The sequence below is a fragment of the Onychomys torridus genome, chromosome 7, assembly GCF_903995425.1.
Source record: "Onychomys torridus chromosome 7, mOncTor1.1, whole genome shotgun sequence".
In the NCBI taxonomy this organism is placed as follows: Eukaryota; Metazoa; Chordata; class Mammalia; order Rodentia; family Cricetidae; genus Onychomys; species Onychomys torridus.
Window position 1 is genome coordinate 8,738,988 of NC_050449.1, and position 144,179 is coordinate 8,883,166.

A 144,179-nucleotide genomic window follows, 5' to 3' on the forward strand; every position below is an offset into this window, starting at 1 on the left:
AATGAAAATTAGGTGACATATTAGCACAACCTAATCAGTCCACGATGCATATATTCTTCAAAACATTATATTGAACATAATGATACACAATTTTAACTATCAACTTAAAAATAAATTAGATAAAAATAAAATTGCACTATTCATTTAATCAAGAGAGACATCAATTAAAATAAACATTTTCCTACCAGTTCTGCTCATACAGAATTCTATTAGGGAAGATTGATAGTTGATAAATAGACAGTTGATAGAAAGATGATAGATGGTAAATTTATAGATGATAGAATTGGTAGATAAATAGACAGATTAATAATAGATAGATAGGTGATAGATGATAGACACATAAATAGCTGATAGATGATAGACAGATAGATAGATAGATAGATAGATAGATAGATAGATAGATAGACAGAGTGCATTAATATACATACAGAGTTTATAGATGTACATAACAAACCCAAAGAATCATCTTTGTTTGGCTATTGCTGGAATTGGTTTTCAAGATACCACAGAATGCTGAGCCTAGCCAAGGTACAGTGCCGAAAGGCCACAAGAGTAAGGTTTCTTGTTGGAGTCTGTTCAATCTAATCACCTTGGAGTTAGTTGGACATCTATACTGCTTTCTAGATGATAGTGCACGAATCATAGCAATTTGCTGTTTTTTGCCTGTCTGTCTGCAGATGACTTAGGCTTCAGGATATGACAATCTTAACAATGCCTAAGCCAGACATACTAAAGTCAGAGTTCCAAAGCAAAAATCAAGTCATTGTGAGCCTCCCCTCTCCTATGGGCAGAGAAAGCTACAAGGACATGTTTAAATCAGGAACCCTCTAGCGTTACAATCCCCAGAATTTAGCAAGACTTGAAATAATAGAATGACCAGTAGTTCAAAACTCAACCAGCAATAATAATAATAATAATAATAATTATTATTATTATTATTATTTTGAAACAGGGTTTCTCTGGTGCCTGTTCTGGATCTCACTCTGTCGACCAGGCTGGCCTCAAACACACAGAGATCCTCCTGGCTCTGCCACCCGGAGTGCTGGGATTACAGGCGTGCACCACCACTGCCCGGCTTAACCAGCAGTTCTTAATAGTAAACACACAAGTTAAAGGGGGATGGGCCCTTAGAATTGGCTCCTTAAATTGAGATTTGCTGTAAACACAAAAGACACACTTGAAATTGAATGGTTAATAAGAAAAAAATAAGAGAAGTATCCAGTTAATAGTTTGGTTTTTTTTTATTGATTTGGGATTGAAATAATATTTTTAAAATACTGGGTTAAGTAAAAGATCAAACTGAATTTAAAAGAAACTAAATTCTTTGCTTTAGCCCTTGAGAATACAAACCTGAACTTCTTTGTTTCTCATTCATCTGGCTTCTCCCATTCCTCAAGGCTGTGCATCGTCTCCATCTGCTACAGACAGGGTGTATTTTGATGCAGTGTGAAGAAAAACTCACTTACAAAAATACAGCTGCTCTCTCACTATGAGAGCAAAGACCTGCCTCCAAAGAGAACAAATTCTGCACTCATACTCAAAAACCTAACAAACACCTCAAAGAAAGTCTTCAAAAAAGACAGAAAACTCATTAAGATGTGCACAGACATCATAGTGTCCTTGGAAATAAAACTGCCTCGTTAACAGGTGATTAGATGCCTGTATGAGCAATCACTTGAAACTGCAGCAATGTGTCATACATATGAGGCTATCACCATAAGTAGCAGTCTTTAAGAAACTCGGGTTTCTATCAAAAAAATCATTCTGAAAAATAAGCTACAAAAATTAATTACATAGAAAAGTCTTGAGTAATGTAAAGACTCAAATACTAATTTTTAAATATGGCCTTTCTTTGGAGATTATTATGAAGTATAGTGCTTTGGCCAAAATAAATTTTTTGAATTATTTATTTTGAAATAAATGTGTCTTCACCCACTCTTACGTCTCATTGTCTTTCATATGCTGTTAAGTATTAGTCTTAAATGCATGAGTAACAATGAACCATGAAGTCAAAGAGGTCTGCTGTGTGAAAAACCCTTTCATCTTTAGACAAGATAAGTCAAGAGAGAAGTGTGAGAGAGAAAAGAGGAGAGGAGAGAAAGAGCAAAAGAAAGAAAAGGTTAATGAAACATATTGGTAAGGGATCTTTCTGGAAACAAGAAGAGAAAATGGAACAGAACAGCTCAGAGTTGAACAGAAACAGTTGTGGCAAGAGAAAACAAGAAGCCACAGAGTATTCATTGACAGCACTATAATAAGGACACAGAAGTCAGAAGCAGTGACCATAGGAGGAGGTACCCTGGAGTCAGGCTTGAGGCAACATGTCTAAATATTATCAGACTTTAGAGCATCTTGTAGCCTGTGTCAAACTCATGACAAGTCAGCCAAGGGATGAAGAAACCTTGATGCACATAGTCAATGGAGAGTGACATCAATAATTCTGAAATAAAATCGATAAATTATCAGGCTAGTTAATATTGTCCTGCAGGATGGTGAAAAGCCTTTAAGGAACAGAAATGATTAGTGTTTCTTCACAATAAAATTACTTCATTACAATGCTCTACTCACACAGCATTTATAAAACTTCTAGAAAGGCTTGGGTGTTGCTCCCTGTACTTGAGCAGGTGGAAGTGTTTGGGTCTAAGATCTAAGTGGGCATGGGGACACTTCTCCCACTTGGTTCATGATTGATCCATACTGTTTCAATATACCACTTAACTCCAAGGCCATATCTATCAGCTCAACTCTCCATGCCTTATACATTGCCAAGGGGTTTTCTTTTCCAGGAAGGTGGATGCTTATCTATTTCTACTCGAGAACATGAGTTATGATGATTTATTTATTTGTGTGTGTATTCATGCATGAATGTAGATCAGAAGACATTTTTTCCACTGAAGATAATTTAAATTTGTATAAAGTTTATTTTTATTTTTGAGAATATAGTGTAATTATAACATTTGTCCCTTTCCATTCCTTTATCCAAACTCTCCTGTATATTTCTTTATGTTCTTCTTCACTTCTTTAAACTCATGGCTTCTTTTTTAAACTGTTGTTGCATGCATACATGTGTATGCATTCATATTACTAAATATAATCTGCTCAGACTATACAATGCCACCTGTGTGTATGTTTTCAGGGCAGACTGGCACTGGACAAGCAGTTGGTGCTCTACCCTGGGAAAGGCTGCCTCTCCTTCCCCAGGCTCCTTGGTTGACTTTGTGCAGGTTTGGGGGTTTGTAGGGTTTCCCTCATCCGGTTTGACATGTCCATTCATATCATTCTTGTTCAGCTCAGGTATTGGGGGTCATAGCAGTGAAACTTTATCGGTGTAGCTTCTGATACTGCAGGAGACATAATCTCACAACCAATTCCCTGATCCTTTGACTGTTAAAATCTTTCCATCCCCTCTTTTGCAATGTTCCCAGGTGAGGGAGCCTTTTGTAGATGGTATCTATTGTGAATGTGCTCCACAATTCTGTATTTTGATTGGTTGTGGTTTTCGGTGGTGCTCTCCATATGTTGCAAAGAAAAGTTTCCTTGATGAGGGGTGCCGACGATACCTCCTTGTGGGTACAAGGACAGATGTTTATAGATTGTTGCTATGGACTATGCTAGTTTAGTAATTAGTAGTTATAGATGTGCCTCCAGTAACCATAGTTACCTTAGCACTCTCTAGTTAGCTAGGGAACTAGAGTACAAATCTTAGTTTCTGTCTTGCATGGGAGTCAACTTTTGAGAGTCCTTTCTCTCCTTCCCTATGCGATCTCAGGGACTGATCTCAGCTCCTCTGGCTTATTAGAAATCACCTGTACCCACCAAGCCATTTGCTTGTCCCAAATCTGCTTTAAGGTATTGGAACTGATTTTACTTTGTACAATTTAACTTCTTGTACAATTAAACTTTCATCCTGGGATCTACGTGATTCTTTTATGAAAAGTGGACAATTTTCAGTATCATTCTGGGTCATGGCTGTTCTGCAATAGGGTGGGGTTCAGATGCTTGCTAGTCCTGCTTATGTAAAGAACATGTTTAGGTACATTGAGGCATAGGCTATAAGAGCCAGAAGAATGCTCAAGGTTTACCCTTAGCTTTTACAGAATGAAAATCTCTGATCTTGTGAAGTGAGCAATTTTCAGAGCTGTATGGGAGGTTTGGTTTTCCTTGGGGCAGTGATTTAATATGATGTTTTAGCCCTCCAGTGCAGTGCAATCACTGCAGCCAGCCTCTTTTTTTAATTTTTTCCTCCTTTTTTATTTATTATATTAGTGTTTTAATTTTACACATCAGCCATGGGTTCCCCTGTCCTCCCCACTCCTGCCCCTGCTCCCACCTTCCCCCCAGCCTCTCCCCTCCATTCCCATCTCCTCCAGGGACAAGACTCCCCTGGGTATTCAATTCAACCTGGTGGATTCAGTACAGGCAGGTCCAGTCCCCTCCTTCCAGGCTGAGCAAAATGTAAGCCCAAGGTTCCAAACAGCCAGCTCATGCACTAAGGACAGTTCCTGGTCCCACAGCCTGGATGCCTCCCAAACAGTTCAAGCTATTCAATTGTCTCACTTATCCAGAGGGCCTGATCCAGCTGGGGGCTCCACAGCCTTTGGTTCATAATTCATGTGCTTCCATTCATTTGGCTATTTGTCCCTGTGATTTTTCCAATCTTGGTCTAAACAATTCACACGCTTACAGTCCCTCCTCTTTCTCGACAATTTGATACCTGGAGCTCCACCTGGGGCCTGGCTGAGGATCTCTGCATCCACTTCCATCAGTTATTGGAGTTCCAGCACGACTGTTAGGGTGTTTAGTCATCTGATCACCAGACTAGGTCAGATCAGGCTTTCTCCCGACCATTACCAGCAGTCTATAGAGGATGTATCATTGTGGATTTCTGGGGACCTCTCTGGCACTGCCTATTCCTGTTCTCATGTGGTCTTCATTTATCATGGTCTGTTAGTCCTTGTTCTCCCTTTCTGTTCTTGATCCAGCTGGGATCTCCTGCTCCCCTAAGCTTTCTTTCCCTCAAGTCTTGCCTTCATTACTACCACTGTCATCCAGGTTGTTCATGTAGATCTCATCCATTTCTCTGTCATTGGGTGATCCCTGTGTCTTTCCTAGGGTCCCGTTTTCTAGGTAGCCTCCCTGGAGTTGTGTAGCAGTCTAGTCATCTTTGTTTTACATCTAGTATCCTACTATGAGTGAGTACATACCATGTTTGTCCTTCTGAGTCTGCATTACCTCATTCAGGATGATTTTTTCTAGATCCATCCATTTGCCTGCAAACCTCATGATGTCATTGTTTTTCTCTGCTGAGTAGTACTCCATTGTGTATATGTACCACATTTTCTTTATCCATTCTTCAGTTGAAGGGCATCTAGGTTGTTTCCAGGTTCTGGCTATTACAAACAATGCTGATATGAACATAGCTGAGCAAATGCCCTTGTGGTATGATTGAGCATCCCTTGGGTATATGCCCAAGAGTGCTACAGCTGGGTCTTGGGGGAGATGGATTCCCAATTTTCTAAGGAAGAGCCATATTGACTTCCAAAGTGGCTGTACAAGCTTGCATTCCCACCAGCAGTACAGGAGTGTTCCCCTTGCTCCACATCCTCTCCAGCATAAGCTGTCTTCTGTGTTTTTGATCTTAGCCATTCTGACAGGTGTCTTTAACAAATGGTGCTAGAATAACTGGATGTCAAAATGCAGAAGGCTGCAAATAGATTCATATCTGTCACCATGAACAAAACTTAAGTCCAAGTGGATCAAAGACCTCAATATAAATCCAGTTACTGTGAACCTGATAGAAGAGAAGGTAGGAAGTAGTCTTGAATGTATTGGCATCAGAGATCACTTTCTAAATATAACACCAGTAGCACAGACACTGAGAGAAACAATCAATGGGACCTGTTGAAACTGAGAAGCTTTTGTAGAGCAAAGGAGACAGTCAACAAGACAAAGCGACAGCCTACAGAATGGGAAAAGGTCTTCACCAACCCCACATCTGACAGAGGGCTGATATCCAGAATATATAAAGAACTCAAGAAATTAGACATCAAAATGCCCAATGGTCCAATTAAGAAATGGGCTATATGAAACCTTGGGCTTACACAGGGACACTTTGCTCAATCTGGAAGGAGGTGGCAGGACCTGCCTGTACTGAATCCACCAGGTTTAAATGAATCCCCAGGGGTGCCTTCATCCTGGAGGACATGGGAATGGAGGGGAGGGCCTGGGGGGAAGGTGGGGGTCGGGGTGGGAGGGGGAGGACAGGGGAACCCATGGCTGATGTGTAAAATTTAAAACACATAATAATAAAGAAAAAATAACAACAACAACAAAAGAAATGGGCTATAGAACTAAACAGAGAATTCTCAACAGAGGAAGCTCAAATGGCTGGAAGACATTTAAGGAATTGTTCAACATCCCTAATTATCTGGGAAATGCAAATCAAAATGCATCCAGCCTCTTACCAACACTCACCATAACTAGTCTTTTCCTGAGTTAACCCTGAGTCTGACACTTTGCACTATAACTCTACAAATTTCTGTTGAATCACATAGGCATCAATTTTATTATTCTGGGGGGTGGCATGTGTGTAAAAAGAGTCATTTATCCTGTTGTGTCAGAATCAGTGTCCATTTATTTATTTAGATTATTTATTTAGAATAATTAGTAACCTAGTTTCTTATGAATTTTTGTTACAGTTAAACTATGTAAAAGAGAAAGATGTAGATGATTTGGTTAAAACAATGAACAGAATGCTTATTTATTATCTTAGAATCTTAGAGAGCTTTTTTTTTTTATTCTGATGAGTTTGTTAGAATGAGAAGATCCCCACAGGCTTATGGATTTGAACAGTTGGCCTTCAGTTGGTGGCACTGTTTTGGGAGGTTATGGGAAGGTATAGCCTTGCTGGAGAAAGTTTGTCACCCAAAGTGGACTTTGAAAGTTCATATCTTAGCCACACTTCCAGATAACTCTCTCTGATTCATTTTGGATGAAGAAGTGATCTCTCAGCATCCTCCCCCATCTGCTGGCTGCCAGAAGCCCAGATAAAGTCATCTTTCTGGGGATATCTTGGGGTTAGTGGTTATGGGGTTAGGGAGAAAACTGGTGCTAGGGAAATTCCCAGGAATCCACAAGGATGACCCCAGATTACACTACCATAAATAGTGGAGAAGGTGCCTGAACTGGCCTTCTCTAGTAATCAGATTAGTAAATACCTTAACTGTCATCATAGAGCCTTCATCCAGTAACTGATGGAAGCAGATGCAGAGATTGACAGCCAAGCACCAGGCTGAGGTCTAGAAGTCCAGCCAAAAAGAGGGAAGAGGGATTATATGAGCAAGGAGGGGTTAAGATCATGAAGGGGCCATCATCAGAGACAAAGGAACCAAGCTCATGGGAACTAACAAACTTTAGACCAACAGCTATGGAGCCTGAATGGGACTGGACTAGGCTCTCTGCATATGGAAGAAAGTTGTGTAGTTTGATCTGTTTCAGGGCCCATGGCAGTGGGATCAGGATCTATTTCTGTATATGAGCTGGCTTTCTGGAGCCCGTTACCTATGGTGGGACACCTTGCACAGTCTTGATGTAGGGGGAGGGCCTTGGACATGACTCAACTGAATGTACTAGGCTGTGCTGACTTCCCATGGGAGGACTTACATTTTCAGAGGAGGGTATTGGGGGGGAGGGGTAGGAGGAAGGCTGAGAGGGACCAGGAGGAGGGATGAGGGGGGATCTGTGGTTGGTATGTAAAATGCAAAAAAAAAAATATTCTTAAATAAAAACGTCATATTTCTGTAAGTTGTCTTTGTGGTGATATTGTGTTCCCTAAAATATTGTACATCCTAATAAACTTATCTGGGGTCAGAGAAGAGAACAGCCACTAGATATAGAGGCCATAAAATGGCAGCACACACGCCTTTAATCTTAGCATTCCAGAGGCAGATATCCAACTGGATCTCTGTGAGTTCAAGACCACACTGGAAAGAGCCAGGCATGGTAACAAGAGCCTTTAATTCCAGGAAGTGATGGTGGAAAGCAGAAAGGTATATAAGGCATGAGGACCAGGAACTAGAGCCTGGTTAAGCTTTTAGGCTTTTAGCAACAGTTCAGCTAAGATTAATGCTGGATGAGGACTCAGAGGCTTCCAGTCTGAGGACATAGGATCAGCTGAGGAATTGGCAAGGTGAGGTGGCTGTGGCTTGTTCTGCTTCTCTGATCTTCCAGCATTCACCTCAATACCTGGCTTCAGGTTTGATTTTATTAATAAGACCTTTTTAAGATTACTGCTACATGTCTTGCTTGTGGTGTTTTATCCCAGCAACCAAAAGTAAGTAACATATCTGGTAATTGTTCTAGAAGCATCTATCTATTTTAATATTTATTTCAATGCATTTTCTATTGATATCTTTAGAGTCTTTTGTTCTTTGTATATCTAAGAGCAGTAAACTGGTTCAGAAGCAAGTATATCCAAGTTTGCTATCATCATTGCACAGGTTAATGTCTGCTATGGCACACTCACAGATAGAATTCCTAATATAAGAAGTTCTATCTGTTAGAAATATCTAAGTACCTGAAGCCACTCTAAAAGAAATAAATATAAATTCAGGTCTTTGGAGATATGATGCTATTAAAACCACAGTATCTTCCTTTGCTACAACTTACCCATGTAATGAAGAGGAATCCAGGCTGTTAATGCCTTGCTTATAATATATGATGATGTATTCAGCTATGAGAAATGTAGCTACTTCAGTAAAACTGATTAGTCTAACAACAGCTTTGGTTAAACAATCAGTAACAAGAAACTTAGCAACTAATCATTTTATTCAACTAACTTACCAAGATATCTGTTCCACTTACCCTTTACCTAAGGAAGCTCACTGTGCCAAAATTATCCTCAAGATTATAGTCTCATATGAGAAAACAGACATGTTTTGTTTCCTGTCAGTATCATCAATCACAAACAATTTACTGTGTGTAGTAGCTTGAGTGAAAAGTAGTCCTGATAGGCCTATATAGAGTGGCATTATTAGGAGGTGTGGCCTTGTTGAAGTAGGTGTGGCTTTGTTGGAAGAAGTGTATCACTAGCGGTAGGCTTTGAGGCTTTAGAAGCTCAGGCCAGGTCCAGTGTTATCATCTCTTCCTGTGGCCTGGGGATCTGGATGTAGAACTCTCAGCTCCTTCTCCAGCACCATGTCTGCATGCACGCTGTCATGCTTCTCACCATGATGATAATGGACTAAACTTCTAAACTGTAAGCCAGCCTCAATTACATGTTTCCCTTTATCAGAGTTTCTGTTGTCATGGTATCTCACAGCAATGAAAATCCTAAGACACTAGGATGACAGAAACAATAAATTACACAATTCCAAGACTAGATATTATGTTACCACCAAAGACAAGGCATTGATAGCTGCTTTACATTAGCCTTTGATTCAATTCCTATCATGTACAAGGCACATGGGGTGAAAAAATGAAAGTATAAAACTTGGTTTCTGTCCCCAAGTGCTTTCCCAAGCATGTTAGTGGGTTGGAGAGGACTGGACAGAGCCAGGGGCAGTATAAAGATACACTGCTGTCTGTGGAAATTGTCACATCACCATCTACCACCACTGTAGAGTATTTCAAGCAGGTTAAGGAAGAGGGCATCTGAGAATCACTGACAACATACCCCATACTGAGTAAGAGTCAAGAGTTTAGAAGGGAAGGGAAAAGAGATATGCTTTGGAGAGTAGCAAATTTGAAATCATCTCATTTAAAAATTTATCTAAAGATAAACGCTTAGGCAATGGATTAAAATGAAACTTAAAACAGAATTAAGCATGCCACTATAAATTAGAACCTTTAGAATGTACCCATGAAAATGTTCATATTTGAATAGAAATATCCCTGCCCATATAACATTTCCAAGTGAAATTACTTCTGTCCACGATGAACAGTAAGAGATGTGGAGTACAAATTAATGGGTTTTCTTACATCAAAACCCCTACTGAAATTAAAAGAGGCATTTACCTGTGAGACGTATAATCAGTCAAATGATTACATAATCAGAACAAAGTCCATAGTATCAATTATGTGCCTACATTCATTTAAATACGTGCAAACAGTAACCATAGAAAGGAATACAACTACAGATATAGATATATCTTTCATCATAGCTGTCAACTTACCTTCATTACTCTGTAGCAACTCAGTTAATGTCATGTAGCTGGGGAGCACTTTGATTTAATTCCTTAAGATACAAATCCCTAACTAATGTCAGGCTCTCAGGTTGACAATATTTTAATGAAAGGACTCTAGCTCTCTTCCTTTCTTCCTTATCTAAATTTCCAAAATTTTTCTACAAGTTTACTTCCCTGGTGAGACTTATCCAGTGATGTTTCGTTCTTGTTGCCATCACCAAATACTTGATGAAAGCAAATGAAGGGAAGGTTTAGGGTACAGTCCATCCCTATCAGGCAGTCATGGTGGCAGGAGCTTCGGGCAGCTGGTGACATTGTGTCCTCAGTCAGGAAGCAAAGAGAGATAAATGCTGAGGCTCACCTCTCTCCTTTTTATTCAGTCCCAAATTTCAACATTTGGAATAGTGCTGCGCACATTTGGTCTTCCCACCTCAATTAATTTAATCTAGAATCTCTCTTATAGACATGCCCAGGGATGTCTCTTAGGTGACTCTAGATCTTCTCAAGTTGGCAGTCACTATGAATCATCACAATCATTTTCTCCAGGCAGTCCACCATAAGACAAAGGGAAGTCTATCAAGATGTAAAAGATGGGTTACAACAAAAAGTCAAATGGTAGTGTGTTTGCCACATAAGCGAAATGACCTGAAGACACAAATCAGAGCATACACAATAACACAAAACTTGGTGTGGTAAAGACTCTAGTAATCTCAGTGCTGGGGAGGCAGAGATAGTAGGACCCCTGGCCACCAGGCCTAGCCTAGTTGGTGTAGTCTAGGCCAATGAGAAAGCATGTCTCAAAAACATAAGGTGATGGCTTCCAAGAAGTGACACAGATCACTCACTGCACTCTAGTCTTGACAGGCACACAGAAAGACATGCACTTTCAGTCAAAAAAAACAAGTTAGGATCTAGGGATTCCATGTGATCACAATAAGCTCTCCATCAGGTGACCAGATGCACCATTATACCTCAGGAGAGTCAGTGTGCTTCCATGGAGCATTATCTTCTCAGCATAAGTCAAATGACTTCTAATAAGGTTTGAAAACCAAGCAACTAGATTTTCTCAGGAGACATGGTTAAAGTGAGGAAATAACTCACCATTACAAAATATGGAATTGTTTCATGTCTCACCAGAAATATTTCTTCTTAGCTGAGTTCAAATGAAGCCAACATTAAAGGTGTATACAGATAATGTCCTAACATTAATAAGATGATCACCAGAAAAATCATACTTAGGCTACACTCCAAGTACTGGGGAACACCCACAAGATTGCCCACAGAGAACTCATCATTGCATAATTCTTTTTCTGATAGTCCTAAATTATGTCTGAGTAGTTAAGATTTACATTATAAAGGACACAGCAGTATCTTTGTTACTAACTAGGAAGCAGGATGCAGTTCATTCTCTCTTTAGGAATCTGTCCTCTAGCCATCATTCAAGAAAAGTAACATGTGCTGAATCTTGACATATCCAATTCATTCAGCAGAATATAAATTGCTTCATAAAGGCTCTCACTGATCTTTTGATTGGCAGATAGTATCATGCAAGGAAGGAAGGGTTGGTGATTACCAAATGTCAGGAAACTGAATGATATTTGATGAATTTTAGATTCTTTTAATTTTAATAAATTCCCACATGGTGCAGACCATCTAACTCATTCCCTAAGAAAATTGTCTCTTATGTTCTGTCTCTTAAATATGTTTGTTTTTCTTCTTGGAGAAGATTAATTATTAGTTATTTTAACATTCATAGTCATATTAGCATTGCTTTATCAAGGAGAGAAGACACATTGAAAAATAAATGTGTACAGAGTATTATTAAAGTTATCATGCACAGCAATAATACTGATAAAATATCCATCATGAAAACCAAGATGCATTTGGTAGCAGGCAAGAGTAGTAGAACCACTTGAAATGAGAAAGGAAGCAGTCAATGATCCACTTACAATAGCAAATTGTAAAACTTCAACTTTAACCCAATTTAGTACTTATCATTTCTCTCACTAGAATTAGTGGATTAGACATTTACCAAGACATGATTAGATTTTTTAAATTCTTTCTTTGTCCTGTGTTTCATATTGGTGTCCCAATAGACAAACTGAAGCTAATTAGCAAGCAATCTGAATGAGGGGCAAATATTTTGCAAACCCTAATGTCTAAAAGGTTCCACAGGTGCCTTTGAGAACATGGTATGTAGGATTCCACTTTCTGAGATCATAATTTAGGCATCTGTGTATGGTCAGGAACATGTAAAGAAACCTCCTTGAATGGTAGTCCATGCTGAGAACATTAAAATTCCATACAAAGAATAGCTTTTAAGCATTAGGTATGTATAAACATCAAATTAGGACAAAAAATAAAAAAGCAATGGTCACATCATCCCTGAACTGACCTACTCTGGTGATCAGAGGGCCAAACACCCTAACTGTTATGGTAGAGCTCTCATCCAATGACTGATGGAAGCAGATGCAGAGATCCATGGCCAGGTCCCAGGCAGAGCTCTGGGAGTCCAATCGGTGAGAAAGAGGAGGGATTGTATGAGTTAGAATTGTTGAGACCAGGATTGGAAAAGGCACAGGAACAAATAGCCAAACTAGTGGAAACACATGAACTATGAACCAATAGCTGAGGAGACCCCAACTGGATCAGGCCCTCTGGATAGATGAGACAGTGTATTAGCTTGAACTGTTTGGGAGGGCCCCAGTCAGTGGGACCCGGTGGCTGTCCAAGCTGGCTGTTTGGAGCCTGGGACACTTTGCTCAACCTGGGTGTAGGGAGGAGGGGACTGAACCTGCCTCTTCGGAATCTACCAGGCTGGGCTGAATCCCCAGGGGAGTCTTTGCCCTGGAGGAGATGGGAATATGGGGTGGGTTGAGGGGAGGCGGGGGGGGGGGGGGGGGGAGGAGGGAGGATGATATGTAAAATTAGATTACATTACAAGCCCTTATCCAAACTAACCAAAAGATAGAGAGAGAGCATCCAAATTAACAAAATCAGAAATGAAAAGGGGGACATAACAACAAACAATGAGGAAATCCAGAGAATCATCAGGTCATACTTCAAAAACCTCTACTCCACAAAACTGGAAAATCTAAAAGAAATGGATAATTTTCTGAATAGGTACCACATACCTAAGTTAAATCAAGACCAGATAAACTATTTAAATAGTCCAATAACCCCTAAGGAAATAGAATCAGTCATTAAAAACCTCCCAACCAAAAAAAGCCCAGGACCAGATGGTTTCACTGCAGAATTCTACCAGATCTTCAAAGAAGACTTAATGCCAATACTCTTTAAATGGTTCCACACAATAGAAGCAGAAGGAATATTACCAAACTCCTTCTATGATGCTACAATTACCCTGATTCCTAAACCAAACAAAGATGCAACAGAGAAAGAGAACTACAGACCGATCTCCCTCATGAACATTGATGCAAAAATACTCAATAAAATACTGGCAAACAGACCCCAAGAACACATCAAAATAATTATCCACCATGATCAAGTAGGTTTCATCCCAGGGATGCAAGGGTGGTTCAACATGTGAAAGTCCGTCAATGTAATACACCATATAAACAGACTCAAAGAAAAAAAAAACACACGATCATCTCACTAGATGCAGAAAAGTATTTGATAAATTATAAATTTTTTTTAAAAAAGTGTCCTAGACTAAAGTTCCACAAATTCCTCCATCATCAGAAAAATATTAATAAATCCTCCTCTGTAGAAGAATACAAATATATTTTATTTGTCTCTGTGAAAAAAAATTTGTCTTGAATTTGCCTTTTTAAATTACAAAAACTTGGAAATTGATTTCACATCATGATGAAAATATCCTCAAAATAAACATACACAGCAATATCATCTATCTGTCTGTCTGTCTATCTATCTATCTATCATCTACCTACCTATTTACAGAACATCCCACCATTCTGTACCTTTCCCAATAGATAGTTTGATGCAATTTGAGAGGATGAGTAGAGGCACAGAGGAGAGGAAACCTGAGACTGGAGGTCTCCTCATTGTACCACTATGCACATTCTAATGGCACTAAAGAAAAATAAGAACATTCTATTTAAATAACTAGAAATCAGCAAACACTAATAGCCTTAAAATACATAACTAAAAGAATTCCATTTTCTTGGCAAAATGAGTAATATTGGTTCTGAATTTCAGCACATTTTCTAAATGCTTTTAGGGTTACCGCTCTCAAGGAGGAATGCTACAGCAGAGTAGAATCTCTCTCCAGCTGGAGATGTGCCATAGTCTTCTTCAGGAGTTAATCTGTGGGCCAGGTCCTGACCTGCCTAAGGAACAACCCTCTGAAAAGCAAGGTACTCCTAGGATGGCAGGCTCATCCTAAGAAGCCAAGCTAGGTGTAGGATAGGTGGAATAATTACTTTTTAATGAGAAGATGTACTTTCCTTCCCAAGACAAGAGGCTTCATGAATCTGTCCACTTGTCTGAACCAAACAGAAAAGCATGACTTTTCCATTTCTTTTGTCTAGCATGACTTTTCCATTTCTTTTGTCTATCTCTTTTCTGGGGATGTTGCATACTTTCCCTAACACTTGGACTTCCTTATTCCTTCTCTAAGCCTCCCTCCCCACCATGTGACTGACTGCCACCAAGTGCCTAACCTCCATTCTAGCTTAACTCAAGGAGTTAAACTTTGCTGTTGTTTTGTCTTTTTATTTATTTATTTTTCTTCTTTGTTTCTCACTTTTTGTCTTTTCTTCTTTACTCTCCTCAGAGCAGCTGCAGAGATTCACAGGTTTTTTTGCTCTGGGACATTTTTGTATTAAATTCTAATAAAACAGTGTTTGAGCTTTTTTTTTTTTTTTTTTTTTTTTTAAAGGCTTTCAAAGAACAAGAGCAATAAATAACTTCCATATATGAAACCATAATTTGCTTATCCTAATTTCAGTCTCACAAAAATTATATGAGGTCAAACTCACTGTATACTTTGAGTAGACAAAAGCCTACAAACACCTATACATTAACAGGACATTAGTACAACCAGCACATGGCTCATTTGACTTACCGGAAAGGTTTTAGTGGGCTGTCTCCAGCATCAGTAATATTGTAGTGGAAATGGAGTACTCAGTATATTTGGTTATATTCCCAACAGAAATGCCACAGTATCACGAGGTAATTTCAGTTTTACTTGGTCTATGGGTCCTCAACATCATTTTCCAAGATGGCTGTAACAAGTTGCAATGTGCTCACATTCTTGACAACACTTGATTTCTAGAATCTTTGTGGCAATAAATCTAATAGAAATGATTTGAATCTCACCTTATTTATAATTCTTATTTCCCTGGTCATTAGAAATGCTGATCATATATGTAAATATCTGCCTATCATTTTTGCATATCAGGAGATGTTTCATCATGTCTTTTGGCCATTTTCAAATAGGTTTTTATATTTTCTTATTATTGAATAGTTTTTCCAGAAGGCAAAAATCACTGAGATATATTTTCTGTTTTCATAGTTTATTTTAGAATCTTATAGTGTTGTGCCTCAGGGTACAATTTATTGGCCAAAGCTAATATACATACTTAGTCTCACGGCTCCTGAGAACGAATCAGAAATGACAGGATTATTTGCCTTTTGACTCTAGCACTGATTGTCTTAAGCTCTACTCATAACAAAAGGGTCGATAGATATTTGTAAATTCCTTTGTTTGATAATGACATAAGACATAATTTTATTGACCAAGAAATAAAGGATAAGAGGCTGCTTCGAAGAGACCATTCTCACTGCATCTAAGAACGTAACTATTATTTGTTTAAGTTATTTAAATGAGAACATGATTAAAAAGCACATAAGAATGCACTGCAAAGCATGATAAAATCTAACAGAACACCAACGTTTCCTAATGAATGATTCTACTAAACTACTTGTGTTCTTACACATTAAATCAACTTTACCAGAATAATAAAAACCCTCTAAATGAATGTCTATAAAATAAATAGTATAGCAATCAGAATCAAAGTAGAATACTTTGACGGTCAGATAACTACATTTTTAAAAGAAACTACATTTTCTTATGGTCACAAATAAATGCTTTCAACGTTTCCTTTTAGGAAATAGCTCTATTTTCTAGTTTTTGCTTAAGACAACTATCTTTTGTTAAACATAACCATTACATAAAGGTAAATACTTAGTTCCTATGAAACAATTACTGTAATGTTCTCTTTTCTAGAAGTTTTACCTTTCACCTAGGTTGGAGATGTCACATTTTTAAAATACTGCCTGCATATAGTGCCAGACAAAATTGATAGAAAATATTTTTTCTGTTTCTCCAAAGCTTTACTATTTGTTTTGTTTCCAGAAGAAATAATAGTCACATCAACATCTAGGAATTAGGTAACACATGATCCTTGGTCTCCTGTAAGAGCTCAAGTTCCCTAGGGCTTTCTTGTTGACCTTATGTTGCTGCCACTCTGCAGTGACCTTATTTAAATTCCATCCAGCACAGAGTCAGTGTGTCCAAAATTAACTCACAATCCCTTCATCACCCCATGTACACACATGCACACGATCCTACTCCCTCACAATATTGTTTTCTCCAGCTGTTTGTCTGTTACAAACAATAAAGTCACCCCAGACTTTTTAACTCCCATCATTGAATTACTCACTGAGTCCTATTGATTCTACTCCCTAAATATCCCCTTAACCTACTTTCCAATCATTCCCTTTGAAACACCCTTAACTCAGATCTTTATTACTAAAATAGCTAATATTCTCCTCTTCTTCAAATCTTCTGATCTATACTCCAACCCTCCTCTAATCAATTCTCAAGACTGTTAAAGAATAATTCCAAAATCAGATATAGTTATATTACTAGCCTTCCCCAAAATCTAACCATATGTGTATTATCAAAACATCTTAGCTTCACACATGAGTTTCCATATCTTTTGATGTCAGCTACTTGACATTTTAACAACCTTCCTATCACCCACAGAGATCCTACCTGTCAACATTTCAAAATGACTTGATGGGCCTGAATTTACCTGTGTTATCTTCTCTCAATTTTTCCCACATAGCATTGAACTCTTTCTACCATGAATATAGAATAGAGTAGAGTAGAGTTGAGTAGAGTAGAGTAGAATGAGTAGAATAGAATAGAATAGAATAGAATAGAATAGAATAGAATAGAAGATAGACGGTGATGACAATGATAGGTGATAGATAGATAGATAGATAGATAGATAGATAGATAAATGATAGATATTATTCAAGACAGACTTTCCAGTGAATCTTAAGTAAATGTATAGATTAAAATAGACTTATCCCAAGGATATTAAGCAGACTCTGGCTTTATACCTATCAAGTACATCTTAGAAAAAGACTTCATGTGATCAACTGTGTAAAACCTTTCTATTTTATGTAATTTTTTTTAAAATTATGAAAACAATGAGATACATTTAACCATTTTTCTGAGGCAACAAGTTGTTTAGAGTCAATGCCACACTGATGCCTTATATATGACCTCCTTTATCCCCCTCAAGATCATCTTTAAGCACAGAAAATCTAATAAAAATCTGTTCCATAGAAAACATGGCTATTGAAATTATCCATTTGTCTTTCACATTTCTATCTTCCTGTGAGCAAAATGTGGACAATTTATTCTCCAAAGATGGGTGTGAAATAAACAGCCTTGGAAGATAGACATAGTGTTTCTTTATAGATGCAACAGAAAGTTTCTTTACTGCCTAGAATAATAAAGCTAATTTTTTCTTTGAGACAAAGGGTAGGTTTACTTGTGGTCTATTATAAAATATTGAAGGCTGAGGAGATGGCTTAATCAGTAAACTGTTTGCTGTGCAAGAATGAAGACCTGAGCTTTCATCCTCAGCATAAAACAAACATCACATGTCATGCATCAACAATCATATTGTGGGGAGACAGACATAGAGGGATCCCTAAAGCTCAGTAGCCAGCCCACCTTGAACAACTATGTGAGCTCCACCTTCAGTGAGAGATTCTGTCTCAAAAATTAAGCTAAGGAGGATAAGAAATGTTGACTTCAGGCTTGTGTTCTCACAAATGCACAAGTGTTTCTAGCATCCTAAGCACCCATACAAACAAACATGTATATAACAACCACACACACACACACACACACACACACACACACACACACACACAATTTGACAATTTGAATTTTTTCAATGTGAATGTATACAGGTGTGATAAACCTGTAAGTGATCTTATTCCATCCCTCTATGAAGACTGGAGGCCAGTAACAAATGATGAATGTGTCTTGTGTTGCTGCCATACAATGGATAATAAAGCTTTTTCTCTTGCAATAGGCATTCTGTTGTCCCTTCCAGTGACCAACAAGCAGGTCTACTCATTTGATTCCAGGTAGGATATAGTCTTAGGCCTAATACAGCTCTTCAGAGTGGCTTAAAGATAAACACTGTCTTTAAGCTAGATTGCCACTCTCAAGCACAACCTGAGAAAGAATTCTTCAAGTCTCTACGCACAGATTGTCATGAGGAATATTTAGTTGCCTATTAATATTTTGGGCCCTAGCAGTTCATAGATCCAAAATTATCATGATCAATTGTCTTTAGTACTAGAAATGAACCCATGGCTTTGCTCATACTGAGACAGGTATTCTGCTAATGAGTTGATTCTCAAGCTCCTCTTTCACTTTCATTTTTAGACAAAATCTCAATACATTTCCAGAGCTCTGTATACCAGACTGGTTTTGAAATTGAAGTCCTTCTGCCTCAATCTCCTGAATGCTGGGATTATAGGTGTGCCCCAAGTGGGCCAGTCATCAAACCAGAAATTTTCATGTTTTTACCATTTATTTGAAAGCCAAGGCCTGTGCTTCCTCCCTTGACCAAGTCTAGGTTGTTCACATTCATTTTGTTTAACCTCCTTTCTTCTGTTTTCTTACAACTACTATGAATAATTACATCACAAAGCAACACATCAAACATTCAAACATGTTCCAGAACATTTCAAATTTCAGAAGGCCAGTGGAGAATCACCCAAGAGGCTGGTGTCTGGGAAAATGAACTCTCAAAAGGGACACATGAAAGTGAACTTTTTAAATGTTCCAAAAACTGAAAAATCACTAGGCTATGTCAACAAACATATACAAACTCTTAATGTCATCATAGCCCTAGGAATCAGCCATGCATGGATTACTGATACATGATCTAATGTTAGGACCCTTTATCTGTGCCAACCCCTCTTTTTGTTTGTGACTTCAGAAGTTAATACCAACCTAGGCTCTTATAAAAAGCCATACTTGGTTAGACATACAAATTGTCAATCATGTTTAGCACTTTTTTCTCATAACAACTCGTGATTTTTACTTCATTGATTTATCTTAGAACATGTCTGCTCCTCCTTAGTATTGCATTGGATTCAGTGATACCTATATATGCTCAAAGAAGCATTGTTTGTAGGCAGTATAAAAGAAAGCCATATCTATACAATGTGCAGACTGTGCTTAGAAAGTCTCTGCATTTGTAATATTTTGTTTTTCTCTCTCCCAGGGCTCTGGAATCCACATTTAAAATTGCTAATATGTCAGTGTACATATCTAGCTTTAATTATCTTGAAGTTTGTGTATGTTTAAATAAAAGAAGATACTTCCAATTCAAAATAGCTCAAAGGGTTATAGAGATGGTTTCAAGTTCAAAGGTATACACCATTCTTACAGAGAACCTGAGTTCAGTTTTCAGCAGCCACACTGGGAGGCATATAACATCCTTCCTATGTCTTCAGCTCCAGGCAATCTGATGAAGTCTTCTGGCCTCCATGGGCACCTGGACATACCCACACACAATAAATACAATATTTTTATATCTAATTTAAATTTAACATTTTTATTTTACCTGAGTCTTCTCTACAATTTAATCCAAGAATTTCTAAGTTTTGTGTTAGAGGACTTTGTGAATGACAGGAGTTACCTTTTTTTTTCTTTTTTTCTTTTTTTTTTTTTTTTGTATGTGGAGCTGAGGATTGAACCCAGGGCCTTGCGCTTGCTAGGCAAGCACTCTACCACTGAGCTAAATCCCCAGCCCAGGAGTTACCTTTTATGACTCTTAATATGTAATTGATTGCCACATTACATTGATATCTCAATGTATCATTCAATTAATCTTTTCAATTGCTTTTCCAACAGTTGAGTTCTTATACTCTCCCTGTTTAAGTCAGAGACATTGTAATCATTGAGCTTTGATGTGATTCCTAAGCAATTTATAAAGAACAATAGATTAACTAAACATGTATCATCCCAGAAAATATGACTGAATATATATAGGTAGAAATAATGATATACATTTATCTAAATTATGACTTTGTTATAAAACTTCAACAATGTGCATTTAACATATTATGTGTTATAGATCAATTCTAATCACACAAGAGCTGTAAACAATATCCCAAATTAGAAAAATACACACTACAAAGATTTAGAACGACTAATGAAAATCATTGCAGTTAGCTTAAAAATAAGCTTTCCTTATATTTCTCAGTTCTAATTAACAACTGATAAAAGTTCAAAATTTTATCAACTGTAGAATAGATAAATAAACCTCACTACACCTTGTATAATAAAAATGCTATGCCCAAATGAGAATGAAGTCTATGCCTAGATGGGTGCTGCCACCATAACTGAGTAAGACACAAACCTGAAAGGGAAGTTATACAAGAGTCTACCCACTCTGTACACATGTGCAGTGGTTTCCCCAGCTGAAGTAGGGAGCCTATAAAAGTGCTTGTGATGGGCCCTTGATACTCAGCTGAGTCTACTTTTATGGGATATATATCCCATAAAAATATGTTGCTTTTTTTTTTTTTTTTTGATACAGGGCTTCTCTGTGTAGTTTTGGTGTCTGTCCTAGAACTCACTCTGTAGACCAGGCTGGCCTCGAACTCACAGAGATCCGCCTGCTCTGCCTCCTGAGTGCTGAGATTAAAGGCATGTGCCACCACCACCCAGCTTATGGGTTATATTATTCAGCTCTAAGCTCACAAAAAGAAAGTGGCTGGTCTAAGTTTAAAGTGTGTTTTAATATACATTAGTTGTCTTAGATTCATTTCTGTTGCTGTGACATAGTAACCTTACAAAACTCAACTAAGGGTTAATTTTAGCTTATAATTATCTTTTAGAGTCCATTATTGTGGGGAAGTCACAAGAGCAGGACCTTACATATCTAGTCACATTACCTCTACAGTCAAGAGCAGAAAGGAATGAATTTCCAAATGCTTAGTGCGTTCTCTGCTCCTCCAAAGTCTAGGATCCCTTAACTAGTGAAGGTGCCACACACAGTAGTCTTGGATCTTCCCATATGAGAACCATCAAGAAAATCCTCCACAGGTATGCCCACAGGCCAACCTGATCTTACTAATCTCCCATTAAAATTCTCTTCTAAATTGGTTCTACACTGTATCAGGCTGACAATTAAAACCATTCATCATATCACTTTTTAGGCATAAGAAAATAAATAACCCATTCAAATTAAGATGTGTGAGAATGAATGGTGCTGCTTCTAAAAGTTGCACATGTGTGCACACGGGCACTGAGCATACATACACACTCCCACTAAGGGTCAGTTGATCTCAGAACTGGTGATGCTCTAAATCACCACACTGCTAAGCTCTTACCCTGACCTTTTACAGGCCTCACTTCACATTGATTTTTCAGCCTTTCTGATATAATTGGAAAGAGAGTAAATCCAGAAGGAACAAAATTCCATCCATACAACCATCTTTTCAAATATCTATTTACTGTTCTCTGGGAGATTTGAATCTGATTATGAAGAATCCAGAAAATCCCTTCACTTCTTTCCACTTTCCCCAAAGTAATAGAGAAAGCCCCTCAGGGGAAGCCTCCAGCAGCACTGATCTATCCTCAGAATCTTTTATCTCTGTTGATCCCAGGCTCAGTTACATCAGAATATTTCACTTTAGGAGACATTGCTTATCAATTCCTTCCAGGATGAGAAGCATGTATTAAAGTGAATACCTGGGTTATGCCCCAAGGCAATATTAAACATTCCCTTTCCTGCTAAATGATTTTCTGTCAACTGGAGTGCTGGATGCCCTTGGGAAAGGCAGGGATTCATTTATAAAGAATTGCACTACAAAGTCATAAATTAAATCCCCCCAAATCAATGGCATTTAGATTTTTAACGAAGATAACTAAGGTGTTATCAAGAATGAGCAAAAAAATCTCTATTCTTCAGTCAGATCATTTTCACCAATCTAATTACTGGAGCACTGGAAAACCACAGTACGGTGAGGCCTGTTTAGTAACTAATTCCCAACAGGAAATGTTGAGACAGGAGAATGAAAAGTCTCTGGGAATGTCAGTCAGAACGCTCCCAGCAACTCACTGGTACTTTTAGGCTATGATGTTAAAGATAGTTTATCTCTACAACCAGATGCAAAGAAAGCAGATAAGCAGCTCAAACTGGCTGTGACAATGATCAGATAATATGGTCCACTCACTGCTTTCTGTCACGAATCACAGAGATTTAGACTACTCACTTAATATCCTCCCATACTTTACAGCCTAATGTAGAAATGTCAAACACTCTAATTCACCAAAGGACAAATGAATCATAAATGTTACAACACACACACACAGGTCTCAATGTTTATAGACGAGATACCTTCATGGGAACTAGGGTTGGCTTCCCAACACTTGCAGCTGCAACAGAAAGCTCTTGCATCCAGAGCTTAAAAATAAAAAAGATTATTTCTGTTGTAGGTTGCTGGGAAGGCCCCTGGCTATGGTAGAGTATCTTTACACGCCCCTTCTTTATCCTCAGATTTCTTGGCCAGCTGATCCTCAGTCTTAGAAGCACTGTTTCAGATACTTGATGGCACATTTGTGCACACTGACAGAGAAAGGAAAACATGTTTCTCAGCTGTCAATAATAGAGTTACTTGCTCAGTATGTCTGGTCTGCAGCATCAGGCTGAGATTTGTGGTCCTATTGCAGCTTACGGGGTTTGGGATAATGGATGGTGCCATTAGCACAGCTGAGGCAGGACCATGTAAGAAATAGAGCTCAGGGGATTTCCGTGCAGCCATCTTTTGGTGAACAGTCGAGCTAGGTTCCCAATTTGTCTCCACTATTGGAAGTCTATAAAATTCCTCCTCAGCAAACTGGTCCTACTGCACATAGTTATCCCATCATGTAAGTCTGAACACTAAACAAGAGAATATTCTGGAAAGTGTTTACTTTGAAGAGGGCCTGGAAAAGTTTTTTCACATGAGAAATTGGAGTGGCAAACACCGCTATTGATAAAGGCATTAACCAGCTCAGCTCTCAAGCATCACATTTCCTACTTCTACGCCTGTTGTTTGTTTCTGGTAATGTTCTTTTCAGAGAATATGTGCCAGCAGCAAACACAGCATTGACTGTACAAGAACTATGACTTAGATAGAATTAAGAAAATTGTATTTATGTTTTAAGTCCAAAAGTCATGATGGCTCCATTTGAAGAAATTACTTAGAAAGTGAATCCAATCGAGTTGGCATAATTTGAGAAGCAGATACAAAAATGGAGCTTGCATCTAGAGATCAAACATGCATTTAACCATACTGAATACTCCTAATCTATGCGCTATGTGTAACAACAGTTTGCAAAAGTAAACAGGACTTTGCATATATTTAGTAATTCAAAATGTAAGTGTAGTTTAAAGGAGAAACAAAGGATGAAAGGAACCCTGAAAGTGGAGCTGCGCATGCATGAAGTTAGCTTTCAAGTTAAACCAGCAGTGGACTTCGCATTTCTCATCCCACATGGTGGTGTGTATGGAACAGCCACATGTAGTCAGCTCTACCAAGCTGTAGAGGAAAAAGTTATAGAGCACATGCCCATGGGACACACATTCTTTTGAGAGCAAGAAACATTTAGCAAATCATTTATAAAGAACTGAGTGATAGAGGTGTAAGCCTGGGGAAGTGCAAAATGCAAGTTCAGGATAAACCCAGAAAGACTTTCTAAAAAGAAATGAAATTTAGAAAATGAATGATGGTTTATCACTAGAAAAAAAATAAGCAAAAAGTAGTGATCAGTGGACAATTAATCTCCAGACAGTGGCAAAATAGAAGTATATTGAGAAGGAGCATTTTCAGGAACCTGCAGTACTGCAGACAAAAGTAGAGAGAGGTAACTTGTAGTTAAGAGTTTTCCTGCCTGGCCCACAGTCAGGACAAATCTCTCTTACCCGCCAGTCCCACAGTTGCTCAGACTTAACCAAGAAAGCACACAGAAACTTATATTGCTTACAAACTGTATGGCCGTGGCAGGCTGCTTGTTATCTACCTTTTCTATCTTAAATTAACCCATTTCTGTTAGTCTATCCTTTGCCACATGGCTTATGGCTTACCAGTGTCTTTACATGTTGCTTCTCACGGCAGCAGCTGGCGGTGTCTCCTCCCAGCCTTCTACTTCCCAGAATTCTCTTCTCTCTTGTCCCGCCTATATTCCTGCCTGGCCACTGGCCAATCAGAACTTTATTTACACAGAGCAATATCCACAGCACTTCTCCTTTTCTTTTTTTTTTCAAGGAAGGTTTTAACTTTTACATAGTACAATTACATATAACAAAACAATTATCAAGCAAGAATTACAGTTACAATATTAAAGAAGATATCCTATCTATCTTATATTTGTGAGTCTAAGGTTTTATATCTAACTTATCTTTTATCATAAATGAAGAAATTATAACTATCTAGTCTTCAACCACATCAAAGACCTCAGAAGGATATAGTATTACCTGAGAACCGGGAGAAGGATGCAAGCATTTTTCGGGAGTCTTGCAAGAGTAGACAGAGACAGCTGGCAGCCTGGACAGTCACCTAATGCTCCTTTGTAAAGTTGGGGCATTTGTCTTCAGCCCACAGGGCTAGAGTCTCTTGATCACTTCTCTCAGTGTCCTGTAGAATGTCTGACAGTTTCCTCTGCGAAGCAGGAACCTGAAGGACCATTTTGTCAAGCCAAGTTCAGTGGTCACCTTTCTATGGGTTCTGCATGTCCAGTTGATCAAGCAGTCCAGGCAAGAACAGTTTCTTGCCCAAATGGCTATTTTTGCAAAGGTGAAGATAAGATATGAAGTGTCTTCAATGATAGACAGGTCATCTTCAAACCCTTCAGAGATCTACAGAATATGGCATTTAAAATGTTTTAATAACTTAAGAATTTTTCTTTTTTGCTATGACTATGAGACATGACGGCTCCTGGCAGTACCAATCTACTTCAGAGAAATTATGGGCATTGAAGAAACTGCATATGGAGCTAACTTTCATTGTGGCAAAAGTTAGCCACTGGACAACAAAGTATCTTCGAATCAACTGCTAACAAACAGGACAGACAGGACATGAAACCAAGGACTACCAATTCTTGCCAAAACAAATGTGGTTGTGGCTTTAACAAAAGGCATCTTCTGAAGCCAGGACAATATGGCACCATCCCTGAAGTGAGTGACCTTTGCAATCTGTAAAAGGTACCGTGCCCTTTTCTTCGAAGGCAGCTGAACAAGGAGTGGGCCAATGGCTTCTGATATGCAATGGAACAGCAGATGAAACAGTTATTCTTGAAGAATAACTAAGCTCACTTCTCTCAATAGTAGACTGGCGTTTAATAGAGAGATGTGGAGAAGAACAGGATGCCAAGATGAAGCCACATATACACAGCCAAGAAAAATGGACAGCTGAATTGAAAAGACATCAATAATTTCCAAAATTTAAAATCCTGAATCATGACATGACACTAATGGAATTCAGGTGTTTCTGGTACATGGACTGCTCTCACCAAATGTGAGGTCAAACTGTTGACCTTGTATACATCTTAGTTCACAAAAGAGTCTGTCAGATACGCTAAGCCTGTAGGCTGAAGATGATGCCCCAACACTGCGGAGAAACCTCAGGTGACTGTCCAGGCAGCTGGCTGTTTCTGTCAACTCACATTTTTTTTATTGAAGCTGCTTGCATGCACTTCTTGTTTTTATTTTTTATTAGGTAGTATTATTTCCTTCTTGGGTCTCTGAGGGAGTTGAAGATCAGTTAGTTATATAAGATAAATGTGTAGATCACTGAATCTACTCTAAAAAGAAAAAGGAGAAGATATAAAAATGACAAAAGGTAGACTACTGAATCTATTATGAAAAGAAAAGATAGGATAAGTAATGAAAAAAATTTTGTCTGAGTTTATCAAATGTTACTGGACTGGACATTATAGATAATGGAGTTTTTCACCTGAATCTGTCAAATGTTAATGGACTAGACATCATTAATGTAATCTTGACTGTGTATATTGTATATACTTATTGGATATGATTTTTCTTGTATTAGTTATAACCTTTTTTTAATTTTAGACAAAAACAGGAGAAATGTGGTGGGTATTGTGTTCCCTGAAATATTGTGTGTTCCCCAAAATAAACATATCTGGGGTCAGAGAACAGACAGCCACTAGAACAGAGCCAGAAATGGTGGCTAGAAAATGGGAAGAGTAAACCATAACAGAAGTTGGGCGGTGGTGGTACACACCTTTAATTCCAGCACTTGGGAGGCAGAGCTAGCTGGATCTCTGAGTTCAAGGCCACTTTAGAAACAGCTAAGCATGGTGACCCAAGCCTTTAATCCCAGAAACATAACCTTTAACCCCAGGGAGTGGGGGCAGAAAGAGAAAGGTATATAAGGCATTGAGGGCCAGGAACTAAGGGAGAAAAAAAAGCATGTAGTGAGTAAAGCATTCGGCTGGTTAAGCATTCAGGCTTTCGAGCACAGTTCAGCTGAGAGCCATTGGGATGAGGATTCAGAAGCTTGCAGTCTGAGGAAACAAGACCAGCTGAGGAACTGGTGAGGTGAGAAAACTGTGGCTTGTTCTGCTTCTCTGATCTTCCAGCATTCACCCCAATAATCTGCCTCAGGTTTGATTTCATTAATAAGAACTTTTAAGATTCCTACTACAGTAACTGGTTAGTGTCAGGAAGAAGGAGGTTGAGACAAGAAGAGGGTGTCACATCCAAGTATGTTCCAGGTGAGAAAACTGACAAACATGACTAGGAAAACAAAGGTCACAGCTGAAAGAGACTAAAAATTTCCCAGCACACCACTTTGAAATACATTTGTTCAGCTTCACCAAACACCTAAAAATCTCTGTAATCAAGCAGCATGGATAAGAACACAGTTATCTGTCCTATATGTAGATAAAAGAGCGGTAAAGGAAACATCTCCAGGGAAATCCTTCTTGAGAGCTAAGATTGTGAAGTGTTATCCAGGTTTCATTGAGACTTATAGCAATGGGCACAGGTGCAGCCGCCTCTCATCTCCCCATGAGCACATCATCAGTCTCAGAGCCTGACACCAACCACACTGTGTCAGCACACTGTGAAGAGGTATGTGTGAAGGGAAAAGGAGGATGGAAGGGAAGAGATGAGAAGGGAACGATGCATGGAGAAGACAAGAAGGTAGACAAGAAGAGCAGGAAAGAAGAGTAGAGGAGAATAGAGGGAAGGGGAGGGAAGAGGAGGGAATAGAGGAGAGGAAGGAGGAATGTACAGAGAAACAGGTGAAGAAAGAAGAGAAGGGAAGAGAAGATGGAATGGAATGGAAGGGGGCTCAAACTATCAATGAAATAACTACACAAAACAAATAACCAACACAGATTGAATTTTTGTCCCAATAATACAAATGCAGGCAAAGTCGCCACCACTACAAGTCTAAATGATATCTCCAAGTTTCTCATTTCTGATCTGAATATAAGGAGTTTGGAAATTGCTATGTCCATTTGATGAATTAGTAAAGGCTGGGGTAACTGAAAAATGATATTGTGGGACTGCAGAAGGGCAGATATTGAAGTAGAAAACACTCCTCAAAATACAAGCATATATCTAGAGGGACAATTCAACAGTAGACAGTTACATGGGGGTATATCCAGACAGACAATGCAGCAGCAAGAAGCCACATGAGAATATATTCTGATGGACAACCCAGTGATGAGAAGGTATACGGAAATATATCAGACAGACAATGCAGCAATGGGGAACTACTTCTGAAGAATCAGTACAGCTAAGGGCCATGTTGATAAAAGCGCGTCTATAATAATTTTTCATGGATTCTAGAAAGTAGTGTGGACAACCAAGAGAGAGAGAGAGAGAGAGAAACACTATGGGGCTGTAGTTTCAAAGTGGCCACAATGTATTTTGTGAAGTTTATCATGAAGAAACTCCCTGGTTCTCACAAAGAAGATCAAAGAAAGAAGAGGTCCGAACCCCAGTTGTATGAGTAGCTGGCAAATATCTTTCTCCATTCTGAAATGTCTTTGCACCCTTGATAGTTTAGTTGTTGTTATTGCTTTTGGTTTTGTTTGGTTCAGTTTGCTTTGGTTTTGCTGTGCAAAAGCTTTGGGGTTCAAAGCAAATGCTATTGCCAAATTTTGTTCTAATTCTCTGAACTCTTTAGTCCTATCTATGAAGTCAGCGTCTACCTCATCAAGTGTTACCAGTTTCAAAATTACAGCTAGTGCATGAATGTCTGATGCATTTTGACTTGAATTTTGTCTAGTTGTGAGGGTAGAGACCTAATTATAGTCTTCTATAACCACCACAGTTCAAGGAGGTTTTTCTCCTAAATGGTGCCTATGGCTGTACCTGTGTGAGCTGAATACAGACCTTTTATACTATTCCACAGGTCTACATGACTGCCTTTGGGCCAGCACTGTGTTCTTTTGGTTTCATGTGCTCCGTAGTATAGTTGGAACTCAGGTAGTGTGATTCTTCTTGTGTTGTTCCTTTTTCACAGGTGATTTTGAATATTTTGTGTTTCTAAATGGGTATTAGAATTATCATTCCTATTTATGTGAATAATGCCACTGATATTCTTGTGGGGATTGCATTGAACCTGCAGCCATTATAATAATATTAATTCTTCCAATACATGAACATGGGAGGTCTTTCTTTATCTTAATGCCCTACATAATTTCTTTCTTCAGTATTTTGCAGTTTTTATTTCAGAGGTATTTAACACCTTTTCAGATTAAGAACATATAAGATTGTACTCTGTTATGAATGATGATATTTCTTGATACGATTTCAATTATTTCATTGCTAATATAGAAAAGCTACTGCTTTTGTATGCTTATGTCGGATCTTGTTGTTTTCCCTGAGAAACTATCATATCTAAGAGTACCTTGGCATTGAGTCACTTGAATATAAGATAATATAATCTATAAATGGGTATAGATTGAACTATTTAATTCTTGTTTATTTCTTTATTTTTCTCGGTTGCATTGGCTAACCACAATACTGAATAAAATTTGAAAGAGTAGACATATTGTCTTGTTCATGACCTACGTAAATCATTTCCATTTCATCCCACCTTGTAAAATCTTGGTTGTCAATTTGCAAGTTAAAGCCTTGACAATGTTAATATATCATTCTTGTGTTATTATTTTCCTGAGTTTTTGTAATAAAAGGATTTTGAATTGTGTTCAAGATTTTCTACATTTATTCAAGTGGTTGTGTGATTTTTAAGTTGTTGGTTCTATTTACATTCTGTATTAAATTTATTTAAATACATGGAAAAATATTTTCATTGGTGTGAAAACATCTTCATTATGACATGTGAACTGCTTGATGTGTTGACAAATTTGGTTTGTAAAGACTTTATTTAGAATTTTTGCATCTTTATCAATCAGCTGATACATAGATATTGTGTGTATGCATATGAATATATACATATGTACATATGTGTTGTATGTTTGCTTTCCTCAGACCTGAAAGTGACTGATGGCCAATTGAAATTCAACATCTCTGATATTTTTAATGTAAGCATTCAACTATAAATTTCCATCTTAGAATTGTCTTTGCAGTTCTAGTGAGCAGTGATTTCATTTTTATTTCACTGTAGGAAGTTGTTAACTACATCTCCAATTTCTTCAATGACCCAGCGACCATGGTTATGATCTGATAAGCCTAATGAATTCTTTCATGTTTTGTATCTTTAAGACTTCTTTTATGATAAAAATACAATTTATCTTGTAGAAAGTTCCATAGAATTTTGAGAAGCATAAAAATATTCAGAGCTTTTGGATAGATACCCTGTCTGTGTATGTTAGGTCCACTTAATATATGGTGAAATTTAACTCTGTGATGTTATTATTAATATTTTCCCCTGTATTTCCTTTGAGGAGAAAAGAGATGAATAATGAATATTTACATGACTGTGATATCTAAACCTATCTGATCTTTGTGCTCAATGATATTTATTGAACAAACTAGATATACATAGATGCACGCATGTGTGCATGCACATGAACACACACACACTCCAACTTCATGCATTGCTTCATTATTAGTACATAACAACTGTTATGATCTGAGCTTATATATGTGATTCTGCTTGTTTTGTGTTCTATTTGCATGATACATCATTGTTCTTTTTTCTTTAGATCTTTGTGTGCCTTTGTTATTGGGGCTTCTTGATGTCAACTAATAGATCTTGCAGACTTCCATTCAGCCAATCTGCATCTTTTATTTAGATAATTGCGACCATTGACACTTAGGGTTTCTAAGAGGTATATGGTAATTCTTTTAATTTCCTAGTTGTTTACTTGATTTGTTCACATACTATTTGTTCTTTTCTTTCTCGTCATCTTATATGTTTGCTAGTTTACTGAGTTGAACAGAACTGATTATTTTTAATTCTCATTTGTTCCTCTATTCCTCTCCTAAACTCATGCTTTCCAAGTTTCTTAGGATGGTGTCTACCTTCATTCCTTTTCTGGATATAAATGTCTTTACAGTATCTTCCAAAGTTCTGGGTTAGTTGTCATGAATTACTTTGATCTGTGTTTGTCTTACAAGGTCTTTAATTTCCCAAAGATTTAAGTAATAATTTGCTAATTGTAATTATGGTTGGCAGTTGTTTGGTTACAGAGTTTTAAGTGTTCCCTTTCTTGGATTTTAGGATTTCTTTTGAGAAACCTAATGTAGTTCTTAGGTTGTCTACTTAAGTTTGTGTTTGTCTCTTGTAGCATTCAGTATTCTCTTCCTGTTCTTTAAATTTAGCAGCTTAACTACAACGTGAAACTGATGGTTCTTTTATAATCACATCTATTTGGGTATCTAGATGCCTCCTATGCTTGAATATACCTGCTTTTCCCTCAGTTTGGAGGATTTTGTACTTCGAATTTAATGAAGTGGTTTTTCCTGCAGTGAGTTTGTATCTGAATGTAAATCTGCACTGAAGCGATTCTTAGGTTTGTATCTCTGAATGTAAATCTGCACTGAAGGGATTCCTGGGTTTGTATCTCTGAATGTAAATCTGCACTGAAGGGATTCCTGGGTTTGTATCTCTGAGTGTATATCTGCACTGAAGGGATTCTTGGGTTTGTATCTCTGAATGTATATCTGCACTGAAGGGATTCCTGGGTTTGTATCTTTGAGTGTATATCTGCACTGAAGGGATTCTTGGGTTTGTATCTCTGAGTGTATGTCTGCACTGAAGGGATTCTTGGGTTTATATCTCTGAATGTATATCTGCACTGAAGGGATTCCTGGGTTTGTATCTCTGAGTGTATGTCTGCACTGAAGGGATTCTTGGGTTTATATCTCTGAGTGTAAATCAGCACTGAAGGGATTCTTAGGTTTGTATCTCTGAGTGTAAATCAGCACTGAAGGGATTCTTAGGTTTGTATCTCTGAGTGTATGTACGTATTCAAGGCATTCTTAGGTTTGGTCTTCTTATCCCATTGTTCTTGAAGTTGCCGTCATGACTGCATATATTCTGATTCTAATGTGAGTCAAACAAGTCTTAGGCCTTGTTTTTGATATCTGATATTCTTCTATCTCCTGTAGCCAATTAGTGATGTTTAACATTGAGTTTCATTGATTTATTGATGTATTTTCCAAAATTTCTAAAATATTTATGCATTTTTGTAATTATTCATTCCTTACTCAATTTCTTATTCAAGCTATAGAATTTATCTTCTAAATTTTAATATCCTTACTTCACTGATCTGTTTACTTCTGGTTCCTTGTAGGTCAATGATCATTATCATAACTAGACTTTTTAATTTTCTGTCCAAAATTTCAACTCTTTCAACATTTCAGCTCCTGAGAGATTATGAAAATTTGGAGGAACCTTAGTTTTTTTACATTTCCTATGCTGCAATCTGTGCAGATTGGGACCAATACCTCTTCCTGTTTTTAATGGAGTTCTTTTAGTGGGCAACCTTTTTTTTTTTTTATTTTTGCAATCATGTTTAACACCCAAAAGAGAGAAAGCCTACAGCAGTAATAAAAACAATTCAAAATACGACTACATTTTTGTTGTTGTTGTTTTTTCAAGACAGGGTTTCTCTGTGTAGTGTTGGTGGTGCCTGTCCTGGATTTCACTCAGTAGACCAGTCTGGCCTCAAACTCACAGAGATCCTCCTGGCTCTGCCTTCCAAGTGCTGGGGTTAAAGGCATGTGCCACCATTGCCCAGGCAAGACTAGGTATTTAAACATAGTTGAAAACTATCAGCTTTATTCACAGTAAGGTTTAGTGCAAAGGAGTGAGTTTGCTTATAGAATTAGCAGAATTTTAAAAATTATCAGTTTCTGTTCTCTCATACAAAGAATTTATATTTAAAAGTAAAAAACATATACAAGAAGAGAAGAGACTATTTATGGGGAGGAGGTAGACAACTGAGATTGAGGAAGAGAGATGAGAGAAGATAACAGAAGGTGGATATGAGCAAAATTCAATGCTATTGACATGAAAATGTCATAGCAAAACCCATTATATTTTATGCTGGCTTAAAAATTAAAGTAATAGAATTAAAATTATAAATAATAAAGGTGTTAATAGTTAAGTGATAAAATGAGGTTGGAAAAGGAAAGAAAGAAGAAGCAAAACTGGAAATACATGTGAAGGTACAAAAGCAGAATGCAGGTGAAGGTTAAAAAAATCATTTTGAGCATCTGCAAAATAAAACAAGACAAAATAAGGCAAATCCGTAGGCTGGTTAGTATTCGTTCTTTTCTGAGGAGATAAAGTCAGGAATCTCCAGGTTCTTCTCATTGTATTTAGTTACTTAGAGTAGAGGCGGGGTGGGAGGACACTAAGACACTTTCTGTCTGGAAGTCTAAGTAGGTTAGGCTAGAAAAGGGCTCTTTGGAAGGTGAGCTTCACCCTGATTTTCCATGCATGCACATTACTATGAGCACACTGAGCTGAGTTTCTACCAATGCTTATGTATCCAGGTACAATAATGTAGGGGAATCAGATACCACCCTTACTCATTCTCATAAGCTGAATCTGAGGATCCCCAAACAGGATACCTGTCATAATGTAAGTATGACTGTGAGAAATATCCTCAATACCAAATGTCTTTGATGTTCTAAGAATGTAGCATTCAAATCAAACCAAGTTGCACTGGTAGGTGAGGAGATAGGCATTAACTGACTCTCCATGGCCTGGCTGTGTTCTATAATCACACATAGATGCTCTCCCCAGAGATCATGCTGAAGTTCTGCAAATACAGCATCTCTCCATTTATCCTTTGTACTGCAGTCTCCCCATACTCCACCTAAACCAACCTGTGCTGAGCATCAGTGTCTCAGTCACATCCAGGTTTCTTGGCTCTGACTGGTTTTTGTCGTGATCTCTTGCTTAGTTACTGGAGATGAGGACATCTAGAACTTGGAGAAATAAAATGTGCTAAGGGTCTTCTATTCTCACAGCTGAAAGTCTTGATTATAAAACTCTTCCAATATGATGTCCCATAGCAGTACCACTAAGTGTGTGCTTTCACAGTGCTACACTCTTGATGGAGTTCATCTAAGCAAGCGATTTCTCTTTTTGTTAATTCCTGCTATGAAGAGACCATTCTCATCTTTCCCCATTTTCTATAGTATTTTATGTTAGGGTCCACTGAGTTCTTTTGGTATTGCTTATATGAATATGAACATCCAAATATGTAACAATAATAGTTATATATGGATTTGTGGAGGGGGAAAATATGAGGGGAATTGGAAATGGGGAGGGAGGAGTGGAAATGATGTAAATGCAATACTCAGGAAATCCTCAACAATAATTTAAAGGAAAAAAAGAAAAAAAAACAAGGACTATTAATACAACTGTCGTTGATTTGGATGCTATCATTGTGCTGAATATATTATCATTGGTAGCAGAAAGTAAGTAGATCTTTATTTTTATTCTTCAAAAGATTATACTAACCATGCTTCAAACCACGAAGAATTATAGTTCATAATACCCAATTTTTAACTTGTTTTATAGTCCATCGAGATGGGAATATCACCTTAGGGTACAATTTATTTTCCTTATCATAAAATTCTGCCACCATTAGAAACTTCATATAAATAAAAAAATGAGCTCCCTGCAGAGGTAATGAGAGCAAACTTGTTCAATCTTCCTTCTGATGTGTCATTTTGGCTTTTTTGACAGTTGAAGATACTAAATTGCAATCAAATGCCTTTAGCATAGTAGTGAAAAATGCAAGCATTAAGCAAATTTCTTCACATGAAATAATTAACAGTGTGCAAAGATTCGACTCAGTGGCCTTACATTTATAAAATGTAAGAATCTGATCTAAAAAAATAGAATTACAAAGCATGAGAAGCATATGTCATTAGGCTGACTGGGGAAATGGACTCACATATTCTCTGGTTTGTTTGTCTTTTCTGAATTCATTTACTTTGAAAGAAAATAAAATTGCATCTAGAGAGATAGCTAGGTGGTTAACTGCACCTTGTGCTCTTCAAGAGGGACTGACTTCACTTCCTAGATCACAACCGCAGGTCACTCTAACTCCAGGGAATCCAACCTCCTCTTCCACTTTCAGAGAGCAACCCCACATATGCCAGACATTAATTCCTACAGATACATGCATGCCAGCAAAATAAATAAATAGATCTTGTTTATCAAGAAATCAAAACACAAAGAACATTATGGTTTATTAAAAATGATCTAAGTATTTCTTCTCTAGTGATTTGTAGAAATGACAACCTTGTTCTCTAGGCATAAATGACTTTGTCTGTAAGAAGTAGGAGGCCAAAAGGGAAAAGTATTACAAAGATATAGAATGATTAATAATTGAACCACTGAATTCAGTTCAGCCAATTCTGAAGATGTTTTAATTAAAATTCAGCACAAAGGCATTGCAACACAAATGTGTAAATTAAAAGGTGATTTGAATGTAGGTATTTTCTTAAAGTTTATTTTAATCTGACACTATTGGATTTGTTAAAAATACAATAGAGTTGAAACTGAGTATTGAAGAAGAATTATTCCCTGTTTTGTTGTTGTTACATGGCTGTGTATGTGGTAGGGAGGTACATTAAAAGGTAAAAGTCAACCTTGGGTGACACCCACCTTGTATTTCTAAAACATCAAGAACTCGCTGGTCTACAACTTATAGTAGGTTAATATGACTAGCTATGGCCAGGGGTCTGTCTATCTCTACTTAACCAGTGATGAGATTACAAGTATATGCACAATATCTGGATTTTTTGTACGATGGTTCTAGACATCAATCTCAGATCTCCATGCTTATGCATCAAGCACTTTACCAACATCCCCCAGCCACAATAGTTGTTTGCAATAAGGCACTCAACAGCAGTAATAGCCTTTAAACTGGCTCCTTTAAGCATAGTTTCTGGGAAAAAATGGTTACACTTTGGGATTTTAGAGACATGACATAAAATTTTATTATGGGCAGGATGGTCTATAATAGAGAAATGGTACTACTGCTCTCTTTCCAAAATTGCACTTACTATTAACAAGCTAAAAAAATCACCAGAACTGATAAAATGTTGTAATGCCACACATTTTACAGCAATAAAAGAAAGTATGCATACTACACAGTGTCTCTAAATGTACAAAAAAATCAAAATTATTGCTTTATTTACAACAGAAAGAAAGCATAAAACTTAAGTGTTTTTATATTTTACTGTGGAGAAAATGGCAGGTGGTCCAGCAGAAATCCCATGTGGTACTTCCCAATCATCCTCCATCTGCACCATTTTTCCTTGTTGCCATCCATGTTCATGACTCATATGTCTGGAGACTAATTTTTCATTGGAGCAAATTTCTCAAGATATCTACAACCTTAAATCTCCTGACTTATTGTCTTGTGCTCCATCAGTACATCAGAGGCTCCTGATTAATTTCATTACATGGACCAAAGGTGAAGCAGATGTTTTTGTTGGTTTTATTTATTTGCTTTTATCTTAGTGCCTTCTGTGGTGCAATTCACAACCATAGAATGTTGCAAATGCTTGCTTATCATTAGGAGCAAAGAGTACTTAAATAGGTTTTTACTTTAGTATCTTATAACTTCTGAAAATACATCTACTTAGTAACATGCTAAAGGTCTAGTAATTTTTATGAATTATGTTTCACTAAGCATAGTAATGCAGCACAGTTTTGATTTTATACTTAATCTATAGATTGTGAAATTTAATGTGCATGAGGCTAAGAACTACTTCACATTCTCCTGAAAGGGAAGAATGGAGCCAGGTCACAGCCCATATGTGCCAAGCTCTAAAGATTCCGTATCTAACCCAAGTACCATCATACCAATAAAAAAGGAAACACACTATTGCCATTTCATGGGTAGAAAAAATGTTCAGTGAACATCCTAAAGGAGCACCTTTAAAAAGTTACTAGATTTAGGAGAGGTCACAAGAATGAAATTTATATGATGTCATGAAACCCTTAAATCCCCACATTTTTGTCCTCTGTAAACACTTACCAGAGAAAAACATGTGAGGAAATAAACCAGAAGAGAATCCTCATCAAGAATATAACTATGCTGCCTACCCCATGTTGGACATCTCACCTCCTGAGCAAGTAGGGATAAACGTTGGTTGCTTAAGCCACCCAATCTATGGTAATATATTAGTGCAGCTTAAAGTAGCTAAGATGTGGGTTTTTAATTAGGTTTTATTAGGTTCGAGAATGAGATGCCAATTCGTTCACAAAGGAATGGTAAAAACTAACATCTGAGAATATCAGAAGTTTAAAATAAGTTAGTTATCAGAAATTCTCATGCATCAACAAAAGGAATATAAATTGATAAAAGGTTTCAGAAGATGAATTTCTTGATATCAACTATAATACAATGTGTACTTACCCTAAGATCCAGTTACATTATAACAGCAAGTTATATCCATTCCCATTTTACAATTTACAGTAATTTCTGGCCAGTGATAAAGATATGCAAAAGAATATTAATAACAGTGTTCTTAACAGAGAATTAGATTAAGTTGTGTGTTGCTGTTTTCCAGTGCTTGGGATCAACCCAAGATATTCTGAATGCTAGGTATTTCTACCATTAAGCTATACCCCCAGTCCTTACAATGAACATTTTTTTAGGTTGAGATACTCTATAAATAGCATGCTTTATTGATAACCTGTCAAATGTATCTATTCTCTTTCCTCATGTATCTAATAAATAAATAGCACAACATAAATGTATGAGTTACCTCAGGATCTGAGGGGTGCTTCCTCAATAACCCACACAATGAGTCAGTCAGATCACCATGTCCATGTCTGCCAACACTGTGGTCAACCTGTCCAAGACCATGTTATTAACAAGCTAATGCTATAAAGTTTGAATCAGCAAGGAAAGATATGAAGACTATGAGGCACAAATTAATAAATGAAATTATAGAAGGATTGATTGCCTTGTCCAAAGACAGCATCAATAGATGGCACAGTCAAAATTTCAATGTTTTCTCTTGCCCTAAATCTGTTCTTCTTACAAACCAGTAACAAACAAACTAAATACTTTAGCAACAGCAAAGTAAATCCTTAGAGAAATAAAACAAGACTAAAAATAACAAAATGATGAGTTTCAAACAACAGTGTTTCCATATAACAGAAGTCAAATCAAAATGAACAATCCACCAAGACAGCTTGAGATATGTCCTGGAGGTATCCACACAAAACAAGGATGGAGATGTGACTTTTCTTCACAGGAAGGTGGTAATATTTATGCAATATTAACTAATTTTTCATTATGTAATTATATTCAAATAAACAAAATTTTTAAAGGTTAAAGTTAAAAATAATTATAGTGTTAAAAATGATGTAACTTGTGCTTCTTATGTTTGTCTAATTCTAAATGTAACATAAAGTGGTGTGTTATTTGGCTATAAAGGCCATTCAAGAGTTAGAGGCTTGAGTTGAAATTCAAAGATTTCTTCAAGCACCAACTCCAAGAACTGAATTATTTCTTCCTAAAGCATTAGATTAGGACTGCGAATTTGGTCCAAAACATCACAGCTGGGGATACTGGCATTCATAGAATGACACATGATGTTGTTTTATTAAGATTCTTTGAAAAAGACCAGTTGGCATTTCTAGAAGGTTCTAAATCATATGGCCCTCAAAGATGATGAAATGTACTATGTTGAGGTGACATTACAGCAGAGAAGTGACAATAAGTGGAAAATAGAAAATTATAAAATATTCCTGGCACCTCAGAACCATAGCCTTCTCTCACCTACTTCTGTGGATTTAGACAAGTTTCCTTAAATTCATTAACTTCTCATTTCTCATGCATGAAACTGAAATGGTAAATCACTGTCTCATCTACAATAAAGCTTTGCTAGTAGGATTGAAATAGTTCCTATTTATCAGTAATTTCTGTTTCTCTTAAATCTTTTATTAGACATTGAAAATAATATGGATGGTTGCTCTTCCAGGGACAGTGCTTAGTGGCACTCAAAATGGTCCATTATTTGACATACTATCATAGGCTTTCCTACAATACAGCCTTTCACAAATCCAGGCTGTCTCTAATCCCTCACAACAGGACTGTTTACCTTTATACTAAGAAGGTTTGGAGAGCACCTAAATCTGCATGTGGTGTGTGCCTAGGCAGACTCTAGGGACCATGCTGGGAGACCTACAGTCTGAATGAGATTATCTAAGATAAAGAATCATGTCAGAAGGGCCTGTGTGGTTCCATGTGTGCCAAATGTGTCTGTGACAGAATTAAGGCATCCTTATTGAGGAGCAGAAAATTGTTGTGTACATGTTGAAGGCACAAACAGAGTCAGAAAGAGAAATAAATATAGAGCTTTAAGTAATAAAAGTAAATGCTTGGCCTATAAAAAATAAATAATATGTAAGATTTACTTCACAAGATTCCCCACATATTTTAAATAAGTTAACATATGTACAATATATTAGAAATGTGTCTAATTGACAAATATTGCTGACATACTGAACAGTATGTCAAATGTTATGTTAGATACTGGCAATACATAGGTCAGGAAAACCTGTTATTTCAAGTCTAGCATGAGTGAGAAACAGACAAGCAGATATGTGATAAGAACCATTGATTACATGGACTAATTACTACAAAAGACAGTAACAACAGAGAAACGTCACTCAAAAGGGTGATGACTGGTTTGTGTCTGTACAGAGTTTAAGCAACCAAGGAAATAGAAAAGGAAAACAGCTTGATGAAACAACATGTAACAAGTGAGATGTGGCGTCTTCTAAAGAAGCTCTGGGAAGCTGAGTGAAGGGAGGAAAATAAGCAATAAGCCTTGATGCATCATTTTGTCCCAACACTTAGCAGTGAAATGATGGCCTGATACAGAACAAATCTAAGATTTGTGCACAGGAAAGAAAGCATACACACAGTGAGAAAACCTTAGCCAGCTACATCAGACAGAACATATAGATAATTGAGAAAATGTCGAATATCAAATAATCGATACTATAAATCCATATTATAAACACACACACACACACACACACACGTATATGACATCAGCAAGGACTCTTTATAACAGGTATGTGAATATGAACAAAAACACTGTGAAATAAATGTATGAAAATGTAACGAAGCCCATTGTTTTGTACATTAATTTAAAAATAGTGTGTTTGTGTTTAGTAACGGCACTCTGCAGCCAGCTGTGTGCAGTGGAATGGTTTGGTGGCATATTGAAAAGTCAGAACTCAAAGCCCATCTGCGACAGCTTTGATAAACATAATGAGGACCAGAGGCAAAGCATTAGCACGAGAGCAAAGCAAGGGGCTGAGGTCACAGAGATGGCAAGAAAAAGAATCGATGAGAACTAAGTGGATTGAGGAAAAAGAAAATCATGGGTGACATCAACACAACAGAAAAGCCAATAGGAATGATTGGATCTATCTGATAGAATAAACTATGCTTAATGCATTATCCGTAGAAAACATCAACACAGCTATGCACATACTTATAATGACCATGTAATTCGTCATGATGGCATCTATGCCCTCCTGACTTATATTAAATTCTATTCTCCTTTATACAGTACTTCCCTATTCAACTCAGGGTAGGTGCTCCTTCCTGAAACTTTTCTTCTGGTTCATTTCGGGATTTTTTAAAAATATTACTGTGCAAATCCCATGTTGAATGGTGTCCTTGAGACAGAGGGTATGGAGGAGTGATGGGAAATGCTGTTTTCTGGATGTAAGACACTATTACACTAATGAACTATTCATATCAACTGTGGTTACCCACACAAACACAAGACCTGTACAAGATCAAGCCAGCCAAAATTCCAGCGATAGGAGAGGAGTTTGCTCCTGACCTCACTTATTAATAAGGAGGAGCTATCGGCACTGACACCTGCTAAGGATGGCTAGTCATTCTTTTGATGGTGTTCCCACTGGTAGGTTTTGAGATCATGGGTAAAAGCCTCATACCAACATACATATAGGCAACACAAAATGGACCTAGTGGGCTATTAAAAACATGGGCAAGGGAGATGAAGTTGGCAGGGACACATTGGAAGAGATATGTGGGAATTGGATGAAGGAGATGGTGGCTAGATATGATCATATTTTATTGTATGCTTGCATGAAAAAAAGAGAATTTATAATTTAAAATGTATTTTACTGTATTTTCTTTCAATTGCCAATTCACAAATCCAAATGAAGTTTGAAAATATTTTCTTTCCATGTATCAGATTTGTTCTCTTTGGCATACAATACTTCTCTCTTTGGAAGGGATTTCCTTTCTCTGTGGGTTGGCATAAGAGAATTTCTACTTGAAATTTGACCTTTCCAAATCTCTGTCACTGCACCAACACATCACATCTTAATCAAAAAAAGCTCATCCAAATTATTTTCCCAACTTTAAACCCTTATAATTTAAGGACCTCAAGTTACCGACATTAACAGTATCATTTACTGCATCTAATTTCTGGCACAGAAGCCTTAAATATATCTCATGTAGCATTTTGGTTACTGTGTCAAACTAGTGTCAAAGCTTGACAACATGACTGCCATATATCATGATAAATGCATATTGACTAATTAATTCTTTACTATTTATCAATATTGTAAAATAGCTGTTATTCAACTATTGTTCATTCAAATACATTGATGTGGCTCCAGATGGTACTGCATCAATGCAGTTTTTAAATCTATAATGTAGTTCTTGCTTACACATAATAGAAGGCAACCCTGTCTTAGGCAATATTCAAAGTCAAGGGTAGGCTTGGCAAAGAACACAAGTTCTGGGGTGAGCAGTAGGACACTAGCCTCATGCCTGTCCTCCACTCTACACTGTGCAGTAGGACACTAGCCTCATGCCTGTCCTCCACTCCACACTGTGCAGTAGGACACTAGCCTCATGCCTGTCCACTCCACACTGTGCATGCCTGCTCTTGCCACTGTGCTGTGTACAGAGCTATCTCCTGCTGCTACCCACTAACTACACCCAATTTCTCCCACTTTGTCCTCTTGGTTTTCTACACTAGAGTTCTAGTGGAAAGTCTCTGGGAAAAATTAAAAGCAGCCAAACATAGGTCCTATGCCAAACCTCAGAGAATAGGTTACTTTTCTGGTTCTTACCACAAAACACCTGACAAAAGCTATTTTAGGAAGGAAGGGCTGATTTTCACTTAGTTTCTGTGGATACGGTCAATTATGGGAGGAAGGTGGGGCATCAGGAGCAGTAGGCAGTTCATCACAGTGCCCTCAGTCAGGAAACAGAGCCAGGAAAACTTATGCACAGCTTGCCTTCTCCTTTTTATTCAGTCAGGAACCTTCCCACAGAGTAGTGCCATCCACAAAAAGGGAAGGGCTTCCCTCCTTAATGAATGTAGAGTACAAAATCCCTCACAAACATACCCAGAGATGTGTTTCAATAGTGCTCCTCAATCCTGTCATGTTGACGAGACTAACCATCACTCCAAGTTTACAGGATTTGTTCTTATGGGTACAACTGTGGAGGGTGGAGAGCTAGGGGGTGCTGGGGTAAGATGGTGTAATTCATCTGAGCCGCACAGTAGAGACACCTTCATAATTGAGGAAAAAACAGTATTTCAGGGCGCAATAGATAATTTTAGTACTGCATGGAGCCCTAGAGAAGTAAAGGTAGAATTTTAAGTTATTCACAATGTATTAACAGAGCTCTAAGTCACCACTACAGTGTGCTGCTACTACACTGACCTGAGGACCTTGTATGCCAAACAGAAGCAGCAAATGTTGCAAGAAACAAAAGAAACAGTCAAGTTTCTGGATGCCTACAACAGTTACTTTTCTATTTCTTTGATAAAAAATCATGACCCAGGCAATTTACACAAGGAAGGGTTTCTTTGCCACTAAGGATTAGAGTCCATAATGATAGGATTATCATGGCAGCAGGAGGCAGACATAGTGGCCGGGGCAGCAGTTGCGTCCTAGTTTATGCCTCAAACCACAAACATCAAGAAGGGACAGCAAACACAAAACAGCACAAACCTTTAAGCTCTCAGTGATATCTCTTCCCCCACTAGGGCCGTATCTCCTTCCACAACAGGACCACCACAACAAAAACCGCCACAGCACTCTATGACAATATTCAGGTAGCTGTACTTCTTGCAGAAAGTCAGGGATCCATGAGGAACTGGTAAGAACCAATGACCAGCAAGATGGTAATGGACTGTCCTGAAGTCCTGTTATGCCTTCAGTGTATTGTGTCAGCAAAGTAAGATCCAGAGGAAGCTGTGTTGTAAATTCAGGCAAATTTCAGCTTTGTGCAGAACAGTGCATGTGTCTCATATCTTCCTCCTTTCAGATAAAGCATAAATATTTAAATTTTGTCACCTACAATAGCATGTGACTCTTCAGTCCTAGCTACTCCGGCTGTCTATTTGGGTTGTTTGACCTCATATATCCAATATCTTTAGACTTGCTATGTGATTGAGGATGGCCTTGAACTCCTGATTGTCCTGCCATCATCTCCCTAATGCTGAGAGATAGTCATATAGCAACATGCCTGGTTTTCACTGCACATCTTTCCATTGCGGCTGTGAATCTGAGCAGTTTACATTCATGTCAGAACCAGCCTGTGCCTGCTTCCTATCCCACGTGAGCAGATAGACCCATCCAGCCAGTGACAGTGATACATGTCATCATATGTCATACTGATAAGCCTTCAATATTATGTTTGCCTCCTCAAGTGAGTTTCCAAGTTCAGGGAAGGTACATTGATACTTTAACACATAATATTAATACTAACTAATAATAATTATCAATAGAACAAGCAGGTTCTCCTAAAGATTATTATATTTATGCCATTTAAATGGAAGTTTATGTATATATGATTTAAGATGTCCTTTTGACATTTCTTTTTTAAATATTTTTTAAGATTCTATAAAATCTCCTAATCTGAAAGGGCCTAAGAATATTAAGCTATGGTTTTATTTTATTCATTTCTAATATTCTATATCCCCAAATATCTTTGGGTCATATAAAAAGCTCAGGCTGGTCTTTTCCAATTGTCTTCTTTGTTGTTGTTATTTTAATAGAACTGTCCTTACCTCTTCATAAATTGTGGTTTTTATATTTGTAGTTGTTTGAAAAGAAACCGTTGGACTCAAGTCATATATGAAAGCTGTAATTCAGGCAAAAATTCAATTATGTAAATTCAAGAACAAATGGCAAAGGAAAGAAGGCTAGCTGCTTCTGTGCTCCCTAACTTGGTGGGCAGCAAAGCAAGGGTCTAAAGCAGGGGAGAAAGTGAGTATTCTGGGGCAGTAGAGGTGTCTATGTTCAGTCTTGTTCCAGGTAAAGCTCTAGCTCTGTCACAGGGTGGAAGGACAGCTCAGCCCTAGCTCTGTCACAGGGTGGGAGGGCAGCTCTGCCCTAGCTCTGTCACAGGGTGGGAGGGCAGCTCTGCCCTAGCTCTGTCATGGGTTGAGAGGACTACTCTGTGAAAGCTCATTTTCACTTGAAAAAATTATGGAAAATTGGTTTTGGATGGAATGTAATGTAACAAATTTTTTCATTTTTTATTTTAATGCTGCTTTGGTAGATTCTATAATATTCTATAAATGTGTATCAGGAAGTATACCCAATGGAATAAACAAAGTACACTTGATTGAGAGATGCCTCTCACCTGACTTTAGGCTGCACAGCTTTTCTTAAGTCTGTTTAATGCATCATTTCTCCTTAACTGAGAAATGGTTCCTCTACACAACTACGATTTTTTTAAAATTAGTTTTAGTTAATGCAAATATTTCATTTTAGAATTGAAAGGGGCTAAGAAGTTTAAGACCAAGCTAGCACACCTGACATCAGCAGAGGGGGAACTAAGTCCAGCACTCTCCTCCCAACCCATGCTCTTGCCATGGTCTTTCGTTCAATTCACAAAAATCTAGGCTTTTTGTGTTTTATATTCAATAAAATATTCCCAGCACACATATACTAGAAAGATATTTGAGCTCAGTTATTAATGATTTACATAAGAGTGATGAGCATAATCGATAACTATTTAATTATTAGTACATTGCAAATGGCAGTGATGTGTCTGAAACCCTTCTGTTAAATAAGTGCCCATGACAGGTGATTTTTGTTAGTGACACTACAATGAGAGATGTATCAAGAATGAAATGTGTGGTGGGGAACTGCCTCAGTGGACACAGTGCTTGCTATACAGCATTGTCGAAAAATGCACACAGATCCATATCTGTCACCGTGCACCAAACTCAAGTCCAAATGGATCAAAGACCTCAACATAAATCCAGTGACACTGAACCTCATAGAAGAGAAAGTGGGAAGTAGCCTCGAACACATTGACACAGGAGATCACTTCCTAAATATAACACGAGTAGCACAGACACTGAGAGCAACAATTAATAAATGGGACCTCGTGAAACTGGGAAGCTTCTGTAAGGCAGAGGACACAGTGAATAAGACAAAACAACAGCCTACAGAATGGGAAAAGATCTTCACCAACCCCACATCTGACAGAGGGCTGATCTCTAAAATATATAAAGAACTCAAGAAACTAGACATCAAAATACCAAATAATCTAATTTTAAAATGGGCTACAGAGAATACGCAACAGAAGAATCTCAAATGGCCAAGAGGCATTTAAGGAAGTGCTCAACATCCTTAGCCATCAGGGAAATGCAAAACAAAATGATTCTGAGATACTATCTTATACCTGTCAGAATAGCTAAGATCAAAAACACTGATGACAGCTTATGTTGGACAGGATGTGAACAAAGGTGAACACTCCTACATTGTTGGTGGGAGTGCAAACTGGTACAGCCACTCTAGAAATTAGTATGATGGCTTATCAGAAAATTGGAAATCAACCTACCTGAAGACTCAGGTATACCACTCTTGGGCATATGCCCAAGGGATGCTCAATCATACCACAAGGCCACAAGTTCAACCATGTTCATAGCAGCATTATTTGTAATAGCCAGAACCTGGAAACAGCCTAGATGATTGGTAAGAAAAATGTGGTACATTTACGTAATGGTGTATTACTCAGCTGTAAAAAACAATGAAGCCAGGCGGTGGTGGCGCACGCCTTTAATCCCAGCACTCAGGAGGCAGAGCCAGGCAGATTTCTGTGAGTTCAAGGCTAGCCTGAGCTACCAAGTGAGTTCCAGGAAAGGCACAAAGCTACACAGAGAAAAGATCTCCTGTGTAAATTAGGAGGACGAAGGTAGAGGGAAGGAATGGGATATAGGAACAGGAGGGACTGAGATGGCCGAGTGGAGAGAAGTATGGAGAGGGAGAGCAATGAAAGAGATATCTTGGTAGAGGGAACAATTAGGGGGTTAGGGAGAAACCTGTTGCTAGGGAAATCCCCAGGAATCCACAAGGATGACACCAGCTAAGACTCCTAGCAATAATGGAGAGGGTGCCTTAACTTACCTTCTCCTATAATCAGATTAGTGATTACCCTAATTGTCATCATAGAACCTACATCCTGTAACTGATGGAGGCAGATGTAGTGATCTACAACCAAGCACTGGGCTGAAGTCCTAGACTTTAGTTGAAGAGAGGAAAGAGGGTTCACAGGAACAAAGGGGGTCAAGGTCATGATGGGGAAAACCAGAGAGATGGCTGACCCAATCTGGTGGGAGCTCATAGACTCTGACCTCTCAGCTGGGGAACATGCATGGGACTAAACTAGGCCCTCTGAATGTGGGTGACAATTATGTGGCTAGATATGTTTGGGGAGCCCCTGGCAGTGGGACCAGGACCTATCGCATGAGCATGAAATGGCTTTTTGGAACACATTCCCAGGTTGGGATACCTTTCTCAGCCTGACACAGAGAGGAGGGGCTTGGTCCTGTCTCAATTTAGTATGCCAGACATTGTTGACACCTCAAGGGAGGCCATACCCTCTCTGAGGAGTAGATGGGGGTTAGGATGCAGAGAGGGAGTGTTGGGAGAAAGGAAGGGATGGGGAACAGGGATTGGTATGTAAAATGATAAAAAAAAAAATACTTTTTTAAAAAATGAAAAAAGTAGAAAACAAACCTCCAGAACCCAGACAAGAGCAGAACAGGCAAGTGCAGTCACCTAGCACTCTGGAGGCAGAGATGGGAAACCCCATGCCCAGGGCAAACTGTCTAGGATTAGTGAACTGTGGATTCAGTGAGAGATCTTGCCTCAATAAGTGAAAAAATACAGAGTGATCAAGGAAGAAATCCACCATCAATTTTTGGTTTCCACAAATACCCAGACACACGCGCGCGCGCGCGCATACACACACACACACACACACACACACACACTGCATGTGAACGTGGATTATATATGTATTTGTGCACAAATGCCACACACACACAGATACATGCAAACAAAGACAATGAAATGTTTCCAAATATAACAGAGAAGCAAAGGAAGGGCATTGCAGCCCAAGTAGAAAGATGGGAGCTAAAGTTCAAAATTCTCAGTGAGATGACAGCTCATGCTATGGAGGATGTGGAGCAAGGGGAACACTCCTCCACAGCTGGTGGGACTGCAAACTTGTACAACCACTTTGGAAATCAGTATGGGGACCTCTCAGAAAAGTGGGAATCAATCTACCTCAAGACCCAAGGACACCACTCTTAGGCATATACCCAAGGGATGCTTAATTATACCATAAAAATGCTTGCTCAACTATGTTCATAGAAGCATTATTTGTAATAGCCAGAACCTGGAAACAACTTAGATGGCTCTCAAATGAAGAATGGATAAAGAAAATGTGGTGCATATGCACAATGGAGTATTACTCAGCAGTAAAAACTAATAATAATAACATCATGAAATTTGCAGGCAAATTGATGGAACTAGAAAATATCATCCTGAGTGAGGTAACCCAGACTCAGAAAGACAAACATGGTATGTACTCAGTTCTAAGTGGATACTAGATCTAAAACAAAAGGTAATCAGACTGCAAGCCACAGCACCAGGAAAGCTAGGAAATAAGGAGGACCCTAAGAGGGATGATCGGATCACCTTGGGAAGGAAAAACAGGAGATTGACATGAGTAAACGGGGGATGGGGGAGCAATAGAGGGGAGAGGATGGGAGATGGGAACATGAGAGAGTGGGATGTTTGAGCTGGGGGAGGGATCGAATGGGAGAGCAATGAAAGAGATATCTTGATAGAGGGGGCCATTGTGGGGTTATGGAGAAACCTGGTACTAGGGAAATTCCAAGCAATCCACAAGAATGGCTCCAGATTAGACTGCTAGCAATAGTGGAGAGGGTGCCTGAACTGGTCTACTCTGTTAATCAGATTTGTGAATACCCTAACTGTCATGATAGAGCCTTCATCCAGTAACTGATGAAAGCAGATGCAGAGATCCACAACCAAGCACCAGGCCAAGCCTCTGGGAGCCCAGTCAAAGAGAGGAAAGAAGAAATATATGAGCAAGGAGGGTCAAGATCATGATGGGGAAATCTACAGAGAAAACTGAACCAAGCTCGTGGGAATTTATTAACTTCAGATGGACAGCTTTAGAACCTGCATGGGACTGGACTAGACCCTCTGCATATAGAAGACAGCTGTGTAGCTGGGTCTGTTTGAAGGGCCCCTGGCAGTGTGATTAGGATCTATTCCTTGTGCATGAGCTGGCTTTCTGGAGCCTGTTACCTATGGAGGGACACTTTGCTCACCCTTGACGCAGGGAGGTGAGGTTTGGTTCTACCTTAACTGACTGAACCAGGCTTTGCTGTGCCCCCATGGGAGGACTTACCCTTTTGGAGGAGGGGATATGGTGTGGATTGGAAGGGAAGGTGAGGGGGTGGAGAGTGGGAGGAGGGATGAGAGGGGAATCTCTGGTTGGTATGTAAAATGAATTTTAAAAAATTTTAAATAAAAAAATAAGTTTTTACTTTGAAAAAATCAGTGTATTGGTATATGTAAAGGTGATAAAATAGTTGTCTTCAGTAAGTGAGAAAAGCATGGTACATATGTGGTACTAGGATGGCACCATACAAAGGCAGACAGGAAAAAATAGCAAACCCTCAGAAGGCATTTTGTCTCTCACCTAATTCCCGCAGTCTTACTTTAGAAGGAAAAAAAAATGTAAGCAAATGTTTTGAAAGAATTAATTTCTTTACTATGTTCATAATGACTCCAACCATCTTTCACCATTGAGGACTGTGGATGCCTCCAGCCTTCTTCCTTTGTGTAGTGGACATTTCACTGCAAGCTCCAGCCAGTGATTTCTCTAAAAAACTTATATGCCTCTGAGCCCACCAATTATGAAAAAAAAAAATTGTAGTCAATTGGGTTCCATTTTTTATTTGGTTTTCAGGTCACATTTGTTTTATTTAAAACAGCTGTGTTGAATCAGCTTCAATGCAAACTATTGAGTGGAAGAATCTTAAGCATATGACCAGAACCTTGAATAAATCACTCTGCCTACAAATTCTTATATAAGACACTGAACATTCACATAAATCTGGCCTACAAACAGCTCAGAAGCACCAGTCTCAGAGAGAATAGTTTTCTTAGTTCATAACTAGCTCAGCACTTACTTCTGAAAAAGTTAAAGCCTTAAAACATTCCTAATGCTTTATCACAGATCAACTATTATTTAGGTAAATAATGATTAGCTTAAAAATTAGGTCTGCCTAATTGCTGTGGGATGTTCTGTATGTCAAATGTGTTGCTCTGATTGGTTAAAATAAATAAAGTACTGATTGGCCAATAGCTAGGCAGGAAGGATAAGGTAGGCAGGACAAGGAAGAGGAGAAGGCTGGGACAGGAAGGTTGAGGGGATACACTGCCAGCCGCCACCATGAGAAGCAACATGTAAAGACAATGGTAAGCCACAAGCCATGTGGCAAAGTATAGACTAATAGAAATGAGTTAATTTAAGATAGAAGAAGTAGATAACTAGAAGCCTGCCATGGCCATACAGTTTGTAAGCAATGTAAGTTTCTGTATGTTTACTTGGTTGGGTCTGAGCGACTATGGGACTGGCAGGTAAGAGAGAGTTTTCCTGACTGGGCCAGGCAGGGAAACTCTAACTACACCTAATATCTGAAGAAAAAATGAGGGAGGTCACTTTGGGACTCCATTTTTAACCACTATAACATTATTAAGTTGAATAAAGAATAATCTAAAAATAACTGGGGTAATAAGCATAAAATCCATGGGCTATAAAAATATTCTGGCAGTTGAGTATCTAGAAATTGCTTAAATCATTCACATATGCTTGTCTGGAGACCATATATTGAAAATGCACACTATTGTCATAACTTGTATAGTTGAAAAATAACACAATTTTTAAGATCTCCATGATACTTTTTTTGATAAAACAGTTGCAATTGTTGACATTCTGATGTAATTCTAGGCTTCTGCAGCAGTACCATGGTGGTGGCACTGTCAAAATGGAAACTCTCCTGAAGTATAGGTGGACCCAAGGCAGAAGACTAACAGGAAAATAATTCAGTTGAGCCAAGAGAAAGAATGGCATCTGGGGGCAGTGGTAAATTTGATATATGTCTCAAAGACAGAGATAAGAGGGGACTATGTGGTAGCTCAGCACTGTTATTGATCTGCTTGCTGGGCTATTTAATGTGCCTGGTAATAAGAAATTATTTCCCCAGCTTCAGACTTAAAATGTGATAGTAAAAATTAATAGAGTAAAGGCTATTTTTTCTCCTTCCTTCGTGCATTTTTACGATGCTACATTTGTCATGGGAATAGTAAGAAGATACACACATTGAACAGCTCTCTTATCGGCTGTGATGATTAGCAGTTTGAACATCAGCAAAGGTATGGATAACTCTGAAGGCCACCATATCATTCTTGTGGGTTCTCAGCACCCTCAGCTCCCCAAATTTGTAGCATGAGCATGGTCTATGGAGCCAAAGGGAAGATCCTTAGGCAAATTACTCAACCTTAGTAAACTTACTGTAAAATGGGAATGATCAGGCATAACTCAGAGAGTTATGGGAGGCTTATAATAATGAATGTCACAGAGAAGGTGTGTGCCTACCATGAAATAGTAACCATCATTATTTCTCAAAGAAACAGAATGTAAAGAACACACACGTATAAACTAAAGTTCCCAATTCTGGCTGCTTCCAAATCATCAATGGAGCTACATTGCAGTAGAGATGCTAAACTCTGTCCCCCAAAAGGCATTTATTTAGTAGGCACAGAGAAGTCATGTCTATGTTGCAAAGAGTCCAGGCTTGATTCTTATATCCAGCTAGGGCTATAAAAGAATTTTTCTTCATCAAAAAACTAAAAGAATTTAAAAATGAAAAGGGTATTGAAGAGTGCCAACAAGTCTACCTTTCCATCACTGCTACCCACTGTCCTACACCATACACACACACACACACACACACACACACACACACACACACACACACACACACAGAGAGAGAGAGAGAGAGAGAGAGAGAGAGAGAAAGAGCTGTAGATGGCTTGTAAGTAGACTGGGAGCCACACAAGCTCAAGGATGTGATTTCAATTCCCAGAGTCCACATAAAAATAGGTTGGATGGTTCATTGGTTCATGCTTGCCACCCCAGCACTGAGAAGGCAGAGACAACAGAATACCTGGAGCTTGTTAGCCAGTAGCCTTTTTTTCAGTGAGTGGCAAGTCCAATTAGAGACTGTCTCAAAAAGTAATGTGGAGATAGATTAAAGAAGATTCTAAATTTTCGCACATGCTCCTGTACAGACACATGCACTAACACACACACACACACACACACACACACACACACAGTATGTATCTACAGAGAGATGCTGACTATAACTCTATAATTGATACACTGATACAGAACTACATGAAACAAAGCTGGTATCTCTACAGGGATTATTAGAATGAAGTACTAGCTAGCCAGCTTATCAGATTCATCTCTGTCACTCAGAGCTAAGCAAGCTCTATTTAGACTCTGGTCCAAAAACAGAGGCCTGAACTTAGACCATCTGGCCTATGCTTCTGCTTTGGATTCAAGAACTATAAAATCTGATGGGTGCAAAGTATCCATGCACTTTCAACATGCACTGAGTCGCTCCTCCATCTCAGCCCTCCAATTATGCTCTGGAACAGCAGCTGGAGCCTCACCAAGTTCATAGCCATCATCCCAGTAAAGAGAAGTCAAACTGAAAGCAAACCAGTGTGAATGAATATTTAGCTCAACAATGTCATGCCTCTCAGAGTACACCAGTGAAATCCCAAAATATGTAGGGTATGATGGTGAATTGTGTACGAGGCATCTCAGAGCAACTGAGATCAAGGCTATGATCAAACCTAAAAAGTGAGATACAAAGAGATCCAAGACAAAGACATGAATAAAGAAAGGTTTGAACAGATTAGAATAATATTTCTGGGTAGTGTTTGTTTATTCGTTTTGTTCTTCTGTGTATTTTTTTTCCAAATAAAATTAAGGAAACATTTCAATTCATTAAACATTATCCTCTTTGGATGCTGTTATAAGCAAGGTTTGATTAAACCACTATCATAAACATGTCAAAACAAACCTGTCAGAGCCTCATGAATGTTCTCCATCCAATCATTAATAATAAGAAAACAGCTGTCATCGATTGTACAATGCTGACTATTGCCAAATGCAGTTCTGACTGTTAACTGTGTATTAACTCCTTTAATCTTAACAATTACCATAGAAAGGAAGCAATTTTGTGCTTCTGGGTAATTTCTCACCCAGTGTCTCAAGGAGGGATGGGCTTATACAGACAACACTGAGAGTAATGCTGAAATATATGCCAGCTTCCAGAATGATGGATCGGGTAATGCTGATTCAAGAGGACTTTGTGGGTGGAGATAAATGCTGATACTCTTGTTCCCAGCTGGGAAAACTCTGCAAGCTTATTGACATAGTGATCTCTAGGTCACTCCCTAAAGTGGTTTGAGGACTTCTTCATGATTTTATGGAAGTTCAGCCTTCTCAGTGCCTACTTATTCTGTTACCTTTCTCATTCCAAGAGTACATCATACAACATAAAATAATCCTACACTCCTACCTCTTCATCTTATGTTCATGCAGTCCAGTCTTGACAGGCACTGACATGATTCTAATCATCTTGACAGCTCTCAGAATCAGGCGTTAGACACTAATACAACACTGACATACAGCAATGAGGCTAAGGCACACATTGCTCAGCAGATTTTGTCTCTCCCCATCCCCACCCCAGATGAGCAAGCTACTGTAAGCCCATCCACTCATCTCCTGCCACATCCACTTCTATTGGTCTCATTTTTAGATCTCGTAAGACTGATCTGGAACTCAGTGTAAACTTGATTGGATCTAGAGTCTTCCAATAACAAGGTGACCAAAGCAAACATCTGGGAATGTTTGTGAGGGCCTCAGAGAAGGTCACATGGAGGGGAAAGACTGACCTTGAATGTGTGTCAACACCATCACATGGGCTGTTCACTCCGACAGGAAGAGGATAAACAAAGTTGGCGGAGTGCCTGCAATCCCTATTCTCTGCTCCCTGATACACGATGACAAGAACTGTTCTACAGTGCTCGGACATACTCATCCTGATGGACTGAAACTGAAAAAACTACATAGCAAAACAAACTTTCCTCCCATAGGCTGTGACTTCCTTTGATCACACAATTGAAAAACAAGCAATCCAGAACATCAGGATCATCACTGTATTCAAACCTGACCCCACGGTTCCCAGACCATTAGAACTGTCTTGTGTGAGAAATAAGACATTGGAGATGCAGGCTATAGAAATCCAATGATGCTGTAAGCACAGTTTCATGAGTGCTGCTGTTTGCTTCTGAAAAGATGAGAATGGAGGCTGGCAAGATGGCTCCATGGGTAAAGCCAGGCCTGCCTATCTGATCTCAGTCTCCAGAAGTTCCAAACAATGGAAGGAAAGAACCCATTCCAAAAGTTGTTCTCTAACTTCTGCACATGTGTGACAGCATTCGCATGGTTACACACAGAGAGAGGTGGTGGGAAAGAGGAGCAAGATGCAATGAACTAATAGGGAAAAAAAGAGTTTCTGTTTTTAAATGTTCAATCTGGCCATATTGACTACAAGTTGCAGATATGGAGATATAACCACTGAAGACATTAGTGCCATTGAGTAGAAGTCAAGAATGTGGCACTGGGATGATAGCTGGATTCCACCCATTGCAGGTTCTAAAGCCTAAAATCATAAATGCATTTGAAAAGCTGTTTCTTGGGAAATGAGCCATGCTAAGTTGTCTTGCCTGCACAAGACCACTAAGAAAGTGCTTTCCAAGATGCAACTGCCCAGCTCACAGAGGATGCTGCAGCCATGATACATAGACACTTTGCTACTATTTCAGTTTATGATAAATCTTATTATACACCATGTCCTGCTGGTTTTGCACTCTTGCAGAACAGGACAATTGCTGGGACATGTGGGCTTCCAGACAGATTTTAAAGATGATCTGAGAGGCCAGGCAATGTGCCTCTTACCAAAGCCAGTATGATTTTTAACTTCCTTCTGATTTGTCTGATTTGTGCCCACAGGTACCTATACCTCTCACCTCTCACAAAAGAAGCTTCTTCTTGCAGATAATGGAGACCATTAAAGAAAGCCATAACTGGTCAAAATGCATGTACAACTGTGGAGTGCCTATCTCCAATACATTTATATCACAATCCCTACACCTAAGACTCAGAAAACATTGTGGAGGAGGCCCTGGAAAGATTATAAGAGCCAACGACCAGGTTTGGATGTCTGCTGAGAGATGGTGTTGTCTATGACAAGGAAACTGGACCCATGAATAGCAGGTTTTCTTGGACTGCCAGCCCCCAAATAATGACACAGAGACTTATTGTTAATTATGAATGCTCAGCCTTAGCTTAGGCTTGTTTCTAGCTCTTTTTTTTAAACTTAAATTAACCCATTTCTATTAATCTATGTGCTGCCCCAGGCTCATTTACATCATCTATGTACTGTCCATCCTGCTTTCCTGCTTCCTCCGTGTCTGGGTGGCTGGTCCCTTGCTGGCTCCCCTTTTCTCTCTGCCACCAGACCTCCTCTGTCTGGCTATTGGCTGTTCAACTTTTTATTAGAACAATCATATGCCTTAGGCAAGCAAGGTGAAATAGCAACACATCTTTATATAGTTAAATAAATGCACCACAAACAAAAGCAACACACCTTTACATAATTAAACAAATGTAGCACCAACAAATGCAACACATTTTTACATAATTATACAAATATTCTATTCCACAATACCCATGAAGTTCCAGCAATATGGTTCCTAAACAAGATTATCACAATGACAACACTAGTTGACATGCCAATATGGATAAGGAAATCTCATAAAGCCCCACCCCTACATGAGGAAATACAGGCAATTAGTGGCCACTGAGAGAGGAAAAATTGGTCTTCTCTAGGAACAAGACTCTGATAGGCTATCCAGTTCCAAAGGCCATCCTTAATCACATGCATACACAAGTAATGTTTAATCAACTCAGCATGTTGTATTTATATATGTATCTGTATGTGTGCACACAAGTATGTGCACATATGTAAAAGTGTGTATGTGAATAATGACTAAAGAAAAGGTCAAGCCAGGCTGTGGTGGCTTTAATCCCAAACCTTTAATCCCAGCCCTCAGGAGGCCAAGGCAGGCAGATCTCTGAATTTGAGGCCAGCCTGGACTACAGTGAGTTCCAGGACAGCCAAGACTGTCTCAGAGACAGAGAAACTCTGTCTCAGAAAAAAAAAAAAGAAAGAAAGAAAGAAAGAAAGAAAGAAAGAAAAGGTCATGAATTTGGGAAGCAGTGGAGGAGAGAAAAACATGGGAGTTGGAGGTGGGAGAATGAGGAGTGGAAATCTTATAAATACATACGTATACCTGAACTTCTGAAAAAGTTAATAAAGATATCAGTAACATCACCTTTACTGATCTGCTACAATGTTGAAAAGTCGAAAGTGTTTAGCAGTTTTTAAATGTTTGAAGTCTTCCTGTCGAGGCTTCCAGTTCCTCCTGGTGTCGCTTCAATTCTGCCTCCCTGCTTTGCTTGGGGATTTGCTGACTTCGTTCTGTATCTGGAGTCTCTAATTGTTAGTGACATGTTCTCCTTCCCTTAAGTGATAAAGGATGCTGGAATTTAACTGTGATAAAGTCCCTTTCCCTGAACAGTGGGCCTTTGTCAGAGAGAAGGCTCTGGGTGTATTTCATAAAGCTTATTATTTCCTTCTGAAACTTGCAAGCCTTTTCTATCACCAACCTTGAATCTGGTATGGCTCCACAGAGACACAAAGCTCTTGCCAGCAAGGTTCTATTTGTTATAAGTAAGGACAGTTAATTTAAAAATTGCTACAATAACAACAAGCATCCTATCAGAGGTTAAATTTATATTACAGACGTTTGGTAGATACTTGTCTAAAGAGAATCTTGATCTGAGGGCAACAGAATCAGAGAGAACTTTAAGAGAAATTAGGATGGAAAGGTATTCAAAAGCTTTAGTTTTTTTGTATGTCAAATTGCAACTCAAAACATTAAATAACAAGAAAATAACAGTTAAAACTGGAAGAAGGAGTTTAAGGAAGATCTCAAAAAGCACATAATTAATAAACATGCAAAAATGTTTAATGTCCTTTCTCATAAGGGAAATGCAATTAAAGCTTCTTTTAGATTCCATCTCCTCTAGTCAGACTGACCATCATCAAGAGTGCAAATAAAGGGCTGGGGAGACACTCAGACAGTCTTGCTGCTCTTCCAAAAGACCAAAGTTCCTATTCCAGCATCCATGTTGTGTGGCTCCCATCAGCCTGTAAGTCCATTTCTAGGGGATCAGACATCCTCTTTTAGTCTCCATGGGCACCTGCACTTACTTGCACATATCCTCACACAGACACAGACACATTCTGAACACACCAGGGCAGCTGCACATATGAACTCACAGTAGTTGTGACGGCGTGCACAAGATCTGTGCATGCTCAAACCAGAGAAAAATCCCAGTGTAGATAAAGGAGGCGAAAACAAAGTCTCACCCCAGCCCTGGGCAGTTGACAGCTGATGGGAAAGGGAAAGTCAGTTTTCTGTAACAGTGTATCTTCTGGTAAATCCACAGTGCTCTAGTGGAAGGTCACACATCTCAGAGTATGTGGGAAGCCCAAATTGGACTTCATGGGTGAACAAAGGGACAGGGCTGCATGGTTGGGAAAAGGGTGATAGTGCTATGAATTAGATTGGCCCTCACTTATTTGAAAGCTGGATCCACAGTTGGTGGAACTGTTTGGAAAGGATTAGGAGAGGTGGCCTTGTTGAAGGAGGTATGTCACTAGTGTTGCACAAATCCTAAAAGGTTTTATAATAAAAACTCAGAGCCAGATATCAGGGTGAAAGCTGAAAGATCAGAGAAGCAGAACAGTCACCTCTTACCTCACCAACTCCTTAGCCTAAAAGAGAGTGCGTTCCTGTCTCCTCCCACCTTATATTCCTTTCTCTGCCCAGCTATATCACTTCCTGTCTCAACCTTCCTAGTGCTGTGATTAAAGGTATGTGATCCCACGTGCTGGAGTTAAAGATGTGTGCCACCACTGCCTGGCTGTTTCTCTTTTAGACTGGATTAATCTTGTGTAGCCCAGTGTGGCCTTGAACTCACAGTGATCCAGACAGATTTCTGCCTCTGCCTCCTGGGGTGCTAGGATTAAAGGTATGTGCCACCACTGCCTGACCTCTATGGCTAACTCTGTGGCTAGCTCTGTCCTCTGATCTTCAGGCAAGCTTTTATTTCTTAGATTACAAACAATATATCACCACACACTAGGGTTAGCCTTTGAGGTCTAAAAAGTCCCAGTGCCATGCATGTGCATTCCCAGTTAGTGCTCTCTGCTTCCTGTTTGTGGACTAGTTGTAAACTCTCCAACACTGCTCCAGGACCACACCCGCCTGCCTGTTGCCATACTTCCAGTCATGATAATGATGGACTCTAACCTACTAGAACCATGAGTCCCCAAATTTAATGTTTTCTTTATAAGTTGCCTTGGTAATGTTATTCTGCCATGACAATAAGAGAATAACTAAGATAGGGGTGCAGATTTGGGGAAAGTTGGGGGAAGAAGTGAATACAATAAAAATACATGTTACAAAATTCTCAAAGAAGCAATAATTCCCTTTAATCTTATTTTAAAATAAAATTAAAGTGAACACAAATGTCAGAATGCATGTAGGAGTGTGAATCAGTGAAGCCATGGGGAAGCAGTCTGAAATTATCTCTTGATGCTAGAGGTAACTCTGCCATGTGACAGAGCGACAACTTTCCTGAGCATGCTCCCAGAGCTACAACACTCCTGAGCATGCACTCAGAGGTACAACTTTCCTGAGCATGCTCCCAGAGCTACAACACTCCTGAGCATGCACTCAGAGCTACAACATTCCTGAGCATGCTCCCAGAGCTGTAACACTCCTGAGCATGAGCCCAGAAGACTTTACTTTTTATTACAGGTACACCTGCACAGCTGTGCTCTTTGATACTTTATGTGAAATAGTTAGGGAGTAAAACCAGCCTAGATGTCTATCCACTGACAAACTGATAATTAAAAGGTGGGACACATACACAATCAAAGTTTATTTGACCATAAAGAAAAATGAGATTATGAAATGTATAGGTAAATGAAAGGAAGTGGGGGAAATTCCATTGAGGGAGGTAACTCAGGCCTCAAGAGACAAATAACTCATGCTTTCTCTCTTATATGGAGCCTATCTTGGATTTTTTAGATATGTAAGTCTAACTTAGAATATTGTGCAAGCCAGGAAACTAGATAAGAGCCATTGGGAGTGCATTGGGGGTGGGGGGTGGGGAATAGTAGAGCAGAGATAAAAATTAAAGGAGAGAAAGAGAATGTTGTGGGTGAGATTAAGTAAGGAGAAAAGTCCAGAGATGATGAATAGGGGGGTTAGAAGAAAGTTAACCTAATGAAAAGGTATGTGGATAAGCTATATGGAGACACAGTATCATGTAACCCAATTAAAACACAATTTTCTTCAAAGGGGCTAAGAGGGAAGCTGTCCTCTCTGGCTGCACCATGCTGCTCCTAAAAACAATTGGGGGGGGGCAGTGCCAGATATTAAACATCTCCACTTGAGTTGTTGGTCTTAAAGTCACAGTGGCCTCCAGAATGATGTAGGCTTTTTCCAGTAGGAGACTCCATTAATAGAGAAATCAAGCTAACTGTGCTGGAAGCCTCCTCTCTGCTTGCTTGCTTTCATGGTGCTGAAAGTGCTCTGCGTGCTCCAGGGTAGTCTTACGCAGCTGTGGACCCTATGAACTTGTACAACAGTGGCATGGTTGCTGAGAGGACAACGACTGTTCCGTGACTGGATTTGAGGTCGCCCACATAGGAGAGGAATGATGGCTGCTACTGTAAACCTGGCCAAAAACACACAGCTAGGGAATTGGTGGGCCCTAGAGAGAACACTCAGTTAAATTAGCATAGCACCCAACTGCATTCTAAATATCTGTTTGTAATCACAGATAAATGCAACCCTAAGCATTAATCAGACAAGCTTCTTTTCACAGTGAATAGCTATAATGCAGTCATGGCTGCTCAAGTGTTGACTGAGTGATGAGTGACAGTTGAATGCTCATCCCTGAACAGGATTGGTGGTTTGAATATGATGATCCCTATAGTCTCCAGCACCCAGTCGGTGGCACTATTTGGGCAGTTCAGGAGGTGTGGCTGTGCTGGAGGAAGTGTGTCACTGGAGCAGGCTTTGAAAGTTCAAAGACTCAAGCTATTTCTGGTTTCCATGGACTTCCTGATTGTGGTTTAAGATGTGAGCTCATGTCTGATTGCGCTCATGCCATGCTTCCCTGCCATGGCAATGGACTCTCATCCCTCTGGAACCATAAGCCAATTAAGTTCTTCTTTCTGTACATTGTCTTGGTCATGGTATTTTACAACTGTTAAAAAAAAAAAAAAAAAAAAAAAACAACTAACTAATACAAGGGAGCAAAATCACCATCTCTGGGTATGTCACAGCTATTGCAAACATGAATTCATAGCAGCTGTGTTATCCACACAGGGCCTGCACAAGACTGGTCTCTTCAATAAACCATCACAGGACCTCTCCCTGCTGAACCATGACTACTGGTAGATTGTTGGAAATGGGAGTCATTGTCTTTGGATGTTTACCCACTGATGAGCCTACCAAGCTGCAGAGGATAGTCCCAAAGCCATGGTCACACAGATGGCCTTGGTTAAATTCAGTGAGTCAAAAAATAATACAAAAAGGCAGGATTGTGGGAAAGGAATTTGCAAAGAAAAGTGGGATTGGCAAGGGAGGAAGGGAGACTGGAACATTTGGGAGGGAGAGTAATTATAATGTATTATATACATGAATTAATTTTTCAAAGAACAAATTTAGTTAAAGTACAATAAAATAAATGAATTAAAAATGCAGTGAAAAACAAAATGAGATAAATATCAAGCACAACCTAAGATAGACACACTTATGCATCACTGCTATGGTATCAATGTTTATACTCATCATTTAATACAAAACAGGACCAATATAATATAAAATAATTTCCAAGTTTTTTTAATCCTTAGGGAATCACAACTTATTTATAATAAAATATCACCATCTAGTGGTAGTAGTTTCAAACTGCAGGCAAAAGATCCTATAGGGTTTTATTAACAAAAGTATCACATATTCAAAATGACACCTATTCTAAAAGAAACAGACTACTTTGGTAAGAATTAACTATAATGTTGAAAGGCAAATAAAGAAATAGCTACCTCAGACAAGGATATTCAAAAGGCCTTTTCATGTTTGTAAATCCTGAGGCTAAGTCATGCATCAATAAAATTTAACAGCAGACACATGCTCTAAAGTGTATGGTCTATAATGTAATTTCTGTACAGTATGATATAAGATTCTTTTCTCTTTGTGGGCCTATAGAAGGGTTAATACATTGAGAAACACTGCTTTAGAGTGTACTTGCCAATGGACAATTAATAGTTATCTTAGACTATGTTCATTGTAGAGTGAAGGGAAATTATATATTTCTGCATAATTTCAAACAGCCCTGCAGATACAGCAGTAACTAGACATTCCCAATCACACATCCTCACATAATTCACAGACAGGTTAAGTGTGGGATGTAAAACAAATCAAAAGCAAAGAAGTCAGAGGCAGTACGGGTGTTGAGCAGAAAAATGCAGAAAATCTGGAGCATTCAAGATGTCTTAGAGAAAATAATAATTGAAGTTTGGGTCACAGTCACAGTAGACAATTAGACAGTGGTTCCAAAGTTTTGTGACAAGGTCTGAGAGGATACACCTTGTACACCAACACTAATTAACAGTATTTAAAGTTTTAACACTGAGATTACCAACTAAATAAATTTTTACACACCTGTAGTAAGAGTTTTCCAGCCTGGCCCACAGTCAGGACAAATCTCTCTCACCTGCCAGGCCCATAGACACTCAGAACCAACCAAGTAAACACACAGAACCTTACATTGTTTACAAACTGTATGGCCGTGGCAGGCTTCTTGTTATCTGTTTCTTCTATCTTAAATTAACCCATTTCTATTCATCTATAAGTTGCCATGTAGCTTGTGGCTTACCAATACCTTACATCTTCCTTGTCCTGGCTGTGGCTGGCAGCGTCAGCGTCTCCCTTCCCAGCCTTCCACTTCCCAGAATTCTCTTCTCTCTTGTCCCGCCTATACTTCCTGCCTGGCCACTGGCCAAACAGCATTTTATTTATACAGAGCGATATCCACAGCACACACCAGAGAAAGGATTTAAGAATGGGGTCCCAAGACATTCTGGCAATGCAGAAAACTAGAATTGTGACAGAAAACAGTGCTATTAGACTGAGTCTAACTTATAGTCTGCTTTTGTGTAAATACTAGCTAATGGTTCTTAAATACCTGTTTGTTTTCATTTTATGTACGTTAGTACTATGTCTGTACATGTGTATATACATACTATGTGAGCACCTGGTACCTTCAGAGACTAAAAGAAGGCATGGAATCATCTGGAACTAAAGTTACAGATTGTTGTCAGCTGTCATGTGGGTGCTGGGCACTGAACCAGGATCTTCTGCCAGATCTAGGTTCAACATTTTTTTTTAATATATCTAAGTGCTGATGACATTAGCTCAGTAGTGACCACATTTGAGCATGTTGGTCCATAAACTACTTGGTTATGTGGCCATTTTATAGAAAGCATTGTTGATAGTTTGTCTAAATGTTATAAGTGACCAGTGAACACGATATCTTGAGGTCAAGTGAAACCAGGTCTCATAGAGGTGGGAAAACTGTGTCAAATCTTGGGCATGGGGGCAGATGAATAAAGGTGAGGAACTGAAGTTGATCATAGGGTCAGCAAGACAAAGGACATTGATGACCATCACCAGAGTCATGATCAGTAAGTTATTGAATCAAAGTTATTGAAAGTTTGACTGGGATATGGAGGATTGGAAACAATAATGGGTAGGACGTTTTCAGAGTTTTTTCCACTTTGGTGATAACGAATTAGACAGGATGATGTCATGTGGCTTCATTTGGGTGGGTAAGGGATAATAGTGTCTAGTGATGAGTACGTGCCTTGACTGAGATCAGGGTGGCCCTCTACAGAAGCACAATGACAAAGGCTATGGGTAAAGATCTTGTACTTGAATGGGCCAAATGATTGTGCAGAAAAAATTATGACTATAATCTGAAAAAGAAGCAAGGACATGCCAGAATATGTAACATTTCATTAACACAAGCACAGGCTGTGCAGAGCACACAGGATTTACCTAAGTCTAAAAAAATGGAGAAGACACTAGAAGAGTTTTAAAAATGACTACAATAGAGAATACTGAATGTATGCATACTGATGGGTTAAGAACAGGCCTGGGGGCTGGGGGTCAGGGATATAGCAGCAAAGAGAACAGAAAATATGTTTTTAAGCATAAGTCTGGAAGATGCATCACAGGAAGAAATTTAATAGAGAATATCTCTGTTCTTTACAGGAATGTCTATGTGGTTTGTGCATTCATATTACAGTTCACATCAATGCCTCTGAATTAGTGGAATGGAAAGAAATGCTTTTATTCTTCTATTTTCAGAACCCAAACAATCACAGGTTTTAGGAATCAGAATTGAAAATAGTAACTGTGAAATAGGTAAGTTTCACAACCAACAAATTATTTAGGTTAAGCACCTGGTAGTAAAATTCAAATGCACAAATTCAAGAGAACAATAAATGGTCCTATGAATACAAGGAGAAAGGGTCCACAGGTACACAGTAGATGAAAATTAAGTCTTAGAATCTCATAAAAGTTGTTTTTGTACCATGCGTCAAATTATGAATTCCCACACCAAGCCCAAAGCCAATCCACTATCTTGCTGAGTGCTGTCTAGGGGTGAATTCCTGCAAGAGGAAGAGGCAGAGAGAGAGGAGTTGCATCCTCTTACACACAACAAACAGCACATAGACTGCCTTGAAGACACAGGCCTTGAACTGGTACCACACAATATGGACTTCTTTCAAGATATTAAAAACTAATCATTGAATATTGATTATTATAAGCAAGGCAGCACAGCCTGAGTATATTTGTCTGTTTGCTCTTTGTGAAGACAGGGAAAGAAATGAATTTGAACTTCAGTGGGCAGAACGCGTCAGAACAGGGAAAGAAAGCCAGAGCAGAGTCCTGTTGGAACCAGAGCTCTCTCTCTCTCTGCATCCTCTCTACTTCAGCTTGTGACAGGCTCCCGCATGATTGGAGATGGAAATTTCTGAGGGGGACTTGTGTGTCATCAGCAAGACAGAAAGCAGTTCTGGTCCTAGCCAAGTTCACAGACTGGCTCTGAAGCAGTGGCTGCCACCCATCCGGAGTTGTGTAGTGCCCAGCTGCTTCTTCCTCCCTGCCAGGCAGTGGCGAACTTCTCTCCAGCACATCTCCCCACAGTCCGTTCCCAGCTGCAGGCACCATTATATTGCTCTGCTCTCTGTTTCCACATGAATTTGGAACTTTCCGGCCTCCTGTTTCCTGTGTCCTGCTGGGTCCTCGCACATCTCCTTAGATATATATATTTAAAAAAAAAAATACTCCAGAAGAATGTGAGGAAACCAACTGTGATGGAAAGCGCTTTAGTACGGCCCTTGCTGTGTGTAAAATTCCATCCTGCCTCAGAGATGTGAGGCAAGCTATTACATTTTTAAACCTTTCCTATGTTAATGAAATCAATTTTTGAAAAAAGACTCAGAAATTCATCTTGGAATAGAGGGAAACTTCGATACAAATTTTATGAAGTCAAAGATGTTTTCTGGACTCTCATTAGTTTAAAGTTAGAGAAATTATATTTAACAGTCAACTGTGTACTTTCATTCTTTCCCTTTTTTGGAGTATTCTGAAAAACAAAAGATTAGTGAATTTTTTATCTAAGATTTACTCCTCTCTACTTGTGACAGACACAAAAGGGGAAACTGTGGAACATGATCAGATCTGAATATATTGGCTTCATTGTCAAAGGTTGTAGTCAATGCCAAAGCAACAGCTCCTATCAAATCTAACTTCCAGAGAATTCTAGAAAGGAACATCTACCTGTAGTTTCACCTCCTCCAGTCTTTCACTTTTCCTTCCTACTCCTTTCCTTGTATTTTCCCACTAGATAGATTCAGACCAAACATGCAAAACTATTAAATGTATATCGTTTGTCTAATTTCATCTTATTATTTTCCCATGCATAACCTGGCTTTAATCTTTAAAAAACTATCTATCAGAGGACCACATGCCATTAGAACCATATTGTTATTTGAACAAAAAGAGCAAGCCATCAGATGATTGAAGAGTTTCCCCAAAAACTAAGTAATTTCAGAACCCAGATCTTTCCATCTCTCCTATGAATTTATTTAAACATTCTAACAATATATTCAAAAGCTATGTACATGTTATCCCATATTATTAATACATTGTTTAATTTTATAGACAACTTGCTTTTTCCATCTATGTGTTATATTTAAGGTTCTAATATCTTATCAAATTCTTTTAAACCAAGGTGCATTACTTATTCTTTTCCCAAAGTCATAAATTATTAAAATTCTTTAAGTCCTAGGAAAAATATTTTGGCCCTATGGTCAGACATTGGTAAGTAAAAAACAGAAAAGAATAACATCTCTCCTCCATAACACAGGGAAGCTGAGTGAGCACAATATTCAATAAGAGGCTGTATTACTAGGGAGATTAAAAATTAGAGTCTAATTGACCCAGAATGTTACACACATCTATTCAAAGTTTAAGGACATTGGTGTTACCTATACCATTTCAAAATGTTAAGGGATATCTTTAGGATCAAATGGTTTCATATAATGATTGACTAATTTACTGTGTATATAAAAAAATCAACTAATTTAAAAGTATCAAAGTAATGCACAGGATCCTCTTCATTAAAGCACAGATCCTTTATTTGACTGCTACAATGGGAAATAAAAATCCCTTGCCATAGCACTAAGCACCAAGCCTTGACAGTTATGAAGCCCTTGTTTTTATTGTTTTTTCAAAATAGTCTAAATATTGGGAAAATTGTAAAGCATATCTTGATCCATTTTTACTGTTGTAGCAGAAGGCTGTATATAAAATGTATAATGACCAGAAATATATTGGCTCATGGATCTGAATTCAGATCCATGAGCCCACTTTCTACATGTCCAAGGACAGAAGACAGGGAGGGCAGGAGCTAGAGAGACATGGAGGTGGAGAGACAAAGATTGCACAAAGTGCTATGTGACCCAAAGAAGCAGAGGATGAAAGAAAGCTGTCCCCTTCTGTAATAATTCCATTCATCCACTTGCAAGAGCAGATGCCATGTTCTATATGCCTCTCCAAGGCCTGACATCTTCTCAGTGTAACACCAGCCATTAAACATCAACATGATGAGTCTTAGAGAGAAGAATCATCAAATCCTAACAAAGTAGACCAGTCAATCCAGACTGAAATCAGATGTTGTAAATGGGAAGTACTGTTTCAATTGAATACAGTTGTTAGTGTGATGCAAAATATGTCTTCTGAGTCTCATCTCCATCCTATGGCAGACCAACTATAGGGTCCTGTCTTCCCCTCCGCTCCCTGGGGAATGCACAGACTCTGGCAGGACCTGGCCTTCTTCGCTCACCGTACCTTTGTGTCAACTGTGACTATCCAGAAGTACTCTCTTCATAGAAACCCACTGGTCATGCTGGCCTGGGAATCGGGTAAATGATCTTCACTCTTTCCTGTCCACCATTGCAAATTGTCTAGTCTCATTCCCAGCCCCATAGCAGACCATAGGAAGGGGTGTGGCTTCCCTCTCTGTCTCTATTCCCTGAGGAATACACAGATCCTCATGGCACTTCCAGCTTTTCTCCTTCCTGTGGACCCTACCAGTCACCCTGCCCCTTCTAGCCCATCTCCTCCTTTCTGGCAGCCCCTAATACTTAGAAACACATTATATTCTGGACCCTCAGTAGCAACACAGAGCAGGGACCCAGCAGCCCTCCCTACCAGGTAACCTACATCCACCACACCCTCCAATCCAGAGACAGCAACAGAAACCAAGGAACAGGACACTGAAACAAAGACCATATATCAACATCTAGATTTAGAAACATCCCAAACCCAGGTGCCTAGACACCCACCTAAAAACATGCCTATTAAGGCACAAGAAACATACAGAACACCAAATAGACTGGACTAGAAAAGAAAGTCCCCTCAGCACATAATAATCAAAACACTAAACAAAGAACAAAGAAATAGTATTAAAAGATGCAAAGGAAAATGAACAAAAAACATATAAAAGCAGACCCATTTGAATAACACCTGTGTTCTCAATGGAGACTCTAAAAGCCTGAAGGTTTGGATGTAAGTTCTGCCAACTCTAAGAGACCACAGATGCCAGCTTAGACTATTATACTCAGCAAAACATTCAGTGACAGCAGATACAAAGAGAAACACATTTCACAATATAACCAAATTTTAAGCAGCATCTATCTGGCAATCTAGCTCTACAGAAGGCACTAGAAGGAAAGCTTCAACCTGAAAAGGTTAACCACACCCAAGAAAAAATAAGGAATAAATAACACAAAAATCAAAAGAAGAGGCTAAAAATGAACACAATAACAACAAAATAACAGGAATCAACAAACAATGCTCATTGATAACTCTCAACATCAATGGTCTCATTTCACCAATTAAAAAAAGATTAACAGACTGAATTCTAAAACAGGATCACTCCTTCTGCAGCATCCAAGAAACACATCTTAGCTACAAGGACAGTCACAACCTCAGGGAAAAAAGGATGGAAAAAGATATTCCAAGCAAATGGACTAATTTAGGAAAGTAATATAGCCAAATTAAAATATGACAAAATAGTCTTCAAACCAAAAGTAGAAGAAGGGAAGAACTGTACACTCTCCTCAAAGAAAACCTCCACCAAGAAGACATTCCAGTTCTTACACGTTGTAAAAGAAGTTCAACAACTTAAATTGCATATTGACCATCACACACTGATAGTGGGAGACTTCAATACCACACTCTCACTAATAGGTTTTCCAACAAAAACTTAAACAGAGAAATGCTAGAACTAAATGATGTCATGAATCAAATAGACCTAACAGATATCTACAGAACATTTCACCCAAACACAAAAGAATATACATTCTTCTAAGAGCTCATAGAACTTCCTCCAAAATTGATCACATACTTAGACACAAAGTAAGCCTCAACAAATAAAAGAAAATTGAAATAACCCCTTAAATCATATCAGACTACCACCGATTAAAGCTGAATCTCAACAACAACAAAAATAACAGAAAGTTTATAAACCCATAGAAACTGAACAACTCACTACTGAAAGAAAAATGGATAAAGACAAAAATTAAGAAAGAAATTAAAACTTTTAAGAACCAAAGGAAAAATGAAAGCAAAACATAGCCAAATCTATAGGCCACACTGAAGGAAGTTCTAAGAGGTAGGTTCATAGTACCAATCACAAACACTTAAAAAAAAAAAAAAAAAGGAATTTAGAGACTTCATAGTAATAACTTAATGGCACACTTGAAGGTTCTAGAACAAAAAGAAGAAATCACAACCAACATGAATAGATGGCAAGAAATCATCAAATTCAGGGCTCAAATCAATAAAGCAGAAACAAACAGCAACAACAAAATCTATACAAAGAATCAATGAAACAAATAGTTGATTCTTTGAAAAAAGATGGAAAAAGAATATCCAAATTAATAAAATTAGAGGCAAAAATGGAGACATAACAACAGATATTGAGGAAATCTAAGAATCATAAGGACATACTTTAAAAATTCATATTCCATCAATTTGAAAACCTAAGTGTGGGCCTAAGAGAAAACAAATTAGTACTGTTCTGCTACAGGAATGTAACAATTAAATGACTCCTAGTGGCATTCTCCTATGCTCATAGATCAGGTCTTCCTCAGCTGTCATCTGAGAAGATTCCTCCTACAGTAAATGGGAACAAATACAAAGACCCACAGAAAGACATTATACAGAAAATGAGAGACCTTGGTGTGGTGATATTGTGTTCCCCAAAATATTGTGCACCCTAATAAATTTATCTGGGGTCAAAGAACAGAACAGTCCTAGACATAGAGGCCAGAAAATGGTGGCACACACACCTTTAATACTAGCATTCCAGAAACAGACATCCATCTGTATCTCTGTGAGTTCAAAGCCACACTGGAAACAGCCAGGCATGGTGACACTCACCTTTAATCCCAGGAAGTGATGGCAGAAAGGTATTTAAGGCATGAGGACAAGGAACTAGAGTCTGGTTAAGCATTTAGGCTTTTAGGAGCAGTTCAGCTGAGATCCATTTGGATGAGGACTCAGAAGCTTCCAGTCTAAAGAAACAGGATTAGCTGAAGAATTGGCAAGGTAAGGTGGCTGTGGCTTGTTCTGCTTCTCTGATCTTTCAGCGTTCAGCCCAATACCTGGCTCCTGGTTTGTTTTTATTAATAAGACCTTTTAAGATTCCTGCTACACCTTGGAGGAACACACAGCCCTAAGTGGTATGTCTCCATCAATTCACTACTCTTTGGGCTCAGGGAACCTCAAAGAAAGAGGAGTCAAAAAGTGGGAGGGGGCACAGAGGATAGAGAACTAAATAGGACTGGTACACATATGAATTCACAGGGACTGTGGTAAAAGCACAAAGTCTGCATGGGTCTGCACCAGATGCAGTCACAGAACTGAGAAAAGTGGACACAAGCCCCCAGCAATAATACAGAAGCCATCTCCAACTAACAACTGTTCAAAGTGGAAACATCAGGTTTCTCCAATGGAGTGTAACCAGGGTTACAAACTACTCTTAAGGGCAGGCCCCATGCCCAGCAGTAAATGGTCAACACAAAGCACACTCAGAGGTATTTTTGGGGGGAGATTTTTTAAAATTTCATAATGCTTTGTCTGGACTTTTCTTTTTCTTTTATTTTTTTAACCTAACAGATCTTTTGCTCATATATTATGATTTCTAATTTTGTTTGTGTTTTATGTGTGTGTGTGTATCTCAGTGTCTATGTGTTTCTTGTGTTTTTTTTGGCTCTTCTTTTTCTGTTGGTTTTGTCTCTGGTTTGTTTTTCTTTCATTATTATTCTTAGATACTTTTTAATTCTAATGAGAAAGAAAAAGAAAGGGTGTGGATTTGGGTTGGTAGGAAATTGGGGGAGTGTGTGGGGGGGAGGGACCAGGGGAGGGAGAAACAGTCAAAATATACTATATGAAAAAAATCTATTTTTAATTTAAAAAATAAAATAAAAAATTTAAAGCAGGGAGAATTTCCGTGAGGCAGTGATGTACACTTTTGCAGATGGACTAGAAGGCTGAACTAAGTTTTATTGGATTCTTGATGGTTTACATAAAGCTAATGTATCATAAATTGTTTTGACATGCTGTACAGCTATAGATGGCTGGTGCCTAGGATGTCACAGGAACTGACTAGCTGCTTGTAAAACAAACAAAAATGACTGTAATTGAAAGGAAATTATTAGCTACAAGACAAGAGATATTTCTGAACAATAAACACATACTTGGAATAAACTGTGTCAAACACAAAAGTAGAAAAGACTTCCCAGTGAAGTAAATGCCATTAGGAAATCCTGAGCCCTGATAAAGCCCAGAATTTAGCATTGGACTGAAGAAAATAGGGTTGAAAGGGAGTCACAACGATCAATTAAAGAGAGAGGTGAGATAGAAAAACAAGATGTCATGAAAGTCAAGGGAGAGGGTATTTAAGGATGCAACAGGAAGGATGGGGAAATCTCTCTGACAGCACATAGCTGTTAAACCAAGAGAAGCTCATTACTGTCCTTAGTAAGGAATAAAGTGGTGAGAGGAGGGAGGCAGACTGCAACAGATTGAAAAGTGGGTTGAAAAAAGTTACAATAACTCTTGGGAGAATTGGTTGTCACAGAAGGAAGAAAACAGCTCAGTAATAACAGGAAGTAAAAGATGACATTTAAAATTAGTTAAAAACCACCTCATTAATATATAAGTAGTTTAAAACCATGTGAATCACAATTGTTTAATTCTGCAAATATTTACTAAATAAATTGATATCTTTAAAAATGTCTAGCTCTGTAATATGGAATTCATACCTGCTATTGAAATTCCAGTAAAAAAAAAAAAAAAATGGCTGAGGATGTCTTATACATCAGGGGAAACAATGTTTTGTTTTTTTTTTTTTTAAGCTGGATTATCATATTGCCAACCTACCATCTACCTTCTAAATATTTGTATTTATAACCATATACAAACCCTCAGTGTATCTAGAGAAGCCACTCTGCATAAAGAACAACCTCATGAACACAGAGAATATATTGCTGTTCAAGGTAATGAGAATTCCTGATGTTTAAGTGCTCAGTCCCAAAGAAAACATTCACATAGCTACTTCCAGGTTTGGAAGTCACTTTAGAAGAAGAATAAGCAAAGAATATAAGAGCTGAAAGATAAGAGCAGCACTCTGGGGGTTGGGGATTTAGCTCAGTGGTAGAGCGCTTGCCTAGGAAGTGCAAAGCCCTGGGTTTGATCCTCAGCTCCACATTAAAAAAAAAAAAAAAAAAAAAAAAAAAAAAAAAAAAAAAGAGCAGCACTCTGAAACACCCACTTCTGGGCATGGCCTAGAGTTCAGTTGTGACCTCTTGGCAGCTGTAGCTGCAAGCAATGGCTCACCCCTCCCTGCTGAAGTATTCACTACTGGAGGGGTCTTGGAAAGGGGCAGTCATTGTCTACTGTTGGGCACCCACTCTCTTCCAGGAGAGAGCTCCAAATCCACTGTCACAGAAGTGACTCAGTGCACCAGGCGATGGGGTGGAGGAGGGGAGAGAAGAGGAGGAAAGGAAACTATAGAGGAAGGGAGTTGGCAAGTGTATAAGGGAAAACAGAGAGTAGGAGTTAGAATTCACTTTACATGTATATGAAACTGTTAAAGAACAAATTTAATAGAAGATAACTATATTTTCATTGATAAACTTATATATGAGCAAGGGATAATTGAAAAAGATAGCTATTTATTGAAATGAAAAGAGAAATGAAACACTCAGGAATCTATATAAAGTCCCCACTTGGTTTTTCTAAATCACAACTGTAGCTGGAGATTTCCCTGGTCCCATTAGAGCCCGCAGCCACTCAGACCTGAGTAAACACACAGAGACTTATATTACTTATAAACTGTATGGCTGTGGCAGGCTTCTTGTTATCTAGTTCTTATATCTTAAATTAACCCATTCCTATTAATTTATAAGTTTCCACGTGACTTGTGGCTTACCAGTACTTTACATCTTACTTCTCATGGTGGCATCTGGCAGCATTTCCTGACTCAGCCTTCCACTTCCCAGAATTCTACTCTCTGCTTATCCCACCTATACTATAATTCCTGCCTGGCTACTGGCCAATAAGCATTTTATTTATCAATCAATCAAAGCAACACATTTACAGAATACAAAAAGACATTACCAGCACTCTAAATCACTACCTTCAATTTCTCAAAGAAGTAATGAATTAACTTCTTTTACTAGATATCCCTTTTACAATATATTCAATTTATATTGTTTTTTTCATTATTTAGAGAATACCTTTTTTCTTTTCTTTTTTTTGTTTATTTTATTATTATTATTATTATTATTATGTGTTTTAATTTTATACATCAGCCATGGGTTCCCCTGTCCTCCCCCGTCCAGCCCCCACCTCTACCTTCCCCCCAACCCCTCCCCTCCATTCCCACGTCCTCCAGGACCAAGACACCCCTGGGGATTCATTTAAACCTGGTGGATTCAGTACAGGCAGGTCCAGTCCCCTCCTTCCAGACGGAGCATGTTGTGTCCTTTCCTAGTACTTCACTTCAATGACGAATGTTTATGCTTAGTAAGTAACAGCTTGAGTAACAAGGTTTCATTGCTTATTAGCATTAATTCCCAGGAGTGGTGCTTGATTAAGTTCTTACTGATGGAAAATGGATTGCTTCCAGTTTTAACTACTGTGAGCAATGCATTCTTATATCTGTTTGGTTGGCAGTTATTTTGTATATGTCTTTTTTGCAGATACATCTGGACTTCCATTTATTATAGTTGCATAAGGAAGAAAGAATGACCAATTCCTATTTGGATGGGGGAAGAAAGAAAGTTGAAACAGAATTTCCCTGTATAGCCATCTGTTTTAACTCAATCCTTGTGCCTAGGCATCCAAAGTGCTTGGATTACAGTTGTGTTCCTGATAACATATTGGGTTGTTGACTGTGACCACTTCCAATTAAAAAAAATGTTACACATAAATCCAAAATGTATGGACCCATAAATTTCCTATGTATATATCAAATATAGTCTACCTCCTTTGGTAGGTATTGTTAGGGTTTAAGAACAGTATATGGTAAAGTTTCTATGATAATGACCTTTGTCTTTTGTGCTTAATGGGGTGTTCAGGTTTGTGAGGATGCTGTATGTGTGGAGGTAAGAACACAGCTTCACCTCAGGAGTCATTTCCCAGCTATGGATTCTTGGGTGCTGGCCATCTTGTATTTTGAAAAGGGGTGTTTTATTGACTTAGAAATAAGCAAGTCAGCCAAGCTGGCTGGCCAGGGAGCCCCAGGGTTCTCAGCTTTCCTTCCCAGTCCTGGGGTTACAAGCTCAGCCCAGCACTGCCATCTGGTCAGCATGGGCAGTAATAATCAGACTCAGGTGCCCATGCTTGCACAGTAAGCATTTTTCCAACTGAATTCTCACTTTAGCCATTTCCCTCATATTTTAAAATGATGGTATATTTTTTACCATATGATTATCCTTCCTTTTTTTTAGAAATACTCAATTTCACTTTAGAATCCTTTAAATAATCTCCATTCCATCTACTTTGTAATTTAACTTTAACTGAAACACTTGTGAAAACATTTTTCTTTTGTTTTTTTCAAACAATACTAAAATTTGAAATTGTTATTGAGTCTTCAGAAGGACCATCTTCTACACCTTTTCACTAAAATCTCTACAAATGAAATACAACAGAAATGTACTAACTTAGCTCTCAGAGTAATACAACAATTCAAAGCTTAGTGATATAGTTTGTGTGTAACACAGTAATGGAAAAATTGGACTTTTCTTCAAGCTGTTCTCTCTTTACAGCAGGTGTGGCTTTGAGAGGGAGGAACAATGATGGATTCTGAGGCACTCATGCCTAACAGTCAGGAAATACAAACACATCTTTCTTGAAGGACATTATAAAGTTTGGACCTAATTATTTTAGTAAATAAGTGATGAGCAAGATATCTTGCTTTATAAATATCTGAAATAAGTTGGAATTCAGTCTCAACATTAATAATAATTTTTTGTGACATGCCAAGAAGCTGATAAACACAAAGTTGAACTCCCTAAGCAGTCCATTTTCCACAAAAGACAGAATTGTTGAACTATATTTCTTGTTTTTCAGCTGTAAACTCTTAGTTTTCAATTTGGGGCACAATTAAGAGTGTTATAAAAGATTTTTATGGTCTTTTCACCCTGTTTCAGAGCCAATTATTGTGCTGTTTGTATATGCAGCAAATCGTTAAAATATTACTCATTTCCCTTGTTACTTGCATCTTGCTAAAACTGTTATAATAAAATAAATTGTGGCTACCCTCACAGAGATTCACTTACAATCTCCATAATGTACTCAACCGTCGATGAACAAAACTGCTCAGTTGAGTGTTAGAATAAAAGTGAAGGATGTATGAGTGCTCCTCATCCCCAGATATACTGTAACATTCAGCCTGGGTTTGGAAACTTGGTGGCTGGAACACTGCATCCTACAGGAAGGCACCCAGGAGGCAGATGGCCTCACAGAGGGGAAAGTCCACTTGACAGCATTCCCTGTGTAGTGGTGCTAAGCCATACAAACAGAAATACCCAGAAAGCACTTCACCACTGGAAAAAATGTTCTCTTCCACTTTAAGTTTCAGGGCACAAAGAATAAAGCTATAAAGTAGGGAAATGTTTGTGTAAGACTTAATCTTTTTTTTTTCAGGACTTTGGTGTGTGTTTCTTTTATAATATTGTTTTTTCCCTACATTCCTTGACTCCAAAACAATTTCTTAACCACATATTCTCTAACAGAGAGAATAAGATGTGTAGTTGAAAGTCTTCTCTAGTCCCATCTGGCCCCACTGGTCCATAGCTGCTTATAAAATAATAATTTAGAGGCTTAATATTATTTATAACTGCTTGGCCATTAGCTCAGCCTTATTACTGACTAGCTCTTACACTTAAATTAACCCATAATTCTTATCCATGTGGCTTGGTACCTTTTCTCAGTTCTGCCTTGTCATTTTGCTTCCTCTGTGTCTGGCTGGTGACTCCTGCTCCGTCCTTCCTCTTCCCAGCATTCTCCTAGTCTGCTGGCCCAGCCTATACTTCTGCCTAGTTACTGGCCAATCAGCGTTCTATTAAGCCAGTATACAAGAGCATTATCCCACAGCAAGGACGGAATTGTGAAAGATGTTTTGGATATAGAATCCACAGAAATTTTCACATTTCCTAAAACCCCAGACATGCACATTTTTTAATTGTGTTACTGGTTAAAGCAGACCTTTCCACTACACATTGCCCATAATTACTTTCACTCCTTTTCACTACCACATCCATCCTATTCAAATACTTAGAGCTCATCTTCTAATTAATAATGACTTATATCCTACTAAGAATGAAAACTAAAAATATTCATGTAAAATATCTGAGATAAATGAATTTACTCTGTACAGTGTGTTTTTTTAAAAACACAAAAAAGTGAACTTTTACTTAGTTCAGTCTTTTACATTGGTGTTATCCACACTCAATCTCTGAATTATAAAGTAAAATTCACAGTTTCATTGCAGAAATCCATGTTTCTCTACCAAGCTCAATAGGAATACATGTTCCTATGTCTGAATGAAATTATCTTGTAAGGGTTTTGCTGCTGCTGTTGTCTATTTCATTATTCCTGAAAGCTTACTTATGAATTGGAACTGATTCAAGTATTCAATGACATTTTGGGCAAATTTTTCTCAAATTTTAGATCAAATTTAGATTTGATCTAAAAACTAACAAAATATTCACAGTAAAATTAATTTTGCATGCCTGTAGGCAAGAGATAACCCTGTCCAGGAGAGGGAAAAACAATAACAGAGTAATGGCTTTATCTCTAGTTGATTAAATTCTCAACTGTGTAGATGAGGTTTGCTCTTCCCAAAGGTTAGTACTTCTACTTATCTATCATGTGAGACTTGGGGAAACCTTAGCTGCACAAATGGCTGGCTATCCTAGGGCAAGAAGACTGGAAGCTGCCACTATCCCAAGTGAAGGAAATGTAAATGGACATTTATGTCCTGCCAGCAACTCCCAGATACCTGGTGGCCATTTCCCAAATTACCACACAGAGGCTTATATTAGTTATAAATTCTCGGCCATTAGTTCAGGCTTATTAGTAACTAGCTCTTACAGTTAAATCAACCCATTTCTATTAATCTATGTGTTGCCACATGGTCCTTGGCTTTACTGTCCTCTAGCATCTTATTTTTTGGGCAGCTCACTCACATCTTCTCAATTCTGCCATTCTTCATCCCATTCCTCAATTTGATTGCCCTGCCTAACTTTACCGTGCCTTGCTATAGGCCAAACAACTTTATTATTAACCAATGAGAGTAATTCATATTCACAGCATACAGAAAGATCATCCCATATCAAGAAAAGACAATACTTCAAAATAAAAGAAGGAAAGAAAGAAAGGAAGGAAGGAAAGAAGGAAGGAAGAAGAAAAGAAAGAAAGAGAAAACATCATTTTGTCTTCCATACAGCATTTTACAAGTCACTGATTGGCTCAACAAATAAAGTATCCTCTATTCTCCAATTTTCACATCTCTTGAGACCAATTAAGATCAATGATCTTTTTTCCCCACTTGCTATGTGGTTACATTTACCTATTTCCCCCTCCAAGCCCCTCCATACCATCCAGGTCACCTTCGTCCTGACTCCATGTCTTTTTTGTTTTGTTTTACCTTATAACTCACTAAGTCCAGTTAGTGCTCCCCACAAAAGCATGGGTGCGAGGCCATCCACTGCAACATAGAAAACTTACCCTAAAAGCCACCTCCTCAGAAGAGAACAATTCTCTCCCCTGTAACAGCTATCTACTGCCAATAGCTCCTCAGTATGGAGTGGGGTCTTATTACCAAATCTTGGCTAGCTTTATCCTGTGCAGGACTTGTGCAGATAACTATAGCTGCTGTGAGTTCATGAGTCCAATAGCAACATCATGGCCAGGAGACAGCATTTCACAGAACTCCCCCCACCCCCATACACACACCTTCTTGCTCTTACAGTCTTTCTATTGTCTCTTCCTGGATGTTCCCTAATTCTTGATGAGGGTGGTAGGGCTTGATATAGATGTTCCACAAGAAAATAATGATTACATAGCTTGTGGTATGGTTTACATGGTTGCAGTATTTTTCTGCTTTGTTCTTAAACATCAGAAACTGTTGTATTTGATCATCAGCTCTAAAATTTTGTGTCTACATTTAAACAGGATAGACTTGCCTTAACTTGAAATTGTGAAATTACTAAGTGAGACCATGTGGACAGGAATCCAGCTTAGACAGTCTCTCTGCTGAAGAGGAGAAAGTTGTGGAGGGGTTTGAACAGAGTTAAACATACTTCCAAGAATAAAAAAGAAACATGGGCAAGTTAAATTAAAAGATTATTACAATTTCAGTGATCAGTTAAAATGACTTTGCAATTAGAGACTGTGCATACAGATCCTGCAGTGATTGTCGATAAAGCAAAGAGAAGACTTTAGTGGCTTGATAAATGTTAGTGAAGGAGTAGAAAGGAAGGAGAAAAGAGTAGTTTAAAGATGTCCCTGTAGTCAGGTAGAAATGAAGAATATCACCATTAAAGGATACTGTGCACCAAGGACTGTTAGAAGGACTATTACCACCAAGACAAAAGATTATGAGAAGCCAATGTTCTCCAAAATAGTCATTAAACTTTCCTATGGAAATAAATGCACAGCAGTCAAAAATGATCGACTTTGTATTTTACCCAATAGTTGCCATTGTTGTCTATGTGTTAATAAATGCTGAATAGACCAAATAACTCACAGAATCAGGTAAGATTTGAAGCTCAATGCCAGAAACCAAATAGAAGTTAGAAAATCAGTGTTTGCTTTTGAAAGGGATTAACTTAATCTAGTAAATTAAACAGTGACACATAAATTATGTTGGTAATTTAGTGAAAGTAAGAATTTGAAAATTTGAAAAGTTAAAATGAAAATTTGAGTAGCATTCAATATATATAAAATCAGTTCATAAGAATCAATAAGAACCAGATAACGTTAAACTGTATGTGTGTGTGTAGAGATCCGGTAAGAGAATCCAATTTTTCTAAAGATATAGAATTCCAGGCTAGAAGAGTCCAGGAACAGGCAAGTATTGAAAGCCATAGATACAAGAGAACTGGTGGAGTTTGTTAACAAGCACATTATAATGACTTGCTATGACGATAGTGGTCACAACAACCAAAAGAAGTTCAGCCAGTGTGGCATACAGGTGATCATTCATTGTGAGCAGGAGGAGAAGCAGGAGAGGCCTGGTCATTGAAGAATGATAATAGATCATAAGAGCTGAGTCACTGGGGAGTGAGGGCTGTGTGTGTTTACATTGCTAGTGCCAGAGTTTGCACAGGACTTACACATCATGTCAAGTTACGCTCTACTTCTAGCTGATAATTTCTCACTTGGTTCTAGCATAAACTGTATTATGAAGAATATGGAGAGACTTTAAAACTCTCCTAGAACTTCTTGGCTGGCAAGCCTACTTTATAACCCATGCCTCTCTAAGCTGACTCAACATTGTCACTTTGCACTATCTCACCCAATGTTTCCTGATTGTGAGTCTCCACATAGGGAGTGGTGGTGACAATCATAGTGAGGATAATTTCACATAATTGAGTTCTGCAGAGATGACAGGACACTTGCTGTCCTTTCTGAGTACCAGAGGTTGTTTGCCAGAACTCATGACTCACAACAGCCTGTAACTCCATGGCATCTGTCACCATCTTCTGGCCCTGATGAGTACCCACACACACTTGTGCTTACAGACATGCTCTCATATATATGCAGTCATACACAAATAAAAGTAAAATACTTGTTGAAAGACTTTTGAATAACTGTATGGCTCAAGAGATTTATAGACACTGAAGAAAGAAAAACATTCAAGAACCATGTCAGGGATGAGGAAAGAAATGACTGAACAAAATTGTAGTGGAATTTGCTCCGCCCATGACCTTGGGCTATACAGCCCAAAGGAAGCAGTACTTCCTGCCATTGTATGTGACCTCTGATAAGGAGTTAGAGAAGGGTCACATGCCCCCTTTCTCCCTGCTCCTGTCTATGAGGTAGATTAGCTCCCAGTCAGATCAGAGAATGACTTCTACTGTCTACTCTGTTCTGTAATCATAAGTGTATTTCCTAAATTTATATCTTAATAGATTATCTTACCCATTTAATAGACTCACATGGATTTATTTAATAAATGGTGCCCAATGTGGGACTTAAACCCACGACCCTGAGATTAAGAGTCTCATGCTCTACCCACTGAGCTATTAAATGGGTGCCAATGGTATTCATACTTTAATCTTTCAAAATCTAAGAAATGAAACATATTCATCTGCCAAATTTCACTTCTTTGTATACCTTTTGGATTGCTTCCTGTGAATAATGGAGTTTGGTTATAGAAGGAGCAAGTAGGACATTTTCTTACAATTTCCTTAGCTTATTGTCAAGTGACAGAGAAATCCTTCTTCAAACCCTTGCTGTTTACATGGTGTTTCTTATGAAATTCTGAGGCTTCTAGCATGTTTCCTATTAGTAACTGATCAATGTCATTATTACTTTATTCTAAAGGTCTTGGCAGACCCCTATGGGAACTAATGTGTGTTACACATATAGGATGTTCCCTGTTTCTGATGATTTCCTGCAATTGCATGAAAAATGAAGTTAATTCTGTATTTTCAGGAATAAATTTATCAATTTTAATATGTACAACAACTCTCTCTGTGTACTGAGAGTCAGTGACTATATTGAAGGTTTCTGTGAAGTCCATTAGTACCATAAGAATGGCATATAGTTCTACTTTTTGTACAGAGTTTTATGGACTTTGAACCACTTTATGTAAGTCTCCTGATTTGTATCCTGCTTTCCCTGATTTATTTACATCAGTATAGAATGTGAGGACTCCAAAAATTGGCTTCTGAGCCGGGTGGTGGTGGCACATGCCTTTAATCCCAGCACTCAAGAGGCAGAGGCAGGAGGATCTTTGTGAGTTTGAGGCCTCACTCACTCAATCCAGGAAAAGGCACAAAACTACACAGAGAAACTCTGTCTTGAAAAACAAACAAACAAAAAAATGGCTTCTGTTGTACAATGTGAGGAAGGACCCATTCAGTTCTCTTTATGAATTCTATTCTCATGCTTTGGGGATAATGGTTGTTAATTTTCCCCAAAAAGTCACTGCAGGCTCTTTGTCAGTATTCATTATCTTTCCATAATGAGGAAATTTCCTCATTAGTTAAAGGTAGTACAATTTTTGCTGGGTCCATTCCTCCCAACTGGAGAAGTCTTAAGTTTCCTTTTTGAATCAAATCAGAGATCTTTTCTACATAAGTCTTTAGCTTCTTACTTAGTTTATATGGTAAAAATATCCATTCTAATATAATATCTTCCCTCTGCATCAAAATACCTGTGGTAAATTGTCTAGAAGGAAGTACAACCAGAATGCATTAAGTTCTGAATTCAAATGATCCACATGTGCTTCTCATGTCTTCTATTGTCTTTTCTACTAGATCCAATTCCTTCTCAGCTTCAGCTGATAATTCTCTTTGACTGTTTATGTCCTTGACTGCCCTGGCCAGCAGGGTTTCAATGGGGGTGACCCACCTGTGGGAGCAAATGAAAGGAACAGAGGACATGAAAGATTACAGCAAGACAGGATTCTGATCAAGCTGCAAATTTTATTTTCCTCAGCAAGGCTTATATAGCACAGGAGGGGAGGGGTCAGGAAGGAGAGAAGGAGAAAGGGGCATGCAGCACGTGGGTGGAAGGGGTGCAAGACGTGGGAGATGTGCAGATCTTGCAACTGCAAGATGTCGGCTAAGGTCACTACTGGTCAGGGCCCATTTGTTCTGTTGCTAGGCTACCTGACCATGGAATGCTCTTTACATTCAGTTGTCATGGCACCTGACTATAGAATATCTTCTTGTCTTTGGGAGCCTCTAGTTAGTAAACAGGTATTACTGCTCTGGGAAAGGGCAGTGGGCATATGATTTGTTCTCTGGCCTAGCTAGTACTTTTCCATGGTTCATGTTTGGTTCCTGACATCTTGGTCCCTGACACTAGACCCCTTTTAGAGTATTAGCCACAAGTTTTAGTCCATCTATAGGTATTCCAATGACACCCTGTAAGTTGGAAATGCTTCCTAACAATTTTTGAGAATCATTAAGAGTCTGCAATCAATTTCTTCTGAGTTGTACCTTTTGTGGTCTAATTTTTTGTAGCTCTCTCTTATAATCTCCTCTTTGTATTTTTTCAGGAGCAATTTGTAGTCCCCAGCAAGGTAAAACTTTTCTTTACTTCTTCAAACATGCTTTCTAAGATATCTAACTTTGGATCAGCTCATAAGATATCATCCATATAATGATAAATAATGGATTGTGGAAATTTCATACAAATTAACTCCAATTTTTTTTTTTTTTTTTTTTACAAAATATTGGCATAGGATAGGGCTTCTTAACATTTCCTGTGAGAGGATCTTCCATTAATATCTCTTGACTGACTGGCTGGGAATTGTGATCTCTCTCCAACTCCTTATCAGAGATCAAATACAACAGCAGGAAGCACCACCTCCTTTGGGCTGTATAGCCCAAGGTCATAGTAAATACCACTACACAAAATAGTATAGGTAGTAAAAAATATAATAACTAATATAATAGAACAATGCTCTAACAGAAAAGCAAGGACAACAATGGTTCCCAGGAGTGTGGGACACATATCTTCACTATGGAATTATATGATGGAATGGATGTGGATAACATGGCAATGTAAGGAACTCTGTTTACCAGGAAAGAGGGTCCACAGACATAACAGAAGCAGCAGCCGGAAGCATGCATTATGCATGAGGAGAGTGGGGCTGAGAGGAGGGCAACACTATGAGCTCAGATTGTGACCTGGGGAGCTCACCACACCACTTCAAGTCCTGAGACCTCAGGCCAGCTACTAAATCTCTCCTTGTTAACTGTTTCCTTGTAAAGAATCTGGTAATATCCCATACAAAAATCTTACTACAATCATTATAGTGTTCTGTGTAACTCCCACAGTCTAAGAAAGGCAATGAAATAATATCAGTCCTTCCAAATTCTGATTGCCTCTGTGTCTCCTCTTGTGTCCTGACCTGCACAATCATGGTAAGTACAGGGTATTACACTAGCCTCATCATTATGTGCATGAAATTTCTAAAATAAAGAACAAACATATTTCTTTGAAATTCTCTAAATAAAAAAAGTATTCTAAAAGTTGACTACCATAAGTTTCTCCCTTCTAACACAAAGAAAGCCAAATTCTCTTAAAGTTTTCTAGGAAAAGTGATTCTAAAAATGCCCTTGCTAATGTGTTTGATCTTAGTAGATTCCCTTGCATGAGTCATAATAAAAGAATAATGCTGGGGTGCCAAAACCTGAAACCAACTGTCCACTGCCGAGATGCTAAGTAGGCAGGGTGCTAATTCACTGTGCTTCCTTTGTGTTTTTAGAGGTCACTGTAACAGAGAAATCTTGAAAAGGGTGATACCTACCAGCTAACAGTGATTATTCAGCACAAAGGAACATATGCACTATGTGAACATGAGCCAAAAGGTGCTGATTATAGAATGGTATAAAAATAAAACAGCCAGAGCCAAAAATATCTCAGCAACCTAAAGAACAGCCTTGGCTTCACTTTGATGGCATGTCCCCTTACTTCTTCAATCATAAATGTTCTTTTATATATTCATCCAGTCATTAGCCCAGTGAACACCACTGGAGTGTCTAATATCATTCTTTCTAAGTGCTGTGCTGAATTACAATGATATCAGTATTAAAAAGAAATATTATATTTTAGACACAAGGACAAACATTAATTTGCTATGGTGATTTGAAGGAGCACAATTAATAAAATACTTTTGTTAGCCCAAGTTTTCAAAAAGAAGAGAAAGAATAAAGCAGATGGAGGTTGAAATGTCAGCTGTACTCCTGATGTATCTGGCACATGGGAACAGATGTCTTCCCCACTCTGCCTTCCAGAATTAGACATACACTTCCTAAGACAGCAATACATCAGAGAGCAGTCACACTGTCCCTTCTGTGTCCTCCCTACATGCCCTGTCCCTGAAACTCTTGTGACATGAGCAATAGACTGAAATCCTGGAATTAAGTACACAAGACAAACATCATGAAACTCATCCCTCCCACACTGGGTGCCATATCCAGGTGGCTGCATAAGCTTTGCACATCAAAAGCCTGTCTCTATCCCTGGAATCTAGGCTAGATTTGAGATTCACCTCAGTCAAAGCACCATGACAGAAATGGAGATGCGCCTTTTGAAACCCTAGGCCTCCAGAAGCCTTGCAGATTTGTTTTGTTTTAGTCATCTATGTAGCCCTAACACTAGAGGAAAACAAAGCCAGGCTGGCCAGCTAAAGGGTGAAAGATGATTTAGAGCAGAGATGATTCCTAAGGAGCTCATTCTGATCCAGCCAAGCTCAAACTATAAAGTGATGTGGCTGATGAATGGTGAACCAGAAAAGACCAGTGTGATCAGCAGACAAGCCAAGCTGGCCGCAGATGACCCCATTCAGCCAGTGACACCCTCAGCTGTTTTGTCATACAGCAGTAATGCCTTGATATGTTAGTATCTTTAGACTTATTTTCTGTGATTAAACTCTAGTCTTAAAGCTCTAATGCATGTGTACCAGGATATATAAACAGTAGTGTTCATGGCAGGACATATTTTTATAGGAATATAATACTGAAGTAAAACAAATAAAAAATTTTAAAGTAGTAATAAATAAGAAGTAAAAGTAGACACAGCATATGGCTCAGTAGGGGATTGTATGGCTTTGAAACTGATAACTACAAACACAGGTATCATTGTGGATAAATTCTCAAATAAACTTGGATAAATAGAGTGAAAAGTCACACAGTGCCAGCAAAATAGAACATTTTTCATACAAGAGCAATAAGAGATGAAATTTTAAAATAGTATTAAGAGGTACAACGATGGGAAAGTGACCTGTAAAAGATGGAGAGGAAACCCAGACATGGTTTAGGATAGCACTTACTTCTAGAGGGCTGGGAGGAAGAAATTGGGGTGAAATAAAGCAGTGACTTTCCATATATTAAAAATGTTCAGGAGCTTATTTCATTATTATCATGATAATACATCAAAAAATGTATTCTATAAATATATCCTATGAGAGGCAGTTTTAAGTTACATTAATTTACTGACTTGGTGTATAGAGGTGTATGTATGGAGATAGGGTACAAACAACATGCAGCAGTCAATCCTCTCCACCATGTGAATCTTGGGGATGGAGCTCACATCATCGGGACTAGAAGAAACTGCTTTTCCTGAGTCATCTTGTGCTGTGGGATGTTATTCTGTATGCTATGAATATGTGTCACACTGGTTGGTTGATAAATAAAATGCTGATTGGCCAATAGTCAGGCAGGAAGTATAGGAGGGGCAAGGAGACAAGGAGAATTCTGACAAGAGGAAGGGCAGAGTCATGAGTCACCAGCCAGACACAGAGGAAGCAAGATGGCAAGGCAGAACTAAGAAAAGGTACCATGCCACATGGCTAAACATAGATAAGACTTATGAGTTAATTTAAGTATAAGAGCTAGTCAGTAATAAGCCTCAGCCATATAGCAGTTATAATTAATATAAGCTTCTGAGTGATTATTTTATAAATGGTCTGTGGACCGTGTGGGAAACAAGAAAACTTCCAGCTACATTTGGCCTACCAATGTGGGGCTCTCAAATTTTCATAAGGCCTAAAAGAGTTTAAAAAATGCTTCTAAATACATAATAATGGAGCTGAAAACAGCAGGTCGAGTGCCAGGAGCCATCCATGGTGGTGGGTATATCCTGCAGAGGATGTAGGGAGTCAGAGGGGAAAGAAGTGAGCCAGGCCATGGTGGTCAGGAATATCTTGCAGCCTGACTGGCCAGCAGTCAGAGTGTTTCTTTATTTATACAGAATTTAGTTAGCAGGGATATATTTGTGATGTTCCAAAACATAGATCATATTGTTCTTGGACATGTGTTTCACTTACTTTTTCTCATCTTTTAGTCATCATTAATAAACTTTGACAAAATAGAGTTATCATTTCCAATCATTTTCCCTCAAGTTTTGATATCATTAATAAACAGAGTTATTATTCTTACTCATTAACCCCATAACCCAATTTTTGAGAATCTAGAGGCATATGACAGCCTGTGCTCAGGCTGGTTGTTTTGGTTGCTTCAAGGACACTAGACCAAATCAAAATCTTCAACTACCCTGGGCATTTTGCCATGTCTCAAGCAGTGTATTATTAACTCTTAGTGGTCACAGTGCCCAGGAAAAATCCTCAGGCCAAAGCTGCTGCAGTTATTATTCAAATTCTGGCATAATACAATGTTTACATTTGTATCTTTATAGAATTTGTCTATATGTCTAATCCTGGTATTCTGTTGTTCCTTAGTCATATGACATTATAGTGGCTCTACAAGAGCTAACTTCTAAGAGAGTGAGGTCCTAACACCTGATACTTTTATCATCTTTCCACACCATATTTTGCTCATCAGTATGTCTCTATGTAGGGCATAGGTATGTACCACATAATTTTCTGAGTGTACAGTAGAAAGAGGCTTGTAATATAAACTGTGGACAATTCCTCTAGTCCACCAAATATTGTTGACCTTTTTGAATTTACTTTGTTTTGAATATCTTGTTCCAATATAAGTATAGGGACAGATATTTCAAGAATGTCTCGTAGCCTCATGAAGAGACCTCTGGCTTCTTTATGTGTCACAACCTCCAAGGCATAAGGAAGACCTTCAAGTAGATAAGTATATCTCCCTAAAAGTTGGGGGGGGGATAGTATGTTCAGGACTTTCCTGGGTAAGCTTAGAAGCAGCATTCCTGGGAGAAGGCATAAATAATTCATAAGGAATTTTCCATCAGTCCAATATCCCCAAATTGTACAAATATTAAAAGTGCCCCAAGTATGTAACAGGTGGAGATGAAAATCAAAGGTGGCCTGGCAGCCATCATGTGGCTCAGCTTTGCTGAATCTTTGTCAAGCAGCTGTGCTTGCTTTATGACTTCTGCCATTCCATTCAGTTATGGCTGTGCCAGTCAAGATATAGAGATGCCAAGGTACAGAGACTCCATGGCATGCAGACTTGAGCTTGTACACAGTGGCATCTACAAGTAGCCCAGCATTGTACAAGGTGGATATAGATTTTGCTGGTACAGAAAAAAAAGGAAAGAAAGAAAAGGCTTGGGGGCTGCATGCTGCTAAATGGAAGCACAGACCCACTGCTTCACAGAGTCAGCGATGAGCATGGTTACCCCAGAGCTGGAGGTAAATGTATTTCCACCATGTTGGAAAGCTGAGATAGGCAGAGCCAGCAGCCAAAGCTGCCATTTCAGTCTTAGTCATGTGGCATTTTAAAGCAATAGATTCACAATAAGACATGTTCGGATGGGATAAACCCTAAACAGTTTAGAGTGCATGTAAAAATGTATATAGGCTTGGAAGAGAGAGGAAAAAGAATATAGACAATTATATAAATAGTTTTAAAAAATAAAGTCTTTAAAGAGACAGTCAAAGTAATATAAAAATAAGCCATGTAAAGATGCATATTACACATAGAATCTGGATTGTGTTGTCATTGGGATTTTTAACTGCAGAAAGGCATTTGATTGTAAAGGCGGCTCAGTTAAACCTATATATATATATGTGTGTGTGTGTGTGTGTTTATATATATATTAAAGGTATCTTGACTTAAAAATTTGGATCGAAGGATATGTTGCTTTAGAAAGGAAGCTCTGTTTTTGTTTCCACAGGAAGCAAGAGGCTATGGATTTGTTCTAGGTTAGATGGATCAGATTTACTCAAGCCAGACCTGAACCTTAACAGATGGTACCTATTAACAAAGGTTATAATTGGTCTTTCCAGGACTTGACCATTTTCTCAAGTTTTCTCAGAATCCCCATAAGACTACCAGTGCCCCCTAACAGCAGGAAGTAGCCTAGAACATTATGCCCACATTCCCAAAAAAATGGATTATAGATATTTGTCTTTGTTAGAGATTGGTTACAAATTGTTATTGGTCATAGTCAATATCTTTCTAAAGAAAAAAGGGGGATATGATATAGTTATGACAGAATGAAAAGGGTAGATTATTGAATCTATTTTTAAAGAGTAACTTATTTTAAATTGCTATAGATTCTAGTTTATTACAAATTTGAAGTTAATTTTGTTATATTGTATGTATATTTCTACTTTTGTTTAAGATATTATGTTTAAGATATTATCATTTGAAATTGTAATGGATAATTAAGAAATACAGATTAATAATTAGTTTTAAGTGATAGTCAAACTTATAATCATGTTAAGTTTTCTAGGTATACATAGATATATTTCAGTTAGGTACGTAATCTTCAAACACTTTGAAGACCTACAGAATATGGCATTTAAAGTGTTCTAAAAACTTAGACTTTTCTGGACATTGAGATATGTCTGCTCCTGGCAGCACCAATCTACTTCAAGGAAGATGATGGACAACAAAGAAATGCTATATGGAGTTTATCTTCTTCATGGCAAAAGTTAGCCATTTGGGCAAGAAACTGTTCTTGCCTAGCCTGCTTGACAAAATATCGTATCAACTGGATACAGGACCCATAGGAATGTGAACACTGAACTTTGCAAGGTAAGATGGTTCTTCAGGTTCCTGCTTCACAGAGGAGACTGCCAAAATTCTGCAGGACATGGGAAGAAGTGACTAAAAGACTCTGGACCTGTGGGCTAAAGATGAATGCCCCAACATTACAGAGAAATTTGGATGACTGTCCAAGCAGTCAGCTATTTCTGTTGCTCACAATGTTCTTCCTTTTTATTTAGGTAATATTATATCATTCTGGTGTTTATGATGTAGTTGAAGACTAGATAGTTATAATTATACTTTTCCTTGGTTATGATGAAAGGTATTTAGATATGAAACCTTAGACTCTCAAATACAGGATAGATAGAACATTTTTTCTTTAATTTTACAAAATACAAATAGACTAGATATTGTAACCATAATTCTTTCTTGATAACTGTTCTGTTATATGTAATTTAAAAGGTTAAAATTAAAACCTTCCTTTTGTTTAGACAGAAAAGGGGAAGTGATGGGGGAATGTCTTTCTGTGCACTGCAAATATATGTTGCTCTGATTGGTTGATAAATAAAACTGTTTGGCCTATGGCAAGGCAGCTTACAGGCAGGCAACAAATTCAGAGAGAGAGAGAGATAGGAAGAAGGCAGGGAAATGCCAGAAGCCACCCTAGGAGCAACTTGTAATGGGACATAAGTAAAGCCACGGAACATGTGGCGATAAATAGATTAATAGTTATGGGCTAATTTAAGATATAAAAGCTAGCTAGCAAAAAGCTTGAGCCATGACTATGCAGTTATAATTAACATAGCCCTCTGTGTGTTTACTTGGGGGACATGAGTGGGAGAGATTTGTCCCAACTGCTGGCAGGCTGGAACACAGGAAAACTTTCATTTACATATGTATGCATGTTTTATGTATGTATGCATATATTATGTATGTATGCATGTATACATGTAACCGCATGCCTATCTGGTGCCTATGGAGGCCAGAAGAGAGTGTCAGACCCCTGGAACTGGAGCTGCCATGTGGGTACTAAGAATGGAACCTGATCTTCAGCAAGAGCAACAAGTGGTCCTAACAGCTGAACTATCTCTCCAATTCAAGGAATAAGGTTTTTTTTTAATATTTAAAATAATCTATAGATACTTGTCCAGCCATCTTCATTGTCACTCTATTAACAATGGCTAGGGGGCAGAAACAACCTAAGTATCTTTCAATTGATGGATGGATAATGAAAATGTGGTCCATGTGCAGAACATTCAGCTATAAAGAAAAAAATGAAATCATGACATTTACAGGTAAATGGATAGAACAAGAAAACATCATAGTGAGTGAATTAACTGTTCCTGGCTGTGTTTCCTCTCATCTGTGGTTCTAGCTCCAAATCTTCAGATGGAAGTACATAGCCTAGAGTAACCTCAGAGATCAGGAAGGGAGCCCTAGAGAGGGCAGCAGACAGATAAATGATACAAAGGCGGAGACGTGGGGATGGAATGAGAGGTCCACACAGAAGAGGAGGGGGAGAGAAGGAAAGTAACACTGAGGAGATTTGAAAAGGGCTTAAAGAATCATAGTATTTTTATTTACCTAAAATTACATATAATACAAATCAGCATGTGGCAGGCATATGTAGATATGTGTGTGCATGTGTGTGTGCAGGTGCATGTGAATGTACTTGTGCACAGGAATTAGTGAAGTTACACCTCTTGGACTAACAATGCTATCCCCAAAAACCAATTGCTTATATCTAAAAAAGCCCCAGTCCTAGACATAAAAATTCTTTTCACATTAGTCAAGGTAGTCCTAGAGAATACCGAAACAATATAGGCCATGGCTATTGCCTTGGTTGCCTCCCACAGTTGAAGGTAAGTGTCTATTGCTGAAGACACATATTTTGGACACAGGACCCTAATAATAGGGCCTGAAAGCCTCCTTCCTGAGGACTAGCTTCCATAACACCAGAAGGTGCTATAAAAGATGCCTCGTAATTTCTGTTTCATGATTTGTTACACTGGCCATGGCTTAATTTAAATTTTTTTGAGAATTTCATACATGAATGCTATATTTAGATAATTTTCACTCCTCCCCTCCCCCTCCAACTCCTCTGTTGTCTCTCCACTCTCAAACACTGCTTCTTTATTTAATATGTGTGTGTGTGTGTGTGTGTGTGTGTGTGTGTGTGTGTGTGTGTGTGTAAGAGAGAGAGACAGACAGACAGAGACAGACAGACAAACTTGATAAGTCCATTTAGTGCTGCTCATGTGTACATGTATTTCAGAATGACTGACCTCTTGGTTGGGGTTGAATAACAGAAGAGCCTGGCCATGACTGTTAAGAAACAGTCATTTAACAGTGATTAAAAAGAACATTGTTTCCACTAATTCAATAGTACATATGAACACTGTTATATTGTAAAATAAAAAAAAGATTGCCTCCTATCAAATGCTAGTTTGACTTGAGGCTTTCAAGATATTTAGCTCAGTGTTATTTGGTACATGTTGTGAGAAGATTACTTCCTCATTTTTTACACTGATATTTGTTGTGTGCCTATTTCCTCCACACTGAAACATTCCCTCGGGGAGAATAGAAGACTGGTCATGAAATGCTCAAGGAAGTTACAAGACTCAAGAACCTACTCCTCCAAGTGATACAGACACTAATCAATTGCTGGACAAGCAAGGCTCCTCGGCAACATAGCTTCCAAAAAGTCACAGAGGGAAATGCAGCTTCCCTGAGTCCTTGCCCTTCTGGAGTAGACTTGTCCATGACAAATCACACATGTTCCTCTAACCCCAAGAATCCCATTGGTTCATCAAGCCTGACATTTGTGCAATTGTTTATTTGCTTAGTTATTAATGCCCTATATGTGGTAAATAAATGCTTGTCTCCACCCCTCTAGGAGATCACATGATTATGTCATTATTTAAAAACAAAACTAGAAAGGAAAAGGCATTTATAGAGGTTTTAGGTTGGGTTAGCTTCTTATAATAACTAATAAGTCCCTCTACAAATATTCATTACATGAACATCAAACATTCATTTTTACTAATTATCTAATTACATTGTGTATTCACTCAAGGGGTATTTTTCCTACCTAATTTCAACTTACTTCCCTCTCCTCATTTTTTTCACATCCCTGTTGTTTCTAAATGCTTAGATTAAAAATACCAGAAACGAGCTGCCAAGATTCCTGAGCAAGTATAGGCACTTGCTGCCCAGTCTGATGGCATTCATTTGAGTTTAATCATGGTGCCCCCAGGATTGAAAGATCCAGCTCTGACAAGGTGTCTTCTGACCTCTACACATGGATACAGAAAAGAAAGTGGGGAGGGAGAAGAAGGAAAAAGAGAGAGAGAGAGATGGAGGGGGAGGAAACAAATACATAAAACTTTAAAGCACTTCTGAAAACCCTACAAAAAAACAGAAGCTTCTTGCCTGCTCAGCTCTGGGGAAGGAGAGCCTGTGCTCATTCACTGAACATTATAAAATTAATTGATTAAAGAGTTCACCCTTTTCTCATCCCACTGTTTACAAAATTGATTTCTTCCTAGAAGCAGAAGACAGAGTCATGGCAGCAAAGTTTTTCTTGCATCATTAAAATAAAATAATGATGCATCCTATGAAGAGTAATATAATTTAAAAAATTAAATTTTCATATTGAATAGGTTATGAACTGCTGTCTAGACTATAACTAATATAATAGCAATTTGTATTGCAGCTTGAAAAATTAAAGGCATTTACAACAATGTGAGACAAGTACTCACTATTATATTTTTGTTAATGCTTAAAAATTAAATATCACATGTACAAAACACCTGGGCCCTGTAGCTGAGAAATTCTACTATAGAGTGTTATGCAAAAATGAGCTAGATACTTTTTGTTTATTTCTTAATGTATATTAAGAAATATTAAATTAGCAGAAGGTTTATATTATTAGTTCCATACAACAAATAGGAAAAGTAAATATACAGTAGTTATTCCCTGAAAATCAATTTACTAATGTATCAGAACTGCAATTCAACTGCAGATTTTATTCTGACTGAATGAGTCACTGTGCTTCTGTCATGACAAAACACAGAACAAGAAACTCTCAAGAGAGGAAGGGTTAATTGTTGCTTGTGGTTTAGGGGAATAGAGTCCAGCCCTGTGGGGAAGCATGGCAACTGGGCAGAAGGTGACTGGTCCCTTTGCATCCTCAGTTAGGAAGCAGAACAGGATGAATTCTGATGCTCACCTCACGTTCTCCTTTTAATTTAGTCTACGACTAAGCTCTAGCTAACACGGATTAATCTGTGGGATGGGTTTATTTATTTTAGTTCATGTGTATGTGTGTTTTGCTCCATGTGTGAAGTGGAGTCAGAAAAGGGCATCGGGTCCATTGGAAATGGAATTACTGATGGCTGAAAGATTATATGTAGGTGCTAGGAATCAAACCTTTGTCCTCTGTAAAAGCAACAAATGCTCTTAACCCTGAGCTATCTCTTCCATCCTTCCTATGTACTGAAAAATAAACAGAAGAGAGGATTCTGAATGCCCCACTAGGATTGCACTTCTATTAAATGACATCATCTGCTCATTGCACGTGGGTAAAGAAAGTATTGCATCCGTACTTCACCCATAAATATACAAAATCATTATGTGTTGATTAAAAATAAAATTTATATGAACATAGATCAATACAATAGGCTAGAGTGATGAGATTGGGGAAATTTTAATATTCCATTATTATAATTTTGAAAAGTACTTAATAGATTCCATGATAGTATTCAATTTGACTTAAACAAGAAAAATGTAAAAGCCTGGAACTCACAGACATTCCATAAACACCAATTCTATCTCGCTCTGAAACCAACTACCAACTTCACAGCAAAATGACTGATCAACTTAGCAATAACTACAACAAGCTCACAATTAAAACCAAATAAATCCATTTGCAAAACTTTAAAATGTCTAAATGTAATTAAAAGTATTTTAGAGAAAAAGACTGAATCCATTTGAGAGTGGGGAGGTATGGGGAGGGTTGGAGGGAATGTGTCAGGGGAAAGGGGTGTGATTCTGTTTCAATTAAAACACACTTCTGAAAATAGTTCAAAAAGTGGTTGTGTGGGCTGGAAAGAGGGCTCAGCAGTTAAGGGCACATGCAGGTCTTTCATGGGACCTGAGTTCAGTTCTCAGAACCTACAGTGGGTAACATACAACAACCACCTGTAACTCTTTCCCCAGGAGGACCTGAGGTCTCTGTCCTCTAGTCACTTATCCTTTTGTGCCATACTACCCACAGACACACAGACACACAGACACACAGACACACAGACACACAGATACAGATGCATACACACATAGACAGACAGACAGATACAGACACACACCTTAGACACACACATGCATATTCTAATTTTTAAATAATAAAAATAAATCTTAAAAATACAATATGCATCTGTATCATCTTCTAGTAAATAAATGAATAACAAATTTCTAAAACAAATACTAAAACCGAGATATTTTAAAGAAAACTTCCTTTGATATTTACACAAACAAATATCAACTAATTGCTCTTCATAAATACTAAAATTTGCTATCTACTTAAACCTATGAAATCCAACTACAATGTATTTGTCCACTGAGACACAGTAAAAGGATTGTGAGGAACAGCAGTAATGGCTGCAAGGCCAACTGCTTGAAGTTTTTAAAGCATTCATGTCAGGTTTCAGCAGCTGTTTAGTAACCACACTTCTACCTTGAAGTACCCAGACTGAATATGTAATACATGGCATAATGAAATGCCAGGGAAAGCTACAGCCAGAGAGTTGTTTATTTAAATACATCATTTCACTTTTAAAGGCACTTGAACACTTGTTTATAAAATGTATCTCCTTCTAATAAGCCACGGGAAGAGCCCTGATATCTAATTACATACTTACATGTATTTGTTATATACATTTATAATGAAGATGGAGCATGTCTGAGTGAGCAATTCAGTTCATGTTCAAACATGGAGCACCATGATATAGAAGCACATGATTCAGAGCCCTGGTGCTGGAAGTGGAGAGACAGCATGACTTGCCTCCTGCCTGCAGAGCCTAACAGTGGCTCTGAACTTCCTGATTCAGGGTTCCAGGTCTTTTAAATCTCTGTTTTATCTCTCTTCTGCTAACAGGAATTCATTATCTACCCACTAAGTAAAAGTAAATAATTGCACAAAATAAACAGGGAGGTAATTAATTAGTGCAATAAACACTAAGTGATTGCTGTAATGGGTTGCAATAACAAGGGAAGCCCTCCAGGCCTTGTGTTTTTCTCCTAAGCCAGGAGGGAAATGTTCTTGCAACTACACAGTGACAAGTACAGCTGGTTCCTGGAGTTAAACTAGATCTTACCCCTGAGCTTCCTACAGTGGAGAAATTGTGCTTTGTTCTTTATTTTCATTCCCAAGTAACTGGATGGAAATTGTATCTTTGTAATAAGGACTGCTTGGAATGAAGTAAAATATGAAAAAAAAAAAAAGCCAATAACAACAAAAACTGAATTTTAATGATAGGGACCTTTGACTCGTCCCTTGTCATATCTCTAGACTAATCTAGCTTACAATATTTTTCTATAAACCAACTGGTTGGAGGTGGGATTTCCCAAGACCCTTCAAATACTCAGAAATGAAGTTGAAAGTCTGAGTCTATCTTAAAGAAAGAAGGGCAGGATTAGAAGACCAAGAGGAAGGGAGGAGTGAGAGGAAAGCCAACACAGTGCCAGGGCACCGTGCTGAGAGTTACCATCTGGTCTGAGACACATGCACAAGTGTCAAAGCATAAGAGAGGAAGGATGCCACAAACCAGGTCATCCCAGCCCTCAGTGGAATGGAAGCCTTTTTTATTTTTAAACAAAAGTCTCCCACATTATTTCACATAGTACAATGAAATTCACAAAGGAACATTTAACCACATCAACTGCATTAAATTCACTGAACTTGTTGTCACACACTAGAAATGCCCTAATTTCCCATCATATATGTGAGAATGCCAGAAGTCTTGCTGACTGTCCAGCCAGGATTAGGTTAGAACCTTCACAGACAGCAATATACCTCAAAGCTGTGGTATTGAAATCAGGTTCTACCCTGAAAAGTGGACTGCTCCATCATTCTTCAATAAATTACTCCAATAACCCATTAGATCAGTGGTTCTCAAATTGTGGGTCATATCAGATATCCCCTGCATATCAGATACTTACATATAACAGTAGCAAAATTACACTTATGAAGTAGAAAGGAAAATAATTATTCCATTGTGGGTCACCAAAGCATGAGGAACTGTACTAAAGGGTCACAGCATAAGGAAGGTTGAGAACCACTGCTTTAGAACTATTTATGCAATGGTGATATCCCTTGACACACTTGTACAACTATATTAGCAGAAAGGGATATTTAAAGTAGTGTATGACATTGGGAGGAAGGAGGAGTGGGGGATAAGGGATGGATTCAGTGGGAAGTAGTGGGGTGGATCTGATCAAAACATTATTTACATGTATGAAATCGTCAAAAAATGAAGAAGAAAATGTATTTTCCTTGAGAAGAAAAGCAATATGTAAGATACCAGATATTAAAATCCCTGATATTACCATGAGCATATTTATTCAATTTATTCAGAATGGGGGAGGGGAGTGGGGAGAGACTACAGCTGAAAGAATTCTGCTTGATAATGGTGGTTTTGACACAAACTCACTATGTACTCAAGGATAACCTTGAACTCCAGATCTTCTTGCCTCTAAATACTCCAAGTGCTAGGGTTACAGGCAGACACATACTGTCACACCTAACTTCAAATAAAACAACTCCATTGCAATAATTTATCATCAGGTTTCCAGCTTAAGTTATTGAATACACCCAAAGGAAAGTGTGGAGGGAAAAAAACTAACAATATATTTAACATGAAAGGAAAATAATGATTTGTAAAGAGTCCAATGAAATTTGTCAAATTTAAAAAATATCCAGGGAAATGTATGGGTTTGCAAAAGGTTCCTAGATTATGTTGAATAAACACAGACAGTCTGGGAATAACTGGCAATAGATATAATTTCCCTCTTATTCCTTCCTGAGGCTCCTCAAAGACCACAAACATATTTGATAAAGTGTTCTCTTGTATCTATGGCAGCAATCAGATGAATGCTGAACATCAACAGTAAAAATCTGACAAATACCATGACATGACTGTAAGATCATGGTGACACGCACAATAAAGTATCAAGAATAAAGAAATATGCCCTGACAAGATGTCAGGTGCAGATACTTCCTTATCAAAAGAGACAACAGAACACAATTACAGTACAGGAAAAAAATAAGAGGATAAAGAACATAAAGGTCTTAGAACAAACACAGTGATTTCTAACTAAATATAACAGAAGACAAGACTTCTCTGCCTTTGGCTGGAACAGTGACAGGGACAAAATTGACATGCTCTTGGGAAAAGAAATATAATTGGTTGCATCAGGTACAAGAGAAAACATGTCATCTAGTAGGCAGTGACAGGAGTTGCAGCAGGTGTCCCATCATCAATGAAGAACTCAGAGCTGCTCTGACATGAGGCCAAGTGATGTCCACATGCAGCTTTGAGCAGGTGACACACAACGGACACAGAGAATACCACACCTATCATGTCTCAAATCCTCTTCATGGTAGAGCTTGGGCTGCCATATATTGCTTTATTAATGTCAGATGCACACTGTAAGGGATTCAGCATCACAGCACTCAAAGTGCCTCTCTATACAGAGGAGGTAATGCTAACATTCTCCATGAGCCCAGAGAAGGTGGATCTATCTGGCAGTCATAGAATTACATTGAGGAAAAACAACAGTTCTTATTCTTTGACACATTTTAGGCAATAAATACAGGCATTGTTATAAGTCTAAATATGCTCCATAATATTAGACTACTGAAATTTAAATATGGTTTAACATACACACATATGTCATTCCTACATCAAAAATTCTATGTGCTTAAGTATATATATCACGATTCATATTATATCACATATGCATCCAAATATTATTCTATAGATTCAGATAGCTATGTAAATAAAAATGAGAGTAAGAGGATAAAGTCAAGGGATTCTTGGAACCACTGAGTTAAAGTTTATCAAACATATTGCTAATTATATAGGTGACAGTTTGTATCAATAGCAGAATAAACAGCACTAGATTAGAATAACAATATTAGAATAAACTGTCAATCATTGAAAGGGTTTTTGCTCTGCTGGAAAATATATTGTGTGTCTTACAGTTAGATACTTTAACAAAACACAGAATCTGTGTCCCCATCTGGATGGTCACAAGAATGACCTTTGACATAATTCCCTGCAAATGTTCTTCCACTGCTGACCACATGGTAATTAAGTAACACACTCTATTTTTATAGGGTCGTGCTGCCACTAACACAACTTCATGATAGGAGCCCACTAGTGCTTTTTAATGTGAATTATGTGATTCCCTAGTTACCATCCCCAAACGTATATATTCCATATACTCTGGGATAAAGGTCAATTGTCTCACTGAAGTCATCTCCCAGAGGGCTCTCTCCATCATATACACAGCTGTCTGATCCCTGTACCCCCTCCTGCTCTCTCCACCATGGTAAACACATAGTCAATGATCCAGAGGAAGAAAGAGACCCACAAATGATATCATAGTTAAGATTATAATCTGTGAAAGTAGCCCTTCTCTGATCAAATCTTGCTCAGCTTCTCTTATTGATGTGACAATTGTTTAATTTTTTGTTATTTACCACTTCTTGGGCTCCATTTCCTCCTCAATGAAATGGAGATAATAATAATTTCTATTATTATTCAGAAACAATGTGACAAATAAAAATGCCCAATGATCAGGCCAGTACAGACATGTTGTTAAAAATCAAAGTGATGGGAGGTCATGTATGACTTTTTCTTACTGTCTCAGAGTTTAAAGTAAGGTTTTAAAAGCCAAAAATCTTACCATGGATTGTCTATAAAGGATAAGCAAAAAATAATGTTCTACAATGTCATATAGCCTAAGCCACTGTGGGGTTGTTTATTGGCATCCTTCACCCACAGTAAGTGAGGCAAATTAAAGATACTATGGGATGCACCGAGGAATTTGACTAAACATTCCTTCAGGAAGAATATATCCAAAGCTGTGGCAGTGGAAAGGATGCTGGCCTGACGAACATCATGAGGGAACCATAGAGGAAATAGTTAGCATCTGATACATGTTTAAGAGTCTATAAGGACAACTGGTTCTATGTAAGTAGGGTCTGACTTATTACTGGAGAATAAAAAAAAAAGAATTTGGACAAAGTTGGTAAAAAGAAGAAGGAGGAGGAGGAGGAGGAGGAGGAGGAGGAGGAGGAGGAGAAGAAGAAGAAGAAGAAGAAGAAGAAGAAGAAGAAGAAGAAGAAGAAGAAGAAGAAGAAGAAGAAGGAGAGAGAGATACAGAAAGAGAGACAGAGTGAGAGAGAGAGACAGAGACAGAGAGAGAGAGAGAGAACTGGAGAACTGTGCTGGCACATTTTATGTCAACTCGACCTAAGGGAGAGTCGTTAGGAAGAGGGAGCCTCATTGACAAAATTCCCCAATCAAATTGATCTATGGGACATCTTGATTGATTATTGATGTGAGAAGTTCCAATCAGTTGTGAGCAATGTCAACCCTAGGCAAGTCATCCTAGGAGGTGGAAAAAAGCAAGCTGAACCATCCCTGAGGAGAAAGCTAGAAATCAGCATTCCTCCACTGTCTTTGCTCCAGTTCCTGTTTCTGCGGTCACGCCCTAACTACTCTAGATGATGGGTTACAAAAACAGTAAGATGAAATAAACTCTTTGCTCCCAAAGTTGCTTTTGGTTGCAGTGTTTTATCTAAGCAACAAAACGTCACTAACAGAAGGGACATGGAAGAAGAAAGGGCTCACAGAGCACAGATAACAGTGGCCTGTCTGATCCAGGCACTTATCAAGAGAGCTTCCTTCCTGCCATGACCTGAGCTCCACAGAAGGAAGTTGGAGAAGAAGCTGACAATGCAGAATCAGAGGCTAGAGCCATGGCAACTGGCCAGGTGATACCTCATCTATGCCAGGGACTTTAGAGAGAGCTCCCTGGTTAGGGGTGTTGCTCCTCGATGATACTCCCTTTATGGGAAATTCAGGGGTGCATTTTCCACACTGAATGTGCTAACACTAAGTGAAACTCCCAGGCCCATGGGGCAATGTGCTCCTCTCCTCTGGGTCATAGCCAAGCTACTTTTTCCTGTAGTTATTGTGTGTGATTACTAATAATTCTCGTTCTCTCATAATACTGCCCCTGTTTTAGATATATTTTGCCATCTACAGATGAGCAGAAACAGCTTTGAGGTGAGAGAGTGTGAGAAGAGTAATGCAAGGCCCCCATCAGGCATCCTTGGACCTTCTATGAGCCTTCTGTCCAATCAAAGGTTAGAGTTTTAAAGTAAAAAAAAGCCTGCAGATTTGTTTTATGAATGAGAATGGACATATATTCATGGTCTGGCTTCACAGAATGAACAAAGGAGGGAAATAAAGTGGATTTCTGCTCACCCCACTGTGTCCAGTGACTTCAATAAACAGTTCGTATATTGTATGTATTTGTTTCATATTTATGAAATAGTATTTGAGTTACTACTGTGTGCTATTCACTGGGAATATAATTACACACAAAAGAGTCACAGTCAAGCCATACTAATCAGAAGAACAGGAGAGTGACCTGCCTGTCAGCTAAACTCATCCACTCCATAGATTCGGTTCCCAAAGACCCATTCTACCACTCACTCGCTTCCAGTCTCATGCCACGCCTCATTGCCAAGCCCTGCCCCCAACTCTGGAGGAGTTCCACTGCCTAGGTGCAGACCACACATCCAGAAGAACAGGTGAGTGACCTGCCTGTCAAATGAACTGCCCCACTCCTTAGATTCAGTTCCCAAAGATCCATTTCACTGCTCCCCAGCCCTGTTCCACCCCACCCATGGTCCCCTCCTGCTGCTGTGCCCCTGGTCCCAACCTGCATAAACTTCTGCTCCCAGGAGCAGACCACATCAGTCAGAAAACCTGGTACAGCCCACAATGTTTTGAAGAACAGGTGCAGGTCAGGCAAGCCAGAAAAACAGATGAGCAAACTCAGCAGAGACTTCCTGCTGGACCAGAGACCACAATGACCGCCAGAACCATAGGCAGGCAGCTCACAACAGACCTCTTCTCTCACTCGGTACTCCCATCCACCTTTCCTCATACCTTATCCCACCTCAGTTCGAGACCCCCCTGATTTACCAAAGGCTAAGCTAGCCACCAACTTGGACAGAGACTCCCTACCAGATCACAGGTAATTCCAGTTACCAGAAATCTTGGAAGAAATCTACATGAGTGGGCTGGGAGGCCACGGCGGTGGGCGTGGGGGGTGGGGCAGAGGGAGAGGAGTTGGGGATGAGAACATAGGGAAATGGGAGGGTCAAGCTGGAACAGGGACAGAGTGGGAGGGCAGGGAGGAAGATACCATGATAGATGAGGACATCATGGGAATAGGAAGAGGTAGGGTGCTGGGGAGGCTCTCAGAAATCCACAAAGTTGAGTCCACCTTGGTCTGCTGGCAGTGGTCCCGAGGGTGCCTGGACTGGTCTACTCTGGTGACCAGCCTAGCAAATAACCTAGCTGTCATCATAGAGCTTTTGTCCAGCGACAGATGGAGGCAGATACAGAGATCCACGGCCAGGCACCAGGCTGAGGTCTGGGAATCCACTTGATGAGAGAGAGGAGAGATACTGCAGGCAAGGGACATCGAGATCATGATGGGAGGATGTGCAGAGATGACAGGCCACACTAGTGGAAGCCCATGAACTGTGGACTGGTGCCTGTGGAGCCCCCATGGGACTGGACTAGGCCCTCTGTATACAGAAAACGATTGTTTGGCTCAAACCATTTGGGGGGCACCCAGGCAGGGGGATTGGGATCTGTCCTTGGTCTATGGGCAGGCTTCTGGAATCAGATGCCTGTGGTGTGACACCTTGCACAGCTTTGGTGCACTGGGAGGGGTTAGGATCTGCCTAGGCTCAGTGTGCTGGGCTCTGCTGACTCCCTATGGGAGACCTCAATTTGGGGGATGTGGGGATGTGGGGTGGCTTGGGAAAGAGGGATGGGGGTGGGAGAAGGGGAGTCTGTGGATAGCATGTGGAATGAGTAGAAATTTTCTTAATAAAGAAAAATGAAAAAAAGCAGAAATCTAGGCCACAAAGACCAGAAGACTAAAGACAAAACAGAAACCAAGGGACAAAACACCCATCCAACAAAACAAACTCAGAAATCAGCACCTAGACCTACAATCATCCCAAACCCAGATGCCTGAATGCCAGTATAAGAATACAATAATAACCAGGGAAATATGGCACCACCAGAGCTGAGCTATCCTCCCAGCAAGATAGAATATTCCAATGATGCTGAAGCACAGGAAAATGACCTAAAAACCAACTTTATAAAGATGTCAGAGGTCCTTAAAGAGGAAATTTTTAAAAAAAGGAATCTTAAAGAAGTCAAAGAAAACCCAAACAAAAAAATTCTAGGAAATTAATAAATCCCTTAAAGAAAGCAATAAGAGCCAAGGAAAGACAAACAGGTGAAGGAAACTGTTCAAGCCCTGAAAATGGAAATAGAAGCAATAAACAAAGCACAAACTGAGGGAATATTGGAAATGGAAAATCCAGGTAAGTTAACAGGAACCACATTACCAACAGAATACAAGCAATAGAAGAGATTCTCTCAGACATTGGCGATAAGATAGAAGAAATAGATTTATCTGACAAAGAAAATGTTACAGCTAAAAAAATTCCTTAGTCCTACTGCAACTTGATATGTCATATTTTGTTGACATCCATGGGAGGCCTGCCCTTTTCTGAACAGAAACAGAGGAAGATTGAGGGGGGAGAAGGAAGTTGGGGGGAAGGAATAGGAGGAGAGGAGGGAGGGGCAACTTCAGTCAGGACATAAAATAAATAAATTAATTTAATTAATAAAACATGAATATCCCTCTTCCCCTTGCCATCTGATCCCAGCCCACATTGCTGGCTGAAGCTTCCCACTCCAAATCAGGCCAGCATTTTGGACCTCAGGCCATGGGATCCAGAAGACCAGGCAGGAAACAGAAACTAAGGAAGAAAGCACCTAGCAATTGGTACCTAGACCTATAATCAATCCAAATCCAGATGCCTAAACTTAAGTATAAGAATACAACCAACAACATCCAGGACAATATGTCACAACCAGAGTCCAGCCACCACCACAATAAGCAAGCCCTGAATAACCCAACACTGAAGAAACACAAGAAAATGATCTTTAAACCAAATTCATGATGATGAAAAAGATAGATTTTTAAAAAAACTCCCTTAAAAATAAATAAAAGACAACCAAAAAATTGGAGTAAATGGACACATCCTTTAAAGAATGCTAATAAAAACAAACTGGTGAAAGGAACTGTTAAAGACACTGAAAATACAAACGAAAGCTATAAAGAAAACACAAACGGAAGAAATGCTAGAAATTGAAAAATCTATGTAAGCTAGAGGAAATGACAAACACAAGTATCACCAACAGAATACGAGAGACGGAAGAGAGACTCTCAGGCATTGAACACACTATAGAAGAAATAGATAATTGGCCAAATGTTAAATCTAAAAAGTCCCTAACACAAAACATCCAGGAAGTCTGGGACACTATGAAAAGAACAAACCTAAGAATAATAGGAATAGAAAGAAAAGAATCCCAGCTCAAAGAACCAGAAAATATTTTTAACAAAACCATAGGAGATAATATTCCTGGTCTAAAGAAGGACATGGCTATTAAGGCGCAACAAGCCTACAGAACGCCAAGTAAATTGGACCAAAATAAGAAAGTCCTGTCACCACATAATCATCTAAACACTAAACACACAGAACAAAGAAAAACTATTAAAAGCTACAAACACCTAAAGGCAGACTTAGAATTACACCCAACTTTTCAATGGAGACTCTAAAAGCCAGAAGAGCCTAGACAGATGTGTGGCAGACTATAAGAGAACACAGATGCCAGTCCAGGATAACATACCCAGCAAAACTTTCAATCACTGTAGGTGGAGATAACAAGATATTTCATGACAAAGTCAAATTTAAACAATATTTGTCGACAAATTCAGTCCTATAGAAGGTACTAAAAAGAAAAATCCAACCCAATGAAGTTAACTGCACCCATGAAAACACAGGCAAAAAATAATCTCACACCAGCAAAACCCAAAGAAGGGAAACACACACACACACACACACACACACACACACACACACACACACATCAGATCACATCACATTCTACCATCATCAACAACAAATGACAGGAATTAACAATCATTGCTCATCAAAACCATTCAATAGCAATGTTCTCAATTCCCCTATTTAAAAACAAAAACAAACAAACAAACAAAACAACAGGCTAACAGGAAGAATGGATTCTTCTGTTGCATACAAGAAATGTCAACATCAAAGATAAACTTACCTCAGAGTAAAGAATTGGCAAACGGGCATAACAAGCAAGCTGGTGTGGCTATTCTAATATTTAACAATATAGACTTCAAATCAAAATTAATTAAAAGAGATGAAGAAGGACATTTCATATTCATCAAAGGAAAAATCCACCAAGATGACATTTCAATTCTTAGCATCTATGCCTCAAAATCAAGGGCACCCACATTTGTAAAGGAAATGTTACTAAAGCTTAAATCAGACATTGACCCTCACACATAAATAGTGTGAGACTTTAATACCCCACTCTTGTCAATAGACAGGTCATACAAAGACTAAATAGTAACAATGGAGCCAACAAACATTATAATTCAAATGGACCTAGCAGTTATCTATAGAAACTTTCACCCAAACACAAAAGAATACACTTTCTTCTCAGGATCTCATGTAACGCAAACAATAATAGGTCCAGCCTATATTGTTTGCTCCCAGGGTCCATGAAAGAGTCTACCAACCAGCTGAGGATTCTAATCTGAGGGATATTCAGTGAATCTAAGCACACTGAGTTCTTTAGTCCACTCGCTTTATTTCTCTAAGTCAATTCTATCTGGACAGTTTCTTTTCTGCTCTCTTACTTTGCTCCTCCCGGTCCCTCCTGCTCTCAGTCCTCCTGCTCTCAGTCCCTCCTGCTCTCAGTCCTCCTGCTCTCAGTCCTCCTGCTCTCACTCCTCCTGCTCTCGGTCCTCCTGCTCTCGGTCCTCCTGCTCTCTCCTGCTCTCAGTCCTCCTGCTCTCAGTCCTCCTGCTCTCAGTCCTCCTGCTCTCAGTCCTCCTGCTCTCAGTCCTCCTGCTCTCAGTCCTCCTGCTCTCGGTCCTCCTGCTCTCGGTCCTCCTGCTCTCAGTCCTGCTCTCAATCCTCCTGCTCTCAGTCCTCCTGCTCTCGGTCCTCCTGCTCTCAGTCCTCCTGCTCTCAGTCCTCCTGCTCTCGGTCCTCCTGCTCTCAGTCCTGCTCTCAATCCTCCTGCTCTCGGTCCTCCTGCTCTCAGTCCTCCTGCTCTCAGTCCTCCTGCTCTCAGTCCTCCTGCTCTCAGTCCTCCTGCTCTCAGTCCTGCTCTCAATCCTCCTGCTCTCGGTCCTCCTGCTCTCAGTCCTCCTGCTCTCAGTCCTCCTGCTCTCAGTCCTCCTGCTCTCGGTCCTCCTGCTCTCAGTCCTCCTGCTCTCAGTCCTCCTGCTCTCGGTCCTCCTGCTGTTCTCTCCTCATTCTACCTAGTTCCTTCCATCCTCACCTTTGTTCTTCTCCATCAATCCTCTTCTCCCAGTGCTCTCAGAGAACCAGTATATATACCCACACAGCAATTCTTTGATAAAGCAGTGTGAGGCTTGAAGTTTTCAGGGTCTCAGAGAGAGGTGATAAGCATCAACACATAAAGCAATTAATTGTCAGCTTCCAATTACAACCCAGAACGGGAGTGACTAAAGGGGAGTTCTCTGGTAGGGTCAACTAAAGGCTAAGTTCAATTAGGGAATTTATGTGCTCAAACTATAATCTAGAAATGGCTAGGTAGAATGTTAGGGGTCAATAATTCACAAGAAAGTAAACTGTCTTTATCACTGGCTTTCCTGCTCATCCCAGGTGCACCTGCTTTCTGATAGGGAGGGGGACATATGCTAGGTGGCTAAGCAACCTATGTCAGAGCATGTAGTATTTGGTTAATAAAATCACTTTCACTCAGAGTAATTGCTGAGGAGAAAATCTAGGAATAGCACCTGGCTGAGGAGGAATTAAAACTTAATTTGCACAAGAAAGAAGCTTGTCACCTATCACCTGCCTGGCCTTGTAGACAATCTCCTTGGGTCAGTGAGAAGTAACTACCTTAACTCAGTATCTAGCAAGTGGCTAAAACATCATTCCAGGAATGTGAGCAGTAAATTTCTTAAGTTAGGGTCTTGTGTAATAACCCAGGTGAAGGTAAGTGAGTGAAATGAGCTAATGTTTATCTATATGCAATTTTGTTCTTGGAAAAAAGTATCTTTGCTGAAATACTTTTGTCTGGAGAATGACCATGGCCAGATATATGTTAATGAAAAATAAACACAGCTGTAGACAGTTATCCAATTATCCCAAATGTATAGGGAAAGTTGTGCCCAAGATTGAGATGTAGTCATAAGATTACATGTACATATAACATGGAGATTCACAGTAAATGGAGAGAATCATAGCTGTTATTGCACAAAAAGTTTACAAGAGATAGCCAGTTCATTCAAAAGGCATTAATTCCATAATGCCTTACATGATGGTTTTCTCTAACAGACCCTCAGTCTTGACAGGTTGACCTTCTGAACTCTAGTTGTCACTGCTGTATACTCCCATGGACATTTTCTAACAGTGCCTCTCAGTACTCATGGAACATTCTCCAAAACTGGCCATATACTAGGTCACAAAGCAAGTCCCAACAAATACAAGAAAATAGAAATAACCCCATGCTTCCTATCATACCACTACCCATTAAAGCTGGATTTCAACAGCAACAAAAACAATAGAAAGCATACAAACTCAAGGAAACTGAACAGCTTTTTACTGAATTACCACTGACTCAAGGAAGAAACAAATAAGAAATTAAAGTCTTCCTAGAATTCAATGAAAATAAATGCATAACATACCCAAACTTATGGGACACAATGAAAACTAAGAGTAAATTTCATGGTACTAAGCTCCTTCATAAAGAAAATGGACCCTTTTCCAAAACTGCAGGCAGACACTGCAGTCTCCACACCCTGCTCCCACACCAGTCTGCTGGAGACCCCAGCCACTTCCTGAGAATTAGAGACCAGCCCCCAGGTTCCATACTGCCCTGGAAACCCCATCTGGACCAGAGACCAGAGGAACTCCCATCTGGACAAGAGAACCTCCCATCTGGACAAAATAAGGAGACCCCAGGGACTTCCCAAGACTCAGAGTCCAGCCCACCAGCTCCTATCCAGCCAGCACTCTCATCTGAACCAGAGCTCCCACCTGGACCAGAGCTTCCATCTGGACCAGAAAGAGGCTCCCTAAATCTGTCAGCTCTCTCTGGACCAAGGACACTGATAAGATCAAGAATTAGCCTAAGAGGAGATGGGCAGACACCAAGGCAGAAGAACATACAACAAAATAACAAGCAATACAGCATCACCAGAACCTAGCCCTTCTCCAACAGCTAGACCTGAACATCACAGAATGGAAGAAGAAGAAGAAAACAACCTTATAAGTAACATCATGAAGAGACTAAAGCCTTATATAAAGGAAATCAAAAATAAAGTAGAGGAACAGACAAAGAAAAAATGGAAAGAATGCTATGAAAAACTAGAGGAAAGGACAATTAAAGCAGAAGAAAACAATGAGTCCTAGAAAGAAAATCATGAAAAAGCAAGGGAGACAGTCCAAGACCTGAAGAGGGAAATAGAAAAAATGAAGAAGACACTAGCAGAAGGAATGCTGGAAATAGAAACTCTGAGTAAACAAACAGGAACTTCAGAGGCAAGTATAACCAACAGAATGCAAGAGTTGGAAGAGAGGATCTCTGGTGTTGAAGATACAGTAGAAGAAATAGATTCATCAGTCAAAGAAAACACTAAAACCAACAAAGTCATGAACCAAACTGTCCAAGAAATTTGGGACACCATGAAAAGACCAAACCTACAAATAATAGGGATAGAGGAAGGAGAAGAATACCAACTCAAAGGCACAGAAAATATATTTAACAAGATGATAGAAGAAAACTTTCTCAACTTAAAGAAGGAAATGCCTGTGAAGATACAAGAAGCCTATAGAACACCAAACAGACTAGACCCTCCCAAAAAAGTCCCCTCGCCACATAATAATTAAACAACTTAATGTACAGAATAAAGAAAGAATATTAAGGGCAGCAAAGGAAAAAGGCCAAGTGACTTATAAAGGCAAACCCATCAGAATAACAACTGATTTCTCCATGGAGACTTTGAAAGCCAGAAGGACCTGGACAGATATAATGCAGACACTAAAAGACCATGGGTGACAACCTAGACTAATATACCCAGCAAAACTTTCAATCATCATAGATGGAGTGAACAAGACCTTCCAAGACAAAACCAGATTTGAACAATACTTATCCACAAACCCAGACCTACAGAAAGCACTAGAAGGAAAATTCCAATGTAAGGAAGGCAGATACACCCATGAAAACACAGGCAATAGATAACACCACAGCAGTACACCCAAAGAAGAGAAGTACACACACACTACCAACAAAAAATAAAAATAATAACAGGAACGAACAATCACTGGTTATTAATATCACTTAATATCAATGGACTTAATTCACCTATGAAAAGACACAGACTAACAGAATGGACACAAAAACAGGACCCATCTTTCTGCTGCATACAAGAAACACACCTCAAATTCAAAGACAGACACCTCCTAAGAATAAAAGGTGGGGAAAGACCAATCAAATGGTCTTAAGAAGCAAGCTGGTGTAGCCATCTTAATATCCAGCAAAATAGACTTCAAACTAAAATCAATCAAAAGAGAGGATGAAGGACATTACATACTCATCGCAGGAAAGTTCCACCAAGATGAAGTCTCAATTCTGAACATTTATGCCCCAAACACAAGGGCACCCATATATGTAAAAGAAACGTTACTAAAGCTTAAATCACATATAAAACCCCACACATTAATAGTGGGAGATTTCAACACCCCACTTTCACCTCTGGACAGATCGGCCAAATTGAAACTTAACAGAGACATAATGGACTTAACTGAAGTTATGGCTCAAATGGACTTAATCGATATCTGCAGAACATTCCACCCGAACAACAAAGAATATACCTTCTTCTCAGCACCCCATGGAACCTTCTCTAAAATTGACCACATACTTGGCCACAAAGCAAATCTCAACAGATACAGAACAATTGGAATAACCTCCTGTGTTCTATCAGACCACCATGGTTTAAAGTTAGATTTCAACAACAGAGAAAACTACAGAAATCCTACAATCTCATGGAAACTGGATAATGCTCAACTGAATCACCAATGGGTTAAGGAAGAAATAAAGAAAGAAATGAAAGACTTCCTAGAGATCATAGAAATTGAATACACCACATACCCAAATTTATGGGACACTATGAAAGCAGTGCTAACAGGGAAATTCATAGCACTGATGCCCACATAAAGAAGCTGGAGAAATCTCATGCTAGTGACTTGACAGCACACCTGAAAGCCCTTGAACAGGAAGAAGCAAAGGCTCCCAGGAGGAACAGATGCCAGGAAATTATCAAATTGAGAGCTGAAATCAATAAAATAGAAATAAAGAGAACAGTACAAAGGATTAATGAAACAAAGAGTTGGTTCTTTGAGAAGATCAACAAGATAGACAAGTCCTTATCCAAACTAACCAAAAGACAGAGAGAGAGCATCCAAATTAACAAAATCAGGAATGAAAAGGGGGACATAACAACAGACCATGAGGAAATCCAGAGAATCATCAGGTCATACTTCAAAAACCTCTACTCCACAAAACTGGAAAATCTAAAAGAAATGGATAATTTTCTGGATAGGTACCACATACCTAAGTTAAGTCAAGATCAGATAAACCATTTAAATAGTCCAATAAACCCTAAGGAAATAGAATCAGTCATTAAAAGTTTCCCAACCAAAAAAAGCCCTGGACCTGATGGTTTCACTACAGAATTCTACCAGATCTTCAAAGAAGACTTAATGCCAATACTCTTTAAATGGTTCCACACAATAGAAACAGAAGGTATATTACCAAACTCCTTCTATGAGGCTACAATTACCCTGATTCCTAAACCAAACAAAGATGCAACAAAGAAAGAGAACTATAAACCGATCTCCCTCATGAACATTGATGCAAAAATACTCAATAAAATTCTGGCGAACAGACTCCAAGAACACATGAAAACAATTATCCACCATGATCAAGTAGGTTTCATCCCAGAGATGCAAGGGTGGTTCAACATATGAAAGTCCGTCTATGTAATACACCATATAAACAAACTCAAAGAAAAACTACATGATCATCTCACTAGATGCAGAAAAGGCATTTGACAAAATCCAACACCCGTTCATGATAAAGGTCTTGGAGCTATCAGGAATACAGGAAACATACCTAAACATAATAAAGGCAATCTACCGCAAGCCAACAGCCAACATCAAATTCAATGGAGAGAAACTCAAAGCAATACCACTAAAATCAGGAACAAGGCAAGGTTGTCCCCTCTCCCCATACTTATTCAATATAGAACTTGAAGTTCTAGCCAGAGCTATAAGACAACATAAAGAGATTAAGGGGATACCAATTGGAAAGGAAGAATTCAATATTTCCCTATTTTCAGATGACATGATAGTATATATGAGTGACCCAAAAAATTCAACCAAGGAACTGAAACAGCTAATAGAAACCTTCAGCAACATAGCAGGATACAAGGTCAAGTCAAAAAAATCAGTAGCCCTCCTATATACAATAGACAAACAGGCTGAGAAGGAAGTCAGAGATATATCACCCTTTACAATAGTCACAAATGATATAAAATACATTGGGATTAATCTAACTAAGCATGTGAAGGACCTATATGACAAGAACATTAAGTCCCTGAAAAAAGAAATTGAAGAAGATGTCAGAAAATGGGAAGACCTCCCATGCTCATGGATAGGCAGGATTAACATAGTAAAAATGGTGATCTTACCAAAAGCAATCTACAGATTCAATGCAATCCCCATCAAATTACCAACACAATTCTTCACAGATCTGGGAAGAATAATACTCAACTTCATATGGAAAAACAAAAAACCCAGGATAGCCAAAAGATTCCTGTACAATAAAACAGTCTCTGGAGGCATCACAATCCAGGACCTTAAGCTCTACTCTAGAGCTACTGTAATAAAAACAGCTTGGTACTGGCATAAAAACCAACATGTGGACCAATGGAATCGAATTGAAGACCCTGACATTAACCCGCACACCTATGAACATATAATTTTTGACAAAGAAGCCAAAAATGTACAATGGTAAAAAGAAAGCATCTTCAACAAACAGTGCTGGCATAACTGGATGTCAATGTGTAGAAGGCTGCAAATAGATCCATATCTGTCACCACACACAAAAATTAAGTCCAAGTGGATCACAGACCTCAACATAAATCCAGTTACTCTGAACCTGGTAGAAGAGAAAGTAGGAAGTACTCTTGAATGCAATGGCACCGGAGATCACTTTCTAAATATAACACCAGTAGCACAGACACTGAGAGAAACAATCAATCAATGCGACCTGTTGAACCTGAGAAGCTTTTGTAGAGCAAAGGACATGGTCAACAAGACAAAGTGACAGCCGACAGAATAGGAAAAGTTCTTCACCAACCCCAAACCTGACAGAGGGATGATATCCAGAATATATAAAGAACTCAAGAAATTAGACATCAAAATGCCCAACAGTCCAATTAAGAAATGGGCTATAGAACTAAACAGAGAATTCTCCACAGAGGAAGTTCAAATGGCTGAAAGACATTTAAGGAATTGCTCAGCATCCCTAATTATCCAGGAAATGCAAATCAAAATGACTCTGAGATACCACCTTACACCTGTCAGAGTGGCTAAGATCAAAAACACAGAAGACAGCTTATGCTGGAGAGTATGTGGAATAAGGGGAACTCTCCTCCACTGTTGGTGGGAATGCAAGCTTGTACAGCCACTTTGAAAATCAATGTGGCGCTAACTTAGAAAATTTAGAATCTATCTCCCCCAAGACCCAGCTGTAGCACTCTTGGGCATATACCCAAGGAATGCTCAATCATACCACAAGGGCATTTGCTCAGCTATGTTCATATCAGCATTGTTTGTAATAGCCAGAACCTGGAAACAACCTAGATGCCCTTCAACTGAAGAATGGATAAAGAAAATGTGGTACATATACACAATGGAGTACTACTCAGCAGAGAAAAATAATGACATCATGAGGTTTGCAGGCAAATGGATGGATCTAGAAAGAATCATCCTGAGTGAGGTAACGCAGACTCAGAAGGACAAACATGGTATGTACTCACTCATAGGAGGATACTAGATGTAAAACAAAGATGAATAGACTGCTATACAACTCCAGGGAGGCTACCTAGAAAACGGGACCCTAGGAAAGACACAGGGATCACCCAATGACAGAGAAATGGATGAGATCTACATGAACAACCTGGATGACAGTGGGAGTAATGAAGGGCAAGGTTTGAGGGAAAGAAAGCTTAGGGGAGCAGGAGATCCCAGCTGGATCAAGAACAGAAAGAGAGAATGAGGAATAACAGACCATGATAAATGAAGACCACATGAGAACAGGAATAGGCAGAGTGCTCGAGAGGTCCCCTTAAATCCACAATGATACATCCTCTGTAGACTGCTGGCAATGATCGAGAGAAAGCCTGATCTGACCTAGTCTGGTGATCAGATGACTAAACACCCTAACAGTCGTTCTGGAATTCTCGTCCAATAACTGATGGAAGTGGATGCAGAGATCCTCAGCCAGGCCCCAGGTGGAGCTCCTGGTGTCGAATTGTTGAGAAAGAGGAGGGACTGTAAGAGCGTGAATTGTTGAGACCAAGATTGGAAAAAGCACAGTGACAAATAGCCAAACGAATGGAAGCACATGAATTATGAACCAAAGGCTGTGGAGCCCCCAGCTGGATCAGGCCCTCTGGATAAGTGAGACAATTGAATAGCTTGAACTGTTTGGGAGGCATCCAGGCTGTGGGACCAGAACCTGTCCTTAGTCCATGAGCTGGCTGTTTGGAACCTTGGGCTTACATAGGGACACTTTGCTCAGCCTGGAAGGAGGGGACTGGACCTGCCTATACTGAATCCACCAGGTTTAAATGAATCCCCAGGGGAGTCTTGGCCCTGGAGGACATGAGAATGGAGGGAAGGGGCTGGGGGTAGGTGGGGGAGTGAGTGGGAAGGACAAGGGAACACATAGCTGATGTTTAAAATTAAAACACAAATATAATAATATAAAATAAAAACTTTAAGAAAGAGAGAAAAAAGAGACAAAGTGTTACAAGTGATAAGAGTTAAATAATGAAAATACCAACTGCATAGAAATATTATATAATTATAAGAGCTTTATAAGGAAATTTTTGTGCCAATTGTCTCTGGTTGTGACTTTACATAGGGCACCGGGAAAGACTTCCCTAAAGTGGCTATAATTAGCTAAGGTCTCAATGTGCAAAAAAATAATTTATGTCCGAATGTAGAAAGCCACATTGGCCCAAGGACATACAATCCTGAATAAAAATATGCTTAAATGTTTACGGGTCTGAAAGGATAAGATGGCTAGAACACCTGGAGGAGGTCAGATTCCATGCTTTCGTGGCTCATGGTTAGGTTATAGGTAGTTATGAAAACAAAGATGAACCAAGATCATTTCTAAAGATTTCACTTGACTACTTGACAGACACAGTCATCATTTATTGAAGTGCATGACTGAAAAGGAGTCAAGTTTAGAAGAAGATTTTACTGGTAATTTTAGAATCTCTATGAGGCTTGTTGGTGTACGCATCCACTGGATAGATAATGCGAGCAGATAGCAAGCACCACTGATTTTGGAAGTATTACCTGGGGAAGGTTTCTAACTTAAGGTATTTCCAAAGCAAAGATAGTGCCCTCAGGAGAAAAAAAAGATAACATTAAGGAAACCAAAAAGGTAATTCTATAAAATGATAAAACACACGTTACATGTAGAGACTAATGGAAATTAAAGTGTGCAGTGAGTTATCAAGAATGAAAGAGAAAAATGGTAGACAAACTCAAATGTTTCTTACACATTTCTTTAAAAGAAAGAAAATGAAAGTAGGAGAGAAAAGATGAAAAACTTGAAGGCCCTGATCAAAAGTTGCAGGGTTTTCCAAATGAGAGAATTCACAAAAGACAAGAAAAACACTCAAATAAACCATTCCTGAAAATTCCCTCAAGACTGGATTTCAAAAGATCACACTCCTCAAGAGCCTAATACAGCCCAGTGGATCTGACTTAATTACAGCATGTCTACACTGGAAACAAGAATGGACACTTTACACTATGCATAGCAAGTTCTAGCAAATGACTATGATAAGAAAAACTCCATCATCATCCACAATGAAGAATAAAATATAACCTGAATAAAGTCAAGATGAACTCATAAGCATGCTATTTCAAGATGAAATTCAGAAAATAAAACAGTTAAAATAATACCTCTGATGGCCTAGGTTTCAAAGAAGTGAAGAGTGTGATATGGTCACAGCTGGGACACCAGAGTCATTTATAATAAACATGAGAAACGAGTTGACACATGAAATATTGCTGGTGGAAACTTTGATGGAAATAGAAACAGCAAGGACTGTCCAGAGGGAAGAGGGAACAGAGGAACTCGTGAAGGAAAAGGCAGAAGCAGTGAGGAAAATAGGTGTGCACTGTTTAAATGTGAAATATCACCCTCTGCCTCATGTGTTTGAGGACTTGGTCCCTAGCTGATGGTACTGTTTGAGGTCATGGGACCTTTGAGAGGAGCCACCTCCCTGGAGAAAGTAACCAAAGGGTACCAGGCCTTCAGCTTATGTAGTTCAGTCCCTTGACTCTCGGCTTCCTGGCTGTAGTAGCCATGTGACCAGCTGGCATCCTGTTCCTATCAGCATGTCTTTACTGCCTGAAACTATGATTTCTCACCTTGGTGGATCCAGAATAAACACATTCTTCTTCTTTAAGTTGCTTTGGTCAGGCATTTTGCCACAGTCAATGAAGAAAGCTGCTAATACAGTGTATAGAAAGAGAAGGAAGTTGGAGAAAGTAGCTGATTGTGCTGTTCATTTTTTTAGGGCTCAGTTTAGTACGTTGACAAATCAGTATTTTACTAAATGGTTTAATTCTTTAAATGATAAAGTATTCCGAGTTACTCATAAAGTTTTATGATTTATATTCAAAATTAGTAATTTATATTCAACTTATAATTTATATTCAAAATTAGTGCTGTGGGGTGGTCTTTCTGTATGCTGTGAATATATGTGTTGCTACTTATATTTGTTAACAACAAAGCTATTTTGCCCTATGGTAAGGCAGGATAAGAGCCAGGTGGGAAATCCAAGAGAGATACAGGGAGAAGAAGGCAGAGTCAAGGCAGACATGATCCAGCTGCCCAAGGAGCAACAAGATGCCAGCAGACCAGTAATGCCATGGCCATGTGGCAACATATAGATTAATAGAAATGGGTTAATTTAAGATGTAATAGCTACCTAGCAATAAGCCTGAGCCATAGACCAAAGAGTTTGTAATTAATATTAAGCCTCTGGATGATTATTTACAAGCAGTGGAGGGGTTGGGAACTGGTTGGAGGGATACAGAAAAGCTTCCGGTCACACAAAACCAAATATTCACAATGTTTTTCATGTTCTCCTCTGTCTCCTAAACATCTCCCTAATGAGTTCTTAGCCTAGCAAATCACTTCACCAACTATTACCTCTTCAGGTTCACTGTTTTCCTCTCCATCTGTTTGAGATTGTGTCAACAGGACCTGGGAGCTAAAAGTCTTCTTCAGCCATTCTCCCAGAAGGTGTCACCAATAAGGACCTGATTGCAACTGCTTACTTAGAAAGAGCCTCACTCCCCCACCCCACCCATCCAACAGCACAGTCTGTTTCTCACTCTTACTGTACACTCTGCAGCAAAGACTTCTCTGAAATGTCTTAATCCCAGAGACCACTGAAATGAAATGCAAATGGATGGCATTATTGTTAGTTTTAACTGTCAATTTGACAACCTAGAACCACTTGGGAAGGGAGTCTTTATGAGGAATTGGAGCAACTTGGCTTGTGGGCATGTCTGGACAAGGGTGGTAGTTCTGACTGGTAATTGATTAGGAAAACCCAGCCTAAATGTAGGGGGCACCTTCTGAAAGACGCCCAGAAAAAAGGAACCCTTTGCTGTTTCCCTCTCCTGGATTTCATGCTTGCTGGTCAGTTCATCTACTCTGTTGCTTCTGCTGCAATTTCTTCTCTGATATGAGCACCAGATTCCTTGGGATTCCAACAAGCACTTAAGGCCAGTGACTCTCAAGGAATCTCCCAGGCCTTCAGTGCCAGATCAGGAGTGCTAAGAACTCTAGTCTCTTGGACTGAGCAACTGTGGGACTCTCAGTCTCTCGACTATGAGAGTCACTGTTGAAAGACTCTGGTCACGTCCTGTAAGCCAGTTTAGAGACTCTTTTCAACGTGTATCCACTGTCAGCTCTGTTCATCTAGAGAACTGTAACAAAAACAGGTGTTAACCAATGAAGAATGGCCCTTATGTCCAAGCTGGTGGCAAACATTACTAAATGTGAAAAATAAAACTAGAAGCTACAGATCTTGCCAGTGGGTAGATTAAAATCTGGTGGGTGGATGACTGATACCCCCACTTACTGTACAGCATACTGTTCAGTTGCAGTAAACACTGTTCACAATACAAGCTCCTATGCTAATTATGTACCCTGAAGCTTTGGTGTCTAAATCACAATTATGGCCCTACAGAACCAGTGTCAGACCTCAAAATCACCTTTAGACTGGGGCTCAGATCCCAAGTGTATGGGTTTAAAAATTTAGAGGGCAGCTGAGACAAAAGAGGAAGCAAAGATAAATTTTCCATAATTCTCCTTTGTCTTTAGGGCATTTGAATCAAATGAGAAAGCCACAGAGGGTCACACCATTTCTTTGCACATAAATAGCAATGAAGCTAGGTCATACCTTCTGCACTCCATCTGCCAGTTGTAGGGTTGGAGAGCAGAGCAGTTAAGCCCGTCATTAATCATGGCTGAGAGTGGCATGATCAAGCACTCTGTGATTCATGATAACTAGGGAAGCATCTAGATAATGTGTTTGATTTTTTCCCTTTAAGTGAAAATAAGTAGAAGAATCTAGAGTGATGTTTGTAAACCTGTGCTAGTGTCTAAGGTAGACAATCAGGCTAGCCACCTGATTGAAGAAATTATCTAATTTATCAGGGTAATTGCCTTTACATACCCTGTGGGGTCAGGGGAGAGAGGGAGGAACAGATAGCTTCAACTGCTTGCTTTATTTGCTTTGTGTGGTATCTTCTACACCATCACCCCCATCATGCTCACAATGAAACATCTTAGCTTGGATTAAATGTTGAAATGACAAAACTTGAGAGACAATGCTCTGTTTGGGCTTTGTTGTGTTGTTCTTTTGATTTGTTTTTCTTACTACCAGGTCATGAAGCCTAGGTAGGTATTTCTCTTTTGAATTTTTTGAATCCTCTAACCACAAACTCTTTCAGACTTTGTGCACATTCCTAATCCAAAATGATATCAAATGTCCTTGTTCATCCTTTCACTTGGCCAATTCCTGAGATCCTCTAAGACCTAAAGATGTCTTCTCAAAGGACTCTTTTCTGACTCCCACAAACTGTGATTGTTTTTGCTCTTTTGAGGGGCCCACGACCCAGTTCCCAAATAAACCACACATAGAGGCTTAGTCTTACTTATAACTACCTGGCCTTATCTTGGCTTGCTTCTAGCCAGGTTTCCTTAACAAATTATTCCATCTACCTTTTGCCTTAGGGCCTTTCCCCGTTCTCTTACTTCTGTAAATCTTACTCTTACTCCATGGCTTGCTGTGTAGCTGGGTGACTGGGCCCTGGAGTCCTCCTCCCACATTTCTCCTTCTATCTATTCTCTCTCTTTCCAGCCCTGACTATCCTTTTCCCTGTCTCACTATTGGCCATTCAGCTCTTTACTAGACCATCAGGTGTTTTAGACAGGCACAGTAACACAGCTGCACAGAGTCAGACAAATGCAGCATAAACATAAAATAATGTTCTACAAAAACAAACTAACATAAATTTTGTTTCACGGTGTCTTAATTCCTTCTACATCTCCTTTGGACTGCTTACAGAAACTATGATCAAAATGTAGGTATTTATAATTAAGTGTATTTTATGGCATTAAATGATAGTAAAACAAACATAAGTGCTTTTGGCTTATGTTGGATAACCTATACTCCAGCACATAGAGCTGTCCATCAGGTAAGGGTGATTTTTCTTCCTTGTTACACCCAGTGGTGGGCCAAATGCTAGAGACATGGACTATGTGAATGGTGAGTAAAGCACCAACTTCAACATTTTGTAAAGGTTTGCTTTTTTACTTCCTAAAATTTGAGAGAAAAACAAATAGAAATTTGAAGCTAGTTGGAGAATTGTAAGGGATAAAGTTAACCTGTAAGCCCCACTTGTCCAGAAACAGATGATTTCCTGGAATTCTGGGAGCTATTATTATGTAAGATAATAAGTCATATGCTTTCACGTTGGTAAACTAGGTTGGTTGCCCCAACTGCACAGGATGTGTTTCATCACACATACGCAGGAGATACATCAGGATGTAGTTGGAATTTTCTTCAGTCCTGCCTGGCCCATGGTCAGAACAAATCTCTCTCACCCGCCAGTCCCACAGCCATTCAGACCCAACCAAGTAAACACATAGAAATTTATATTATTTATAAACTGTATGGCCATGACAGGCTTCTAGCTAGTTGTTTTTATATCTTAAATTAACCCATTTTTGTTAATCTATAAGTTGCACGTGGTTTGTGGCTTACCAGTACCTTACATCTTGCTTTTCATGATGGTGGCTGGCAGCATCTCCCTCTCAGCCTTCCTATTCCCAGAATTCTCCTCTCTGTTTGCCCCGCCTATACTTCCTGCCTGGCTACTGGCCAATCAGTATTTTATTTACACAGAGCGATATCCACAGCATCAGGATGTATGTTTGCCCCATTGGACAAAAGTGGGAAGTACCTTTAAAGTGCCTTGTTACCTTTATGAGCACCTGACTGACTGAATTCAGTGCCAATTTTCTGGGAATCCTGGGTATGGAGCTGGCCAGTGTCCATCTTCCTAGTCAGAATTAAAGAAAACTTGCTTCAATGGACAATTGTGGATTTGGTCTTTCTTCTCATAATTTTCAGGTTTAACACAATCACAAAATTTCTGAAGAGGAAGAAAAGCAAAAGTCTTCTCAGATAATAGCCATCAGGTTAGACCGAAATTCAGGATTCTGGTGTGGAGACAACAGGCTTGCACAGGGCAGATTCCTCTGTATTATGACTGTTCAATGATTAAAATGATACAGAGATGTAGAGCCTCCCACTGGGAGCCTTGTGGGAGCTAACCTTAGGCATTGCTGACCAACAGCACAAACAAGGAAGCAGATGGAATGCTTCTGCCCAGGCAAAACATACCCCTTAATTCACAAGGGATGAGAAATTTTTCTTGAGCCAAATATGAGTGTCTTTGGCCCAAGAACACAAAATATTAAATTTATAGAAATTCTATGCTCCAATGTGGTAAGAGTTTAATGGAGTTTGTAAAGTAGCAGAACAAAGAAAATCATAATTTAAGACACTTTTCAAAGATACTGGTGGAAAGATCAGTCTAGTGGTTGTAACGAAAAGGCAGAAAAATCTCATCTATAGCCCCAGAGGCTTCATGACCTCATAGTCAACCATTGGCTCCTGGGTTTCTGTCTGTACATCCCAATTCCTTACCTGATTGTCAAAATGATGTCATGTCACAGATAAGAGTGGGGCAATGCATGGCTATTAGTGGGACTAAAATATGGCCTAAGATAATTGGCTCTGGACTTGCAATATTCCAACCTCTCCACACTACTGAAGTTCTAATCCATCAATCAGCTTTATGTTTACAGTTTTCTTCCAGGAATTCCTGTTCACAGGAGCTTAATACCCTGGGTATGTTATTTTGTCTTCCTGTGTCTCAATTGTATTGTCAATAAAAATGAATACAAAAGTGACAGCTAAACACTCTGTGTTCAAGTATATGTGTTTCAATCTTATTGATGTTTTTTAATGAAAGTCTAAAGGAAAGAATCTGGAGAAAGTAAATGAGAAGATGGTTTAGGGAGAAAAAGAGTTCTAAACATAGAAGGGATCATAACTGAGTAGTGTATGGATATATTTTTAAGTATAGTTTTATTATTTATGTGTATATGTGTGCATGTCAGAAAAGGTGTTGAATACCTGGAGCTGGAGTTACAGGCAGTTATGAGCCTAAATTGAATGCTATGAATTGAACTCCAGTATATAGGTAAAGCAGTAAACACCCTTACCCAGAGAGACATCGCAGCCCATGTGAATACGTGCTGGGAGAAACAGTCCTAAAGCATGCAGAGGAGGAAGGGAAGGTCTGTGTGGAGGAGACAGTTCATGGGTTCATCGTTTCAGTGTGGGCCATGGGATGCAGGAGGCACAGTGAGCGGCAGGTGCTGAGGACCTTCAGGCAGATGCTGCAGTGGCTTCCTGGGCAGGGAGCAATCTGATTAAAATACTTTAGGAAAGGATAATCATTGCTTTAACTAGGATGGATTAGAGAGAAAAACAAACTGTTGAGCTAAGGATTGATTAATAGTTAATACAGTTCAGAGGTCAATTCTAGTATTTTATTAGAGAAGAAAACCCTCGGGCCACTGTAAGTTCATAACATGACATTCACTTCTCTCCATGCTCTTGAGGGTTTTTCCCCAAAAAATTGGTACACTAACCTGCAAAAAGGAGTCACCAATCAGGCCTGCTAGACACTTCTGCTATAAGCTCAGCTGAACCACCCGATTTGTTTCCCACAGCTACCAAACAGCTGGAAGGCTCCAATCGACTTTGTGTCATTTAAAAACCAAGAACTCGGAAGTTAACAGAACCTTATCATGAGGTTAGCACCTTAATCTCACTTAGGTCTGTGTCTGGGACTGGCATTATCAAGAGATTAGTGATTCTCCACTCACTGATAATTATATGTCTACGAATACTGCATTTGCTATCAGCCTCAGTCTTCATGGGCCATTTCTCAATTATTAAGTGACCTATATTCATAAAAACATTGCACTCATTTTGAATATATGATGGGTACAAATCTATCCTCTCGGTGATAAATTGTACCTGGACACCTCTACAACATGAGGGTAGGCAGAATCTTGTCTTGAGTGCCAGGATTTACACAACCTGATTCGCGTTTCTGTCTTTTCATCTATTATTGATTTTTACTATGCAAAAATAACTATTGTTTTTCTCGACTGAGAAAATGGGATGAAGATGGCTAAGAAAGTTAGTTTGGAGTGTCAGACTTCAGATAGAATCTGCCTTTGCAGCTCAGGGCATTTCACTTCACTCCCTCTTCCTTGCTCTTCTCGGTCTACTTCCAACTTGACCATGCAGTCTCAGTGACAACTGAGCAGTGGAAGCCATTAGCCAATGTCCCTCCAAAACTCACATGACTGAAACAGTAGCAAACAGCCAACAAGGCAGAGAAGGGCTGTCTCTTCACCTAGACAGAAATGCAAATTGCTCTTTCAAAGGATGCTATGGCATCTTCACTGTTTGACAGCCCAATGTCTGCATAATGCACATATAAAAAACGGCACAGTCAATCATCCTAAAGTTTACCACTGAATAGTATCATAAATGTCTAAACAGTAAACCATGAATGAAAGAAGGTAAAAATTACGATTTTGGAGATCAGAAATGTTTTCCATAAAAGATGCCTTAATGGAGGGTTAGCACTTGATAAAGTAAGAATCAATGGAAAGAGGTGTTTTCAAAAGCAGGTTAAACAGGAGAAACAGCAACCTTAGAGGCGCAGAGAATTGTTGTGTTGGAAGGAAGAGAAATCCAATCTATATATGCTGCAGCGTTGTGTGTGTGTGTGTGTGTGTGTGTGTGTGTGTGTGTGTGTGTGTGTATGCATGTGTGTTCATGTGCATATGTGTGTATATATGTTTGTGTGTGTGTGTGTGTGCATGTGCACGTACATGCATGCATGTGCATGAATGTACATGCACACATGTTGTAGTCTGAAAATAACTAATTGGAGATATTTTACTTTACTTTTGTTCATCATTTTAGTTTCTTTCAGGAATGAAGCCACTGTCTTTTGTAGACAGTTTAAACCAGGGTAAGTCTTACAAGATATTGGCACAAGGACTAGATGGTTATCTTCTGTTGTTACTACCATTAGCAGAACAAGCAGTCACATGTCAAATGCTGTATATTGGCAGGCAGTCTGTTTGCATTTCTATCCATCTCTTAATGGGAAATCTTTTGACAATAATGGCAGTTATGACTCAGAGAGTTTGCCCGTGAGTCGGCTGTCCACTCACAGCAAGAGGAGAATCCTGGTAGAATTTGTCTTTCTTTGGAAATCTTTTACTACCCTGTGTTCAGCATGAAGAAGGAAGTGTAAAAGTAGGCAAGTTTGATCTCAGAGATATTGTAATTCACTGATGGGAAGAATCATGGTCAATTCTCCCACATCTTCCTAACAGTTATGAAATAAACCATTTAACTCTCCTTACTGCAGCTCCATGCTCATTTCCTAGGTTTCCTGTGTAATACAACGGTACAGAACACACAGTCCTTGGGGAAAGAGGATCAAAGTTAAGACTTTAATTTTTAATATTTTGCTGCCCATTAGCATCTAAAGAGCTCAACCTTACTCAGATCACACTTGTTTTTATTCACTGCATCATTTCAGCAACTGTAAGAAGATGTGAGCCAGGAGACAGTTGGAAGTGAGGTGAAGCCAATGATATGGATGCCGCTGACCTCTCAACCCAAGGGGAGCAAACTCTAGTTCAAATTTGTTTGGTTGATTACACACAGGAAAACCTTTCAGGCTGGAAATGAAAACAGGATCATCACCAGCACAATTCCTAAAGAATGTCTTTATTTTTTGTAAGATGACACTGTGGCTCACAGCTCTTTGTCCTTGAAACCATATATTAACATGTTTACAGAAATGAGAAGGGGCTTAGCCAGGCAAATTCTGGTGATGTTCAGAATAAAATGACCACATCCGAGCTACTTATTACTGTGTGAATCTTGAGAAATTAATTTGTTTTTCTGATTTAAACATCACTGACCTTAGTTCATAAACATTAAATGAAGGAACAGAAGTTACTCTTCCAAAGGTCTCTTCAGTTCCAATCTTATTACAGCCATTGTGCTACAAATTGCTTTTGTAGAAAAATGACTATCAAATCCATTGGCCCATTTATTCAAAATATGCATTCCAAAATCTAAGAAATATAAAATACTGGCAAAATGGTAAGCATGAATTAATGTTTTGGAATGGATTAGATATAACAAGAAATTGTTGGGCCCCTTCAGATACGTTTTTAAGAGAACTTTATTTATTTATTTAGCCTCCAATGTTCTTTACATCCATGTGTTCATAATTTCTTTTCTGGAGAAAAAAAAAAGACCGGTAATCTTTATTTTTTCATCTATCCAAATCAAAGACTCAACCAATGTCAGTCACACAGCTTAATCCCTGAGGAAACTGTTTATATGTCCCCCAGTGAAGACAGGGTAGTGTTCTTGTCAGTCAGCAGAGCGCTGGACAAATAAGGAGACCTAATGCTGTCACTCCTTAACAACAACCGCCAGAATGAAAGGGTGGATCAAGGAAGCTGCACTCACTGGGCAGTGGGTAGCATGTTGTGCCAGCAGCAGCACCCTCATTCTGGGGCTTTTAGCTGAGCAGATACCACAGTAGAGACTGTGGCAACTGAGGGTGACTAGTGATAGCAATGGAAACAGGTTCCCGAAAAGCAGACATTGAGTGACAGGACTCGACCACCAGAAACAAGATGAGCAAGTGTGCCATAAGGGTTAGCATACCAGTAACCAGAATGTTTGAGCTTCAGGGATCCCAGCAATTACTAATTCCTCTCAATATCCAAAGGACTAAAACAGATGGGATGCATATAAAGACACTCTTTAAACCAAATAACAAGAATAGATATCTCTCTAAGTCTGGTTGTCAAACCTATCTTAAGCCATCACAATGCCAAGTCAAGACTTGTCAACTGCTTTTTATACCTAAGGCAGCTCAGAGAGCATGGATATTCTCAATTAAAATTAATTGATGTCAGCTTGCCACTAGTGTATGATAATATTCCTCGGAGCCTTCCCAAAATACACTGTAGCTGAGCTACTAGAATGAATGTGAAGTAAAATCTAGGATAAAATAATAAAATAAATAAAATCTGTATTTCTTGAGCACTATTAGACTTACTGAACTGCCATTAATGCTTGGAGGTTCAAAAGGCCAATCAGATGTTTGGATGGTATAGAGAGAATTTTTATGCACATGACAATGAATTCAGTAAATGTGTGTGTGTGTGTGTGTGTGTGTGTGTGTGTGTGTGTGAGAGAGAGAGAGAGAGAGAGAGAGAGAGAGAGAGAGAGAGAGAGAGATATTCAACAGTTTCTGACTACATAATTAACACGGGCATTTTTTAGAAACCATAGAATGCCTAATTTGATCTCTAGCTCTATGTACACAGCAAGAAGAGTAACTGAACCATCTTCAATTTGCCTATTACCAAAACTGTGAATCAAAAGAAATAACACACTGCTGGGGTGGGTGTCAGGGGTGGCCATTGATAAAAGCATTGTAAGAAACCTGTCACATACCAATTGAAATCATAGTCATTGAGAAATGTAACTATGGACAGGAACTGACTATCACTGACTTGACCAGGTGCTGAACCTAGCAGTAGTGTTGCTCCAGAGATGAGATCACCAGGTAAAGTGGCACAACCCTATCACACTGTATGGCCACACTCTCTTCCTTAGCAAAAACTAAGTCCTAATTTTATTTTATCTGGAAGAGAAAGGAAGATACTTTCTTATTCTTGATTTAGAAATGAGACAATTATCCTGTCTTCTTCCATAATTACACAAATGCTGCTCACTTTGATGTTCTACAAAGAATCACATTAGACAATTATCTTGAAGGTTGTAGCTGGTAAACAGAAATATTTTAGATATTTAATGAAATATGCAAAAAACAGTGTCGCACAAAACTGTTAGTATAGAGGAAACATCAAATGGATGAATTTAACAACACAGATTCCATGATTGACAGCAATGTAATAAACAAATTCAGACAGTATGTGCAAAAGTCTCACTGAAGAGATGGCTGACACACAGGTATCAATGATGGTTTAGTTGGAATCTCACCAACTTGAAAAGTAGTTAGAGACCAATGGCAAGAAAGCCAGTGACAAACTTAGGTGTGTGTGTGTTCTGCAATAGGCATGCACACAAAAGATATTTTGGTTGCCTGTTAAACTTTACTAAGGAAGGATTCTGGCAGTTCAGTGGCACAGTCCAGTGGGAAAAGTATACCTATGTCAACCACACAGTATTCCCAGCTGTCTCTTTATGAGACCAGTGAGCATAGAGATAGAGGCTATCCACTAGTTCAGTCTAACTTAGTTATTGCTATTCTGGGTGTCTACAGAACCGCTGACAGTTTCCCAGTGTGGGAAACAATGGGGCAGCAGGCTGACAGATTACACATGACCACCAGCCAGCCAATTGGTAGCAGGCTCATTACCCTGACCCTGCTCTGTTATATGGGGTCAGAGATTCTCTGAACAAAGACAGGCACATATATCCTGGGTATGGATTATTCTCTCTGGACACCATTCACAAAGCTATTGTTGACTGTGCTATTTCACTTGATGTCATGGTGATCACTCATTGTGATAGTTTCCCAAACAGAATTCCCTGTGATCACATAACCTTCTAAAATCAAAAGACATACACAGATGGGCTCATCTCCATGGAGTCATTATTGTTTTCTATTTACTTGATATATATATATGTATTTGTTTACAGCCTCTCCCTATTTCTGTTACTACGTTATGCATGCGCTGTTGGAGATCACCTTTAAAATTTAGTTTCTAAGACCAACAGAGAAGCCCTTAGCAGTCCTCCAGTTGGACTGAATCTTCAACGGTCCTCTTACTAACTCTGGGAATCCATCTCCTTCTTCTCAGAACAAGAACTTTAGGAAACTTGTAATTGTCAATCCTTTCCTTTCCCCTTTGACACGTAAATCTTTTTAAAAGCTTCTTGCCAGTTTTACAACTCAGGACTGTGTTTCTCAAGGTCCTGGGTGATCTCCCTTTGAAATGTAATCATGCCAGCAGATAGAACCTCTGTCTTCTGCTTTCTATGGGAGGGAAGCAGCCTAGTTCCTTTAACCCCACTTGAACTATTGCAGTAGATTCCTAATAGTTACTATTCATCTCTCTTTAAAATTCAGCCTCTCATTTTCCATTGTAGAGTTCCCCTTAATAGTACTATGTTGTGGCCACATTATTTTTCCTTTCTATAGATGGAAAATACTGCAAGCAAAGGGCACCTACTTTAGCACCAATGCCCTGCATTTCATAGGCCCACAAGCTAGACTTCTAAACCCAGAGAATCTAGGACCTGGGAGCTTGAAGTTTATTGCTCCAAGATTTCATATACTGTAGGCTTAGAATGCCAAAACTCAGTGGTGTGAGCTAGTTTCCCAATGTTGGTAGGTTATTGGGACCCTTCACTTTGGCCCTCAGAAGCTCTGTGGGACTCCTCTAGTGAGCGAGCATGTGGTCCCCAAAGCCTTAGCTCTACAAAGCTATTCGCATCACTTCTGCTTCCGCATTTCTCTCACTTTCTCATACTGGCTCTGTTTGGTCTTGGACCCCATTCTAAGTGACTCTCTGAAGTCTTGATAGTTCTCTGAAACTCTTAGAAGCTTGTTATTTTACGGCTCCATGCTTTAACTAGCAGGTCCCTAGGCTATTGGAAATCTCTGGAACTCTTCAGCCCTTCCTTCCTGCCACAGCTGTGTTCCTGACAGGATTTGGAGTTCTGGGTTTTTGTTGTTGTTGCTTGTTTGTTTGTTTGTCTGCTCTATATGCCAGTAACTCAGGTATCTCTAATGGTAAAGACCAAGGGTATGCAAAAGACCACTTAGGGGAATCCTTTACTGGATCCAAATGTTGCAGCCCTGATGATGGGATCGTTTCACACAGGAGAGAAGCCTCCAGGCTGACTCCAAAAAAGAACCTGCTCGTCGTCAAGAGAGGAGTAGTAAGCTTGTGCCGGAGTTGTAACACTCCAGAGACCTAGGCTAAAACCCAGCGGACAAGTCTTCAGCCTCACTCATGTGCTTTTCACTGAGTCAGTATGGAGTATGATCTTGTTCCTCCATCCAGTTGTTATGACAAGGCCGGGAGAAGAGTGGGCAGGGTCTTCTGAGAAATGCAGGCAGGACAAGGAGATGGCTTTGCTGAAGTGCAGTTTACTGGCACCAGTGCTGCCTGGAGCACTTGTGACTGGAATAAGTTCTGCTGCAGAACTTGCAGCTTCTACAGCAGCCAGGGTTGCAATGTTCCTTGAATTTGCAGTTATTCTCCAGAAGGCTTTGGTGAAGTGCCCAAGGTAGTGGAAATGCCAACATTCCAGCCTAGATGTTCAACTTTTAAAAGTTGCTGCTTGGGTTGTGGATTTAGCTCAGTGGTAGAGCGCTTGCTAGGCAAGCACAAGGCCCTGGGTTCGAGCCTCAGCTACAAAAAAAGAAAGAAAGAAAGAAAGGAAGGAAGGAAGGAAGGAAGGAAGGAAGGAAGGAAGAAAGAAAGAAAGAAAGAAAGAAAGAAAGAAAGAAAGAAAGAAAGAAAGAAAGCTTGTCAGCCAGACATAAGGAAAGGGTCTGGCAGCTATCAAACAAACAAAAAAATCCAATAGTCCTGGTCCTTGTGACCTGAGGTTTCCAGGAAGAAAGGGCAAAGAGAAGTAGTGACAGAAATAGAGAAAAGTTATGCCTGTGTTAAATATTCTACAAAGACAAATGCCTGATATTCAGAATTTAAAAAATTCAGGCCAGAGCCAAACCAAATTTTCTAGAGGCATTTTTAATCTCTCCAAAAGCCATTTACTGCCCATATCTGTATCTAAACTAACATCTTTGTGAATAATAAAACCTTATAATATAGTCTCAGAAGACCACCAGCTTTTTCATCAATCCAAAAGCTAAGACTCTCAGAGTACCTGAAGCCAACAGCAGAGCCCACCTCCCCCAGCCCAGCACGGTGCAATGTCTCCACCAGTGTTTCTGGTAAATACTTCACAACTTTCAGAGTTCTGCTTAATGAAGACCTCATATAAGCACTCCCAGTGGAACATAGTATTTGCAGACACTTGAATCTTTTTTCCTGGACCTTTGCCATTCATATTTGTTTTGAGGATAAAGTATTTTTTACTCCCTTTGAAATGCAAACTGTGTTTTGCATCTATGCCCACAATATATACCTTATTTGGAAGCCAGGCAAACACTGCAGAGTGCTTGCAATACGGACCTATCATCATGTTAATATTCTTGACACAATTTAACAGCACACTCTCAAGGAACTGGGTCCCTTTTTTATCCTTACCATTCCTTACTAACTCTCTCTTCTTTCTATAACCCAAAATCTATAATCTTCTCAGACTCAAGCATGCTTGTCATCACAGGTACAGAGCTGTGTCACGGGGAAACTCAAAGAAAAAAATGAACTACCAAAACCACCAAATTTACTCACATATTTGAGAAGCCAAATAAATCAAGGGGTTTTCAAATTACTGTTATACTAAAAAGGAAATACATAATGAAGTAGAATCCAAAATTTGTGTTGCATTTTAAGAAAAATGACACAGTAACAAGGCAGTGTGTGAATAGTCTCTGTGGTTCAAAGTACTTTAGTAGGAAAATTCAAGATGCACAGGTGGATAGAACAGAGCACAACCTTAACTCTGTTACATATGTGACCCCATGTCTCATCTTCCACCAATAACCAAACCCTGTCAACCAGGGCATTGCCCTTCTAAGCCTACCTTTTAGACACTTGGAAATCATTGCTTTGGTTTCTGCAGAAAAAATTTATTCATGTAGTTTCCACATGCTGTTTCCCTTATCTAGAGCAAAAATTCTCCACATGGGGTCAGTAACTGGACATGGAGTCACAATGCTAAATGTGTGACTGAACATTTGGAGAGCTGTAGAAAGTTCTCTTTGTGAGTATTCTGGGATGTCTAAGGAGCAGCCTGCCAGCCTTGGATATAAATCAGAAGACCACGCTGGCCCACCTAGTGGTAATCTCTGTTTCAATTCTGCTTTGCTGTGTTTAAGATGCCTTTTTAATGAGCCCCTGTTTGGCACAGATGCCAAGAGAACACATGACAGAACTCTAGTTGAGCGCCAGGTCTGCTGTGGTCCACAGTGTGTTTGTTTGTGAGAAAAGAGTTTTCCAGGCTATCTCTGGGAGAAAATGCTTTTCTGCCGAGCAAAGAATCGCAGGCCATTAAGAGGGCACCAGATGCCCCAGGTAGAGGTGGAAAAACAACATACTCCTGTGATAGAATGACTTTTCCATCATAGTTTTGATTGCCAAGAGCCAGCTAGGATGAATTTTTATTTTAAAAAAATGAATTTGCAGCTACAAGGCAAAGTTGAGCTCAGGCATCTTTGCTGCCTGACTGTGTAATTCAGAGCTCTGTTTCCCACCTTGCTCTGTTATTGCCCCATGAAGAAGCCTTCTTAGACATCTTTCCTAAACTCTCTTCCATGAAATTTCAATAATGACGAACATTATGTATATGTTTATATAGTGGCTGTAAAAAGAGGAAGAAGAAGCTTACTCGGCAGAATTGCAGAGCTATAGGAAACCAATGGCTGCTGTGAGTGGGGAGTCAGTGTTCTACATGGATGGCTGAGTTTCCTGTTGGGTTATTCAATCCCATACTGTGAGTGCTAAGCACATGTACATTTTAAGTTAATACTTTAAGTTAAAAGTTATCTTAAAACTTTGTAGCATGTAATTAATGTCTTTTGACTGGCACTTTCCACTAGAAGACACACAGAAAACTGAGATAAAAATCAGGAAGGGTCCTGGACTAGAGAATTGTAGCAAGCCTCTAAACCTGCATCCTCTAAAGGGCAGAGAAAAGAAGCATTTGACAGTAAAATGGTGCATAAAATGTGGACATGTAAATATTCATAATTACTAATATAAAACCACTAGTCATGATTTTAATAAAAAAAAAAAGATAGAAATGTTGAGAACATCACAAGCATAACTGAGGGCTGGATAGCTGGCTTGGTGGGTAAGAGAGCTTGCTGAGAAATCATGAGGGCTGGAGTTCTTATTCCAGCACCCAGGAACAAGCTAGCATCCTGCAAATTGCCTATAACCTCAAGAAGATCCAATGATCTCTTCAGGCAGGCTGGTACACACATTCACCCAGACTCATAAATAAATAAAAACTCTTTTTTTTTTTTAAAAAAAAGCATTTCTGAAACCCTAAGCATGCCTAATTTCACAGAAGTCTTTCTTTGCTCAAAAAAATAATTACACTATTTTTATATTAATTGACTTTATTTTTCTAACTATTATGTTAACTTGGTATCTCTAAGGTTTAAATAAAGAAAACCCTATAGCTTTGCAGTCATTTATTTTATATGGGCTAAATTGTTAAGATCTTTTAAAAAAAAAAAAACTTTGAGAGTCCTTTGTATTGTTGTATTCTGTTTTTCAAGGACATTAGGCTTATTTGTAATCAGGAACTAACTGTGAATAACTTATTTGTTGTGCACATTTTATGACATTATTTCTTTATTGTTGGTATCCTATCCCAGCTAGGCTCAGGTCCTGAGATGGGAAAGGGGCATCAGAGCAAAGAACAGTCCGACCACCACATGAGTTTCACACAAGTGGCAGCCCTGAATAGCTTGAACCATCTTTATTTACACCACAAAAACAAATATATTTTCCCCACCCCCCAGCATCAAGCTTAGGCAAAACAAATGTGATTTTCCACCTTTTAAGTCAAAACAACTTTTAAGCAAAAACAATGCTCAGTATTTTATTAGCTTGGCTAAATATCAAGCCAGGCACATCCTTCCTTACAAAGTCAGAAGGTGATGGACATATTCTCAAGACCAACAATATTATTCAAAACTTAACACAGCATATTCACAGAAATGGAGGTGATTTGCCATAAGCTGCCTGAATATAGTTAGCTTGTATTTCTCTAACTGTTCCCTTGTTCTACAAATAGGTCCCGCACGCCAAAGCTTCTCTATAAAGGGTAAACTTTGATAAGCCAACTTTTTCCATTATGCCACACCATTCTTAATATTTTGTTCCCAGAATTGGGAGAGGCAGTTAATGTCTCCTGTGTTGCTTCTTTATATGTGCCCATTAACTTTTGTTGCCTCTGATCCAGTCAGCACTGAATCAGAAAAGTTCCCAGGGTCTGGAGTAACAGCTTGTGTTTCCATTATGGAACCTGAGAAGCATCACTTCTCAAAGAAATTTTAGAGGAAAGTATTTGAGAACAAAATGGGATTTCCAGGAATGATTACATCTGTCCTATGCAAGACTGACAAAGTGAAACTAAAACACACCAAGAAAATCACCAGCATTATGAGAGAGAAGAGAGTGTGCCAGCTGTAGGGTCCCAGCAGTGTTCTGTGCTGTCCCAAGGTCTACTGGCGCTTGCCCAGTGAGCGACAGTCTCCACAGGTCTTGCCTCACAGAGTTCCATTGGACAAGCACTCATAGTCTGATCTACACACTAGGCCACATGGCTCCTAACACTTTATTTTTTGCATGGACTGTGCATATTTTAGTGCATGTGTTTAAAGTCTTCTCTAGATTATGCCTACAAATAGAAGTCTCATAATTTTTGCAGTAAAATTTAAGAGATAAGGGGTTCATTTTCATATATTTCCTACTTCATTGTCTAAATAGCAATCTTTCTAATTTTCCTAATATTCTTCAGACAAATTTAGTAATTTGTAATTGCCTAAGACTAATACATATAGTGTGAGCAGCAGAGACTTGGCAATGATTAATAAATGAATATGAGAGAGAAATGACAGGAATGATTAAGTCCAACAGAAGATGGAGAAGGAAAATATGGACATGAGTGATAAAAAATAATCTAAGGATGTCTACTTTTCTCATTAGGGAACCTAATGACAATAGCCAGTCCTTCAGATATTTGTGACCACACTTATGTGTCATTGACTCTGCTAAGAAAAGCAGCACTTGTGGTTGTTAATGAAGCAGACTACACAATTCCAGGGGCATCATTTACACTGTGGTTTATGAGACTTGTACTTGTGGAATTATTTAGTATAAAACCTGTGTGTCAAACAGTGACTCTCTCTTAAGCACACTGCACATTAATTTTACGATCCTACAAAGAGAGTTCTACAGCAATATTCCACTTCACACATAATAAAGCCAAAGCAAAGAGAGATTGAGTATCTTGCCAAAGATGCCACAGATGGATACAGAGCCAGACTCCAATTCCATTTCCAGACCACCTCACTGCTACATCGACAATAAACTTCTGCTGAATTGAGCTAAGATGTACAGAACTTAAAATAAATGTTCCTATGAGTACAAAGGAAGAAGCAATATCAATTCAGGAGAGGTGAGGAAGAAATGATGTGGAGAAAGGGAACATTAAAACACTGATGAAGACCTCTGCTAGGGTATGGAGCACGGACTAGAGTAGAAAATTCGTCCATCTGCAAAAGAAATCTACACTTTTTATCAGTTTGTTCTTTGGCAATTGCATACATCTGTAATATATTCTGGTCATACCCACCACTCCACTCTCTCTTAATCTCCTACCAAGTCCCCATCTCACTTTTGCTGTTTGTTATTATTTTGACTTTATGGCCTACCAAGTTTAACCAGTACCACTCACATGGCCACGAGTATGAAATTTGAGTAACTCACCAGCGGCTGCATCACTGAAGATGATGTCTTCTTTTCTGTCAGCACCCTAAAATGTCATTAGGTTTCCTGAATGGAACAGGACCCCATAAACTCTACTCTTACTGTGGCCCTTTAGCTCTAATGTAAAAAGAAAAGAGTTCCATGAGAACTACCCATAAGATATAATGAAAAAGTAATGCTGTAATTTAAGATAAACAAAGCAGTACAGTCAGCCTCAATATTTGGGCTAAATCTTTTATTTTAGTGTTCCTTGGTGAGTTTCTGCAATGAATGTGAGTTCTGGAGGCTCCCATTGAGGCTAGAAGAGATTGGATTCATTAGAACTGGAATTAGAGGTGGTTGTGAGCCACCTGTTGTGGGCACAGAGCACTCCAGTCCTCTGGGAAAGTGTCAAGTGCTCTTAACCAGAGTCATAGCTCCAACCCTAAGCTGTGTCTTATACAGCATGGTGCTGACATTCTTCAAATAAGAAAAGCTTCGTCCAGTTAAGAAGCCTCAGAACAGAAATGGAGAATCATGCACGGACATTGCCTCAGCATTGACAGAAACTGTGAATGCCCAATGCCCTAGAGATAGGGCCACTATCTTTCTGGATTATTACTGGCTGTTTAGAGTCTGTATCTCATCTCTAGATCCAAAGAAGACTTGCTTCAGGCCATTTGCTTCAGGGCGCCTCCTAAAACTAAGTACAGTGGAAGAAGAAGATTGATTTTTATGGTACCTAATTAAGTCTTTGGAAAGAAAATCTGAAAATTTCTGATTGAGGCAAAATATGTTAAACTCCTTATACTAGCATTTACAAAACTCTTTAGGACTTTAAAGAATCATGGATTAACTCCTAGAAGGGACATAAATGAGTTCTATTTTGCTTTATGGATACTAAGGTGGTTTTCTACAGTCTGTAACAGGTGTTTCAGATAAGAAAGTGTATTTGTCAAACACTGCATATATTTGTATGCATATACTTGTCTTTCTCCAACTCATCCCTACTTTCATGATTACATATCCACTGATATTTTCTTTTTGCTTGTTGTGAACTCCAGATTTTGCTTCTGATAATGTCATCACAAACAGCCTATCCTGGGGAATATAGAGCTGGTCTCCACATCATTCTCAGATGATCTTTTGTCTCTAGTCACTGCATATAAACACATAGAGCACCGTCAAGCTAATTTTCTGGTGTTTGTTGAAATGAAAAGAGTCAGACTCACAATGTGTGCATCACTACCTCCAACCTGCTGAGATTACAGTGTGAACCACGATGCCCAGTTCCACTGAAGTTTGTGCATCTTCAGTCACCATACATCTTCATACCCAGTGTGGCGAACACATACCCTGGTTACAGGGGAGGAATAATCACTCTTGATTCAGACTTGGTATAAACACTCATTTATTCACACAAAAAGATTACAAGCAATATTTATCCCATCTTCCTAATGGAAGCAGGAGTACCTCTCCAGGTGTACAGGTCCAGACTCACCATGTCTGTTCCTCTGGATCTTGGGTCAGCCTTCCTGTGGTCAACCATGTCTGCACTGGGGACAGGATCCCATGTCTCTGGTGGAGGAGAGTCGTCTCACGTGAGGGTCTGACGAGTACTGTGGTCGTGTCTGAGGCTTCATCTTTTATTTTCTTTCCTGGCTAGGTTTCTAGTGTTATCCCTACTTCCACACATAGCTTATATCTTATCACTACTCCATTTGTGGTTTTCTTACATCATTCTATTGCTTATCACTCCTGACCAGGGTTGTTCACCCTAGGCCTTACATGTTCCTTACATCCAGACACCTTTGTCCAATGTGATGACACTTCGCCTGTGTTCTTCCTGTGGTGTCACCTCTAATGTGTGAAGTAGAAGAATCTAAGACATTATAAATAACTGAGTTGGCCAAGAGCCAGAAGGAGAGGAAATGGGGAAATCACATCATATGTGACACAAAAATATTCCCATTTGTTTGCATGTATACATGCTATTCAGTAGTTTCCCACAAAAGAAAAATGACAAGTCAGTTCAGCATGAGCTTCCTGCCAGGTGTGACCTTTGTCCTCAGTACTCTCTGCTTGAAAATCCTTCTCCTATTTACTCATGTTCCTGGGATCACCTTGTTGTGCCCTGTATGCGAGACCCCCAAAGAGACCACCAGAGACATGAACTCACTGAAATGCAAAAGCAAGGTTTATTGAAGCAATTTAAGCCATCCAACACAGTGGAGGCTGGAGGAGGTACCTGTCCTTCTGCAAGCTCAGTGTTTAAAGGCAAAAAACCACAAGGTTACATCATTTGGGGATGCTAGTATGTGTACAATTCGGATTGGCTCAAATTTTAGGGGCTTTTCAGAATTTCTCTGTTATCTTACTTTGTAGTTTTAACCAGTTGTTTGTCAAAGTTAATAGACTACCTCCGGCATTGGGACATTCTGTGGTTAATCAATTGCTACCAGATAGTCCTTCAAACATCCTGACTTTGTCCTTTGACCTATGTCAGCAGCTCTGAGAATTCTGAAACTCAGGCCTGTTTCAAGCTGGGGTGAGGGGCTTGTTTGAAATGGGGGTGTTTTGCTTCTTCAACCTGAGGCTTACCTCCACAGATATTGGAGAACAAGTTCTCTTTAAAGGTTTTCAAATGGTTTAAAACACAACAATAACTGAGTTTGCAAGCTAAATTCCCATTCCCAATGTCTGATAGCAAATTGTCAACTCAGTGAGATCTAGAGTCACCATGGAGACAGGCCACTGGGTGTTCTTGTGGAGCATTGTCTTGAATAAATTGGATGAAGGAGGAACCTTTCTGCTGTGGCTGCCATCATTCCCTGACTTGGGATCCTGGACTTGCAGAAAAGTGATAAAATGGGCTGAAAACGATGATTCCTCTTCTCTGCTTCCTGACGTGAATGAGTCCCGATGCCTCAGTTCCTGCTGTTAGGACTAACCCATCATGCTGGTCTGTGCACTTGAACTGAGACAGACGTGGAAGTCTGTGCTTTCTCAGGTTTCTCCTGAGTGTGCACATAGCTCTCCATAAGAACACAGAATGATGCATGTAAGGATCGTCTAGGTTTCAAAAAATATATCAGAGATCATTTTAAGATTGTATGGATATATCCAATAATCTTTTCTTCTTATGCTTTCCCATCAACTCTTGATTTTCCTCCACTGTTATCATTGTCACAAGCAATTGCCACTAATTCTTTTAACAAATAACAGTTGACAAAATTCTGTCCACTTGGGGAAAGCACTGATTTGAGTCAAGCACACACATCCTGTGAGTGGAATATCCTAGTGATCTTCAATAATGGCCGTGTAATCAGAGTGAAAACAAGGGAGGACCAACTCTACACACCCTCCACAAAGGAGGTGAGACTGGTGATTTCCACTGCAACTGCATTGAATGCAGCTTTGGGATTTCGAGGCTACCAAGAGGTAGGAAGAAACGTGGGGAAATGGACAATTACGATACCATAAAGTTTACTGGCTTTACAAAGATTAAACCATTATTCTTAGTAACAGCTCACAAGGATATTGCAACAATTTTGTTCTGGAATTTTGAATTTTATGAACTTTTTCATCATTCTCGTTGCTTTATATTAAATAGAACTTTCAGGCTTTTTATCCCTACCTTTCCAACCAATGCTACCCAACATCTTCTTTAGAAAAGATAGATGTCCACACTCTGTCTGTGGCACTTAATTACAATAAGTGTTTGGAGACATTTATCATGAAATCCTTATGGAAACATATAGAATATAAGCTGGTTAATAGCCCAATTAATCACGTTCAGAGTTAAATAACTTAATATAATGAACAAGGTAATTAATAAATCGGTTTATAACTGCAGGGAACTCCCCAGTGACTTAGTTTTTGCTCCAATATAATTTAGCAGTTTCTAGGTATTTTTTTGGTAAATACCTAGAAGACCTTTCAAAGGAAGTGTTTAAACAATAATATAAAAACACAATAACAGAGGTGAAATTTTTTAATTTTTAATTTCTTAAGCATAAAAAGTAGAGCAACACCCAGTGTAATGTTCCTTTCTTGGCTTTAAGATAGATGATGTGCATCAAGAGAAAAGAATTAATACAAATTGTAAATGAGAATAAAGATGATAGAAATGGCAGTGTGTCAAATGCTATGTCATGACAGGATAAATTTACGCCTTTGTTTACACACACACACAATTGTTCCTGGTGTCATTAGTGAACAAGAAGCTTGAAAGGAATTTTTAAGATTTTTTAATTTGGTAATTATGTACATACATGCATCTTTTTTTTTCTTTTTACGGTATTTTTAAAAATTTTATAATTTAATTTAATTTTACACATCAGCCATTGGTTCCCCCATACTCCCCCTCCCTCCCACCCACGCACCTGCCTTCACCCCATCCCACCCCCCATTCCCATCTCCTCCAGGGCAAGGACTCCCCTGGGGATTCAGCTCAACCTAGTAGATTCAGTACAGGTAGGTCCAGTCCCCTCCTCCCAGGCTGAGCAAAGTGTCCCTGCATTAGTCCCAGGTTCCAAACAGCCAGCTCATGCACTAAGGACAGGTCTGGGTCCCACTGCCTGGATGCCTCCCAAACAGTTCAAGCTATTCAATTGTCTCACTTATCCAGAGGGCCTGATCCACCTGGGGGCTCCTCAGCTATTGGTTCATAGTTCATGTGTTTCCACTAGTTTGACTATTTGTCCCTGTGCCTTTTCCAATCATGGTCTCAACAATTCTCAATCATACAATCCCTCCTCTTTCTTGCTGATTGGACTCCTGGATCTCCACCTGGGGCCTGGTCATGGATCTCTGCATCTGCTTCTATCAGTCACTGGATGAGAGTTCTAGCATGACAGTTAGGGTGTTTGGCCATCCACATCACCAGAGTAGGTCAGTTCGGGCTTTCTCTCGACCATTGCCAGCAGTCTATTGTGGAGGTATTTTTGTGGATTTCTGGGGACCTCTCTAGCACTTTGCTTCTTCCTATTCCCATGGGGTCTTCATTTATCATGGTCTCTTTCTCCTTGTTCTCCCTCTCTGTTCTTGATCCTGCTGGGATCTCCCACTCCCTTAATCTTTCTTTCCCTCGATCCTTGCCCTTCATTACCACCCCCTCTCACGTCCAGTTTGCTCATGTAGATCTCATCCATTTCTCTGTCGTTGTGCGATCCCTGTGTCTTTATTATGGTCCTGTTTTCTAGGTAGCCTCCCTGTAGTTATGAGTAGCAGTCTAGTCATCCTTTGATTTACATCTAGTATCCTCCTATGAGTGAGTACATACCATGTTTGTCTTTCTGAATCTGGGTTACCTCACTCAGGATGATTTTTTCTAGATACATCCATTTGCCTGCAAACCTCATGATGTCATCTTTTTTTCTCTGCTGAGTAGTACTCCATTGTGTATATGCACCACATTTGTACATGCATCTTTGTGTCCAGGTGGATATATATGCCAGTGCCTGGAGAGGCAGATTCCCTTGGGACTGGAGTTACAGGTGTTAATGAGTCACCCAACAAGGAACAGAACCCTGGTCTTCTACAAGAACAATATGTGCTTATATCCACAGAGCCAACAGTTTAACCCCAGTTCCAAAGGAATTCATGGTGTGCAGTAGACTCTTTCTCTATCTCTCTCTGTGTCTCTGTCTCTCTGTCTCTGCGCCTCTCTCTCTCTCTCTCTCTCTCTCTCTCTCTCACTCACACACACACACAAACACACACACACACACACACACACACTCACACATACACACACAAAAAAATGTGATTATAAATCTTGCATAAGGCAGATGATAAATATGTTTACTTGACAGGCATATTTTGAAAGTGTGTTTCCCACTTCAATTATCACGACTTAGTAATTCATTTATAATATTTAGGAAAAGTGTAGAAACAATGATGAAAATGTAACTAACTGCCTTTGACTTATGATAAATTAAACTATCTGAATACCAGTCCATCTTCCATATCTATAAAGAGCCATGCCAAGAGCAGTTTGACTTTTCACATAGTTTGCAAACCAAGGATTTTGACAGTAAGTTCCATTATTAAATAAGTCATTAGGCACTAGATCACAAAACATACAAAATTGATGTTTGGATAATATATGCACAGGAGATGGACATTTTAAATGTTGTTAAACGTGTAGTTACATTGTCAGTTCTCAAATGGTGATAATTACTTAGTGTGTATATAATAATCTAAAACATTATTTAGATAATCTGAAAGAAAGAAAGAGAAAGAAAGAGAGAGAGAGAAAGGAAGAAAAAGAAAACAAGTACAACCTAAAAACCAAAAGCAATGAATGATTCTTTTTCAGGAGACTATCCATTAATACAGTTAAACAATATGACTGTGTCTAGGGCTTTCCTCCAAGAGTCTAGTAAATAAGATGCTTAAGAAAAGAGGAAGGCCTGTCCTGGATCTTGCTCTGTAGACCAGGATGGCCTAGAATTCACAGAGATTGGCCTGGCTCTGCCTCCTGAGAGAAACTCTGTCTCAAAAACAACAACCACAGGGAAAAAATAAATAAATAACAGAAAATGAAGCCAGGTGGTGGTGGTGCACACCTGTAATCCCATCACTCAGGAGGGAGAGCCAGGCGGATCTTTGTGACTTCAAGGCCATCCTGGTCTCTCCCAAGCGAGTTCCAGGAAAGGCGCAAAGCTACCCAGAGAAACCCTGTCTCAAAAAAACAAAAAAAAAAAAAAAAACCAGAAAAAGAAAACAGGAAGCCAAGCCAACTATCCCCTGCACACCAGTGACTACAGGAGCCATAAGCCCACCCTACACAGATTGGGAAGAGATAAGGCCTGGATCTCCTGAACGGTTAGCCCAGTTCTCTAACCCCTAGGCCTTGGGGGCACATTCTGTGCCCATCCCCCCTGAGCCAGTGCAGCCCCAGAGACCAGCAGCAGCTTCCTCCCGCAACCCCTTCACCAAGCCAACCATTCCCTGCAGCACCAGTGACCAAGGAAGCCATAAGCACCAATTAGGAACAGGTAAGGCCCCCATCTCCGGATTGGTCACCACAGTTCTCTAGACTCCAGGGCAGGGGAGGCACATTCCATGCTCCTCCCCCCCTAGCCAGTGCAGCCCCAGAGACTAGGCAGCAGCCTCCTCCCACTCCCACCCCCTTGCCAACCATCCCCTAAGGTACCAGCAACCAACCAGAGCCATACACCCCCTCCTGGACCAATTGAGAAGAACAACCACAGGAGCCAGAGGCAGAGGCTGTAACCACCAAAACACAGGCAACAGATAACCTCACACCAGCAAATTCCAAGAAAGAAAACAAACACACATACACAACCACCAAAAAGTGACAGGAATTTACAATTACTGGTCATTAATATCTTAATATCAATGGACTCAATTCACCTATAAAAGACACAGGCTAACAGAATAGATATGAAAACAGAATCAGTCCTTCTGCTGCATACAAGAAACACATCTCAACTTCAAAGACAGACACTACCTCAGAGTAAAAGGTTAGAAAAACTTTCCAAGCAAATGGACCTAAGAAACAAGCTGGTATAGCTATCCTAATATCTAACAAAATAGACTTCAAACTAAAATCAATCAAAAGAGATAAGAAGGGCATTTCATACTTATAACAGGAAAAATCCATCAAGAGGAAGTCTCAATTCTGAATATTTATGTTCCAAATACAAGGGTACCTACATGTGTAAAAGAAACATTACTAAAGCTCAAATCACATGTCAAACCCCACAAACCAATAGTGGGAGACTTCAACACCCTTATATCACCACTGGACAGGTCTGCCAGACAGAAACTTAACAGAGAAATAAAGGAACTAACAGATGTTATGACTCAAATGGACTTAACAGACATCTATAGAACATTTCACCCAAACACAAAAGAATATACATTCTTTTCAGCACCCATGGAACCCTCTCCAAAATTGAACACTTACTCTGTAACAAAACAAATCTCAACAGATACAAAAAAATTGCAATAACCCCCTGTATCTTATCTGACCACCATGGCTTAAAGCTAGAATTCAACAACAACACAAAGTTCAGAAAGCCTATAAACTCATGAAAACTGAACAATGCTCAACTGAGTCACCATTGGGTCAAGCAAGAAATAAAGAAAGAAATTAAAGACTTCTTGAATTCAATGAAAAAGAAGGAACAACATACCCAAACTTACGGGACATTATGAAAGCAGTGCTAAGAGGAAAGTTCATAGTACTAAGTGCCTACATAAAGAGAAATTTCACACTAGTGGCTCAATAGCACATCTGAAAGCTCTAGAACAAAAAGAAGCAAACTCACCCAGGAGGAGCAGATGACAGGAAATAATCAAACTGAGGGATGAAATCAATAAAATAGAAACGAAGAGAACAATACAAAGAATCAATGAAACAAAGAGTTAGTTCTTTGAGAAAATCAACAAGATAGACAAACCCTTATCCAAACCCTTTGTAGACATTGAAAGAGCAATATTCAACTTCATATGGAAAAACAAAAAAATCCAGGATAGTCAAAACAATCCTATTCAATAAAGGAACTTCTGGAGTCATCACCATCCCTGACTTTAAGCTCTACTATAGAACTATAATAATAAAAACAGCTTGGTATTGGCATAAAAACAGACAAGTTGATCAATGGAATCAAATTGAAGACCCTGGCATTAATCCACACACCTACAAACACATGATTTTTGACAAAGAAGCCAAAATTATACAATGGAAGAAAGAAAGGATCTTCAACAAATGGTGCTGGCATAGCTGGATATCTACATGTAGAAGAATGCAAATAGATCCATATCTATTGTCATGCACAAAACTCAAGTCCAAATGGATCAAAGACCTCAACATAAATCCAGTGACACTAAACCTCATAGAATAGAAAGTGGGAAGTAACTTAGAACACATTGGCACAGGAGATCACTTCCTAAATATAACACGAGTAGCACAGACACTGAGAGCAACAATTAATAAATGGGACCTCCTAAAACTGAGCCGCTTCTGTAAGGCAAAGGACACTGTCAATAAGACAAAAAGGCAGCCTATAGAATGGAAAAAGATCTTTATCAACCCCACATCTGATAGAGAGCTGATCTCCAAAATACATAAAGAACTCAAGAAACTAGGCAGCAAAGTATCAAATAATCTAATTTTAAAATGGGCTACAGAGCTAAACAGAGAATTCTCATCAGAAGAATCTTAAATGGCCAAAATACATTTAAGGAAATGTTAAATTTTCTTACCCATCAGGGAAATGCAAATCAAAATGACTCTGAGATACCACCTTACACTTATCAGGATGGCTAAGGTCAAAAACACAGATGATAGCTTATGTTTGAGAGGATGTAGAGAAAGGGGAACACTCCTCCCCTGCTGGTGGGAGTGAAAACTTCTACAGCTACTCTGGAAATCAATATGGCAGTATCTCAGAAAATTAGTAATCAACCTACCTCAAGACCCAGCAATACCACTCCTGGGCATATTCCCAAAAGGTGCTCAACCACACCACAAGGACATTTGCTCAACTATGTTCAAGGCAGAATTTTTTATAATAGCCAGAACTAGGAAACAACCTAGATGCCCTTCCATCAAAGAATGGATAAAGAAAATGTGGTACATTTACACAAGAATCTCTGAACAGAAAATCTGAGGCCATACTTTTGCAAGAGCATCAGAGATGATCTGGAAATGTTGGAATTAAAGTGAAAGGGTCTTAGAGGTCATGCTGAGAACTTACTTCTGTAGGAGGAGGAGCCAAACACCCAAAGGATATGGTGTGACCACATTTCATTATCCCTGGTTTACAAATCTATGCTAGTTTCAAAATTCATGACCAAGTATCGATTAAGTATTAAAGAGCAACAGGGATTGTGATAAAAACAGGCAAAAGACTGGACCGATTCAGTTGTCTCTTTCTGGAACTTACTATGTAGCAGATAAGATAATTTTAAAAATATAATATCACATCATAATTGCTAAGGAACAGTGAGGCCCAGTTGTTTCTTAAGGATTAACAAAGACATCTGTCAGTGATGCAGAAGAAAAGATGTAGAGTCAGAAAAGTCTATTGAAGAAAAATAATTTCTAGACTACAATGGGAAAGGCTGTTTAGACCCCCAACATGGGATGAAATAGTTAGGTATATTAGACAGATGACAGGCAGCAGGTACAGTGGCTGGAAAACTGACATCTGGTCTCAGGAAGAACTTAGAGCAAGTATCAGAATATGACCTATAGGGCTGTATTTTCTCAGAGTGATTTGCTACAGACAAAGTAAAATGTTAGGCATTTTTAAAATGTTATCCATTTCAGAAAGCTATGAGATGGTTAAATACTAGAATAACATAATCATATTAACATTTAAGAAAACTTCAAATGGAATGAAGTGTCAAGACACTGTTAAAAAGTTCTGAAGGGATGGTGATGCCCACTCTAGGGGTGTAATGAAGATAGAGAGAAGTTGACAAAATGAGAAGGGACTTGGGGATTTGAGTTGGGATTGATGTAAATGGAAGGGGAAATTGGGATTACAGCCTTCAGGGAAAGCTAGAGCTGTTGCCAGGGAAAATTTTCTAATTGCTTTCCAGCTAATGTTGAAGGATTTAATGTGGTACTGGGTAGAAAGAAAGATGAAAATGAATCCAGTTTCTCAAGTGTTATGATTTTGATTCCGAGGAACACAAAGAAAATGCTTTTCAAAGTTCCTGTGAGAATTTGAGGAAGATGCACGCACACGTTTACATAATTGAGATTGTCTGCATACATCTAGGTTATAAAAGATGAGAGCAAGCATTTACCTATTCTAGGGAAAGCACAACCATGTAGCCTTTAGGCTTCTTTTACTTTTGCTCATTTCTTCAATACAACTTGCTAATTGGTGATAAATCTAATGTCAGTGCCAGGCCAATAATCCAAAGAGAATCACTAGTCTAAAGCACACTGGTGTATTTGCATAGACCAGTCACCAGCTTTAACCCTGTCTGGTCAATGGTGAGCTAGCAAAGTAGAAAATTTGTCTTATTATGTAAAACATGAAACTGGATCTCCCTAGAACCTGGTGTCTTCTATTAAACTGTTGCCATGAAGACTTTACTAAATACCTCAAAGAAATAAAAATGATTGTTATGCAGAAAATCTGTCTACACATGGTCATAGCAACTATTGCATGTTATGCTGTTGAGAGAGCATTGATCACTTCTGAAGAAAATAATCTCCCTGAGTCTTTCTTTGACACACACAGTGTGGCACACCATGATTATTCATTCCCATCTCACAGCTCCCAATCTGCTCTGGATTAGATAGTTTCAGACTCTTTTAAACACTGTTTAGCTTCCCCAACTCCTCATGGCCCTGTAGGAATGATGTAGACAGAGCTGTATGAGTGAATGTACTGGTCTCCTTATGTAGGAAATGAAGGTAGCACATATTCCAAGCATTGTAAGTTTAATGAAATAGTAAATATGCAGTGTCTTAAGGGTAAAATTCACTCTGTTTAGTTAGTAGTTGGCAAATGCACTTTCTGTAACAAACTCCCTCAAACTATCATTGGAATTCCTGAGAGAGGCCTGGCTGAGGTGTGCACTCTTATCCAGGCCTTTGACCCTTTGGAGGAGTCAGTTGCCCTGAACAGACTAGTGTTCTGGGCTTAGAGGGCTTATCAAAGCTAACTCTGGAAAGACCATCCACTATCATGGTTTTATATGATTACCTCACTCTTCATTGACACAGGAAGACCTGAGAAGAGATACTCTCTATGCACATGCAGTCACCATAGTTTCCATGCTAAATGCAATGTGGACCAATGTCAGTCAGTAACCAGCTTCCTCTGTGTCAGTGGCTCAACATCTTGGTCTGGTGGCATTTGCTATCTTGATATAAAAATATTGAGTGTTGGACTTCATTGGTGTGGGTGTTAATCTAAAAAAAATCCTGTTTTATGAATAATTTTGTGTCAATTGCTTCTAAATTAGATCCATATTTCCCCTATGAATTCTTAATTAGTATCTTTGCTCTCATCTAATTTAAATTTAACATTTTTGTTTTCTTTGCACAGATTCTATTTCTGTGTGATTCTAAAATTCTCTGTCTAAAAGGGTGTTTTTGAAAGGGTCCAGATGGTACCGATAATTATTTATTATCTTTAGTTTCAACCATTATAAGTCATCCAATCTGTGAACTCACAAATCTTGTTCATACTCTGAGTTGCCACTGAAATTCAATGAAGCAAAAAAGAGTCTCAAGTAGTAAGTTCAGAGGATTCAGGCAGATTATGGAGGTAGAAACACTTTCAAATGATTAATTAAAAGTCTGATAATTGCTGGCTTCACACTGGGATGTTACGACTCTACTCTTTCCTATTCATCTCTAATTTGTTGAGTAATACTCGAGAATATTTCCATAGAACTTGTCCTAGTGTGAACTAACTTTTATCTTTCACTAGAGTGAAGCTGGGCAGTGGGGTGGGGGGCGGTGATCATCGCAGAAGTGTGCCTTCCAATGTAACAACTGACTCAGGGCCTTCAGTTAATTTTCGCTGACGGGAGATGAGGGCATTCCTCCTTCTGAGAAGAAAACTGGAAGGAGTGTCTCACAACATCAACATATGAACATCTTCAAAAACTAGAGATAAGTTTTATGTTATTATTTTTAC